At 43.4% G+C, this 137,321-nt stretch overlaps 2 protein-coding genes, 1 long non-coding RNA gene, 1 other non-coding gene and 1 pseudogene across 13 annotated transcripts; 2 read left to right on the top strand and 3 right to left on the bottom strand.

The window, feature by feature from the left end:
- Positions 1–22,279: 22,279 nt before the first annotated feature.
- Positions 22,280–89,133, bottom strand: LOC141584817 (apolipophorins-like). 7 transcript variants are annotated; one of them, XM_074400482.1, is made up of 6 exons: positions 87,535–89,133; positions 73,540–73,705; positions 35,014–35,075; positions 33,302–33,789; positions 32,709–32,818; positions 22,280–32,495 (listed from the first exon to the last, which is right to left on the bottom strand). In XM_074400482.1, exons 1-3 carry the CDS (start codon positions 87,731–87,733, stop codon positions 35,063–35,065), a joined length of 378 nt encoding a protein of 125 aa, XP_074256583.1. In that variant the 5' UTR covers positions 87,734–89,133; the 3' UTR covers positions 22,280–32,495; positions 32,709–32,818; positions 33,302–33,789; positions 35,014–35,062. The 7 variants fall into 7 exon arrangements, with proteins under 7 accessions (XP_074256583.1, XP_074256584.1, XP_074256587.1 ...); XM_074400483.1 differs by having other exon boundaries at positions 33,302–33,456; XM_074400486.1 differs by lacking the exon at positions 73,540–73,705 and having other exon boundaries at positions 33,302–33,456; positions 33,586–33,789.
- Positions 89,134–89,793: 660 nt separating this feature from the next.
- Positions 89,794–110,795, bottom strand: BIRC3 (baculoviral IAP repeat containing 3). 4 transcript variants are annotated; one of them, XM_039471281.2, is made up of 9 exons: positions 110,697–110,795; positions 103,116–106,651; positions 102,914–103,013; positions 100,097–100,175; positions 98,928–98,976; positions 96,475–96,717; positions 90,742–90,996; positions 90,153–90,194; positions 89,794–90,045 (listed from the first exon to the last, which is right to left on the bottom strand). In XM_039471281.2, the coding sequence occupies exons 2-9, from the start codon at positions 103,966–103,968 to the stop codon at positions 89,852–89,854; spliced, it is 1,815 nt and encodes a 604-aa protein (XP_039327215.1). In that variant the 5' UTR covers positions 103,969–106,651; positions 110,697–110,795; the 3' UTR covers positions 89,794–89,851. The 4 variants fall into 4 exon arrangements, with proteins under 4 accessions (XP_039327215.1, XP_074256579.1, XP_039327214.1 ...); XM_074400478.1 differs by having other exon boundaries at positions 110,644–110,779; XM_039471280.2 differs by having other exon boundaries at positions 110,663–110,779.
- Positions 110,796–110,940: 145 nt separating this feature from the next.
- LOC141584818 (uncharacterized) lies at positions 110,941–113,398 on the top strand. The gene is made up of 3 exons (XR_012518016.1): positions 110,941–111,134; positions 111,451–111,610; positions 113,135–113,398. It is a non-coding gene; the product is annotated as an uncharacterized LOC141584818 (long non-coding RNA).
- A 1,720-nt stretch (positions 113,399–115,118) lies between these two features.
- Positions 115,119–115,222, bottom strand: LOC120364774 (U6 spliceosomal RNA). Its single transcript, XR_005579918.1, has one exon. It is a non-coding gene; the product is annotated as a U6 spliceosomal RNA (small nuclear RNA).
- Positions 115,223–126,786: 11,564 nt separating this feature from the next.
- On the top strand, positions 126,787–128,311 carry LOC120364664 (elongation factor 1-alpha 1 pseudogene; annotated as a pseudogene).
- The last annotated feature ends 9,010 nt before the right edge of the window (positions 128,312–137,321 follow it).

The following is a 137,321-nucleotide window of genomic DNA, read 5'->3' as shown; positions in this document are numbered from 1 at the left end:
TACAGCTTATTAGCTCTTTCTTTTTCTTTTTCTCTTTTTAAATAAATGCCCATGTTTACTGTAAGACAGAAACCTGAAGAACTCCTTAGGAACTTTTTTTTTTTTTTGAGATGGAGTCTCATCCTGTCACTCAGGCTGGAATACAGTGGTGCAATAACTGCTCACTGCAACCTCCACCTCCCGGGTTCAAATGATTGTCCTGCCTCACCCTCCTGAGTAGCTGGAATTACAGCTGTGTGCTACCATGCCCGGCTAATTTATTTATTTATTTATTTGAGGTGTTTTGTTTTTGTTTTTGTTTTTAAGATGGAGCCTTGTCTGGTCACCGAGGTCACCCAGGCTGGAGTACAGTGGCACGATCATGGCTCACTGCAGCCACAACCTCCAAAGCTCAAGCAGTCCTCCCACCTCAGCCTATTGAGTAGTTGGTACTACAGGCAGGAACTCCCGGGCTCGAATTTCTGGGTTCAAGTATCTTCCTGCCTTAGCCTCCCAAAGTGCTGGGATTATAGACATGAGTCACCACACCCAGCCAGCTCATTTCTTTTTGTCACCAAATAATGTTGCATTGTGTGAATGTACCATAGTTGTATCTAATCCACCTATTGAAGGACATCTTACTTGATTCCATTCTTAGGTTAATATGAATGAGCTGCTGTAAACATTCATGGCCAGGTTTTGTGTGGGCGTTAAGTTTCCAGCTCACAGGAGTAAATGCCTAGGAGTGCAATTGCTGGGCCATATGGTAAACCTATGGTTAGCTTTGTAGAAACTGCCAGACGGCTTTTACATTCTCACCAGCAATGAAAGGGAGTTACTGTTTGGTATCCTCTCCAGCAGTGAGTGTTGCCAGTGTTTTCCTGTTTTTTTTTTTTTTTTTTCCTTTGGAGATGGTGTCTCGCTGCATTACCCGGCTGGAGTACTGTGGTGGTTATCATGGCTCAATGCAACCTCCACCTCCTGGGTTCAAGCGATTCTCTTGCCTCCTGAGTACCTGGGACTACAGGTGCCTGCCACCATGCCCAGCTAATTTTTTTAAAAAAATATATTTTTAGTAGAGATGGGGTTTCATCATGTTGGGCAGGATGGTCTCAATCTCTTGACCTCGTGATCCGATTGCCTCAGCCTCCCAAAGTGCTGGGATTACAGGTGTGAGCCACTATGCCTGGCCTGTGCTGTGCTTTTAAACTCTTTTCTTTTTAAAGTGGGGCAGATTGGAAAGTGTGCCTTGTTTTCATTGCCCACATGAAGCTTGTTTTGAACTGTTTTATGTTCACAGTTTGGGATTTTTGAGGCAATATTGCTGAGCTGTCCTGTCAACCTGAATTTGAGCCCTTTATCTGCCACTAACCGTGCCATGTGACTATGAGCAAGGTACCTAGCCTCTCTGTTCTTCAGTTTCTTTATCTGTAAAATGCAGATTCTGCCCAGCTCATAGCACTAGTGTGAGGAATAAATGAGATATGTGTAGATCACTTTTACATGGTAAGTGACACTTGGTAGGCACCAAATCATTATTGCTGGGAGGATCAGTACATTCTTGCTTGTCTACACACACACACACAGAGACAGAGTCAGAGAGAAATTGCAGAGATAGTACAAAGAGTTCTCATGTACCTGTACCCAGCTTTCGCTATTATTAACATCTTACATTAGTAGGGCGCATTTGTTAAAATAAATGAACCAATATTGAGATGCTTTTATTAACCCAACTCTGTACTTCATTCAAATTTCTTGGGGTTATTCCTAATTTCCTTTCCTGTTCCAGTGTCCCATTCAGGACACCGAATTCCATATCATTATCGTATCTTCTTAGACACTCTCCCTGGCTGGGTCACTCGATGTTGGGAGGTCAAGGAGGACTGATCACTGGAGGCCAGGAGACCCAGCCTTGGCAACAATAGTGAGAACTCAATCTCTACTAAAAACAGAAAAAAATTTGCCAGGCATGGTGGCACGCACCTGTAATCCCAGCTACTCTGGAGGCTGAGGCATGACAGTTTCTTTAGCCCAGGAGGCAGAGATTTCAGTGAGCTGAGATTGTGCCACCGTACCCCAGCCTGGATGACGAAGCCAGATTCTCTCTCTCAAAAAAAAAAAAAAAATGCAAACCTTATTTACAAAATTATTATGGGGCACCCGGTAGTAGCCCCTGAGCTGGATGTGTAGTAGACTCCTGAGATCTTAACCTCAAGTCTGCCCTACTGTGGCGAAACCTGCTCGTATACCAGAAAGCAGACCCAAGCTGCCAAAAACCACCTGTACCATATCCTGCCCCATTTGTTCTCCCGCAACTTCTGGTAAATAATGCCCATTGAAAAATGCTGGTTGGGCTGACATGGTGGCCTAAGCGATAATACATCTCAGGAATGTGGGGAGAGGTAGGGAAAGGCGGCCACTTTGTTTTTTCTGACAGTACCCTCAAAACTGCTGGTGGCTCAGTGCTGGAAGGGTGTCACCCCAGCATGTTAGCTGAGCTGTGTGGTTTCTCTGAATGTTAGTAACTTTCACTGTTTCGGCTTGTGTTTCCTCCTTAACATCACCAACTTAAAACATATGTCAGAGGTTTTGGGTTTCTGGTGCCAAATCCAAGCTGGTTTATCTGCAAACACCCACCACCAGACCATGGAGTGTGTGCTGGGGCAGAGCCGCTTCCCCTTTGACACTGGCTCTTTTCTAAGAACTGAAAATAAGCCACAGAGGCTGTGACTTCACTTTTCTTGGAACTGCTTTACATTACCCCCCAAAATGCAGAAAATCCTCATTTACCAGCTTTTGCATTGCTGAGTTCTCTAATTCTAATTCTTTCTGTTGCATATTCCTGTAATGCTGAAGTTTGACTGACAAATTCTTCTGCATCAGGCGAAGCGGGAGGTGGGAGGAATGACCGTGTGAAGGAACTGAGTGCTTTGTCACTTGGCCTGTTTGTGGTTTAATGGTTGATGAGAAAAGGCACCTGGAAAAGACACTGTCTGTAGAATGCCTTCCAATTCCAAGAGTCACAACCCTATGATCTGTTGGCCGCAGTTGGCTAGGGCTGGTGTAGATGAACATCAGGCTACAGCCCAAACTTACAGAGCAGCTGCAAGAACAAGGGGAAAAATGCATTTTCAGCCATAATGACCTACATTTAGTAGATACTTTGGAGCTTGGCAAAAGGACATCTTCAAGGGTCCTCTGCCTCCTTGCGATAAGGGAGATAGTGATGTCAGCCAAACCTGGGGTCCAGTCCTGGTCCTGACGGTTCCTGTCTGACTTTGGCCTTGAAAATCAGTCTGTGAAGTGGAGACCACTCTTCCTTCGAAGGGTGGTACTTGGTAGGTTCTTGGGAACTGAATTACGTTTCCCCTCCTGAGAGTGGGTGTCTGTAGACAGGCACATATGCTGTTCTGAAATCATCTGTTGCCGTCTCTCTGTTGGAGGTGCTTCCAGTGATGTGTGATTGTGTCTTACTTATTTCAGTATCCTTGCCCAGCGTGGGGTCTTACGTAACATATGGGCAGTCAGTCAACATTAGGATTGGCTGGGTTTTAGGTTGGAAGACAGTGGAAATATACAATCAAAGGCACAGTGTCTTGAATTTACACTTGGCCTACAGTAGTTTTCAAATGAAAGGAGCTCCCTGCTTAGCAGGGCCTTTTGAATTGGGCCCCCTGTATATTTTATAGTGGGTCTGAGGGTGATGGCTAGACTGTTGGGGAGTGCTCTTCTAGTACAGAGGGAAGAGTTGGTAAAGACATAAAAGCGCGGAGGAAAAGGAGCTAGACAGCTGAGTCCAAAAAATGATTCATGTGATTTGGACAGAATCTGAAATGAGAGGCCTTTGAGATTGACTGAACGTCTCTTGATAAAGAATGCAAATTCAGCTGGGCTCAGTGGCTCATGCCTGTAACCCCAGCACTTTGGGAGGCCAAGGTGGGCAGATCACCTGGGGTCACGGGTTCAAGACCAGCCTGGCTAACATGGTGAAATCGTGTCTCTACTAAAAATGCAAAAATTAGCCAGATATGGGGGTGGGGCACCTGTAATCCCAGCTACTCAGGAGGCTGATGCAGGAGAATCGCTTGAACCCAGAGGACGGTGGTTGCAATGAGCTGAGACTGTGCCACTGCACTCCAGCCTGTGCAACAGAGCAAGGCTCTGTCTCAAAGAAATAAACAAAAAGAATGGAAGTTCACTTAAGAATTAAGTGCCAGGGACTGTGCTAGAAGCCTTCTCATGAGTTGCTTCGTTCTACTGTTGCAGTACCCCTGGGAGGTCTGTTTCCCCTGCCCTTTCACAGCTGTGAAAACTGCAGCCATGGAGATGAAGTCCTTTGTCCAGGGGCTCTGTCCAGCCACAGAGCCAGGTTATGAACCAGTAGGTGCCCCTCATCATTAAGGACACTGTTGTTGTGGGTGACCAGGACCAGGCCCTTCCCTATGGCAGCTCTTCCCCAGGGCAGCTCTGGGAGCTGATGGTCTCTGCCTGGGCACTGGCACCCCCTGCTGGTCTGTGCTCAGGAAATGGGATAACAACCAGTCACCAGAAAACAAAGGCACAGAATAAAACAAAGGAACGAAATGGGGTTATGAGAAACTTCACCCTTGTCTACCCAGGAGTTCTGCCCATTATGGCCAGGCTGCGGTGGTGGTGGGGGGATGCTGGATTTGGCAACAAGATGGGTTCTGAGGGGCTTGCAGTAGGGCCAGGCCCACTGTTCATCCATTGGATGACCTTGGGTGGGTTATTTCACTGCCCTTCTGATATCCATAGAAATGGAATAACATGGGGTCAGAGAGGTTAAATAATTCACCCACATGGCTGTTAGCTGGAATCCAGTGCTTGAAAGTTCACTTTAGTGGCTCACGCCTGTAATCCCAGCACTGACGTGGGCCGATCAGATGAGGTCAGGAGTTCGAGACCAGCTGGCTAACACAGTGAAATCCCATTTCTCCTAAAAATAAAAAAAAAATTATCCTGTCGTAGTGGTATGTGCTACTTGAGAGTCTGAGACAGGAGAATCGCCTGAACCCAGGAGGCAGAGGTTGCAGTGAGCCAAGACTGCACCATTGCACTATAGCTTGGGCAGCAAGAGCAAAACTCCATCTCAAAAACAAAAAGAAACCACAAAAGTTCACTTTATTGGCTTTTCTGTGGCCAAACACCTGCTGGGTTCCAGGCTCTGGGGATACACGAGGTCAACAAGACTCATGGTTGCTCCCTGTGCGGCATGGTGACTTCTAAAACCTCCCATTCCTCCTTATTGTTCCTGTTTAAGCCCGAGAAAGTCCTATGCTTTTAAGAACGTGTGTAGTTAGATTGGGCTCACCTGGGTATTCAGGCCAATCTCCCCGTCTCAAACCCCTTGCTAATCCCACCTGCAAAGTCCCTTTGGCTACATAAGGTGATGTATTCAGAGCTTCTCGGGATTAGGACATGGACATCATTGTGTGGGAATAGACAGTCAGCCTACGTAGTCAGCCCTCTAGACCCCGGAGATGTGTGTTCATCCCAAATACTAAATACATCCCCCCTGCCCTAAGGCCTCATCCCATTATAACATCAACTCAGGAGTCCAAAATCTGCTCTAAATCTTGTCACCTGAATCACCTCAATCTGGCATGGGGGAGGATCTGGGGATGACCCATACTGAGCAGTTCCTCTCCCTCTGTGAACCTGGAACTCACTAAACCAGTTACCTGGACCTAAGGTGTAGTGAGCAGCCACCCAGAGGGGTACAGTCTAGTTCTGTCCCTGATCCAAGGGACCTGATATGTGATATGGGCAAGAAAGATAAGTAAAAAACAAAGACGCTGTACACCCAGAAATACCAGACCACTAAGCCTCCTTTCCTCCTGGTCGCAGAGGACAGGGAAAGGAGTTTCTCCAAGGGGTCTGTCAACACCTAATTCCATGTCCTGTGAGCTTGGGAGAAGGCCGGGCTTGACACTTTCCTTCCACGGATACTGCTCATTTTAGAAAGTGAGTCAGGCCAGGCTTGGTGGCCCAAATCTGTCATCCCAACACTTTGGGTGGCCAAGGCAGGCAGATCTCCTGAAGCCCGGAGTTCATGACCACCTTGCTCAACATGGCAAAACCCTATCTCTACTAAAAATACAAAAATTAGCCAGGCATGGTGGTACAGGCCTGTGGTCCCAGCTACTCAGGAGACTGAAGCAGGAGAATCACTTGAACCCAGGAGGCAGAGGTTGCAGTGAGCCGAGATTGTGACCCTGCACTCCAGCTTATGCCACAGAGTGAGACTCTGTCTCAAGAAAAAAGAGAGTCAGAGTCAGGGTCTGCCCTGGAGTCTTCCATCGGACAGCTGTGCATTACTTGCAGGTGAAAATTTTCCCAGAGCACAGCTAAGCCTCATTGTTCTGTGTGTAGGACTCCAGCATGTAGCTAATTATCAGCTCCACCTGGGCTGTTCTTACCCAGTCCCTACCCATATCTTCAATTAGGATCCACGTGCTGGGGTCTCAAGAAAGTCTAAGCTCTTAGAAAGCTCTCAGGTGAGTCTCATCATCAACCAGGTTTGGCAGCCCCAGATCTACAGCTTTCTGGCCCAAAGACACCTGGGGCACAGGAGGCGTCAGAGCTGCCTGTGAGCTGGTTGTGAACTGGTGAAGGCTCCCTCGAGTGGGGTCCCTGGAGCCCAGAGGACCAGGACCAAGGGGTCCCCGCCTGCCCCAGATTTCTGAGGAGGAGAAGAAAGGAAGGCTGGAAAAAGCCCATGTGGAGGAATAGAGCTGCTCTACCTTTTGGACATCAGTGCCATACTTTTACTGGGCCGTTGCAAGGTACTGATTTCAAGTTCCCTTTTTAAAAAGCCCTGTGACTGGGTGCAGTGGCTCACATACCTCAGCACTTTGGGAGGCCATAGTGGGTGGATGACCTGAGGTCAGGTGTTTGAGACAAGCCTGGCCAACATGGTGAAACCCCCTCTCTACTAAAAATAAAAAAATTAGTTGGATGTGGTGGTGTGAGCTTATCATCCCAGCTACTCGGGAAGCTAAGGCAGGAGAGTCACTTGAACCCGGGAGGCAGAGGTTGCAATGAGGTGAAATCACTCCGTTGCACTCCAGCCTGGGTGTCAGAGTGAGATTCCATCTCAAAATAAATAAATAAATAAAGTGAGCCCTTTTACAAAAAACTATTAAGTAAACAATTGTACCTGAGAGACTGATGTGTAAGTACTTGCTTTTCCTTGATGTTCTAGAGTAGAGCTGTGCTGTCTAATGTGATTGTCAGCAGCCTCATAGATCTATGGAGTATTTGGAATGTGCTGGTGTGACAGGCAGGGTTGCCAAACTCAGTAAATAAAAGTTTTGATGCCTCCTCCATCAATGTGGGCTGTGCACAGTGACTTCCTTCCAGAATGGAAGCGGGATAAAAGAGTAACTTTACAGTGGCAAAACCTGACAGACTGCCCCAGACAATACATCACGTTAATAGCACACCTAGGCAAGACACCTGAGGCCCTGGGGGCCGGGACTTAGAAGCTTCAAATTCCACAGCCACTCCGCTTCTCACTGCCCTTAGATGGCTCCTGCAGAGAGTAGTGACAGTGCCCTAAGGGGCCTTTAGGAGCCTGAAGGGACCACAGGAGGTCTCTTGGAGGCCTAGAGAGGCATGTGAGGACTTGGGCGTTTTCCATAGGTATGACAGCCGGCGTTGGTGCTTGAGATCTCTGGTCAGAGCTGGTAATGCTGTGTAATGAATTGCCACAAACTTAGGAGCTTAAAAAAAAAATGTATTGGCTGGGTGCAGTGGCTCACACCTGTAATCCCAGCACTTTGGGAGGCCAAGGCAGGTGGATCACCTGAGATCGGGAGTTCGAGACCAGCCTAACCAACATGGAGAAATCCCGTCTCTACTAAATATACAAAAAATTAGTTGGCTGTAGTGGTGCATGCCTGTAATCCCAGCTACTTAGGAGGCTGAGCAAGGAGAATCACTTGAACCTAGGAGGCAGAGGTTGCAGTGTGCCAATATCGCACCACTGCCCTTCAGCCTGGGTGACAAAGCAAGACTCCATCTCAAAAAAAAAAAAAAAAAAGAACAGCCTTGTTAAATTCCTCCCATGTGTTGATGCACTTGCTGTAATATTTATTCCTGCTATTATGAGTCACCTGCTCCCAGGGCTGCCCTGCCCATTGCGAGACCTCTTCTATCTTCCTAAGTGTGAGATAGTGTTTTCCCTGCCTTTACCACATTCTCTGTCTCTCTGGCTGGTGTCATGACCCTTTAAGGAGAGTGAGTACATTGGCTGTGGGATCTTGGTCTCCCCAGTTTGGCAGCAGGCCCTGACTTGTCATGAGAAATAAATGTCAGTGGGAAAAATCTCTTTGTTGTTGAGATGGAGTCTTGCTCTGTTGCCAGGCTGGAGTGCAGTGATACAATCCCAGCTCACTGCAACCTTCACCTTCCAGGTTCAAGCGATTCTCCTTCCTCAGCTTCCCAAGTAGCTTGGGACGTGCCATCACGCTCAGTTAATTTTTGTATTTTTTAGTAGAGATGGGGTTTCACCATGTTGGTCAGGATGGTATTGATCTTTTGACCTTGTGATCTGCCCACTTCGGCCTCTCAAAGTGCTGGGATTACAGGCATAAGCCACCACCCCTGGCCAGGAAAAATCTTTTTAAAGATGCATGTATATAGTAAAATGCATATCTCAACACAAACGTCGTTGCACCTGTTGATGTGTGTCTTAAGAAGCCTGAGGTAGGAAAGTTTGGTAGGTGGAAGTGACTTTCCATCTCCTTTCTCGTAGCATGGTGCATGGAAGAGAAGATTTTGGTTTTAGTGTTTTGCTGTGAGCGTCCTGTTTATTCCATGGTCATGGGCCTTTAGTACCAAATTTACTTGAAAACCTTGTGAAATTATTTATGCAGAAAGAAAGAATGAGGAATCTTGGGTAATGGGAAAGCAACAGGCCAGTTTTCCAAAGACTCCAACATGGGTGGTTTATAACTAATTGGAAAAACATGTCTCATCTCAGTTGACTTAATCCTTTTTGCAGTGCTGAGGGCCTTAAGTGTTCCCAGAAGGTTTAAGGGGCATAATCAGCTCCCAAGGTGGTCAGCACAGTGACAAAAAAGGAAAAAGAGCTCTGCCTGCCTCTGAGGGTCCTTCAGTCATGGCCAGCTCTGCCTAGGGGAGCAAAGACCCTGTCTATCTTCAGCCTTCCTGGCTATGGCAGGGGCATGGGGTTGGGAGAACAGAGCCTGGGCACTTGTTCTGGCTGGAAGCTTAGCCTTTGAAACAAGGTTTCAGAGGCAGAGTTTGAGACCCAACCAGGAAAAGGAGACACCCAATGTGGATGCTCTCAGAGCAGAGGGTCTCAAACTGTCTGATTATAAGCGCAGTATTGGGTCCTTACGTACTTTTACAAAGTTATTTTCAGAGACATGGAAGTCAGTGAACCCACTTTCTCTTCCTCATTGGAGTTCTCTGGAAAAGAGTGTTCCCAGGGACAGATGATCTGATGCGGCCACGGCCCCACCAGTGTCCTTAAGAGGGAAAGCTCTGTCAGCAGTCAGCCCCAGCTGATCACACAGGCTACACTAGGCCGGGATCTGTGGACACCAACAGCCAGCCCTAAGGCTCCAAAGTCAGAGATGCCCAGTGGGTCCCCTTCCTGGCTTTGCTAGCCAGTCTCAGCCCCTGCCTTTGTCTCTCGGGGTGGGAAGGAGGGGATGATGCGATGTTGTTTGTGAGATAGAGCAAATGGCATTGCTCCTACCCCCACCATGGTGGCATCAGGATGAAATTCAACATGGGAAGTGCCCTCCCCCCACCCCCATGGACCAAGAGGTGATGCTATTAGAGTTATATGAGTTTGTGGTTTCCCCTTACTGTTTCCACTTCCTTCCTGAAGCCCTGCAAGAGGCTTCATGGGAAAGGAAGGGTCTTTCAGATGCCCGATTGCAGCTGTTAATGGCTGTCTTCAGTTAGCCAGGCTGGTTGGAGCCCAGGGTGAGTTGGCTGTGTTGTGGGTTTGAACCATCAGAGCGACTGAGGCACAGCTGGCCCGCTGCCAACCATCCTGCAAATGCCACCATTGCTCATGCCTGGGAGATGTTCCAGCATTGACCAAAAGGGTTGCTGTGTCTTGTCCTGCTCAGGACAGGACACTGTAGAGTGATCTATTGTCATGCTCTAAGGACAGATCTGGGTCCTGTGCCTCCCAGGGACCCTGAACACAGAACACCCATGACAGGACTCCAGCCCATGGGCACAGCCCCTATTGTTAGTATTAATTATGCACTTAAGTAAAATGCATCTGCTCTTGAAGAGGGGGACAGCCAGTGATTAAAACAGTTGAAGGCAGGTCACCAGGCTGTTTCAGGCTCCATTAGGAAATGGCTCTGAGAGGGTTACTTCAGAGCAAGGGAAGGTCTCCCTTTTGGAGGGGCTCTGTGCCTAGCCAGCCCCGTACTTTAAACCCTGGACTACTCCAGCCATCCAAGAATCTTCATTAAGTGGCTCTAAAGTAGGAAATTCTGCTCTAAAGCAGGAACTGCTACTTAATTTGCAGGGATCAGCACAAAATGAAAATGAGTAATTTTCAGAAATTAAGATTCATGTAGGCTGGGCGCAGTGGCTCATGCCTGTAATCCCAGCACTTCAGGAGGCCACGGCAGGCAGATCATTAGGTCAGGAATTCAAGACCAGCCTGGCCAACATGGTGAAGCCCCGTCTCTACTAAAAATACAAAACTTAGCTGGGCATGGTGGTGGGCACCTGTAATTTCAGCTACTCAGGAGGCTGAGGCAGGAGAATTGCTTGTACCCGGGAGATGGAGGTTGCAGTGAGCCAAGATCGTGCCACTGCACTCGTCTGGGTGACAGTGCAAGACTGCATCTCAAAAAAAAGAAAAAGATTCAAGCAGCAGAGCATTCAAGCAAGCATTAGGGAGCCTCTGAGCACAGGGCCCTGGCTACGTAGTTTGTACACTGGCCCTGGTATGGAGAGAGTGCAAGGCAGGCAGCTGGCCTGCACCATGTGGGTAAACTGAGTCACTCTGCCCTTTGCAGGGTTGATGGGGATCTTTCCTAGGCTGTTGGCCTGTGCAGGGCTGATGACGTGAACGGGACTTATCCTGGTCTGGGCTAAATATGATACACTGGGACAAGCTGAAGGGAGGGGGATTGGAGCGGGGTGCTTCAGGGAGCATCATCTCTATACAACAGTAAGTCCCTGAGCTTGGACACATGATTTAATCATCTGTCACAAGGTTCAGAGCAAAACCTAGAAGGCCAGGCAATGATGCATTGAAACTGTCACTACCCAGGTTAGCATTTTCCAGTATGATTAAAATATGTTTTGTAGATACGAGGTCTCACTGTGTTGGCCAGGATGGTCTCAGAACTCTTGGCCTCGAGTGATCCTCCTGCCTTGGCCTCCCAAGGTGTTGGGATTACACTCATGAGCACTGCACCTGGCCTCCAACAGTGTTTTAAAATTTTTGATGTATCTGTGATTTTTGGATTATACCTGTTTTGTTACTTCCATTAGAGAAAATTGACCTGGCCAGGCAAAGTGGCTCGTGCCTATAATTCCAGCACTTTGGGAGGTCAAGGTGTGTGGATCACATGGCATTTCTCCTGTAAGAGTTTGAGACCAGTTTGGACAACATGGTGAAACCCCACCTGTACTAAAAACACAAAAATTAGCTAGGCATAATGATGGGTGCCTGTAATTCCAGCTACTCAGGAGGCTGAGGTAGAAGAATCTCTTGAACCAATGAGACGGAGATTGCAGTGACCTGAGATCATGTCACTGCGCCACTCCTGCCAGGGCCACAGAACAAGACTCTGTCTCCCAAAAAAAAAAAAATTTCCAAAGCAGATTTTTGTCACTGCCATGTGACCTTACTAATCACTAACCAGCGTGGGGGTAAAAGGACAAACAAAATGAGGGTAAAATAATTTATGCCTTGCTTTCTTTGCCTTTGACCTTCAGCCCCATGCATTCCTGCAAATGCTTTGCCCACAGCAAAGCTTTGAAGACCTTAACTTTTCTGTTTTAAGTGAGATTTCCAAGTGAATTTATGTTGTCTGGAAAAGGACTATTTCTTTACTGGAGAGCAATTGGTATTTAAAGAGAATGAGATCGACCAGGTTGCTAAGGACACTCTTGTTTGCAATGTTTGGTTTATATAAATTATTGGTGAATAAGAAAAATAAGTTTATTCTTTTTTCCAGATGGGAAGCCAGAAGGGAAGCATGTTACGGGGGTAAAGTGAGTTATGGGGTGTGGGAGGCTCAGATGGAACAGGGCTCTGGAATGCCTCTCTTTCTTGACTTGGGACCTCTCATTTACCTACCAGGCCTCAAATTAAAAGACAAACAAAGGCTTCTAATCTGGGTGGGTGGGAATAGATGAAAGTTCCTCTGGGTGGATGGATAGGGGAGGGAAGGATGAAGTTTGCAGAAACTGAAAGAGGACTTTTTTTGGGGAGAGAGGAAGAAATCTCTTGTTTAATTACAAAATCAAAATATCATTTGCCGTGCCTTCCTTCTCCTACCAGTCGTTTAAGAAATTGACATGTAATTCACATGCTACAAAATGCAGAAATTTAAAGTGTACCATTCTCTCGTATTTGTTGGTTTTTGAGACTGTGTCTTGCTCTGTCATCCAGGCTGGAGTATATGGCACAATCTCGGTTCACTGCAACCTGTGCCTCCCACATTGAAGCCATTCTCCCACCTCACGCTCTCAAGTAGCTGGGGTTAAAGGCACCTGCCATCCTGCCCGGCTAATTTTTGTATTTTTAGTAGAGACAGAGTTTCACCATGTTGGCCAGGCTTGTCTTGAACTCGTGACCTCAGGTGATCTGCCCACCTCGGCCTCCCAAAGTGCTGGGATTACAGGCATGAGCCACTGCACCAAACTCATATTCACAGTTGTTAATTGTTCGGTCAAAGTAGGAGGAAGCCCCCATATTACTTATTTATTTATCTAATGTTAATAGAGCTTTCTTATAACCAATGTTTACATAGATATCTTTTTTCATCATTTTCATCTTAGCTGGGTTTTTGTATTTACAGGATGCCTCTTCTACACATTATATAGGTGGGTCATGTTTTTGTTTGTGTTTCTTAAAATTCAGTCTCACTATCTCACTTAAACTTGGAGTGTTTAGTTCACTTACAGTTCAATGAAATTTCTAACTTAAACCATTTCTGTGTTGTTTTTTTTTTTCTTTTTGAGATAGTCTTGCTCTGTCACCCAGGCTGGAGTGCAGTGGCGTGATCTCGGTTCACTGCAACCTCCACCTCCTAGATTCAAGGGATTCTCCTGCTTAGGCCTCCCAAGTAGCTGGGATTACAGGTGTGCACTACTGTGCCTGGTTAATTTTTTTTTTTTTTTTTAAAGTAGTGAGCCAGCATATCTGACCTATTGTTTTTTGTTCCTCCTTTCCTGCCTTCTTTTGGATGAATGGAGTGTTTCTTCATTTATCCTTTCATCTCTAGTGTTGTTTTGGCTGTATCTTTTTGCTCTATGTTTTTAGCTATATATGCTTTCTTTAGCAGTTGCTCTAGGGATTACAATACACACCCTAGCTTTTCACAGTTCACCTGCAGAGCTTATGACACCACTTGGGCAATGAGGCAGTGAAAAGGAATGAAGCACAGACATGGGTCACATGTGGGCAAGCCTGACACTGTATGCCAAGTCCAAGCAGCCAGTCACCAAGGGCCACATACGGTATCATTCCATTTATATGAAATGTCCAGATGGGAAAATCCAGAGAGACAAGGAGCAGATTATTGGTTACCTAGTGCTGGTGGTGGAAGGAAGAATTGGGAGGGTGATAACTAAGGATAACAGGGTTTCTTTTTGGGGAAATAAAAATGTTCTAAAATTGATTGTGGTGATGGATGTACCGTTCTGTGAGTATACAAAGAGCCACTGATGTTGACATTTTATTTTTATTCATTTATTTGTTTGGAGACAGTCTCACTCAGTTGCCCGAGCTGGAGTTCAGTGGCATGATCTTGACTCACTGCAACCTACACCTCCTGGGCTCAAGTGATTATTCTGCTTCAGCCACCCGAGTAGCTGGGATTACAGGCATTTACCACCACACCTAATTTTTTCTGGTTTTTGAGACAGTCTGGCTCTGTCACTGAGGCTGGAGTGCAGTGGCATGATCTTAGCTCACTGCAACCTCTGCCTTCCAGTTTCAAGCGATTCTCCTGCTTCAGCCTCCCAGGTAGCTGGGATTACAGGTGCCCTACACCACATTGGGCTACTTTTTTATATTTTTAGAAGAGACAGGGTTTCACCATGTTGGCCAAGCTTGGTCTCAAACTCCTGACTTCAGGTGATCTACCCACCTTAGCCTCCCATAATGCTGGGATTAGAGGCCTGAGCCACTGCTTCTGGCTTCATAAGGTAAATTTATATTTACCTTTTAAGAAACTGCCAAACTGTCTTTTGGAGTGGCCATGCTGTCTTATGTTCCCCCAGCATGTGTGAAGGCTCCACTTCCACACACCCCGACTTGATATTGATAGTGACATCTTTTTGTTTGTTTTTTAAGATGGAGTCTCACCCTGTCACCAAGGCTGGAGTGTAGTGGTGCAATCTCGGCTCACTGCAGTCTCTGCCTGCTAGATCAAGCAATTCTCCTGCCTCAGCCTCTCAAGTAGCTGGAACTACAGATACAGGTCACCATGCCCGGCTAACTTTTTTGTATTTTTAGTAGAGACAGGGTTTCACTATGCTGCTCAAGCTGATCTCGAACTGCTGACCTTGTGATCTGCCCACCTTGGCCTTCCAAAGTGCTGGGATTACAGGTGTGAGCCACCACATCTGGCCATGACATCTTTTTAATGTTCAGCCTTTCTCAATAACACATGCAGTGTGGCTTTCTTTGCATTCAAAGTGTTTCATTGAAAGATTTCTTCATATGAAATTGTGTGTGCATATTTTCACATGCTTATTTCTGAGAGTTTTGGTTTTTTGGGGTGTGCTGTTGCAAATGGGATGTTTTCTTCTCTTTTCTGCTTGTTTGTACATAGGAAGATTGTCTGAGGCCAGGCTTGGTGGCTCAGGCCTGTAATCCTAGCACTTTGGGAGATTGAAGCAGAAAGATTGCTTGAGCCAAGGAGTTTGAACCAGCCTGGGCAGCATTGTAAGACCCCATCTCTATTTGTTTTTTGTTGTTGTTGTTTTTGGAGACACGGTTCTGCTCTGTTGCCCAGGCTGGAGTACAGTAGTGCAAGTTCTGGCTCACTGCAACCTCCACGTCCCAGGTTCAAGCAATTCTCATGCCTCAGCCTCCCGAGTACCTGGTATGACAGGTGTGTTTTACCACACCCAGCTAATTTTTGTATTATTAGAGTCAGGGTTTTGCCATGTTGGCCAGGCTGGTATGGAACTTCTGGCCTCAAGCAATCTGCCTGCCTTGGTCTCCCAAAATGCTAGGATTACAGGCATGAGCTGTGCCCAGTCCCATCTCTATGGTTTAAAAATTAAGAAAAAGGAAGGCTGTTTAGTATGTTACTTTTGTACCTAACTCCTTAGCAAAATCTGTCTGCTTCATTTTTCAGAGTAAATATAACTATTTCACCTTCTTTTTTCTTTACTGTCTTACTTCCCTCCTTGCCTAGTTTCATCAGCTAGGGCCTCCAAAATAATAGTGGTAACAGAGGGCATTCTTTTGTTCCAAAGATTGATGGAAGCTTCTATTGCCTCTATCCCTTACAAATGATGCTGGGCTTTGGCTTGATGGGTGTGTGTGTAATTACCTTTATTACATGTAATTTAAGGAAGTATCCCTCTTTCTAATTTGATAAGCTTATTTTAGAAATTTTGTAGTAAATTTTGTCAAGTCCCTTTTCAACATCTATGATGATGATGATGATGATGATGATTTTTAACATATTAATATAAATGAAATGAAAAGATGTTCTAATTTTGAGTCATCATTTTCACACCGTCCAAGTCTCACTTGGCTTAGGTAAGTTTTTTGTAAGCCCCAGTGGGGTTTGTTTGCTAATATTTTATTTTGGATTTTCACACATTGATTTTTATGTAAATATCTTGTTTTGTTTTAGAGATAGGGCCTTGCTCTGATGCCCAGGCTGGAATGCAGTGATGTGATCACAATTTATTGTAATTTTAAACTCCTGGGCTCAAGTGATCCTCCTGCCTCAGCCTCCTGGGTAGCTGACATTACAGGCATGTGCCACCATGCCCGGCTAATTTTAAAATTTTGCATAGAGACAGAGCCTTGCTATGTTGTCTAGGCTGCAGTTCAGTGTACATTGTCGATGTGAATATTTATTTGTCTTTCTGCTGGAATCATTTCCTCTCCCATCTGTTTGTCTTTAAATTCTGGGCATACACACACTCCACCCGCACCTCCTAACTGCAAAATATTGATGTTGTCCAACCTGCCTTGAGAAGGGAGAACTGTTTTTCCCTCTTTGTATCTCTGCTGGTGTCCAGTCCACTGCTGTGTTATTGGTAAATACTTGACCCTCAGAGTGTGGGAGGCAGGAAGGGAAGGCTTCTGCATTTCCTTTGTGGACCCGACATCATGGATCCATTAAGAATATTGGGAAACCGAGAGAGATCCAAGATGGCTGATCACTAGCAACTCGGGATTGTAGCTCCCAGTGAAAACGCAAAGAACGAGAGGACGCCACACCTTCACATGAATTCTTGTTGCTCACGCATCAGGAGATTCCCAGCGGAGGAGCCCCACGGGTCGCCAGTGCGACTCTTGTGACCGGCGAGGCGGTTTTGCCGGCGCCTCGGAGCGTCGGTTCTTGGTGCAGAGTCAGAAAAGCACCATCAATCTTAACGCCGCTGACTTAGTCGGCGCAGTGGGTTGCTCAGATTTTGGCGCTGAGAATCAATAAGTTGGATGTCCACTCAGAAACCCAATTACAAAGACGGTAATTATAAAGACCACAGATGGATAAATCTACAACGAAGGGAAGAAAACAGTCAAAAAAGACTGAGAATACCCAAGATCAGAATGCCTCTCCCTCAGCAGGGGATCACAGTTCCTCATCAGCAACGGAACAAGGCTTGATGGAGAACGAGTGTGTTCCAATTACAGAAGCAGGCTTCAAAACGTGGATAATAAGAATCTTCTGTGAATTAAAAGAACTTGTTCTAACACAATCTAACGAAACTAAAAATTTTGAAAAAAAGTTTGATGAAATGTCAACAAGAATACAAAATTTAGAGAGGAAAATAAGTGAATTGATGGAGCTGAAAAACACAATACGAGAACTACGTGAAGTATGCACAAGTTTTAACAGCCGAATTGATCAAGCAGAAGAAAGGATATCAGAGGTCGAAGACCAACTCAATGAAATAAAACTAGAAGACAAGATTAGAGAAAAAAGGATAAAAAGGAACGAGCAAAGTCTCCAAGAAATATGGGACTATGTGAAAAGACCTAATCTACGCTTGATAGGTGTACCTGAATGTGACGAAGAGAATGAATCCAAGCTGGAAAATATGCTTCAGGATATTATTCAGGAAAATTTTCCCAACTTAGTAAGGCAGGATAATATTCAACTCCAGGTAATACAGAGAACACCACAAAGATATTCCTCAAGAAGAGCAACTCCAAGGCACATAATCATCAGATTCACCAGGGTTGAAATGAAGGAGAAAATACTAAGGGCAGCCAGAGAGAAAGGTCAGGTTACCCACAAAGGGAAGCCTATCAGACTTACAGCAGATCTCTCAGCAGAAACCCTACAAGCCAGAAGAGAGTGGGGGCCAATATTCAACATCCTTAAAGAAAAGAACTTTCAACCAAGAATTTCACATCCAGCCAAACTAAGCTTCATAAGTGAAGGAAAAATAAAAGTTTTTTGTGAACAAGCAAGCACTCAGAGAATTCATCACCACCAGGCCTGCTTTACAAGAGCTTCTGAAAGAACCACTACACATAGAAAGGAACAAACAGTATCAGCCTTTCTAAAAAATACCAAAAAGTAATATATCATTATTAATTTTAAATTTAAATTGACTAAATTCCCCAATTCAAAGACAGGCAATTTCGACAAAAAACTAAAACTGTATGCTGCATCCAGACCCATCTCACATTCAAGGATACACAAAGACTCAAAACAAGGGATGGAGAGAGACTTACCAACCAACCAGAGAGCAAAAATAAATAAATAAAAAGCAGAAGTTACAATTTTTGCCCCTGATAAAATAGTATTTAAAGCAACAAAGATCAAAAGAAGCAAAGAAGGACATTATATAATGATAAAAGAATCAATGCAACAACAAGAAGAGTTGAAGGTCCTAAATATATACGCACCCAATACAGGAATACCCAGACATACAAGACTTATAAAGACAGATCAATGAGACAGAAAATTAACAACGATGTCCAGGACTTGAACTCAGATCTGGAACAAGTGGATGTAATTAACATTTATAGAGCTCTCCACTTTACACAAAATGTACACTTTTATCAGTACCACATCATATCAACTTAGAAGTTTAAACGAAATGTTGGTTGGCTCCTTGTTTGTTACTCTCTTCCCTCATTTTCTTTCATGTCTCCATTATTAAGGACAATTATAGGCATACCCATATTTAGACTGCATTCTAGCCCGGGCAACAAAGCAATACCCCCATTCTCTCTCCCTCTTCCTCTTTCTCTTTCTTCCTCTTCTTTATTCTTTTTCTCTTAAAAAAAAAAAAAAAAAAAAAAAAAAAAAAAAAATTGGGAAACCAGCAGGTCAGGGGGCTGCACGCTCTAGTTGCATCTGACTCTGAATTGCTCAGGGCCCCCTGCGTGCCAGTGATTCGCTTTTCTTTGTGAGTTGTCTCTTGACTCATATTCCTAGGCCGAGTTCCCCAAAACAGTGGCTAACACAGCACCTGTAACAGTTGTGGGTGCATATCTGATCTTGCATGACCTGATTTACAGGGTATTTTGAATAGGAGCTACCTATTACGGTTTGGGATATGGCTAAAGTTTACTTGACTTTCTTTCATAAAGTAACTGGTAGAATATGTGGCATAAGGCTATTATTGCAAAAGCAGAAGTGGTGGGGGGTGATTGAGCTTGGGCAGCATTGGGAGGCAGACAGGCCCACATCAGCACTGTCCTGGGCATTTGTAGGTTATATGACCTTGGGGGAATCCCCTCAACTCTCTGAGCCTTTGCTTCTTCCCTCATTAAGATCATCTATTCCTCATTGGACTACTGTAAGGCTTAAGATCAAACATCTTTCAAGGCACTTGGAGCAGTGCCTGAGCTCGGGGTTTTCAGGCTGTAACCATAGCAAACACTCAGATCCCAGCCACCCTCCCTTCTCTTCCCTCCAGCTTGGGAATGTGGAGGACCAACCTTCTCATTCCCATTTGCCCTGGAGTTCTTTCTTCTGAACTTCATCTAGCACCTGCTGTGCACCAGGGATTCATGGGTGAGGAGGCCAGGGACAGCCAAGACTGGCATCTGGCCTTCAGCTTGCCTCAGTCCCTATGGCTGACACCTGGCCTTTTGCTCTGGAATCCGGATCCTACAATCGCCTACCAAAGGCTCAGCCCAAAGAGTGCACGAGGGCACCCCCTATCGGTGAGAAGATTCCATAGCTGCCCATGTCTCCCCATCTCCTGAGTGGATGATAGCCCCAGCAATCCAGAGACACATTCTTGGATTCTGCTTTTTCAGTTGAAAACTCAAAGGAAAAGGTTATGTTCCAAAAGAAAGTAAAAAAAATAAATAAAATAAAATAAAACAAACTTTGAATGCTGTAGCTTGGGGGCCTGAGTTCACAGGTGCCCCTACCAAAACAGAGGCCCTCCAAAGCATTCAGTCCTGGTGTGTCTACCCCAAAGAGAACAGCTCTCTGCTTGGGCTTCTGAAGAGCTATCAGTTCCCCCCATAGAACCTCCTGCCTCAAAAGACCCCTGGATCAGGCAGGGAAAAGCTGGGACCAGGGAGCTGAGGACCTGGCTTCGTGTCCCCCTCTGCACAGTTAGCGTTCTGAATCGGTGGCTTCCCACATGGCTGTTGAATAAGTGAATAAATACCTTGGGCATGAACAGAAGCTGGGTAGAACTCTTTCTGCAGGGCTGGGACTCACTGGCTGCGCTGTCTCTCGGTTTACAGTGGAGGTGTGGAGGAAGGGGGGAAATTACCCAGACCAGTGGGAGAGTTTTATGTCCTCAGAAGCATTTTGAGCACAGTGGCAAATAGCTCTTCTTCCCTGCATTTGTAGCACATGCTGTTCTGAGTTTCCCGGCATCCCATGCTGGTTATTCTGTCCCAGACAGAATCTTGCCCTTATTAAGGAGCTGGAATTAGAGTAGAAGGTGAAGGAGTTTGAAGTCTTTGGCAGCCTAGTGCTGACTGAGACAAAATCTCAAACTGTAATGAAGAGAGAAGAGAAGTAAGGCCAGGCTATGGGCCTCAAAGGAGAGGGGCCCCTACTGTTTCCTGAGATAAATTATGCTGGGGCCCCTATTACAGCCCCTGGCCCTCCTTATTAAAAGGGCAACTCTCCATCCACTCCCACCCATCTCCCTCTCCCCTTTCTGTAGGAGCAGCAGGGATGGGTCAGTGAGTCCCTACACCTGCCAGACCTTTGCAGGCAGTGGTGGTAGGCCCAGCCTGCTGAGTTCCTAGGAAATTGAACAAGCATCTATGGAGCACTCACTCCATGTCAGGCTCTGCCACCAGCACCCTAGAGACAGAAGACCAAGACATACTTCCCAGCCCAGGGGAGGGTGGAACCTTAGCACATGATGCATTGAAGCTCAGGATGCATGTAACCCAGTGCAGGCTAAAGGGAACCCTCACTGTGTGGGTGGGATCTTCAGTGCAGCTTGCAGTGGAGGCTACTCTACTGTTTCCCCATCAAGTGTGGTGGGCAAGGGCACAGACTGGACACTCAGAGCTACCAGGGTAAGGAAGCGCTGTTCTATCCCTCGTCGGCTAGGAGAACTGTTTAAAAGATGGGCTTTAATTTTTTTGAGATTGAGTCTCATTCTGTCACCCAGGCTGGAGCGCAGTGGCTCACTGCAACCTCTGTCTCCCGGGATCAAGCAATTCTGCCTCAGCCTTCTGAGCAGCTGAGATTACAGATGCCTGCTACCACACCCAGCTAATTTTTGTATTTTTAATAGAGACGGCATATGGCCAGGCTGGTCTCCAACTCTTTACCTCAAGCAATCCACCCACCTTGGCCTCCCGAAGTGCTGGGGTTACAGGCATGAGCCACTGCACCCTGCTGTTTATTTTTTGGAGATGGGAGTCTCACTCTGTTGCCCAGGCTGGAGTGCAGTGGTGCAGTATCGGCTCACTGCAACCTCTGCCTGCTGGGTTCAAGTGATTTTCCTGCCTCAGCCTCCTGAGTAGCTGGGACTACAGGCATGACCCACCACGCCTGGCCTGGAAGTGCCCTTCTATCCCTCATCTGCTAAGAGAACTGTCTAAAAGACGGGCTTTAGGTGACCTTTTCTGTCATCTCTTTCTACTCCATTCTGGTTTTCAGTATGTAATTTTCAATAATTAGTAAATTAGCTAATTGGCTAAATTAATTACTAAACTACAAATTTAATGATTAGTAATTTTAATAATTTCTAGTTCCCTGCTGAAATCTATAATCTGTCTAATAAGCCTACTATCTGAGTCCTGTGGGTGTCTATTGTTGTCTGTACTATTTTATACACTTAGAATTTTACCTCCCTAAGAGTGTTTTTTTATAACTAGTGTTCATAATCGTATCATCATGCCCAGGAGGGAAGTGCTCAATAAATATACATTTCCAGTGTCAAAAAATTTCAATGTGGTAAAACACAAAAAATTTACCATGACCATTTTAAAGTACACACTTCAGTGTAAATACATTGATATTTTTGTGCAGCCAAACTCTGGAACTCACTAAATCCTGCCAAACTGAAACTCTATCCCCATTAAATAAGCCATTACTGCTCTCTCCCAGCTCCTGGCCGCCACCACTCTACTTTCTGTCTCTGTGAATCTGATTACTCTAGGTCCTTCACATAAATGGAATCATACAGCATTTCTCTTTTTGTGACTGGCTTATTTCACTTAGCGTAATGTCCGCAAGGTTCATCCAGGTGCTAGCATGTGTCAGAATTTCCTTCCTCTTTAAGGCTGAATAACGTTTGACTGTATGGAGAAATGACATTTGTTTATCTGTCGGTGGACACTTGGGTTGCTGCTATCTTTCGGCTCATATGAATAACGCTGTGCTGAGACCAGCTCAGCTGTGGAGACCCCAACCCAGGTGGCGCTGAAGGAATTAAGAAACAGACACAGAGATAGAGAGCAAAAGGTGGGTTCAGAGTGGAGTACCAGGGCTCTCACAGCATTTCCAGCTGAGAGTCCAGAGCAGACTCTGACCTACGTATTTATTCTTGACTTTACAGTGACAAGCTTTACAAGCGTATGCTCTGTGTTCTTTCATTTGTTAAAGGTAAACTAACCAGGCAGTTACTGTATGTTTACTATAGGTTAAAGACAACTTAGAAAGCGCTCTTTAAGAGGGAACAAAGGAAAGGGTCACATATCCTGTGTTCAAAGAACTAATTCATCTGGTGTGAGACATATTTATATTGGTTACTGTTTTATAATGCTTTGAGTAGTTTTCTGCTTTGGGGGCAGTTTTCTGCTTTGGGGGGCCGACTAGGTTTCCCTTGCCGCCCCTCTCAATAGGATTTCTCAGCAAACAATATTTCTCACACACATCACCATTTGCTCTCAACAATGCTGTTATGAACATCAGTGTATAAATGTGTGAGGCCCTTTGAATTGTAGGGGGTACATACCCAGAAGTGGAAATGCTGGATTATATGGTAATCCTTTGTTTTGAGACAGAGTCTCGCTCTATCACCCAGACTGGAATGCAGTGGTACAATCTTGGCTGACTGCAACCTCTGCCTCCTAGGTTAAAGTGATTCTTATCCCTCAGCCCTCCGAATAGCTGGGATTACAGGCTTGCACCGTCATGCGTGGCTAATTTTTGTGTTTTTAGTAGAGATGGGGTTTCACCATGTTGGCCAGGCTGGTCTTGAACTCCTGGCCTCAAGTGATTCGCCTGCCCTGGCCTTGCAAAGTGCTGGGATTACAAGTGTGAGCCACCTCGCCTGGCCTATTTTTACTTTTTGATGAATTGCCATACTGTTTTCCATAGCTGCAACTCCATTAAACTCCCAGTAAGAGTACACAAGGGTTCCAACCTCTCAGTATCCTCACTAACACTTGTTATTTTCTGTATTGATTACAGCCGTCTTAATGAATCTGAGGTGGCCTCTCCATGTAGGTTTTCTTCTTTTTCTTTTTTTAAGATGAAGTCTCACTTGTCACCTAGGCTAGAGTGCAGTGGTACAACCTTGGCTGACTCCAACCTCCACCTCCCGGGTTCAAGTAATTCTCCTGCCTCAGCCTCCCGAGCATCTGGGACTTCAGGCACATGCCACCACACCCAGCTAATTTTTCTTTTAGTAGACATGCGTGGTGTTACCATGTCGGCCAGGCTGGTTTCAAACTCCTGACCTCAAGTGATCCACCCACCTCGGCCTTTCAGAGTGCTGAGATTACAGGAGTGAGCCACCATGCCCAGCCTCTCCACATGGTTTTGGTTTGTTTCCCTAAGTATTAGTAATGGTGAGCATCTTTTTATGTGCTGATTGGCCATTTTTATCTCTTATTTGAAGGACTGTATTCACGTTCTTTGCACATTTTTGAACTGCGTTAGTTGGGTTTTGTTGTTGCATTTCAAGAGTGCTTTATCTGTTCTAGATGGGAACTCTGTCACATGTAATTTGCACCTCCGTCCTGTCATTCTGTAGACTGCCTTTTCACTGTTAGAGTATCCTTCAATGAGATCCAATTTGTCTACTTTTCCTTTTGTCGTTTGAGCCTTTGGTGTCATACCCAAGAAATCACTGCCAAAGGAAGCTCTCCTTCTATGTTTTAAGAGTTGTCGGCTTGGAATGGTGGCTCACGCCTATAATCCCAGCATACTGGGAGGCCGAAGTGGGTGAATCATGAGGTCAGGAGTTCAAGACCAGCCTGACCAAGATGCCCCGTCTCTACTAAAAATACAAAATTTAGCTAGGCATGGTGGTGGGTGCCTGTAATCCCAGCTATTTGGCAGGCTCAGGCAGAGAGTTGCTTGAACCTGGGAGCCAGAGGTTGCAATGAGCCGAGATCACGCCACTGTACTCCAGCCGGAGCGACAGAGTGAGACTCTGTCTCAAAAAAACAAGAGATGTATCATTTTAGATCTTACACTTTGGTCTTTGATTCATTATTGAGGTTTTTCTTTTTTTTTTAACATGATATAAGGTAAGGGTTTAACTTCTTTTGCCTGTGAATATCTAGTTTTCCCACACCATTTGTTGAAAGACTGTCTCTTCCCTGATTAGTCTTGGCATCCTTATTGAACTTACTTGACCGTATGTGTAAGGGTTTTCTTCTGCATTCTGTATTCCATTCCACTGGGCTCTCTGTATGTCTTTACTGCCGTACCACACTTTTGACCACTGTAGCTTTTAATAATACATTTTGAAATTCAGAAGTAAAAAGACTTCCAACTTTGTTATTCTTTTTTTTTTTTAGAAATTTATTTTTATTTTTATTTTTATTTTATTTTTTTTTTTGAGACGGAGTTTCGCTCTTGTTACCCAGGCTGGAGTGCAATGGCGCGAACTCGGCTCACCGCAACCTCCGCCTCCTGGGCTCAGGCAATTCTCCTGCCTCAGCCTCCTAAGTAGCTGGGATTACAGGCACGCGCCACCACGCCCAGCTAGTTTTTTGTATTTTTAGTAGAGACGGGGTTTCACCATGTTGACCAGGATGGTCTCGATCTCTTGACCTCGTGATCCACCCGCCTCAGCCTCCCAAAGTGCTGGGATTACAGGCTTGAGCCACCGCGCCCGGCTAACTTTGTTATTCTTTTTCAAGATTTCTTTGGTAATATGGGATCCCAAGAAAAAATGTCACAGATTTTGAGAGCAATTACATTAAACTTGTAGATCACTTTGAGTCGTACTGACATCTTAATGAAACTAAGCCTTATAATCTATAAATATGAGATGACTTTACATTCGTTACACAACCAGTCTCTGGAACTTTAAATTCTGCCAAAGTCTTTGCCTCCTGGTTAAGTTTATTCCTATTTTATTCTTTTTGATGCGACTGTAAACTGACTTTTCTTTTTCATTTATTTTTTTAAATAGTGTCTCACTATGTTGCCTAGGCTGGGGTACAGTGGCTATTCACAGGCATAATTGTTTTAAAACTGACAGCATTAACCTCCCAGGCTCAAGCTATCCTTCTGCCTCAGCTTCCCAAGTAGCTGAGACTATAGGCATCCATAACCAAGCCAGCAGGATATGTTTTCTTAATTTCCTTCTTGGATTGTTCACTGTTAGTATGTAGAAATGCAACTGACTTTTCTTTTCTTTTTTTTTTTTTTTGAGACGGAGTTTCGCTCTTGTTACCCAGGCTGGAGTGCAATGGCACGATCTCGGCTCACCGCAACCTCTGCCTCCTGGGTTCAGGCAATTCTCCTGCCTCAGCCTCCTGAGTAGCTGGGATTACAGGCACGCGCCACCATGCCCAGCTAATGTTTTGTATTTTTAGTAGAGACGGGGTTTCACCATGTTGACCAGGATGGTCTTGATCTCTTGACCTCGTGATCCACCCGCCTCGGCCTCCCAAAGTGCTGGGATTACAGGCTTGAGCCACCGTGCCCGGCTCGCAACTGACTTTTCTATGTTGATTTCATAATCCTGAAACTTAGACAGATTATTAGTTCTAACAGTTTATTTTGGCAGTCTTCAGGATTTTCTACAAAGATCATGTCCTTTGTTAACAGAGAAAACTTCTTCCTTTCCAATTTGGATGCCTTTTCTTTTTCCTTTTTTTCTTAATAGCTCTGGCTAGGATTTCCAGTATTATGAAAGCAGGCATCACTGTTTTATACCTCATCTTGGAAAACTTTGTCTCTCATCATTGAGAATGATATTAGCTGGAGGTTGTTCATATGACCTTTATTATGTTGAAGTTGTTTCTATTTCTAGTCAGTATGTTTTTAATCATTAAAGGATATTAAACTTCATTAAATGCTTTTTCTGTACTAAATGAAACAAATTGTCATGTATTTTCTTTCCTTCATTCTGTTAATGTGATATCTTATATTGATGTTTTTATGGTAACTACCTTTGTATTCCAGGAATAAATCTCACTTGATCATGTTATATAATTCATCTATGACGCTGTTGAATTCTCATTAGTATTTTCTTGAGCACTTTTGCCTCTGAATTGATCAGGGATAGTGGTCTGTTTTCTTCTGCTGATTTGTCTGCCTTTGGTATCAGTAATGCTGGCCTCACAGAATGAGGGGGTATTCTTTCCTCAGTATATTGGAAGATGAGCAGGATTGGTCTTGATTCTGTAAATGTTTGGTACAAGTCACCCATGAAGCCATCTGTGCTTGTACTTTTCTTTCTTTTCAAGTTTTTGGTCACTGATTCAATCTCCTTGATAATTATAGGTCTGTTTATCCATCTTCTATTTCATTTATTTCTGTTCTAACCTTTTGTATTTCCTTCCTTCTCCTGCTTTGGGTTTAGGCTGTTTTTTTGTTTGTTTGTTTTTTCCTAATAATTTAAGGTACAAAGTTAAGATTGTGGTTTGAGAGCTTTTCCTTTTTCTTTTATTTGACACTTGCTGAGTTAGTCTCAAACTCCTGGGCTCAAGCAGTGTCCTGGCCTCAGCCTTCCAAGTAGCTGGGATTATAAAACAGTGTCACTGTGCCTGGCCGCTGCTGCTTTGTGTGTGTGGGGCGGGGAGGGGGGGGGCGCGGGGAAAGGCTAGGGGAAATGGGAGTCTAGCTGTGCTGCCTAGGCTGGAGTGCAGTGGTGCAATCTCGGCCCACTGCAACCACCTCCTCATAGGTTCAAGTGTTTCTGCTGCCTCAGCCTCCCAAGTGGCTGGGATTACACGTGCTTGCCACCATGCCTGGCTAATTTTTATGTTTTTAGTAGAGAGGGGGTTTTACCATGTTAGCTGGGCTAGTCTTCAACTCCTGACGTGAGGTTATCTGCCTGCCTTAGCCTTCCAAAGTGCTGGGATTACAGGTGGGAGCCACTGCCCCTGGCCAGCTTTAAGGTAAGCATGTACAGCTATAAATTTCCCTCATAGCACTGCTTTTGCTGCATCCTGTAAGATTTGATACATTGTTTTGTCTCAAAATACTTTCTAATTTTCCTTATTTTTCTTTGATCCATAGTTTTGTAGTATGTTGTTTAGTTCCCATAGATTTCTGAATATTCCAGTTTTTCTTCTGCTGTTATGATTTCAGTCATTCAAAATGTATTAAATCTTGTTTTGAGGCCTAATATATGATCTTTCCCAGAGAACATTCCACATGTACTTTGAAGAATGTGTATTGTGCTGCTGGGTGAACTCGTCTGTGTATGTCTGGTAGGTCTAATTTGTCTATAGTATTGTTCAAGCTCTCTGCTTCCTTCTTGATCTTCTGTCTGGGTGTTGTATCCATTGCTGAAAGTGAGTTCTTGGGCCAGGCATAGTGCCTCATGCCTGTAATCCCAGCACTTTGGGAGGCCAAGGCAGGTGGATCACTTGAGGTCAGGAGTTCGAGACCAGCCTGGCCAACACGGTGAAACCCTGTCTTTACTAAAAATAGCCTGGCATGGTGGCATACACCTGTAATCCCAGCTACTGAGGCTGATGCATAGGAATCCCTTGAATCCAGGAGGTTGCAGTGACCTGTCTCATGCCACTGCACTCCAGCCTGGGCAATGGAGTCAGATTCTGTCTCAAACAAAAGTGTCATGATGAAGTCGCCTACTGTTACCATAGAACTGTTTCTCCTTTCATTCTGTCGGTGTTTGCTTCATGTATTTAGGAGCTGTGAGGTGCACTGCATGCACATTTATAACTGTTACATCTTTTTGGTGAATTGACTTATTATCTCTTAAAACAGCTTTTCACCTTAAGTCTATTTAGTCTGAGATTAGTCTAGCTGCTTCTCTTTTTTTCTGGTTACCATTTCCATGGAAAATCCTTTTTCATCCTTTTACTTTCAACCAGTGTGTAAGTCTCTTAGTCTTTTGGTTGTAGAATTCATTTGCATTTTTAAAGACTATCATCTGATGAAACTCACTACCCTGTTGGGTGACTGTGCCATGAGGCCCACAGCCAAGGGCTCAGGGAGCAGTTCCTCTGGGAGGACTCCAGCACACCATTTACGGGGCCTCCCGGTGCCACTCTGAATTGTTTTCTGCATGACTTATGGTTTGTTTTCTCATTTCCTTCCTTCTGCCTTCCTTTGTGTTAATTGATTTTTTGGTGTGACACACTTAGAATTTCTTCTCATTTCCTTTTGATTCTATAGATATTTTCTTTGTAATTACCATGAGGATTACATAAAACATCCTGAAGTTATGGCAATCAATTTTAAACTAGTAAGTTCAATCACATGCAAATACTCTACTCCTTGACAGCTCTGCCCCGTCCTATGTTGTTGATATTACAAAGTATATCTATATTTTAGAGAGAGGGTCTCACTCTGTCACCCAGGCTGGAGTGCAGTGGCACTGTCATAGCTCATTGTAACCTAAAGCCTCTGGACTCAAGCGATCCCTCATAGCTGAGACTACAGGTGCACGCCACCATGCCTGATTTTTTAAAAATAAATTATATATTTAACATAGTCTTATGGTTATATATCTCTTTTAAATCCAATAAAATAATTAAAATCAGAGATCTCAATCAAAATTACAATAATACAGGTCTTTATATGTGGCTTCAAATGTCCATCTAGCATCCTTTTGTTTTGACTTGAAGGACTCCCTTTAGCATTTCTTGCAGGGTAGGTCCCAATGTAATGAACTCTCTCAGCTTTTGTTCATCTGAGAATGTCTTAATTTCTCTGGTCAGGTGTGAGGTAGGAGGATCACATGAGGTCAGGAGTTCAAGACCAGCCTGGCCAACATGGTGAAACCCCATTTCTACTAAAAATACAAAAACGTGGTGGACGCCTGTAATCCCAACTACTTGGAAGGCTGCACCACTGTACTCCAGCCTGGAGGAAAGAGCAAGACCCTGTCTCAAAAAGATAATAAAAAGTGTCTTAATTTTTTCTTCTTTCTCTTATGAGATTTCATAAGATGCCTTTATGTTGTAACTTATAACCACCTTTTAATTTGTCCTTCAAAATTTAATTGTAATTGGGAAGAATTTAGCCCTGGATTAAAAAATAAATAAATAAACCCGGCTGGACACGGTGACTTACACCTGTAATCCCAGCACTTTGGGAGGCCGAGGCAGGTGGATCATGAGTTCTGATGTTTGAGACCATCCTGGCCAACATGGTGCAACCCTATCTCCACTAAAAACACAAAAAAATTAGCTTGGCGTAATGGCACGTGACTGTAATCCCAGCTACTAGGAAGGCTGAGGCAGGAGAGTTGCTGGAACCCAGGAGGCAGAGGTTGCAGTGAGCCGAGATTATGCCACTGCAGTCCAGCCTGGGTGACATAGCAAGATTCTGTCTCAATAAATAAACACTAAGAGGAAGGGAGAGGACCTTAACTGCAGCTAACAGTCCATTGTTACCCTGTGGCTATTAATCTTCCGAGTTGCTTGTCCTCCCAGATGTTCTATTGATGGCTATAGTAACTGACAGTTTTGTATTTACACGATCAGAACAATGAGTGCTTCTGCTTGATTCCCAGATTCTCCAAGGTTCCCATTGAGCCACAAGACCTCCTGTCTTGGCACTTCGCGAGTCCAGGGCTGCTTCCTGAGAGGAAAGTAGACCATGACCTTGACTCCTGCCTCTAAGCCTCGCTTTATTCTCAGCAGCCACCACCTTTTCGGTACTAGAACAGTGCTTTCTCTAGTGCACTCATAAGTGGATGCTGAAATCACCTGGCCATTTGGATGTTCAATGAATGCTTTATGCTGTGGAGTCCCTGGAACTCAGCAACCCGTGCCGGAACTCACCGGAGCTCAGGTGTGTAGCACTACCTTGTTTCTCTATGGCTGGGAGTGCAAACATTGTTCATGCATTTATTTCCCGTTTTTTACTTTGGAGGTTTTGTTTAGTGAGACAAGGTCTCACTCTGTCCTGCAGCCAAGAGTGTAGCCATGGCTCACTGTAGCCTTGACTTCCCAAGTTCAAGCCATCTCACCTCAGTCTCTAAAAGTGCTAGGAATACAAGTGTGAGCCACTGTACCTGGCCTACTTTTGAGCTTTGAGTTCTTTATATATTCTAGAGATGAGTCCTTGGTCTGTTAGGTGGTTTGTAAATGTTTTTCCCAATCTGTAGCTTATCTTTCTATCTTCCTAATTGAGTCTTTCAGAGAGCAAAAATGTGGTCTCCCCTGCAAATACTCTGCCACTGTAGCAGGAAAGCAGGCATAGATAGTACGTAAATGAACATGTGGATATGTTTCTTGAGTAAGTGTCCATTTGTGGTAAAGAGATCTCTAGACAGATCAGTGAGTGCTGAGAGGTTATTTCATTAAGTCATAGTTGACCTGGGTATAAACTCTAACCTCATGCTTACTTTCTCTTACTCCACTGTCTTCTGTTTCTGCTGGTGGGAAAGCAATTGTCAACATATTCTTCCTTCTTAACACCCTCCTCAGTAGCTTTTAGGACCTGTTTTTTGTCTTTTCTGCAATTTTGTTTTGATGGGTCTAGGTATGGATGGATTTATTGTATTGGGGATTGTGCCTTCTGTCTCTAAAGGGTCCTGGGTCCTGTCTCTTGTTTCCATTCTGGAATTTTGTTGTTGTTGTTGTTGTTTTTGAGACAGACTCTCACTCTGTCATGAGGATAGAGTGCAGTGGCGAGATCTCGGCTCACTGCAACCTCCACCTCCTGGGTTCAAGCATTTCTCCTGCCTCAGCCTCCTGAGTAGCTGGGACTACAGGTGCACACATCCACACCCAGCTAATTTCTGTATTTTTAGCAGAGATGGGATTTCACCATGTTGGCTAGGCTGATCTTGAACTCATTTCCTTAGGTGATCCACTCATCTTGGTCTCCCAAAGTGCTGGGATTACAGAGATGAGCCAACACACCTGGCCTGGGATTTCTTTGAGACATGTTGGATCTTCCCTTTGTCATGTTTTCCAGTTGATTAACTTTCTCTTCCGCTGTTGAATTCATTTAATTTTAAATGTCTGTGAATGGCAGCCACTCATTCTGGCATCTGAAGCTCTTGGAAGTCCACTCCTCTTGCTGCCACTGACTTCTCTGCCCTTTTAATGGGGCTTTGGCTGTGGCAATTATATGCAGCAGTGGCTGAAGAATCTCAAGGTAGCTAGTGTTAGAACTGAATTAGAGGTCCACCCTGGTAGTGGGGACAAACCCCCACACATTTGCTAACAGAAATCATCTTCTGTGTTGATGATGATTTTTGTGATAAGAGAGCAGAGAGAAAACAGGGGCTGGGCATTTTCCCTAAATGGTGGTGGACATTCAAATCCCTAGTGAGGCTGGGCACAGTGGCTCACACCTGTCATCCTAGCAATTTGGGAGGCCGAGACAGGCGGATCACCAGAGGTCAGGAATTCATGACCAGCCTGGCCAACATGGCAAAACCCCGTCTCTATGAAAATACCTGCCTGTATTTTTGGGAGGCTGAGGCAGGAGTATTGCTTGAACCTGGGAGGTGGAAGTTGCAGTTAGGTGAGATTGTGCCTCTACACTCCAGCCTGGGCAGTTCATAAATAAGAGATATAATTGACTCACAGTTCTACAGGCTGTACAAGCACAGCTCCAGCATCTGCTTGGCTTCTGGTGAGCCCTTGGGAAGCTTAGAATCATGGCAGAAATGGGAGTGGGTGCAAAGAGAGAGAGGAGGTGCCAGGCTCTTTGTAAACACACTGCTATCATGTCAACTAATTGAGCAAGAACTCGGGCTTCACCAAACGGAGGGTGCTAAGCCATCCGTGAGAGATTTGCAGGGGACACATCCAAGCTGTGTCAATGTTTTGTTTTGACTCTTAGCTCCTTGAGTGACAATTATTTGTCCTCCCCGGCAAGAAAGAGACGGGTTTTCCCTCTGGCTGGAAGGCAGATGCCAGACAGAGGGCAGAGTGCCAGCTGGCTGGGGCACCTTACAGTATGGTGGAGAGCCCAGGGGCACAAAGCTGTGGGCACACAGGTGGATGTTGGTGGCCACCAGAGTGTAGGTAAGCTGGAGCTCCCGCGTGCTACAGGGGTCATGCACACACAGGCTGAGGTATGGGGCAGGGTCCACCTGAAATCAGGGGCCACCTAGTCACTAGGCTCCTCCTCCATGCCACTCCCCAGGGTAGGGACAGTGGGGGAAAGGGCTTTCTGTGCCCCAGAGGCCAGGCTCACACTTACCACCCAGAAGCAGTTCCCCAAGCTGGAACGGAGGTCCTGGAAGAAGGCCCGGCAGGCGGGGCTCTGTCCTGGGCAGGCCTGCTGAGTCTTCTCGGTGGCCCTGCAGTCACCATCCACCTGGCAGGACAGACACAAGACTCAGGCCTCCTGATCTGATCAGGATCATCTGGATCACCCACATACATTGGCCTCAGCAGGAGACTGCCCCCAACCCTGGGCCTGCAAAGACCTCTGCAGAGCCAGCAAGCCATCTGCCTCTCCTGGGACTCTGCAGCGAGCAGCCCTGAAGAGCCTCAGCCAGAGGGAGGAAGGGCAGGTGTACCTGCTCACCTGCCAGGCCAGGCTGAGTTCCTCCAGGCTGCGGGCCACAGAGCCGTCAGGTAACATCAGCTCATTGCCTGCTTCATTGTTGATGGTGCCCAGAAGGCCAGCAGATATGCCTGTGGGGAGGAGGGAAGCTGAGGAGGTCCTGCAAGCCCATGATCCTCTCCCTGGGGACCTGTATGAGAGATAAGCCTGAGACACACTAAGAAGCGGTAGAATCCTGCCACCTCCACTCTAGACTCCTGGAGCCCAGGGCTCTAGCTCCAAACTCTCATCAGAGGAGGGAGGGAAAGCACAGGGACTGAGGACAGCATGTGTGCCATGGTCCCTTCCCCACATCCTCAGCTCACTCCATTCCGGAGTGGCCAGAATCTAGGCTCACCCTTTGTGTTCCTGGGCAAAGGGACCACAGAAGGGCCAACTCCACCCTGGAGCAGTGTATCCCAGGGATGGGGGCAGAAAGCCCTGGGCCTCAGTGCCATCATCTCAACCACAGTCACCACCTACAGCCTGGGGACCTGTCACACTGGAAGCTGAGAATGGTGCATCCCGAAGAGGCTCTTGGTGGTGGGGCCAACCCTGCTGCGGCCCAGACTTACCATGGTGCTAGAGACCGAGAGTCAGGCTACAGAGGCTGGTGGGCATGTCACAGGAGACGGAGACCCCGTTCTCACTGGCCAGCCCAATCCTGGAGACGTCCCTCCTTGTCACGGCGGCAGGCAGCTGGAGGTCTGGACAGCTCTCCCCCGGCAGCCTGTGGGCCAGAGCGGGTGGGCAGGAAGGCTGACCCACAGACAGGGGACAAGCTGGAAAGGGCCATCCCCCCCAGGCAACCTGCCACAGGCACACATCTCTGGGGGAAGCTCAGGCCTCTCCTCCTCACCTGCAGGCTAGGGTAGAAGATGAGGGTCATGTGGTTCAGCTCCACAGTCAGGGCCGTGAGCCCCGAGCCTGTCCGACTCAGCATCAGGGAGAATGTGCTGTGAGCAGTGTCTTGGTCCAGGACACTGCCACACTGGGTGCTGAGGTCCCACACCCAGCTGTTAAGAAGTGATGATGTGCTGGGCCCTAGCCACCAGGGCATGGTCTGGGGAGAAGCAGCCCCAAAGGCAGGGTGAGTGGGGCCAGCTCCACCCACCGCAGTGGTAGCCCAATGCCTGCTTGCCACCCCAATGCGTAGAGCCCCGGCTTAGCCTGCCCTGAGGCCAGGAGTCCCCCTCCCCTGGTGCAGCAGTCAGAGGCCTAGCAATCCCCAACCAGCTTCAGGATGAAATAAGCTGACGGGCTATGGCCAATTCAGCCCTAACAAGGAATCGAGTCCTGAGACCCGCTACAAAACTGCTGTGCTAAGTAACAAAGCCTGGCTCAGAGGCCATGTATCCTATGCTTCCATTTACACCAGAGGTCCAGAGCAGGCACAGCCATGGACACAGCAGGCACAATGGTAGCTGTAGCGTTTCATTTTAGGACGATCAAAACACTTTAAAATCGATTGTGGTGAGGCATGCACAACTCTGAATAAACTAGAAGCCACTGAATCGTGCACTTAAAATGCACAGATCAGCTGGGCATAGTGGCACTAAGCCATCCCAGCACTCTGCCGGGCAGAGGCAGAAGGACCACCTGAACCCAGGAGGTCAAGTGTGCAGTGAGCTGAGATTGCACCACTGCACTCCAGCCATGACAACCGAGTGAGACCTAGTCTCAAAAAAACAAACAACAAAAAACAAAAACACAGATCAAACAAGTCATCCATTTAATCTCAAGGAAGCTACTGAGGTGGGGTGGAGACATTGACTGTTTAAGTGCATGGCCAATGGCTCCCTCAAACATGACAGTGGTGTACTGCATACCTGCCCTCTTCAGGGTAGGGAAGAGATGGCCTGTGAAGGAGCAGGTTTGACCAGTCCAGCCATTGTGGGCCCTGCACTGTGCCTTGGGGGTGCTCATGACTGGCGGGAAAGCACCATCCATCGTGCACAGCCAGATACCTGTTGGCCAGGGCCAACATCCCGTGAGAGGCACTGCCAGCCCCCTGGTCAGCTGTAAGAACTTAGGGGCACAGAAAAGCCCAAGTTGTGGTCACACACACAACTTGAAGACCAGGCTGTTTTCTACAACATCAGCGTGCTGCTTAGACATGACTGCACCCACGTTTCTAGGGAGCCCTAGGTCTCCATGTGAGTCTCACACAGATAAACCACTCACTGCCAAGCCTGGGTACTGTGGCTCCCCCATGGACATGAGGGGCTCCCTCTTGCATTAAGAACCGTACATTCCCCTTACCCATTTGAGCGAACCACGTGGTTACCTGCATTTTACAGTGGAGAAATCCGAGTCCACAGAGGTTAGTAGACTCATCACATCACCCATCTGATGAGAAAAAGAAAAAAATAAAACTCAGAAACTCAAACTAAAACTATTTGCAAATCTATAACGTTATGCGTTGTCCTGTGTCTTCCCGAAAGACGCTGAAGCCCTATGCGGCAGGGTCTGTGAATGGGACCTTACTTGAAAATAGGTTCTTCACATGTGATCAAGCTAAGCTGAGGTAATGAGGGTGAATCCCGTGTGCCTGGTGTCCTTAAAAAGGGAATGTATGGACAAAGACACCTACAAAGGGAAGACAATGTCAAGACAGAGACAGAAGACCACCTACAAGCCAAGGAACTCTGGAGGCTATGAGAATCCAGGAGCAAGACCTGGAACAGATCTTCCCTCACAGCCTTCACAGGAAAAACAAGCAAACAAACAAAAACCCCTTGATTTCAGACTCCTGGCCTCCAGAACTGTGAGAATAAATCTCTGTGGTTGAAGCCACAAAGTTTAGGGTACTTTGTTGAGGCAGCACTGGGAAATGAATGCAGATTTCTCAGGGCGTGCATCAACGCTTCTGAAGGAAATTTGGGACGTGGCATACTTGAACTTACAATTCCTACCTTTCTCTACTCTGAATTCTTTTTTTGAGAGACAGGGTGGCACTCTGTCACCCAGGATGGAGTGCAGTAGTACAAGCATGGCTCACTGTAGCCTCGACCTCCTGGGCTCCAGGAATCCTCTTGCCTCAGCCTCCTGAGTAGCTGAGACTACAGGCACATGCCACTGCGCCCGGCTAATGTTTAAAAATTTTTCTGTAGAGATGGGGTCTTGCTGTGTTGCCCAGGTTTACCTGGAACTCCTAGCCTCAAGTGGTCTTCCCACCTTGGCCTCCCAAAGTTCTGGGATTACACGTATAAGCCATTAGAACTGGCTTGGCTTTTTTTTTTTTTTTTTTTTTTTTTTTTTTAAAGACAGAATCTTGCTCTATCACTCAGGCTGGAGTGCAGGGACACGATCTTAGCTCACTGCAACTTCTACCTCCTGGGTTCAAGCAATTCTTTTGTCTCAGCCTCCCGAGTAGCTCAAATTATAGGCGCCTGCCATCACACCCACCTAATTTTTGTATTTTTATTAGACACGGGGTTTCACCACTGGGCCAGGCTGCTGACTTCAGGTGATCTGCCCACTTCAGCCTTCCAAAATGCTACGATCATGGCTCACTGCAACCTCTGCTCCTGGGTTCAAGCAATTCTCCTGCCTCAGCCTCCCAAGTAGCTGGGATTACAGGTTCCTGCCACCCTGTCTGGCTAGTTTTTGTACCTTTAGTAGAGATGGTGTTTCGTCATGTTGGCCAGGCAGGTCTTGAACTCTTGACCTCAGATGATCCACCTGCCTCAGCCTCCCAAAGTGCTGGGATAACAGGCATGAGTCACTGTGCCTGGCCTACTTCTATTATTATTACATTGTAATATGTAATGAAATACTTACACAACTCACCGTAACGTAGAATCAGTGGGAGCCCTGAGCTTGTTTTCCTGAAACTAGATGGTCCCTTCTGGGGGTGACGGGAGACAGTGACAGATCAACAGGCACTGAATTCTCATAAGGAGCACCCAGTCCAGCTCCCTCGCATCTGCTGTTTACAGTAGGGTTTGTGCTCCTATGAGACTAACACCGCCACCGATCTGCCAGGAGGTGGAGCTCAGGAAGTGATGCCAGCAATAAGGAGTGGCTGTGAACACAGATGAAGCCTCCCTCGCCCATCTGCTGCTCACTTGCTGTGCTGCCTGCCCAGTTCCTATCGGGTGAGCTGGGCACGGTGGCTCACTCCTGTAATCCCAGCACTTTGGGAGACTGAGGTGGGTGGATCACCTGAGGTTGGGAGTTCGAGACAAACCTGACCAACACAGAGTCACTCTGTCTCTACCAGAGATACAAAAATTAGCCTCGTGTGGTGGCTCATACCTGTAATCTCAGCTACTTGGGAGTCTGAGGCAGGAAAGTCGTTTGAATCCGGGAGGCAGAGGTTGCAGTAAGCCAAGATTATGCCATTGCATTCCAGCCTGGGCAACAAGAGCAAAACTCCTTGTCAAAAAATTAAAAAAAAAAAAAAAAAAAAAAGGCCAGGCGTGATGGCTCACACTTGAAATCCCAGCACTTTGGGAGAATGAGGAGGGCGAATCACCTGAAGTAAGGAGTTCAGGACCAGCCTGGCCAACATAGTGAAATCCTGTCTCTACTAAAAATACAAAAATTAGCCAAGTGTGGTGGTAAATGCCTGTAATCCCAGCTACTCAGGAGGCTGAGGCAGGAGAATTGCTTGAACCTTGGAGATGGAGGTTACATTGACCTGAGATGATTGCACCACTGCACAGAGTGAGACTCTGCCTAAAAAAAAAAAAAAAGACTGGTAATGATCCGTGGCCAGGAGGGTTGGGGACCCCAGCTATAGACAATATGTAGTGATCAAATCACGGTAACTGAGACAGTCATCACCTCAAATATTTATCTTTCGTTTTGGGAACATGAAAATCCTTCTCTTCTAGGTATCCTGAAATACTCAAATAAATTCTCATTCATGGTAATTTCCCTTGTGCGCTATTGATTACTGTAACTTACTCCTTCTATCTAGGCCTTGTCTTTCATTCATTCTTTTTTTAAATTAACTTTATTTCTGAAAGAGTCTCTCTCTTTCTGCCAGGCTGGAATGCAGTGGCGTGATCTCGACTCACTGCAACCTCCACCTCCTGGGTGCAGGCAATTCTCCTGCCTCAGCCTCCCAAGTAGCTGGGATTACAGGCATGCACCGCCATTCCTAGCTAACTTTTGTATTTTTAGTAGAGATGTGGTTTCAGCATGTTGTCCAGGCAAGTCTCAAACTCCTGACCTCAAGCAATCCACCCACCTTGGCGTCCCAAAGTGCTGGGATTACAGGCATGAGCCACAGCACCCAGCCATTTATTCATTCTTACATTCATTCATTCAACTATTAACTACTGCCTGGTTATCATATATCCGGTGGGGTTCCAGGCTCTGGGGAAACAGCAATGAGTAAAACAAAGTTGCTTGTCTCTCAATGGATCCGTCATTCTAATGAGGGGGAAAGAGACAGGTGTTCCATAAACAAACCATTAACACAGACAGCACATCAGGTGGAAAGCACTATGAAGAATAAATACTAAAGCAGGTGTGGCCAGGTGCGGTGGCTCACACCTGTAATCCCAGCACTTTGGGAGGCTGAGGTGGATGAATCCCTTGAGGTTAGGAGTTCAAGACCAACTTGGCCAACATGGTGAAATGCCATCTCTACTAAAAGTACCAAAAAAAAAAAAAAAAAAAAAGAGCCAGGCGTGGTGGCACATGCCTGTAATCCTAGCTACTTAGGAGGCTGAGGTGGGAGGACTGCCTGAACTTGGGAGGTGGAGGCTGCAGTGAGCCAACACTGTGCTACCTTACTAGGTTCCTGCTCCCTTACTACCACCCCATGAGAATGCCAGCCCCCCGGGGGTGGGGTTTCTCTTTGGACAGCTCCTGACACACAACAGGGGGTCAGTGAGTACTTTCCCATTGACTGAGGGAGGCTGCTTCTCTGTAGGGATTCCTGGGGATTCTCTGAGCAGCTTGCAGATGAATCGGCATGAGGTCTGCTCTTGATAAATGGCCACTGCAGCCTGACATCCACCTGCAGTCACCTGGCCCTGGCTGGAGGCTCCCATCCCTCCCATCACCTCCCACAGAACAGGAGAGTCTGGCTCACAATAGGAGTTTCTTCTTTGACTTAAATTCCCTCTGCTACACATAGAAATCCATCGGGTCCAGGAGCCCCAGAGCAAACAGATGGTGCCTACTCTATGTCAGACGCCAGGTTCCCATGGGGTGCAGCTCATGGCTCAGGCCCAAGTGACACTCAGCCAGGCTCCAGCACCTCCCATCTGGCCAGCAGGGTTGATAAGCCCTGCAGCTCTGAGCCCTGACTTCCTTATCTATAAGGTGGGCACAGGCCACCCACCTCAAGGGACAGCATCCAGAGTAAATGGGGTAACACATGGGAGAGGACCGCCTGTGGGGCATGCAGGAGGCCTGGGAAATGCTTCCTTCCTTTCTCATTCCACACTCAACCACGTGTATCTACTACATGCAGAACAAGAGGAGGGAGGGGACACAATTCCCACGCCTGGGAGCGCCTGGCTGTCAGAGATACCAAGAATGTTAACGACAGGCAGAAAGTGTCCCCGAGAGGGGGGACAGCAGACTGTGGACAGCAATGGGAGGAGGGAGAGGTCACTCCTGGCTGGGGGCAGCCACACCAGACATCCTGGGCCAGGAACTAGAGCAGCGTGAAAGTGTTCATCCAGAATGACCTCCCATCATTCCAACACTTGTCCCCAACAAATTTTGAGGTCAGCTCAGACTACAGACAGTTTCCTCATGTGATCCAGTCCTCTGTTCACCCCTCAGGAGGCTAAGGGCCAAAAATAAAGTTTTTGTTGGTTTTCTGTTTGTTTATTTTTTTAGATGGAGTCTCACTCTGTCCCCTAGGCTGGAGTGCAGTGGTGCAATCATGGCTCACTACAACCTCCACCTCCCAGGTTCAAGTGGTTCTCATGTCTCAGCCTCCTGAGTGGCTAGGACTACAGGCATACACCATTAGCCCAGCTAATTTTTTTTTGTAGAGACAGAGTTTCACTATGTTGGCCAGGCTAGTCTCTAACTTCTGACCTCAAATGATCCACATGCCTCAGCCTCCCAAAGTGCTAGAATTACAGCCATGAGCCATTGCACAAAGCCCCCCAAATAAAAAAAGTTTGAGGCTAACAGAAGATGCCGTAGGGGACTAGGGAGGCCCAAGGGTCCTGAATGGTCAAGAGCCAGGTCTCCATAATCTATATGGGGGTCAGAGGGTAGCTCTGGGCTCAATTCTTGCTCCATCATTACCAGCTGTGTGGCCTAGGCCAGGTGACTTAACCTCTCTGAGCCTCCATTCCTCATCTGCAGAATGGGAATGGCATTCCTAACCCTACCTCATATGCTCATTCATGCACGTTCAACACCTACTACGTGCCCTGCGGCAAAGCAGACAAAAATCATCCCTGCCCTCATGGAGCTTACATTCTGGTGATTCTAGTGCAGAGAAAATGAGAAACAAAGGTATTTGTATGCTACATGGTGTGTTCAAATGACAGAACAGGGGAGAGGGTGACAGGAGATGGGGAGGTGGAAAGGTGGCCTCCCTGAGATGCCACTGGAAAAACACCTAAGGGAGGCGAGGGAGACAGACAGGTGTGTGGGAGAGAGGCATTCCAGGTGGCGGGATCAGCCCGTGTCAAGGTCCTGGGGCAGCAGCAAACCTGGTGTGTTAAAGAATAGAAAGGAATACAACAGGTGGTGTTGGGGGCCAGGAGACAAGGTCAGATGGGGGAAGGATGCAGGTTCTGCTGGCTCACAGGCCCCTCTAAGAGCTGTGGCATTCCCCTGTGTGATGGGGACAGCTGTACTGGACTGGACTCTCTTGTGAAGACAGCTTGCCTGCCGTGTAGGTAGTATGTGTCCAGCCACTGCTGGCTCCTCTTACTGCTTTTATGTCCCCCCCATAATGAGCTGAACCATGGACCCCCAAAAGAGATAATGAAGTCCCACTCCCCTCACCCTCTGTCCTATGAATATGACCTTATTTAGAAATAGGGTCTTGGCTGGGTGCGGTGGCTCACAACTCTCACCCCAGCACTTTGGAAGGCTAAGGTAGGTGGATCACAAGGTCAGGAGTTTGAGGCCAACCTGACCAACATGGCGAAACCCTGTCTCTACTAAAAATACAAAAATTAGACAGGCAGGCCGGGCGCGGTGGCTCAAGCCTGTAATCCCAGCACTTTGGGAGGCCGAGGCGGATGGATCACGAGGTCAAGAGATCGAGACCATCCTGGTCAACATGATGAAACCCCGTCTCTACTAAAAATACAAAAAATTAGCTGGGCATGGTGGCACGTGCCTGTAATCCCAGCTACTCAGGAGGCTGAGGCAGGAGAATTGCCTGAACCCAGGAGGCGGAGGTTGCGGTGAGCCGAGATTGCGCCATTGCACTCCAGCCTGGGTAACAAGAGCAAAACTCCATCTCAAAAAAAAAAAAAAAAAAAAAAAAATTAGACAGGCATGGTGGACAGACTCCATCTCAAAAAACAACAGTAACAACAAAAACACAAAATCAAACACCCACCCTTTTTTTTTTTTTTTTTTTTTTAAGAGATAGATAGGGACCTCCTGTGTTGTCCAGGCTACAGTGTAGTGGTACAATCATAGCTCACTGTAGCCTCTTATTCCCAGGCTCAAGCAGTCCTCCCACCTCAGGCTCCTGAGCAGCTGGGATTACAGGTGCATGCTACCATGCCCAACTAACATTTGTGTGTGTGTGTGTGTGTGGAGATGGGGTCTCACCATGTTGGCCAGGCTGGCCTCAAACTCTGGGCTTCAAGTGATGCTTCCATCTCAGCCTTCCAAAGTGCTGGGATCACAGGCATGAGCCTCTGTTCCTGGCCAAAATCTAATTACACATTCACGAATGATCGAGGGCATGAGCTTCTGTGTCCTTTAACAATTAAATGGATTATTCCTTGGGTATAACTTGTCTTAGAACAAGACAAATTTGCTGTCTCAGGCCAGGCTGTCTCAGGCCAGATGCCATGGTTCATGTCTGTAATCCCTATACTTTGGGAGCATGAGAGGATCCCTTGAGGTCAGGAGTTCCAGACCAGCCAGGCCAATAGGATGAAACCCCGTCTCTACTGAAAAAATACAAGGCCGGGAGTGGTGGCTCACACCTGTAATCCTAGCACTTTGGGAGGCTGAGGTAGGCAAATCATGAGGTCAGGAGTTCCAGACCAGCGTGGCCAACATGGTGAAACCCTGTCTCTACTAAAAATACAAAAATTAGCTGGGTGTGGTGGTGCACGCCTGTAATCCTAGCTACTCAGAAGGCTGAGGCAGGAGAACTGCTTGAACCCAGAAGGTGGAGGTTGCAGCAAGCTGAGATCACACCACTTTACTCCAGACTAGGGGACAGAGCAAGAATCCATCTCAGGAAAAAAATATATATATATCCAGGCATGGTTGCATGTGCCTGTGTTCCCCAAGCTACTCAGGGGACCGAGGTGGGAGGATTGCTTGAGCCAGGGAGGAAGAGGCTGCAGTGAGCTGAGATTATGCCATTGCACTCCAGCCTGGGTGAGAGTGAGACCCTGTCTCAATAAATCAATAAATAAAATAAAAAATTGTTGTCTCCCAGTTGGGAGGCCAGAAGTGTAAAGTCAGGTGTCTGCAGGTCAGGCTCTATCTGGAGGCTCTCGGGAAAAATCTGTCCCAGCCTCTCTCCTGGGTGGGATCCAGGAGATCTGGCTCAGGCATCCCTTGATTTACAGTGGCCATTGTCCTTCTATGCATGTCTGTCTCTGTGTGCAAATTTACCTTTGGGCAGGCACAGTGGCTCACACCTATAATCCCAGCACTTTGGGAGGCCGAGGCAGGATTGCTTGAGCCCAGAAGTTCAAGACCACACTGGGAAACATAGTAAGATACCGTCTCTACATAAAATACAGAAAATTAGCTGGGCATGGTGGAACACACCTGTAGTCCCAGCTCCTCAGGAAGCTGAGGTGGGAGGATCACTTGAACCCAGGAGTTTGAGGCTGCATTGAGCTATGATCACACCACTATACTCCAGCCTGGGTAACAGAACAAGTCTGTCTCAAAAAATAAATATTTTATTCTTTCTTTTTCTTTTACTGGCAACAAATTTCCCTTTTAGTAAGACCACCAGTTATATGGGATCAGGGCCCCACATTCATGACCCATTTTAACTTGATGACCTCTGTAACCACCCGGTCTCCAGATAAGATCATGCCTGTAATCCCAGCACTTTGGAAGGCTGAGGTGGGAGGATCACTTGAGGCTAGGAGTTCAAGACTAGCCTGGGCAACATAGTGAGACTTCACCTCTACAAAAACAAATAAACAAAAAATTAGCTTGGTGTAGGGGTGTGTACCTGTAGTCCCAGCTCCTTGGGAGGCAGGAGCACAGAGCGAGCCCAGGAGGTCGAGGCTGCAGTCATCTGTGATTGTGCCACTGCATACCAGCTGGGCAACAGCAAGATCTAGTCTGTCTCAAGAGGTAAAAAAAAAAAAAAAGGTTTGCTGATCCAATGTGGGGTAATTTTTAAAAACTTCAACTCTGTTTTTTCATATTGCTTAGCTTTTCTACGTGAACTCAATGATTATAACCAGAAAAGAGCAGTCACATTACTTTTTTTTTGTTTTTTTGAGATGGAGTTCTGATCTTATTGCCCAAGCTGGAGTGCAGTGGCATGATCTCTGCTCACTGCAACCTCTGCCTCCTGAGTTAAGGGATTCTCCTGCTTCCACCTCCTGAGTAGCTGAGACTACAGGCGCATGCCACCCTGCCTCGCTCATTTTTGTATTTTTAGTAGAGAGGGGGATTCACCATGTTGGTCAGGCTGGCCTCGAACTCCTGGCTTCAAGTGATCTGCCCGCCTCAGCCTCTCAAAGTGCTGGAATTGCAGGCATCAGCCACTACACCCGGCCATACTAATCTTTTTGCCCACAGAAATGATGAGCATTTCAATTTTTGTCTTGATTTGTATTTCTTAGATGAAAACAAACTGGCAGTTATAATTGGGGAGGACAATCTGTATTATGGGAATCTGGGAATTGTGCCAAGTTCTGTAATCAAAGTTGGTAGAAAGAAACTGGGGTTATGGGGTGGGGGCAGTGGCACATGCCTGTAATCCCAGCACTTTGGGAGGCCGAGGTGGGTGAATCACCTGAGGTCAGGAGTTTGAGACAAGCCTGGTCAACATGGTGAAACCCTGTCTCTACTGAAAATACAAAAATTATCCAGGCCTAGTGGTGGATGCCTGTAATCCCAGTTACTCACAAGACTGAGCAGGATAATCACTTAAGTCTGGGAGTGGGAGTAAGGCTCTGACTCAAGGGAAAAAAAAAAATTCATCCTGGGATGCAAGGCTGCTTCAACATACACAAGTCTATAAACGTTAATTCACCACATAAACAGAACCAAAGACAAAAACCACATGATTATTTCCATAGATGCAGAGAAGACAAAACTCTCAATAAACTACGTATTGACAGAACGTATCTAAAAATAATAAAAGCTATTTATGACAAACCAACAGCCAGTATCATAATGAATGGGCAAAAACTGGAAGCATTCCCTTCAAATCTGGCACTAGACAAGGATACCTTCTCTCACCACTCCTATTCAATATAGTATTGGAAGTTCTAGACAGAGCACTCAGGCAAGAAAAAGAAATAAAGGGTATTCAATTAGAAAATGGGGAAGTCAAATTATCTCTATTTGCAGATGACACGATTATATATTTAGAAGACCCCATCATCTCAGCCCAAAATGTCCTGAAACTGATAAGCAACTTCAGCAAAGTCTCAGGATACAAAATCAATGTGCAAAAATCACAAGCATTCCTATACACCAATAACAGACTTAAAGAGAGCCACATCAGGAATGAACTGCCATTCACAATTGCTACCAAGAGAATACCTAGGAATACAATTAACAGGGAATGTAAAGGACCTCTTCAAGGGGAACTACAAACTACTGCTCAATGAAATGAGAGGACACAAACAGATGGAAAAACCTTCCATGCTCACGGTTAGGAAGAATCAATATTCTGAAAATGGCCATACTGCCCAAAGTAATCTATAGATTCAACGATATCCACATCAAGCTACCAATGGCCTTCTTCACAAACCACCTTAAACTTCATATAGAACCAGAAGAGAGCCCAGATAGCCAAGTCAAATCTAGGCAAAAAGAACAAAACTGGAGGCATCCTGACTTCAAACTATACTACAAGGCTACAGTAATCAAAACAGCATAGTACTGGTACCAAAACAGAGATATAGACCAATAAAACAGAACAGAGGCCTCTGAGGCAATGCCACACATCTACAACCATCTGATCTTTGACAAATCTCACAAAAACAAGCAATGGGAAAAGGATTCCCTGTTGAATGAATGGTGTTGAGAAAACTGGCTAGCCTGTGCAGAAAGCAGAAACTAGACCCCTTCCTGACACCTTACACTGAAATTAACTCCGGATGGATTAAAGACTTAAACATAAGATCTAACACCATGCAGACCCTAGAAGAAAAACTAGGCAAAACCATTCAGAACATAGGCATAGACAAGGACTTCAGGACTAAAACACCAAAAGCATTGGCAACAGAGGCCAAAATAGACAAATCGGACCTAATTAAACTCCAGAGCTTCTGCAGAGCAAAAGAAACAATCATTAGAGTAAACTGGCAACCAAGAGAATGGGAAAAAATTTTTGCAATCTACTCATCTGACAAAGGGCTAATAACCAGAATCTACAAAGAACTAAAACAGATTTACAAGAAAAAAGCTCATTCAAAAGTGAGCGAAGAATATGAACAGACACTTTAAAAAAGAAGACATATATGAGGCCAACAAACATATGAAAAAATCCTCATCATCACTGGTCATTAGAGAAATGCAAATCAAAACCACATTGAGCTACCATCTCACTCCAGTTAGAATGGCGATCATTAAAAAATCTGGAGACGACAGATGCTGGAGAGGTTGTGAAGAATTAGGAATACTTTTACACTGTTGGTGGGAGTGTAAATTAGTTCAACCATTGTAGAAGATTCCTCAAGGACCTAGAAATAGAAATTCCATTTGACCCAGCAATCCCGTTACTGGGTATATATCCAAAGGATCATAAATCCTTCTATTAATAGGACACATGCACACAAATGTTCATTGCAGCATTGTTTAGAATAGCAAAGACTTGGAACCAACCCAAATGTCCATCATTGTAGACTGGACAGGAAAAATGTGGCACATATACACCATGGTATACTATGCAGCCATCAAAAATGATGAGTTCGTGTCCTTTGTAGGGACATGGATGAAACTGGAAACCATCATTCTCAGCAAACTGACACAGAAACAGGAAATCAAACACCAAATGTTCTCATTCACAGGCGAGTGTTGAGTAATGAGAACACATGGGCACAGGGAGGGAAGCATCATACTCTGGAGTCTGTGGGGGGGAACTGGGGGGGGGGACAGCAGAGGGTGGGGAGTTGGGGAGGGATAACATGGGGAGAAATATCAGCTATAGGTGATGGGGAGGAAGGCAGCAAACCACATTGCCACATATGTACCTACGCAACAATCTTGCATGTTCTTTACATGTACCCCAAAACCTAAAATGCAATTTTATACACACACACACACACACACACACACACACAAATGTATACGGAAAGTTCCCTTTCCACCTCTTTCTCCCAACAAAAAAAAAAAAAAAAGAAAAGAAAAAGAAAAATGGGGGTTATTAATCAGTTTGAAAGGAATAATGGTCTTGTTCACAAACTTCAGATCCTTTTTTTGCAGGCTAGAAATCACTCCAGTTAGTACAATAGTAACAGTAACAACAACAGCCAAAAGGGAAGAGTATTTAAAATGCAGGAGGTGCTGGTCTAGGCACATTCGTGGGTAACATTATTTAGCCTTGAGCATCATCTTAGGAGAGCATCCTCATATGATTCCTATCTGACAGGTGGAAAAACTGAGGCACAGAGACCTACGTCGTCTGTCCAGACTCAAAGTGGTATTAAGTTGTGGTGCAGGTGTCACCCGACATTGTCTTGTGCACTATGCCTATCTAATTATTATTATTTTTGAGACGGAGTCTCCTTTTCGTTGTCCATGCTGGAGTGCAATCTCGGCTCACTGCAACCTCCACTTCCCAGGTTGAAGCAATTCTCCTGCCTCAGCCTCCCAAGTAGCTGGGATTACAGGCATGCGCCACCATGCTTGGCTAATTTTGTATTTTTAGTGGAGACGGGGTTTCTGCATGTTGGTCAGGCTGGTCTTGAACTCCTGACCTCAGATGATCCATTCACCTCGGCCTCCCAAAGTGCGAAGATTACAGGCATGAGCCACCACACCAGGTTTTGTGTTTGTTTGTTTGTTTTTTTGAGATGGAGTCTTGCTCTGTCTCCCTGGCTGGAGTGCAGTGGGATGATCTCAGCTCACTACAACCTCCACCTCCCAGGTTCAAGCAATTCTCTTGCCTCAGCTTCCCAAATAGCTGAGATTGCAGGCATGTGCCACCACGCTGGGCTAATTTTTGTAGTTTTAGTGGAGTAAGGGTTTCACCATGTTGGCCAGGCTTGTCTTGAACTCCTGACCTCAGGTGATCCACCCAGCTCAGCCTCCCAAAGTGCTGGGATTACAGGCATGAGCCACATCACCTGGCCGCTATGCCGATCTCATTGTATTTCTAAAAGGAGAGGAAAAATAAATAATTGTATTTCCATCCTCACAGCAACTCCATGAAGGAGATAATATCATTTACCTTTTACAAATGTGAAAACAAAAGCTCCAGCTTTTTTTTCTGAGACAGTCTCTCACTTTGAAGCCCAAGTTTGAGTGCAGTGGCATGATCTTGGCTCACTGCAGTCTTGACCTCTGGGACTAAAGTGATTCTCCCACTTTAGCCTCCCAAGTAGCTGGGACTACAGGGGAACACTGCCACACCTGGAAAGTTTTTTGAAATTTTTTGTAGAGATGGGGTCTTGCTATGTTGCCCAAGCTGCTCTCAAACTCCTGGGCTCAAGCAATCCTCCCATATCAACCTGCCAAAGTACTGGGATTACAGGCATGGTCGTTCCAGCATTTTTTTCCCCCAAGGCCACATTAAGTTGTTAGTGGCTCAGTCAAAAGAGTCCCACGGTCTGCTGACTCCTACTTCAGTGTTTTTCCAGCTACACTATGGCCACTGTAATTCCTGGAAATTGTCTAACAGAGGACTGAGATGGATTATTTGGGTGTGTAGCACAAACAGAGGAATATCTCTTAGGAGACTGAACCCTGATGTTCTGATGGGGCCAGCATGTATTCTGGGGAAAGGTTCCATAGCTCCCATCCATGACCAGTGAATAGGAATTAGGTACCAGGCATGGTGGCTCACACCTGGAATTGCAGCACTTTGGGAGGCTGAGGTGGGTAGATCACTAGGTCAGTTCAAGACCAGCCTGGCCAATATGGCGAAACCCTGTCTCTACTAAGCATACAAAAATTAGCTGGGCATGGTGGCGGGTACCTGTAATTCCAGCTACTCAGGAGGCTGAGGCAGCAGAATCCCTTGAACCCAGGAGGCAGAGATTGCAGCGAGCTGAAATTGCACCACTGCACTCCAGCCTGGGTGACAAAACAACACTCAGTCTAAAAAGGAAAATGCTGGGCATTGGCCAGGTGTGGTGTGGTGGCACACATCTGTAATCCCAGCACTTGGGGAGGCTGTGGCAGGCCGATCACTTGAGGTCAGGAGTTCCAGACCAGCCTGATCGACATGGTGAATGCCCATCTCTACTAAAAATATAAAAATTAGCTGGGTGTGGTGGCGAGTGCCTATAATTCCACCTACTCAGAGTGCTGAGGCAGGAGACTTGCATTAACCTGGGAGGCGGAGTTTGCAATGAGCTGAGATCACACCACTGTACTCTAGTCTGGGCAACAAAGCAAGACTTCATCTCAAAAAAGAAAAAAGCTGGGTGTGGTGGTGTGTGGTCTCAGCTACTCAGGAGGCTGAGGTGTGCGGATCACTTGAGCCCAGGAATTTGAGGCTTCAGGGAGCTATGGTGGAGTCACTGCACTCCAGCCTGGGTGACAAAATGAGACCCCTATTTCTAAAAGACTAATTTTAAAAATTAACCAAAGAAGAGAGACAATAGGATAGTATTCATCACCAGTAAGAGATCAATCACAGCACCCACTGAATCTTGTGAACATGATCAAACTCTAATCTAATGGGGTAAGCATAAATCCAGCTGCAAATATGCCACAAATACAAAAGACAGAGAATGGGTTCACCTGCACCAGGGAAATCCAGACTTTGAGAAATGCTACAGGCCCAACAGTGTGGAGTCTTCCAAAATCCATGCAAAGGAAAAGGAATAGGCCAGGCAAGGTGGCTCAGGTCTGTTATCACAGCACATTGGGAGGCCAAGGTGGGTAGATCACAAGGTCAGGAGTTTGAGACCAGCCTGACCAACATGGAGAAACCCCATCTCTACCAAAAATACAAAAATTAGCCAGGTGTGGTAGCACATGCCTGTAATTCCAGCTATTCAGGAGGCCGAAGCAAGAGAATCACTTGAACCCAGGAGTCGGAGGTTGCAGTGGGCTAAGATTGTGCCATTGCACTCTGGCCTGGGTGACAAAGCAAGTCTCTGTCTCAAAAAAAAAAAAAAAAAAGGAAAAGGGACAGAGGAGAAACTTATAGATTGTGTCTTTTTTAAAATTTGAGTTTTTGGCTGGGCATGGTTGCTCACACCTGTGATCCCAATCTTTGCACTTTGAGAGACTGAGGTGGGCAGATCACATGAGGTCAGGAGTTTGAGGACAGCCAGGCCTACATGGTGAAACCCCGGCTCTATTAAAAGTACAAAAATTAGCTGGGCATGGTCCCATTTGCCTGTAATCTCAGCTACTTGGGAGGATGAGGCAGAAGAATGGCTTGAATCCAGGAGGCAAAGGTTGCAGTGAGCTGAGATCACAATACTGCACTGCAGCCTGGGTGGAGTTTAAAAAAAAAGAAAATTAGGCTTTGTAGAAACAGAAGTCTCCCTGTGTTTTCCAGGTTGGTCTCAAACCTCTGAACTTAAATGATCCCATCACATCAGGATTACGGTTGTGAGCACTCACCCAGCCAACAAACTTGGAAATTGAAAGACGCTTAAAAGACATAACAATGCTGGGGAACAGTTATGCATACTAGGGTGGCTCTACTCTAAAGAAACAAAGAGGCCAGGTGTGGTGGCTCACACCTGTAACACCAAACACTTTGGGAGATGGAGAATGGAGGATTGCTTGTGCCCAGGAATTTGGGACCAGCCTGGCAACATAGTAAGACCCTGTCTCTACAGAAAAAAAAAAAAAAAAGTTTTTTTAATTAGCGGAGAATGGTGGTGCACGCCTGTAGTCCTGGCTACTCAGGAGGCTGAGGGGAGACGATCACCTGAGACCAGGAGATCAAGGCTGCAGTGAGACATGATCACACCACTACATTCCAGCCTGGGTGACTGAGCAAGAATCTGCCTCAAAAAAAAGAGAGGAACAGAAAGAAGCAATTAATGTGAATGTCAGGGTTGGGGAATACTTCTGGAGAGAAGGGAGGGGCTGGCATTGTGCCCATCTCCAGCCCCTTCTGGAAGTACAGAGTCTAGTGGGGAAGACAGCAGCACAAGTGGAGATTCAGCCTGCACCACCAGGAAGTTCCCTTCCACCTTCCTGCCTCCTTGCCCCCTCCTTTGGGGAACGGGAGCATGATTTTCTTTCTTCTTTGCCTTTCTGACTAGATAGAGTTTCTGACGGAAGAATTCATATAGGGGATGTATAGCATCAACATGAACAGCCAGCTGGAATGACGGCTTTGTTGATACCCTAGCCAGGCACATCCCTGATTCCTCTGCTAAGTACATCTGGATGTTGCTGCTGTCCAGGATTCTCAACCACATGCTCAGTGACCACTCCCAGATTCTGTAAATCCCCTGACATTTCCACCAAAAGGAGAGACACTCACTCACCATTCTGCATAGAAATTGTCTCTATGCGTCTTTTTTTTTTTTTTTTTTTTTTTTTTTTTTGAGACAGAATCACTGTGTTGATCAGACTGTAGTCCAATGGTGTGATCTCAGCTCACTGCAACCTCTACCTCCCAGGCTCAAGCAGTTCTCCCACCTCAGGCTCCCAAGTAGCTGGAGTTACAGGCACCTGCAACCATGCCTGACTAATTTTGTATTTTTAGTGGAGATGGGGTTTCACCACATTGGTGAGGCTGGTCTTGAACTCCTGGTCTCAAGTGATCCACTCACCTAGGCCTCCTAAAATGCTGGAATTACAGGCATGAGCCACTACAACCCATCATTTCTGCATCACCCACCTAGGCCAGCCTCTGCATGTTTGGGCTTGATGAGGCTACGGCTGTCCAGCTGGCTGCCTGTCATCTTTAGTCTCTGTGTCTCCTCCATCCTCCTCAGCTGCCTATAAATTCATTTTCTTTTCTTTTTTTTTTTTTTTGTTTGAGACGGAGTTTCGCTCTTGTTACCCAGGCTGGAGTGCAATGGCGCGATTTCGGCTCACCGCAACCTCCGCCTCCTGGGTTCAGGCAATTCTCCTGCCTCAGCCTCCTGAGTAGCTGGGATTACAGGCACGCGCCACCATGCCCAGCTAATTTTTTGTATTTTTAGTAGAGACGGGGTTTCACCATGTTGACCAGGATGGTCTCGATCTCTCGACCTCGTGATCTCGTGATCCACCCGCCTCGGCCTCCCAAAGTGCTGGGATTACAGGCTTGAGCCACCGCGCCCGGCCTTTTTGTTTTTTTCTTGAGACGTAGTTTTGCTCTGTCACCCAGGCTGGAGGGCAGTGGCATAATCTTGGCTCATTGCAACCTCTGCCTCCCATGTTTGAGTAATTTTCCTGCCTCAGCCTCCCAAGTAGCTGGGACTACAGACACATGCCACCATGCCTGGCTAATTTTTGTATTTTTAGTAAAATAGGGTTTTATCATGTTGGTCAGGCTGGTCTCAAACTCCTGACCTCAGGTGATCCACCCACCTCGACCTTCCCAAGTGCTGGGATTACAGGCATAAGCTGCAGTGCCCAGCCTCAGTTTTTAAACTCAGCCTGAGTGGGCTTCTCTTGCTAACAGCTAGGAGCTCTAAACTCCTATGGTCTTCTCCCACACAGCAGGAAGTGTTTCCATGTTTCTGGATCTAAAATCCAAGTGTCTAAGCCTACCAGTAGTTGCAAGTGCAGATGGTCACACAATTTTTTGACTTTACAATGGCACAAAAACGATCACCTTCAGTAGAAACTGTGCTTCCAATACTGATACATCCTTTCTGTTTTTTACTGTTAGTATAGTATTCAATAAATTGCATGAGGGCCAGGCACAGTGGCTCATGCCCTTAACCCAGTACTTCAGAAGGCTGAGGTGGGAGGATTGCTGGAACCCAGGAGTTTGAGACCAGCCTGGGAACATAATGATACCCTGTCTCTACAAAAAAGATAAAAATTAGCCAAGTGCAATTGTGTGCACCTGTAAGTCCCATCTACTTGGGAGGCCGAGGCAGGAGGGATCACTTGAGCCCAGGAGATTGAGGCTGCAGTGAGCTATAATCATGCCCCCGCACTCCAGCCTGGGTAACAGAGCAGTACCTCATCTCTTAAAAAATAAAAAAATTAGGCCAGGCATGGTGTCTTACGTCTGTAATCCCAGCACTTTGGGAGGCTGAGGTGGGTGGATCACGACGAGGTCGGGAGTTCAAAACCAGCATGACCAACACCGTGAAACCCTGTCTCTACTAAAAATACAAAAATTAGCTGGGTGTGGTGGCATGGGCCTGTAATACCAACTCCGGAGGCTAAGGCAGGAGAATTGCTTAGAACCTGGGAGGTGGAAGTAGCAGTGAGCCGAGATTGCACCACTGTACTCTAGCCTGGGAGACAGAGCAAGACTCGGTCTCAAGATAAGGGACAAATAAGTAAATAAAAATGTAAAAGTAGGAAAACTATTGCTTCATGAGGACAGCATTTCTGTTTGGGATGATGAGAAAGTTTAGAAACAGATGGTGGTGATGGTTGCACAATATTGTGAATCTACCAAATGCCACTGAATTGTACACTTAAGCCTGGGTACATTTATCCAAGTTTATTATCTATTTCTACAAACATTCATGAAGGCTGGACCCCTGAAATGTCAAAGTCATGATCCAAGGTGGGGAACGGTGAGTGGGTTTTGTTGTCCTTTTAGTACTGCTTGGTTTGTTTTCAACCTAAAGTCGGCTGGGCTAACCTCCAATAGGGTAGCTGTATTACATGCATTTGCGGGCTGAGTATGGTGGCTCACACATGCAATCCCTGCACTTTGGGAGGCTGAGGTGGGCAGACTGCCTAAGCTCAGGAGTTCAAGACCAGCCTGGGCAACATGGTGAAACCCTGTCTCTACTAAAAATACAAAAATTAGCTAGGTGTGGTAGGGTGCTTGTAGTCCCAGCTACCTGGTAGGCTGAGGCAGGAGAATCGCTTGAACCCGGGAGGCAGAGGTTGCAGGCAGTGAGCCAAGAGGGGATCACTGCACTGCAGCCTGGGCAACAGAGCCAGACTCCACCTCCAAAAATAAAAATAAAAATAAAAATAAATAGGCCAGGTACGGTGGCTCATGCCTGTAATCCCAGCACTTTAGGAGACTGATTTAGGCAGATTACCTGAGGTCGAGTGTTCTCAACCAGCCTGGCCAACATGGTGAAACCCAATCTCTACTAAAAATACAAAATTTACCCAGTGCTCATGCTTGTAATGCCAGCGACTCTGGAGGCTGAGGCAGGAAAATCACTGGAACCTGACAGGCAGAGGTTGCAGTGAGCCAAGATTGCACCACTGCACTCCAGCCTGGATGACAGTGTGAGACTCTGTCTCAAAAAATAAATAAATGCATTTTCAACTTAGTATATTTTCACTTTTTTCTTTATTTTTCCATAGCGACAGGATCTGTGTTGCCCAGGCTGGTCTTGAACTCCTGGGATCAAGCAATCTTCCCACACTGACCTCCCAAAGTGCTGGGATTACAGACGTGAGCTACTGCACTTGGCTGCTATTACCAATTTATGACAGATTTATGGGGACATGACCTCATCACGAGTCAAGGAGCATCTGTAATCATGCTGAAAATGGGGGTGGCTTGTGTGAGGATATGGGAGAGTGTCACAAAACACAAGGGGACCAGACCCTGCAGGGGGACTCCAAAGGCTGCCTCTGGCTCAAACCCAGGGCTCCCTCCTCTGTGTCTCCCGCTGCAGGACAGACCTCAGGCTCACAGCTCTGCAAATCCATGCTGTCTGCACTGCAGGACTTCGAATCCACAGCTGGGGGTTGTGGGTGATGTTGGAGCAGGAGCAGGGCAGGGGGCACACATCAGGGGTTGCACCTGCAGCCACATTGGCAGAGCAAGTTTGTTTTCTTTTTTTCTCTCTTTTTTTTTGAGACGGAGTTTCACTCTTCTTGCCCAGGGTGGAGTGCAATGGCATGATCTCAGCTCACCGCAACCTCAGCTTCTGATATTCAAGCGATACTCCTCCATCACCCTCCTGAGTAGGAGGGATTACAGGCATGCATTAGCATGCCTGGCTAATTTTGTATTTTTAGTAGAGACGGGATTTCACCATGTTGGCCAGCTGGTCTCAAACCCCTGACCTCAAATGGTGCACCTGCCTCAGCCTCTCAAACTGCTGGAATTACAGGCGTTAGCCACCGCACCTGGCCCTGGTTGCCCTGTTCTGCCTGCTGGCTCTGTACAGCCTCAGCTTCTTTTCTCCCCACCCCTAGGTGATAGAGAGCAACCCCAACTCCCTGGGGTTCTAGGCCACCTTCTATGAGAATGGTTACAAGTTACACGGGAACACTAAGTACAATCAGGTGAGCTATGTCCCCACCAAACCTCACCGAATGTCCCCCGAGGGCCCCCTCTTCCTTTTTCCCTTACCAGCATAAAGAGCTGAGGAATTTCCAGACAACACAACCCCTAGCCCTGCCCTGTGGTGGGAAGATGATCAGGCAGCCATCACCTACACACCTGACTTCACTGACGTGTCACATGGATCAGGCATGGTGTGAGCTTGTAATCCTAGCACTTTGGGAGGCTGAGGCAGGTGGATCACAAGGTCAAGAGTTTGAGACCCACCTGACCAACATGGAGAAACCCGTCTCTACTAAAAATACAAAAATTGGCAGGCCATGGTGGCATGTGCCTATAATCCCAGTTACTCAGTAGGCTCAGGTAGGAGAATCACTTGGACCCGGGAGGCAGAGGTTGCAGTGAGCTGAGATTATACCACTGCACTCCAGCCTGGGTGATAAAGATCCCATCTCAACAATTAAATAAATAAAGTATCACACAGGAGATTCCCACATTACATGACAGGAAGGAGCCTAACCCAGCCTGGGACAGGGCTGCAGGTCTGAGTTAGCTGAGTAAACTGAGGCATAAGGATTTAGTGGGGACAATTTCCACAGGGCAAGAGCCTGACCAGCTGGAAGTCAGCAACGGCAAACTTCTTTGACAAGGCTCATCACATCTAGATGCGTGAGAAAAACAATCACTCCTCACTGTCTGTCCCCAGAACTCTGGGAGCAAGTGAGTGGGAGCCGTCATACTGGAGCCATTGTTTCTATGAGCTCCCAGAAGCCTTTCACAGGCGACGGAATTAGAACGGAGCAGGGCTTGGCTGAGCACGGTGGCTCACACCTGGAATCCCAGCACTTTAGGAGGCCAAGGTGGGTGGATTGCCTACAGTCAGGAGTTGGAGACCAGCCTGGCCAACATGGTGAAACCCCAGCTCTACTAAAAATGCAAAAATTAGCCAGGTGTGGTAGCACTTACCTCTAGTCCCCGCTACTCAGGCAGATGAGGCAGGAGAATCTCTTGAACCTGGGAGGCAGAGGTTGCAGTGAGCCAAGATTGTATCACTGCACTCCAGGCCTGGGTGACAGAGCAAGACTCCATCTCAAAAAAAAAAAAAAAGTCGGGGCAGGGGACAAAGTGGGGCTACGCGGCTTCCAGGTTTACCTCTCCTCCAACACCCTATCTCTCCCACACTCCTGAGTTGGGGGATGCCCATGGTGTTCCACAGGTGCACTTGGGATTTTCTCTCCTGACCCCACAGGATATTTACCTAAAACAGAAGCAGCACTGAGGCAGGACCAACCCAACTTCACTTCCAGGTATGCTGTCTCCTGGACAGAGGTGGGGACTGGGCTGCCTACGGGGAGTCCCTTAGCAGGAGCAGAGAGAAGCAGGGCTGAGATCATAACCCCAGCTGAAGAACAGTAAAACAGGATGATTAAAATACTTTACAAGAGACAGGTGAGGTGGCTCACACCTGTAATCCCAGCACTCTGGGAGGCCGATGTGCGCAGATCAGCTGAGGCCAGGAGTTCGAGACCAGCCTGGCCAACATTGTGAAACCCTGTCTCTACTCAAAATACAAAAATGAGCCAGCTGTGGTGGCAAGTGCCTGTAACCTCAGCTACTCAGGAGACTGAGGCATGAGAATGGCTTGAACCTGAGAGGAGGAGGTTGCAGTGAGGCCAGATCATGCCACTGCACTCCAGCCTGGGTGACACAGTGAGACTCCATCTCAACAACAACAACAACAAAACACTTTACAAACAGTGGTCCCTCCAAACACTTACACACAGCATTACCATTTGCTCTAACAAAGCCACTGCCATCCATCCCAAAAGAATAGAAAGCAGGAACTCAGAGAGGTATTTGCACACCTGTGCTCACAGCAGCGCAATTCACAACAGCCAAAAAGCAAAATCAGCCAACGGGTCAACCATCAGATGAAAAGATAAACAGAGTGTGTGATCCATCTGCATAGCAGAATATGACTCAGACTTAAGAAGGAAGGGAGGCCGGGCGAGGAGGCTCACACCTGTAATCCCAGCACTCTATGAGGTCACGGTGGGTGGAGACTCTGTCTCAAAAAAATAAAAACATACAAATAAAGAGAAATAACAAAGGAAGTGAGAATATATCGTGAGTGACTCTAATAAGTAAGGACTGAAAGCGTTCTCAGCTGCTGATAGCATTACTACCAACCAGTTCAGTTATGTTTCTTTACCTGGCTGGGAAGACCTGCACTTGTCCCCTGGGGCTCACCTTTCTGTACATCAGGCCAGCGATGGCAGACTGCAACCTTAACTGCAGCACCTTGAGCCGGTATGTGTTCTGCTGCTTAAACAGCGTTTGCAGGCAGGCGAGAGGAACATCAGCACCGTGAGGAGGTAGCCCTTCCAGGCTGGAGACAGGATTACCAATAAACTCCAGGAAAAGGCTTGCAGGGAGCGGAGGGAGAAGGTACAGCTGGTGAGAGGAGGTGCCCATGTGTGTTGCCTTTGCCCAAAACAGGCCAGGTGTTGAGGATCAGTCGGGTTGGTTGACTTTTGCAATCATGATCTCAGTTATTTCCCCCAGTGTCGATGCTTTTTTTCAATCTTAGTGCAGCTCCTCAAGATCAAGAGATGGTGTTTTTCTCCCCACTTGTTATGGACTAAATTGTGTCCTCACAAAATTTGTATGTTGAAGTCCCAACCCCCGGTACCTCTGAATGTGACTGTATTTGGAAATAGGGCCTTTTAAGAAGCAATAAAATTAAAATGAGGTCATTGGGCTGGGCCCACATACAGTCTGGAGTCCTGATAAGAGGAGAAAATGTAGACACATAGGGAGACACCAGGGTGGACACAGAGGAAAGACCATATGAGAATACAGGGAGGAGGTGGCCAACTGCATGCCAAAGGCAGAGGCCTCAGATGGAACCAACTTGCAGATACCTGATCTGGAACTTCCAGCCACCAGAATCATGAGGAAAATACACTTCTGTCATTGAAGCTACTCAGTCTGTGATGCTCTGTTATGGCAGCTGAGCAGACACCACTTGATCTGGGCTGGTCACAAAACCACCTTTGACCAACAGAGTAGAGTGGAGGTAAAGCTATGCCAGCTGTGAGCCTCAAGAGAAAATGTGGCTTTGGGCCTATTGCTTAGAACCCTCCCAAGCAGCCACATGAACAAGTCTGAGCTAGCTTTTTGGAGGATGGGAACCCACATGGAACAGAAAGCCATCCCAGCTTCAGAGACACAACTGCAAGCACATGAAAAAACCCAGCCAAGAAAAGAAGAACCACCCAGCTGAGCCCAGTCCACGTTACTGACTCACATTACCATAAGCTAAATAAATGAATGTTTATAATTTTAAGCCATTCACTTTTAGGGCATTTTACAACAAAAGCTAATTTATACAGTCAGGTAAGAGCTTGCTTATTTGCCCTTGTGGGGGACACTTTCTCCTTAATCATTTACCTTTTTCAGTATCCTTCTCACCCCCCTTCCAGTGTCCCGAGCACCAGATCTATAGGCAGAGGTATGAAAGCTGAAGCCCCCTGACCCTGGAGGGATGCCATTAAGAGACCACCAGCCTTAGCAGAGCTCCTTAAGTCTGGACTCACCTAAATAGCTTGGGGACAGAGAACCTGAAGACATCACTGATGAAGAGGCTGTGGTTCCCATGAAGAAGGTAGAATGGAACACCTGCCAGATGGCCCTCAGCAGTGGGCCCCACTGCCTCCCTTTTTGCCATAGGAATGGCTCAGTCTCTGGAGCCTCCATGCCACTGCCTCCTTTCCTTTTAAACACTATTGCCTTGGTGTGCCTTAGAGGAAGGGAGAGGCTGGCTCTGGGTCCCATTTTACACTCTCAGCTACCAGCAGCAGGGCCAGGCATTAAAAGCTTGTTTCCTAACAATGGGCGTGGGTGGGTGTGGATCCAGCCTGGCTCCCTCACCTGTGCCTCCTTATCACACTGAGTACCCATTTAAGAGGCAGTCACAGGAGTTGTGGGGGAAGGGCAGGAGGGCAGCCCTGAGGACTCTTAGATGGCCATGGGAAAGCACACACGTTGAGCACCTACTACATGCCAGACACTCCCCAGTCATCCTAAGACCCCTGGCAAGCCAAATGTTGTTCCCATTTCACAGATTAGAAAATTGAAGCTCAGAGAAGCGAACTTGTCCAAGGGCACACAGCTAAGAAGTAAAAGCTGGGATTCAATTCCATCTCTCTGCCTCCAGAGCCCATGCACTTTTCTTTTTTTTTATGAGACAAAGTCTCATTCTGTCACCCAGGCTGCAGTGCAGTGGAGAGATCTCAGCTTACTGCAATCTCTGCTTCCTGAATTCAAGTGATTCTCCCACCTCAGCCTTCTGAGTAGCTGGGATTACAGGCAAATGCCTCCATGCCCAGCTAATTTTTGTATGTTTAGGAGATGGGGTTTTATCGTGTTGGCCAGGCTGGTTTTGAACTCCTACCTCAGGTGATCCACCAGCCTCAGCCTCCTGAAGTGCTGAAATTACAGGCCTGAGCCACTGCACCCAGCCTCCCATGTATTTTTAAATCTATCATGCTGTCAACCTGGAGGAAGAACAGCACCCCCTCTTCCACATGCACAACCAGCCAGCCCTTTGGTGGTTTTGTACCAGTGGAGAATCACAGCTGATGTGCATGGAGCCTGGTGCTCCGACTCTGGGTGAAAGCACAGCCAGAGGCTCAGACTGCCTTGAACTCGTAAGATCCCCAGCCTCTGGCCATAAACAGGGGCACAGAGAAGAGCTAAAATGAGGAAGGGAAAGGAGGTCGTAAGGGGAGGCCCAAGGGCCCCTCCAGGGCAGGTCAGAAGCCCTGGGCCATAATGGAGAGGCTGGGGCTATGCAGCTGCTGACAGCTGGTCACTGTGTGGTCTTTGGTAGGTAGGCTGCTCCCCTCTCTGTGTGTGAGAGGATGAGTGTGGTCCCTCCTCTGAGTCCCGTGTATGCCTCTGACAATCTGTAAGGTTATCAGAAATTGCTTGCTTGCTTGCTCTTTTGAGACAAAGTTTCACTCTTGTTGCCCAGGATGGAGTGCAGTAGCATGATCTCAGCTCACTGCAACCTCCATCTCCCAGGTTCCAGTGATTCTCCTGCCTCAGCCTCCCGAGTAGCTGGGACACACCCCCATGCCTAATTTTTGTATTTATAGTAGTGATGGGGTTTCACCACATTGGCCAGGCTGCTCTTAAACTCCTGACCTCAGGTGGTCCACTTGCCTCGGCCTCCCAAAGTGCTGAAATTATGGGTATGAGCTAACATGCCTGGCCACTTATCAGTAATTTCAATCCCCATTACAAATCTCTGACCTGGGGCCACATGCAGACATCAGCTATTTACATAAAGGAATTCACTGACTTCCCTGGACCCCCTTGCCAGATGAATATTATTAGACTCTCCATTTTACAGAAGAATAAGGAAGCTGAGGCTCTGAGAGGTGGCGATAGCAACCCAAGGTCACACAGCAAGGGCAGAGCAGGGATTGCAGCCTAGATCTTGATTTATGGTTCTTAGAGTGTTTCTTGTGCACTAAGGACCCCTGACCCCACAATAATAATAATAATAATAATAATAATAATAATAATAATAATAAAAGAAACATAAAAATCCCCTTGTGAGCTCAGGTGGCAAGATCCTTCCAGGCCATGGTCTTCGTCCCTCATTGCTGGCCTGATCTGATGTTTGGTTTGGCATCTATGGAGGGTTGTGGTTCAGCTCTGTTACTGAGTGGGCATGGCCTGCTGCTCACAGGTATTTTGGTATTTGGGTCTCAAAGCCAAGAAAATGCCCCTTCCATTGCTGAGAGCATCCCTGACCACCATTCCTGTCTGACCCCACCATTTCATTCACTGCTTTCACAGCCTTGTCCACAGCACCAACCCTCTCTTTGTCTTGTTAGAATCCCAGGTGGGTAGACTTTGCCTGAGTTTTTTACCAAGATGTACCTAGTATCGAGTCCAGCTCATGCACACAGTAGGAGCTCAATAAATACTTGTCAAATGAATGGGAAAAGCAGACTGAGTGATATGTGTAAAAGGGCCTAACAAGAGTGCCCAGCACATACTGTTATAAACATTTAGGTAGTGCTCGACTTATGACCACGGTTGGGACCGCAGAACAGTCATAACACGATTTGGTCGTAAGTTGAGTAGCCTATATGGACAGTTGAAATGGTGCATGTGGAGATGGTAGTGCTGCCAGAAGCTGGTCCGCACTGTCGTACACCCAGCTGGGCAACGTTTGCGCTGCCAGACGCGGAGCAGTCGTGGCCAACATGGTGAAACCCAGTCTCTAACAAAAATACGAAAACTTAGCCGAGCATGGTGGCACATGCCTGTAATCCCAGCTACTCAGGAGCCTGACGCAGGAGAATCACTTGAACCCAGAAGGCAGAGGTTGCAGTGGAGCAGAGATCACACCACTGCACTCCAGCCTGGGCAACAACGGGAGACTCCGTCTCAAATAAATAAATAAATAAATAAAAAGATGGACAACAACAAGTGTAGAGAAGGATGTAGAGAAACTCAAACCCTCATAAACTGTTAGTAGGAATGTGAAAATTGCACAGCCACTGTGAAAAATGATCTAGCCATTCTTCAATAGTTTATACACAGAGTTACCACATAATCCAGCAACCACTACTAAGTATACAACCAAGCAAAATGAAAACATAATGCACATGAAAAGTATATTATAGCAGGATTATTCATAATAGCCAAAATGCAAAACAAACCCATAATGGTCATAAATTGACTAGTGGTTGAATAAAAACTGGTATATTCATACAATGGAATATTATTCAGAAACAAAAAAGAATGAAGCATATATATATAGCAATATAAATGAACCTTGATCTATTATGCTAAGTGAAAGAAGCCATTCACAAAAGACCAACTATTACCTAATGTCATTCACAAAAGATCACATACTATAGGATTCTATTTCAATATAACTGCATATTATAGGAAATGTCCAGAAAAGGCAAAACTACAGAGACAGAAGTAGATTAGTAGCTGCCTAGGCTTGGCAAATGGTGGAGGATTGGCTAAGGAGTTGTGGGGTTTGGGGGGTGCTAATGAAAAAAAATTAAAATTGTGTTGATGGTGTACAACTCTGTGAATACACTGAAAGCCAATGAATAGTACACTTTATATGGGTAAATATAGATATGTGAAATAAATCACTCAAGCTGTTAAAACATCTTAAAAATAACAAAACATCTTTAAAATAACAAATTATTTATAACATCAATGGATAAAGAAAGGAAGACTATGCTAGCACTAATCAGAAGGAGGCTGGAGTAGCTATATTAATTTCAAACAAAGATGACATCAGAACAAGGAAAATTATCAGGGACAAAAAAGCAGCATTAATGATAGAGTTGATTCTCCAAGGGGACAGAACAATCCCGATGTATATTCTCCTAACAACAGTGTCAAAATGCATAAGGCCAAAACTGATTGGATTTGCAAAGAGAAATAGACAAATCCATTATTATATTTGGAGACTTCAACACTACTCCTTCAGTAATTAATAGGTTAAGCGGGCAGAAAATCAGCAAGAGTTGCTCTTGACAGCACCATCAATCAACTTGATGTAATTGACATTTATAGCATACTCATCTCAATAACAGCAGAATACACACTTTCTCAAGGTCTCATGGAATGTTCACCAAGCTAAAACACATTCTGGGCCATATAACACACATTAATAAATTTAAAAGAATAGAAATTATATAGTTTAGGGTAGCTGTAACAAAGTACAACCAAGTGAGTGGCTTAAAACAACAGAAATATATTTTCTCGTGGGTTTGGAGGCTAGAAGTCCAAAACCACAGTATCAGAAGGACTGTTTTGCATGAAACATGTAGGGGAGGATCTTTCTTTGCCTCTTTCTAGCTTCTGATGGTGGCTGTCACTCCTTGGCATTCCTTGGCTTGCAGCTGCATCACCACAACCTCTCTCTGCCTCTATAATCATGTAACATTTCCCCTGTGTGTTTCTGTGTTTGCATAGCATTCCTGCTTTTCATAAAGACTCCAGGAATATTGGATTTTGGCCACCCTAATGACCCCATCCTAACTTGATTACATCTGTAAAGATCATATTCGCAGGTACTGGGGGTTCAGACTTCAATATATGGTAGGGAGGGGGAGGTGGCACACTTCAACCTATAACAGAAATTATAGAAACTGTGGTCCCAGACTACAATAAAACTAAACTAAAAGTCAGTAACAAAACAGCTGGAAAACCACTAAATATCTGCAATTAACCCACACCTAAATAATACATGGATGAGGTAAATATCTAGAAGAATTAAAAAACATTTTGAACTAAATAAAAATTGAAGTATAACTTATCAAAACCTGTGGAATGCTCTGAAAGCAGTGCTTGGGGTGCTTAGCATTTAGTGCATATGTTAGAAAAGAAGAAAAATCTAAACTCGATCTGAATGTCTACCTTTAACAGCTAAAGGAAAGATATTAAGCTTAAAGAAAGCAAAAGAAAAGTAACAAGAAGCATTAGAACACAAATCAATGGAATTAAAACCGGGAAACAATAGAGAAAATTACAGAAACCAGAATCCAGTTAAAATCAATAAACTTATAGCTGTGCTAACCAAGAAAAAGAGAAGATCCAAATAACCTGTTCTGTGTTATTTTCTGTGGTGGTCAGTCAGGTGTGTCCATGAGAGGAAAACAATGTTTATTATACCCACAGGTCCCAGAAATAGGAGCCATGCCATGCCATACAGGGTTACATGGGAAAGCTTTGGGGTAGTTAGTCAGGAGGGAGGAAACAGGAGCAAGAGAAAAGCTTTGACTAGAGCCTCTATTGGAGTTTCCACAGGAAAAGCAAGGTAGGGTGGAGTAAACAGATTAGGATTGGCTAGTATGAATAATTTCAGAGGGCCCTGGCGTACACAGTTTGTCCTTAGTCATCTGGTGGGTATCTCTGCAATGGTTAAGACAGAGGAAGGCCTGTTGTATATAGGCCAGACAGATGAGGTATGGCTTGATATTCAGTTTTTTATATGTCAAAGCTGTGCTCCCTGGATAAGTCCTTTTGCTTAGCTACAAACTGGCTTGCCTCAGGAGGGCATAGTTTCTCCCAAGCGAGAAAGAATTTTTTTCAAGATGTCAAAACATCATAATAAACAAAAAATATAAAAATATAAGCAATATAGTACCAATATTAGAAATGGGATATGTCATCATTAATTGTCTCATGAAAATTAAAAGGATAATCAAGGAATACTATGAACTCTATGCCCAAAAATTTAATAAAGTAGATGAAATGGAGCAATTACTTGAAAGATTACAAACTACCAAAACTCATGCAAGGAGAAATAGATAATCTGAGTAGGCAAGGCTGTTGAGTCAATAACCTTCCAAGAAAGAAAACACCAGTCCCAGATGGTTTCTCTGGTAAATTTTAACATTCATTTAAGGAAGAAATACCAATTCTACATAATCTTTTTTTTGGAAAATAGAAGCTGAAGGAACACTTCCCAATTCATTCATGAATCTAGCATTATCCTAATATTAAGAGCAGTTAAAGACATTGTAGGAAAACTACAGACTGGAATCCCTTATGAATACAGATTTTTAAATCCTTAACAAAATTTTAGCCAATATAATCCAACAAAGTCTAAACAGAATTATGCAACACAAGGAAGTGGGATTTATTCTCAGTATACAAGGATGGTTCAATATTCTGAAATCAATCAATGAACTCAGCACATTAAGAGGTTAAAGAAGAAAATTACAGAATCCATATAAATTCATGCAGCAAAAGCATTTGACAAAATTCAACACCCTTGAAGGTACTAACTCTCAGAAAACTAGGACTAGTGGGAAGTATCCTCAACTTTATAAAGAACATCCACAAAAAATCTACAGTTTAATGGTGAGAAACTGGATGCTTTCTCCCTAAGATTGGGAACAACACAACCATGTCCTTTATCATCATTATTATTTAACATTACTTCTGAAGTTCTAGCTAGTGAAATAAGACAACAAAAGGAAACAGAGTATACAGATAAGGAAGAAATAAACAATCTTTGTGTATGATGACATGAATGTCTATAAAGAAAATTTAAAAACAGAAAATCCAAAAGAAGAAATAAAACTCTCCTGTAACTAATAAAATGATAACAAACAAAATTTGTGCATACATAGAATGGACAATACAATAGTATTCAGCCTTAACAACAACAAAAAAAGGAATGAAATTCTGAGACATGCTAACTACATGAATAAACCTTGAAAACATTTTGCTAAGTCAAATAAGCAAGACACAAAAGGACAAATATTGTATAATTCCACTTGTATAAGGTGCCTACACATGGTTAATTCATAGAGACAGAAAACAGAGTTTACCAGGGACTAGGGAGAGAGGGATATAGGGAGTTATTTTTTCATGAGTACAGAGTTTCTGTTTGAGATGATGAAAAAGTTCTGAGAATGCATAATGATAATAAAATTATTGCACAACCTTGTGAATATATTACACTTAAGGATACCAAATTGTGTATAAAACATGATTGACATGGTAAATTTTATGTGTATTTTACAATAAAAATTTCCAGTAGAGGGGTATCCTACAAAATATCCAACCAGCACTCCTCAAAATTGTCAAGGCAATCCAAAACAAGGTTGTGAAACCGTCACAACCAAGAGGGGCTTAAAGAGACATGACAACTTGTAAAGTGATTATATTAGTTTGTTCTCACACTGCTATAAAGAAATACCCAAGACTGGGTAATTTATTTGGGTAAGAGGTTTGACTGCTTCAAAGTTCTGCATGGCTGAGGAGTCCCCAGGAAACTTACAATCATTGCAGAAGGGGAAGCAGGTATGTCTTATATGGCAGCAGGAGAGAAAGTGAGCATGTGAAAGAGGAAATGTCAGACACTTACAGAACAATCAGATCTCATGGGAGCTCACTCACTATCACAAGAACAGCATGGGAGACACCACTCCCATGATCCAATTGCCTCCCACCAGATCTCTCCCTCAACACGTAGGGATTATGGGGATTACAATTCAAGATGAGGTTTGGGTGGGAACACAAAGCCTAACCACATCGGTGATACACTGGACCAAACCCTAGAATAGGAAAAGACATTAGGTAAAAAGCAAGGAAATCTGAATAAACTATGTACTTCAGTTAATAATAATATACTAGTAATGACTTATTAATTGTAACAATTTAACCATATTAATGTAAGATCTTAAATAGAGAAAACTACATGCAGAGCATATGGGAACTCTCTCTACAATAGTCTCAGTTTTTGTGCAAATGTAAAACATCTAAAAAATTAAATCTTTTTTTTAAAGTATGTTAAAAGGAATTTTCTCCTTCAACAAAATTCTGAGCTAGATGCTCTGCAACACCCTTTTACTGTACAACAACCAGATTCTGAAAAACAAAACAAAACAAAATAAAAACTTATCTATGTATTACTGAACTTGAAGGAAGTAGGAGAAATTTCCATGTGTCTTGCTGACATCTCACCCTACAGAACTCTGCCCCACAAATAAATAAAACCTTGTGGTAGTAAGCAATTAAGAATAAAAAGAGGCTGGGCACGGTGGCTCACACCTGTAATCCCAGCACTTTGGGAGACTGAGGCAGGCAGATCACAAGGTCAGGAGTTCAAGAACAGCCTAGCCAATATAGTGAAACCCCATCTCTACTAAAAATACAAAAATTAGCCAGGTGTGGTGGTGGGTGCCTGTAGTCCCAGCTACTTGGGAGGCTGAGGCAGGAGAATCGCTTAAACACAGGAGGTGGAGGTAGCAGTGAGCCAAGATCATGCCACTGCACTCCAGCCTGGCCGACAGAGTGAGACTCTGTCTCAAAAAGAAAAAAAAAAAAAAGAATAAAAAGTTTAAGATGAGAAAATGCCCAGGGAATTACATTCAGAAAACAAGGCTTACATCAACAGCAATATGGAAGAGCTAAATTTGAGACCTCTGTGCTAAGCTAAAAACTGAAAGAGGCTAAAAGTGGACTGGTAGCACCCCAACAGTCCTACCAGATTCAAACACAGATCTTCTTCAAGAAAAATTTCCTAGTTGAGCCCACTAGATTCCCAGGTTAAGATTAAGAAAATGTGAGTTTGCCATCAAAAAACATCAGACATAAAGGAAACAACTCACTGTGAGTGTAAAATTAGAAGATATAACAAATATTTAGTCCTCCAAGAAATTCAGATATTAAAATTTTATCAGCTGTGAAATATAGAAAATCTATTTAGAAAGAAATAGACATAAGGGACAGGATCACAATAATGAGTCATCAACAAGAGACCATCAGGAATGACCAGGCAAATGTGACAAATAATCAAATGAAGCTTTAGATATTAAACATATGTTTGTGGAAATGAAAATACTCAATGAATAGGTCAAATGGCAGATTAGAAACAGATAATTAGTAAACTATAACATATCTGAGAAAATTATTCAGAATGAAGAGAGAATAGTTCAACAGTACAGGTGTTAGACTGAAAAGATGACATTAAAAATCAGATTTCAAGAAGGATAGATTTGAAAAATTAAGAAGCAATACTTTAAAAGTTAATTCCTTAGAATTTTTCAGAATTTAGGAAAGATGCAAATGTGTAAGTTCAAGAAGCACAGTGCAACACAAAGAGGATAAATTTTTAAATATATTTCTAAAGCTGTCATATATGGCAAAAACACCAAAGACAGAAGAGATCTTTAAAGCAGGCAAGAGGAAAAAAAGGACAGATAACCTACAAAGAAGCAATTAAAGTAGGAGTTTTAATACCCACAATGAAAGCCAATAAGACAGTAAATAATTAGCAGAAGTTGATAATAAACCCCATAATAATGAAAATTTGGATTCAGCATGCTTGATTATTAATGACCAATTACTCACTAATGATTGGCAGCCTTCTGTCTAGTTCTATCCTCAAACCAGGTGAGATAAACTTCTATCTTCTGAATGGATATGGTAGGGGACATAGTGAGGTTTGGAAGGAAAAGTTGGCACTCTGTCCCAGGACATGGAAAGCCAGAAGATGACTCTTTTATTTCCAGTATTATTCCTGCACAATCTCTTTTGATTAGACCCACTAAATGGGCCCCAGATAAATATGATATTATTACAATTGCTGCCACTGTTCTGGAAGTCCAAGCCAGTGAGACAGGATCCAGAACTGGCACCCTTTGACATTTATTTTGGAGCAGAAAGCCACCACCACAACCATGTGATGCCAAATCACAAATATGAGCAAATATTTTGATTGTAGAGGATGAACAAATATTTTGATTATAGAGCCAGACCACTGAAACTTCTCATCAATCAGCTAGACAGGCTCAGGTAACTCATTTATTTAATTATCACAATAAGCCCACTCTTCTTTTTACCAAGTTAAAAATATTCATCCTCAGTAATCTTATTATGAGGGGATTTTGTTGTATCTTAAAAGTGATCAAATAAAATAATTTCAGTTTAGAACTATGCAATCACCAATACTGTATTGCAAGATGAGGGTGAAATAAAGATATCTTTAGATAAATAAAACTTAAGAAATTTGGCACACACATAGGCCTACGAAAGGCACTTCTAAAGGACATGCTTCAGGAAGAAAAAAAAATACTAGTGAATTATTTTGAAACACCAGAAGAATGGTGAGCAAACAAGAAGATAAACATGCACATAAGTCTAAATAAATAATTTCTCTAAAAGTCCTACTAATAATGATGTCTGGTTTGTGGAATTTATCAAAAAGGAAGACTAAAACATTGGATTCTCATCCACCTTAGAACAGAAGGGAACTTCTTCAACCTAATAAAGGGCATCTCAAAAAAACCCTACATCGAACATTATATTTAGTGATTAAAAAATTAAATGCTTTCCTCTTAATGTCAGAAACAAGACAGCCATTTCCACTATCGCCACTATTTATAATTATACTGAAGAACTGAAGGTTCCACCTTGTATAATGAGGTCAATCATTCAATAAATAATCTTGGAAATGAAGAAATAAAATGTTCTCTTCATAGATGACATGATTTATACTTAGAAAATACCAAAGACTCTTCAAAAAATTAATGAAACTGGTTGGTGAGTTTAGTCAATTTTTAGGATGCCAGGTCAATATACAAAAATTAATTATAGTTCTACATACTATACTAAAAAATTCTGTTCTATGAAATTAATTATAGCTTTAGATACTATAAAATTTGATTTCCAATTGTTCATAATTAGTATGTTCATAATTAGTGTGAACAATTGGAAATCAAATTTTAACATGAAGTACTATTTACAATAGCACCAAAATATGAAATGCTTAAGTATAAATCTATCAAAACATGTACAAAATCTGTATGCTGAAAACTGCAAAACACTATCAGAAAATATCACAGATAACTAAATAAACAGAAAGATACACTGTGTTCATGGATTGGTGGACTTAATATTGCTAAGATGTCAGTTCTCTCCAATCAGTATCTGGGCAAAAATTTTGTAGAAATTTATCATCTGATTCCAAAACTAGATGGAAAGACAATAGACTAAGACTAGCCAAAAGAATTTTGAGAAAGAATAATAATAGCGATGTTGAAGAATTCACAATACCCAATTTCAATACTACAGTAATTAAGGCGGTGTACTGCTGATAAATAAATGCAGACAAACAAATCAAATACAGTCCAGATGTCGATCCACAAATTTTAACATGATGAAATGGAGAAAGGATAGTTTTTTTTTGTTGTTTTTTTTTTACAAATACTGCTGGGATAATTATAATTCCATATTTTTAAAAAGCTAACCTTGATCCATATATCACACCATATAGAAAGTAATTTGACACTATCTCATAAAGCTAGACATATGCTTACAATACAACACAGCAATCTAGGTAATTACTCAAACAAATGGAAGATTGTGTGAAACACAAAAGACTATATACTGTATTATTTCACTAATACTAAATTCTGGAAAAGGTAAAACTATAGAGACTGAAACTAGATAGATGGTTGCCTAGAACTGAGGATTGAAGGAAGGCACTCACTGCAAAGGGCCATGAGAAACTTCTGGCAATGATCTATATCTTGATCATGGTCACAGATACATGACTGTATGTAAATTCCAAAGCTCACTAAATGTTACACTTAAAATAGGTCAATTTTATTGTAAGTAAATTATTTCTCAATCAAACTAGGGAAAAGTGAATTGGCTAAATTATTCCTCACCTTCCTTGAATTCATTTTGACTTACTTGAGTCATTTTTTGACTAAAAGTCATCCATGTCCACCCTTCTTTATACAGTACTGTTTCCTGTATCATCAACTGTTGTTCAGCTTTTATTAAGAGTGCACCACTATTTTCTCCAGAATTTTCTTTGATGATCATATTACTTTTGCTGCTTACCTGACTGTAAGATGCCTTCTGACTTCAGATATATTAAAATGTGAAAAAAAAGTACATCTTAGAATCGAAATGTGATAGAATGAAACAAGATTTAAATACTGGTGAAATGAACTTTTTAATTATTATGTAATAATCTCCATCTTCAGTAATGCTTTTGGTTGTCAGTGTTACCTGATATAAATATAACTAACATGACATTCTTTTGATTTTGCTCGTATACCTTTTCCCCACCTTTTTACGTTGAGAGATCAACTTTGCCTTTACAATTAAAGGGCTCTAGAGAGCTAGTGTTGGTGTTCAGCAGTGTCTATGATGTCTGGTGGAGGTAGATATTTGACAGAGCAGTGACAGTACCTTTAAGATAAGACTTGTTTATAAGCAAACAACATGCACCTCCAGGGATCCCCAGAAATACTTGAGGAACATGACAGAAGTGGCTAATGTCCTCTGCAAGCATGTGGAGCAAAAGCCACTGACATCTGAGTATTAATGTAATGATTCCTGTCTCTGTCCTCAATTGACCTTACTCAGAATACATATACAACATATAAAAATGTACTTAAAAGCCAGGAAAAATTCTACTAACATGTTAGCCTGGATTATCACAAATAATCAAATCTGTTCTATGTCACTACAATTAACACATATTACCTTTGGAATATTTATAACACTAAAAGCAAAATGAGAGAAATATAAGATAATCCATCTAAAATATAATGGAAAGATTGGGCAATAGGGAGACTGGGAAAATAAAAGGCCTCTAAATTTGGCAAGAAAGAAGTCACTGATGGACTCAGAAAAAAATATTTATAGTAAAGTACAAGAACTAGGAGCCAAATTAAAGGGAAATTAGTGAAAATCAATTACTCTCAACAGTATGTTTGAGGAATTTGGGGCCACAGGGTAGTTGCATACTTCTTTTGAATCAGTCCATATCTAAAAATTTAAGGCTTAGGCCTGCCCAACTAACTTGCCTCATGCTGATTGCTTTCTGTATATCATTTGAAATTTTTACCTTGTCATCCCTTTTTATCAGATTATTTTCACAATCTGTTAAAAGGTCAAGAGAGTCCTGTCACACAACATGGTCCAGATGCTCATTTTGACAACCACTGACCATGTGGCCTTAACTGCTCTGACCATCCATTTTCCCTGTTCTGGCTCCTGCCACCTCTCCAGCAACCTCAATACCCCACTCTGAGTTTATCCAGGAACATCATTCGGGCATTCACTCACTCATTCATTTTTTTCAATCAGTGAATATAATTGAGCACCTGTTGTGAACTTGAGGTTGGAAAAACATCAATGAACACTGTATAATGTTACCTCTGTTTCTCCCAACAGCCTTGCTCAAGCAGTTCCTTATGTCTGGAATGCTCTTTTCTGGCTAACTCCTACCAACCCTCAGGTACCATCTCTCCCAGGAAGGACATCTCCCCACAACTAAACCCAGATGTGGCCAATAACTGAAGGCAGAATTATAGAAACGTAACCACAGACCTGTAAGCAAGAAATAACTGCTAGTGTAAGCTGTTGAGTGTTGGGGGGCTATTTGTTACACGGCATCATTGCAGCAAACGCTGACCAATACAAACAGGCAAGTTCTAGCTTCAAGCTTCAGAACTGGACATTGTGAATCAAACACTTAGTGCTTTTAGCCAGGGTGGACCAATGCTAAGCAGATGTTCTCAGAAGAGACAAAGTCTGAGACTGAGGGAGACCTGGGTGTGAGTCCTTGCTTTGTCATGCAGGGATAGTAAAAAGCCCAGTGATTAAAAAACACATTCTCTGGAATCAAGTTGCTTGGGTGCAAATCCCAGTGCTGCCACTTATAAGCCATGTAACCTGGGACTAGTTCCTTAACTTTTGGGACTCATCTGTGAAATGGAAATGATTCTAGTACCAGCCTCACAGAGGCATTAAGTAGATTCAGTGAGCTATTATATGTGACGTGCTATAAGTTGCTACTTTTCAGTCATTGTGAGTGAGCTTGGCTTGGCAACTTTACTTCTAGAACCTTGTCATGTATCCAGTGCACTTTGTGTTCTTCGGATTATTAGAAACTTAGCTGGCATGTTGTAGCTTTCTAGACACCAAAACCTTCTTGTGCTGTCTCTATGGCAACTGCAAGCATAGATTCTGGAGTTGGACACACTCAAGTTCTAATCTGGTGACCTTGGGCAACTGATTTAACTCTCTTTGCTCATCTGTAAAATGACAGCAGTAACTTCACATGCCTCTGAGGGTACGGTGAGCATCAAATGAAATAGTGTATTTTTTACAGAAGCACTTAGCACAGCCCCTGGCTCGTAGATGGTGTTATTGGCTCTTCTTGGAGAGAGGTGAACTATTATAGAGCCATCTGCTTCTGGGCATAAGCCTGCAGGGAGGGTGTGACCAGAACAATCCACTCTTGCCAGAAGGACCCTTTGAGCCTTTTTCCCCAAGGGTGTCAAGAGCCAGGCACGGAGAATCAGCAAAGCCCACCTAGTACCTCCTTCTCCTCTATCTCCTAGCTGTCTGGCTTGATCCAGAAGACTCATGAGGGCCCCCTTCTTGTGAAGAAGCTCCTAGTTGGAACCCATCTCTACAATGGCCCCATTTGCCAGCACCATGATCCAATCAGCCTGGGGCAGAACGTGGAGTGTGTGGTCACGAGAATCTGTGTCTGGGCAGGGAAGGATTAGAAGTTAACACACAGGTGGCTGTGTTCCATGGCTCATGCCTGTAATCCCAGCACTTTGGGAGGCCAAGGCAAGTGGATCACTTGAGGTCAGGAGTTCAAGACCAGCCAGATCACCATGGCTAAGCCCTGTCTCTAATAAAAAGACTAAAATGAGCTTGGCATGGTGGCACACACCTGTAGTCACAGCTACTTGGGAAACTGAGGCATGAGAATCACTTGAAATTGGGAGGCAGAGGTTGCAGTGAGCTGAAATTGCACCACTGCATTCCATCCTAGGTGATGGAGCAAGACTCCATGAAAAAGAAGAAAGGAAGGAAGGGAGGGAAAGAGGGAGGAGAGAGGGAGAGAGAAAAAGAGGGAGGGAGGGGAAGGGAAAGAGGAATGAAGGGAAGGGGAAAGAAAGAAAAGAAAAGTTATACACATGTGCTTGGCCAGCCTCCTGGAGCAGGGGTTAGGGGTGCAAGTATTGTCCCTGGACTCAGAGTGGGGAGAGCTTCCCTTCTTGTGCTCCTGCCATCTTTCTTGAAAATAGCATTTCCAAATAGAGAAACAGAGGGGACTCCTTCAGCCTATCTCAAGAAGACAAGGAGTCCATCTGACCCAGGCCAATCATCCAAGGCAGAGCTGTAGTAGTTAAACCACAGAGGCATAACCAAGAAACAGCTGTTGTTGTAAGCTGATGGAATCTTGAGGGGTTGTGTGTTATGTAGCATCATCCCAGCAAAAGCTGACCAATACAAAGAGGAAAACTGGACTCAAGGGAAAGTGGGCAGTGAGAGAAACTTGGGTTAGGACTGGATGCTAAGGGCATCTTCTACCTTTGCCCTGTGCCCTCTGACACATGTTCCCAAACTTACTGTTCCCTGGGGTAGCCCACCAGGCCTGATGTCCTGGTTGAAGACTTGCTGGCTGACTTGGGTGTCCAAAGCCACCAGGGGGTCATCCAGCAGTACACAGCTGCCTTTCTGTACACAGCCTGGGTGAGGCTCAGCTGCTGCTTCTGGCTCCTGAGAGATTCATGCCCTGTGGCCACAAAAGGAACAGTGTCCTGAGTCTGCATCTACAGGGTGAAAATGGGGAGCCCAGGTAGGAGCAGGTTGCGGCACATCTGCCCATCAGGGTGAGGTATAGCTCCCCATGTCTGTCCCCTGGGGACATGCTCAGCTTCAAAGGCACGCACTCCCAAGCCAGCATCCCCTGCATCCTTACCAGCCTCATTTCTCCCCTTCCCAGCACGCTTCCTGAAGGAGTTACCTGTGCTTCCCAAGCTACTCTGTCTCCTACTCACTCTCTGTATCATTTGAGTCCAACTTCTGTTCTCTTTCTCCACTGAGACCACTTTTAATGAGGATACCATTCATTTTCCTATTCCATTCATTTCCCTATTCCACTGAAAAGTGGTAGCTTTTCAGTCCTACTTTCTTTTTAAATTTTAATTGATTTTAGTTTTTAATGATATGTAATAGTTGTACCTATTTGAGGGGCACAGGCTATATTTTGAGACCTGTAGAGCATGGTCCCCAACATTTTTGGCACCAGGGATTGGTTTTGTAGAAGACAACTTTTCCATGAACCTGGGGGCAGGGGGGTGGTTTCAGGATGATCAATCACATTACATTTATTGTGCACTTTACTTCTATTATTATTATTATTATTTATTGAGATGGAGTTTTGCTCTTGTCACCCAGGCTGGAGTGGAATGGCATGATCGTGGCTCACTGCAACCTCTGCCTGCTGGGTTCAAGCAATTCTCCTGCCTCAGCCTCCCAAGAAGCTGGGAAGACAGGTGCCTGCCACCACGTGTGGCTGATTTTCTGTATTTTTAGTAGAGATGGTGTTTCACCATGTTGGTCAAGCTGGTCTTGAACTCCTGACCTCAGGTTATCTGGCTGCCTCACCCTCCCAAAATGCTGGGATGATAGACATGAGCCATTGTGCCTGGCCTGCCTCTATTATTATCACATTATAAAATATAACAAAATACCTACACAACTCACCATAATGTAGAATCAGTGAGAGCCCCAGCTAGTTTTGCTGAAACTAGATGGTCCCTCTGGGGACAATGGGAGACTGTGATAGTCCATCAGGCATTAGACTTTCATAAGAAGCATGCAGCTGCAGGGCATGGTGGCTCATACCTGTAATCCCAGCACTTTGGGAGACCAGAGCGGGTGGATCACAAGGTCAGGAGTTTGATACCAGCCTGGCCAATATGGTGAACCCCCATCTCTATTTTAAAAATACAAAAATTAGCCATGCATGGTGGTATGTGTCTGTAATCCCAGCTACTCAGGAGACTCAGGCAGGAGAATATCTTAAACTCGAAAACTGGAGGTTGTAGTGAGCCAAGAATGCTCCACTGTACTCCAGCCTGGCAACAGAGTGAGACTGAATCTCAAAAAAAAAAAAAAAAAAAAAGCAGCAGCAGCATGCAGCCGAGATCCCTCGCATGTGCTGTTTACAGTAGGGTTTGTGCTCCTATAAGAATCTAACACTGTCACTGATACAGAGGTGGAGCTTAAGTGGTGATGCAAACAGTAAGGAGTGGCTGTAAGCACAGATCAAGCCTCACACGCCTGCCCACTGCTCACTTGCTGTGCTGCCTGTCCAGTTTCTAACAGGCCTCAGACTGGTACTGATTCATGGCCAGGGAGTGTGGGGACCCCTGATGCAGACAGTATGTAATGATTGTATCAGGGTAACTTAGATAGTTATCACCTCAAATGTTTATCTTTTGTATTGAGAACATAACAATCCTTGTCTTCTAGCTATCTTGAAATTTACGAATAAATTCTCATTCACTATGATTTCCCTTGTGTACTATTATTACGATCACTTATTCCTTCTATCTAGGCCTTCTTGTCTTTCTTGCATTTCTTTTTTAAATTATTTTTATTTATTTTTCATACAGAGTCTTGCTCTTTCATCCATGCTGGAGTGCAGCAGCATAATCTTGACTCACTCCAACCTCCACCTCCTGGGTTCAATCGATTCTCCTGCCTCAGCCTCCCATGTAGCGGGGATTACAGGTGCACCACCATGCCTGGATAATTTTTGTATTTTTAGTAGAGATGGAGTTTCACCATGTTGGCCAGGCTGGTCTCAAACTCCTGACTTCAAGTAATCCACCCGCCTCGGCCTCCCACAGTGCTGGGACTACAGGCATGAGCCACCACACCCAGCCATTCATTCATTCTTTTTCTCTGTAATCTAGACTCAGATGACACATCCATTCATTCTTACATTAATTCATTCCACTAATAACTCCTGCCTCGTTATCATATCCTCATCAGGGTTCTAGGCTTTGGGGAAACAGTAATGAACAAAACAAAGTTTCTGCTATCTGAATGGATACATCATTCTAATAAGGGGGAGAGAGACAGGCAATCCATAAACAAACCAGTAACACGGACAGCACATCAGGTGGAAAGCACTATGAAGAATAAATACTAAAGCAGGTGCAGCCAGGTGCGGTGGCTCATGCCTGTAATCTCAGCCCCTTGGGATCAAGGTGAGTGGATCACTTGAGGTTAGGAGTTCGAGGTCAGCCTGGCCAACATGGTGAAACCCCATTTTTACTAAAAGTACAAAAATGGTGGCACCTGCCTGTAATCCTAGCTACTCAGGAGGCTGAGGTGGGAGTATTGCTTGAACTTGTGAGGTGGAGGTTGCAGTGAGCCGAGATTGCGCAACTGCACTCCAACGTGGGAAACACAGCAAGACTCTCCCTCAAGAAAAAAAAAGAAAAGGAGAAAGGAAAGGAAAAGAGAAAGGAAAGGAAAGGAAAAGCAGGTGTGGGTGTAAGGCACACTAGCGTGAGCAGGGTTACAATGATGGTAGTGGTTAAGGTAATCAGGGAAGGCTTCTCTGTAAATGTGATAGAAGTGAGGGATGAGCCCTGGGGACCCCTGGGGAGAGATTTCCAACAGTGGGAACAGCAGGTGCAAAGGCCCTGGGGACAGAATGTGCTGCGGGGGATCAGGGAACATCACAGAGACTCTGGAGGCTGGAGTGAAGCCAGGAGATGACGATGGGAGATGGGGATGATGGATACCAGAGCAAGGTGACAGGGATCTTGCCAGGGATCATCACGACTTGGGTTTTGACTCTGAGGGAAATGGGGAGATGACCTGAGGTCAGGAGTTCGAGATGAGCCTGGCCAACATGGTGAAACACTGTCTCTACTAAAAATATAAAAATTAGCCAGGTGTGGTGGCATGCACCTATAATCCCAGCTACTCCGGAGACTGAGGCAGGAGAATTTCTTGAATGTGGGAGGGGGAGGTTGCAGTGAGCCGAGATTGCACCACTGCACTCCAGCCCAGCCTGTGCAACAGAGTGAGACTCCATCACTGACACGCGCGCGCACACACACACACACACACACACACACACACAAACACACACACAAAGTGGAGGGTTGGATTTGGCCTAGGGGTTACAGTTTGTGAGCTCCTGCCCAAGCCATAGCTCCAGATGCATATATCCTGTATCTTGGACATCTCTGTCCAGACCCTTTAGTGAGGCCCAGAGAGGGGAAGCAATTAGATCAACATCACCCAGCAAGGCAGGGCAGAGTAAGACAGGAGTCAAGTCATCTCACTCTCAGTTGTCAGAGACCCTCACAGCCAATCCCTACCACAACTCCTTGCCTCTCTGTGTCCATTTCTATTTATTGATTAATGATTATTTATTGAGCACCTAGTATGTGCTTGACCCTGAGCTGAGCCCTTCTTCTCCCCTACTTCCGTGACCATTCCCTGCATTTCTCCATCATACTGCCCATGATGAGTCAGGGACAAAAATGACCCCCAACTGCAATGCCTCCCTGACCCAAAAGACCCCAAGACTCTTATCTGCTCCCAAATTGAAGTGTGGACTCCCACAGCGAAGCCATCCACATCTAGTTGCAGGGCACAGGCCTCTAGGACTCTCTCCAGCCAAGCTTGATCCAGCTCCTGCCTGAGGCACACTTTCTCCACCACAGAGGTTTTCTGCATCCAGGCCTCCTGGAGCATGTAGGTCACTGAACACTAAAACACAACTTACTTTGGTCACAGAAGGATGATGGGGACAGAGGTATGACAGGTTTTGAGGAGAAGTGGGAGCTGGGCTCTCAGTGGGTGGGTTGTGGAGAGAATGAATCAAAGCGAGCTTGGCTGGGATGGGGAGGGGTGGAAAGGCAGTGAGGAAGGGGGACTTTCAGGATGATGGGGACATCCTAGCAGACAGGCAGGGGGTGGCCTCCCTTTGATTCTCATGAACGCCTCCACCTTTGACAGCTCCTCAAAGGGGATAGACAGCAGGGGGGACTTCCCTGTCCCCACTGGACCGACTACAGCCAGGAAACAGCCCTTGGGCCTGGTGAGGCTTATTCTTTTAATGCAAGAAAGGAGACATGACCTTGATTAGGGTCCAGCCCCCATTTTTGAGGAAGGGTGAGCCCCAGATGGAGCTGAGCTTTCCTGCTCTGGGAGTCTAAGAGCACCTGTGGGGCTGTTCTTTTCCCAGTCCTTGTCTGGCTATTTGAGCAACCATCCTGTGCACATTTGTGCATGTGCACATGAATATACACACACAAAGCATGCACACATGCATGCAGATTTGCACTCATACAAGCATGCTAGCATGCACAGCAACACACAATGTGAGCACACGTCCACACACACAAGCACATGTCCATACCCAAGCAATCCATGCTCACACGCATACATGTGTGCACCATGCACACACACGCATGCATGTCCACCCATGTGCACACACAGAGATGGCAGTATCCTGAAGGTTTCACCAGCCTGGACTCTTGCTTTGGCTTTTGTAATAAATAGGCTTTTTCCTCCCCTCCTTGCCCCTACTCTTGGTATCGCCCCACTCCTGTCCAGGTCCCACAGCCCATCCTTCACCCTGTGACCAGGGAGATTTGTTAAAACCCAAGTCAGCAGTGGCTCATGCGTGTAATCCCAGTACTTTGTGAGGCTGTGGTAGGCAGATCGCCCCAGGTTGGGAGTCCGAGACCAGCCTGACCAATATGGAGAAACTTCATCTCTACTAAAAATACAAAAATTAGCTGGGTGTGGTGGCAGGTGCCTATAGTCCCAGCTACTTGGGAGGCTGAGACAGGAGAATTGCTTGAACCAGGAGGTGGAGGTTGCAGTGAGCTGAGATCACACCACTTCACTCCAGTCTGGCAACAGAACAAGACTCCATCTCAAAAAACAAACAAACAAAAAACCCAAGTCAGCTCTTAACACTTCCCAGCTAAACCCGTCAGCACTCCCATTTCACTCAGGGTCAAAGCTAAAGTCCTGATGATCATGAACGACGTCCCGGCTCCTTCCACTCTGTGCCTCAGCTGCTTTCTTGGCCACGCTGACCTCCTTGCTGTTTCTTGAACACAATAGGTCAATGGTTCTCAACTGGGGATGACTGCATCCCTCAAGAGTCATTTGGCAAGATGAGATACTTTTTGATGTCACAACTGGTAGGGGGTGCTGCTGGCATCTAGTGGTAGAGACTGGGGGTCTGCTAAACATCCCACAATGCACAGGATAGAACCCAACAATGAAGTTTCAGCCCAAAATATCAACCATGCTGAGGTTGGAAAACCCAAGTCCAGGCATACTCCTGACCCAGGACCTTTGCATATGCCATTCCCACTGCCTAGAAGGCTCTTCTCCCACACTAGACACGGTGTCTCATGCCTGTAATCCCAGCACTTTGGGAGATGAGGCAGGTGGATCACTTGAGATTGGGGGTTGGAGACCAGCATGGCCAATACAGTGAAACCCATCGCTACTAAAACTACAAAAATGAGCTGGGTGTGATGGTGTGCACCTGTAATCCCAGCTACTCGGGAGGCTGAGGCAGGAGAATTGCCTGATCCCAGGAGGTGGAAGTTGCGTGAGCCGAGATCATGTCATTGCACCCTAGCCTGGGCAACAGACCAAGACTCTGTTTCCAAAAAAAATAAATAAATAAAGCTCTTCTCCCTGACACCTGCACGTCTCATTGTCTTTCCTTATGATCTCAGCTTGAATGTCAAGCTTTCCCTCATGCCATCGTGCTCTGTCCCCCTGCCCTGGCTTCCTGTTTGGGCTTCACCTCTATCAGCAGGTCACCCCAAGAGAGCAGGGCCCTTGTCTGTTTCTTTCACCCAATGCCCAGAACCTAGAACAGAACATGGCCCATAGCTAGTGCTCCATCAATGAAGTGAGTGAATGACAACCAATACAAATACTGCCCAGGACATATTCTTTCCCTTCTTATGAAGTTTCAGGGCTGGCTGAGATTTTTGGCCACAAAGACCAAGCCACAGAGTTGGGGGCTATAGATGATAATGATCTTGGACTGATATATGTGGCACAGAATTTAGCAAAGCTGAGAATGAAAAGAGAGAATAACCAAATTGATGCAATAAAAAATGATAAAGGGGATATCACTACAGACTCCACAGAAATTCAAACCATCATCAGAGATTATTACAAACAACTCTATGCACGTAAACTAGTAAACCTGGAAGAAATGGATAAATTCCTGGACACTTGTCTCCTCCCAAGCCTAAACCAGGAAGAAGTCAAAACCCTGAATAGACCAATAACAGGGTCTGAAGCTGAGGCAGCAATTAAGAGCCTACCACACAAAAAAAGCCCAGGTCCAGACGGGTTCACAGCTGAATTCTACAAGACATACAAAGAGGAGCTGGTACCATTCCTTCTGAAACTATTCCAAATAATCCAAAAAGAGGGAATCCTTCCCAAATCATTTTATGAGACCAACATCATCCTGATACCAAAACCCGACAGAGACTCAACAAGAAAAGAAAACGTCAGGCCAATATCCATGATGAACACAGATGCAAAAATCTTCAATAAAATACTGGCAAACCGATTGCAACAGCACATCAAAAAGCTTATCCACCATGATCAAGGAGGATTCATCCCAGGGATGCAAGGCTGGTCCAACATACGCAAGTTTATAAACGGAATCCACCACATAAACAGAACCAAAGACAAAAACCAGATGATTATCTCAACTGATGCAGAGAAGACCTTGACAAAATTCAACAGTCCTTTATGCTAAAAAAAAAAACCCTCAATAAACTAGATATTGACGGAACACATCTCAAAATAATAAAAGCTATTTATGACAAACCAAAAGCCAGTATCATACTGAATGGGCAAAAACTGGAAGCATTCCCTTTGAAATCTGACACTAGGCAAGGATGCCCTCCCTCACCACTCCTATTCAATATAGTACTGCAAGTTCTAGCCAGAGCAATCAGGCAAGAAAAAGAAATAAAGGGTATTCAAATAGGAAAGGAGGAAGTCAAATTGTCTCTACTTGCAGAAGACATGATTGTATATCTAGAAGACCCTACCGTCTCAGCCCAAAATCTCCTGAAAGTGATAAACAACTTCAGCAAAGTCTCAGAATACAAAATCAATGTGCAAAAATCACAAGCATTCCTACACACCAATAAGACTTAAAGACAGCCAAATCAACTGCCATTCACAATTGCTACAAAGAGAATAAAACACGTAGGAATACAACTAACAAGGAACATAAAGGACCTCTTCAAGGAGAACTACAAACCACTGCTCAATGAAATAAGAGAGGACACAAACAGATGGAGAAACATTCCATGTTCATGGTTAGGAAGAATCAATATCGTGAAAATGGCCATACTGCCCAAAGTAATTTACAGATTCAGCACTATCCCCATCAAGCTACCAATGACCTTCTTCAAAGAACTTGAAAAAAATATCTTAAACTTCATATGGAACCAAAAGAGAGCCCGCATTGCCAAGTCAATTCTAAACAAAAAGAACAAACCAGGAGGCATCACACTACTGGACTTCAAACTATACTACAAGGTTACAGTAATCATACCAAAACAGAGATATAAACCAATGGAACAGAACAGAGGCCTTGGAGGCAACACAACGTATCTACAACCATCTGATCTTTGACAAACCTGACAAAAACAAGCAACGGGGAAAGGATTCCCTGTTTAATAAATGGTGGTGGGAAAACTGGCTAGCCATGTGCAGAAAGCAGAAACTGGACCCCTTCCTGACACCTTACACTAAAATTAACTCCAGATGGATTAAAGACTTAAATATAAGACCCAACACCATAAAAACCTTAGAAGAAAATCTAGGCAAAACCATTCAGGACAAAGGTGTAGGCAAGGACTTCATGACCAAAACACCAAAAGCACTGGCAACAAAAGCCAAAACAGACAAATGGGACCTAATCAAACTCCACAGCTTCTGCACGGCAAAAGAAACAGTCATTAGAGTGAATCGGCAACCAACAGAATGGGAAAAAATTTTTGCAGTTTACCCATCTGACAAAGGGCTGATATCCAGAATTTACAAAGAGCTAAAACAGATTTACAAGAAAAAAACAAGACCATTCAAAAGTGGGCAAAGGATATGAACAGACACTTTACAAAAGAAGACATACATGAGGCCAACAAACATATGAAAAAATGCTCATCATCACTGATCATTAGAGAAATGCAAATCAAAACTACATTGAGATACCATCTCACGCCAGTTAGAATGGTGATCACTAAAAAATCTGGAGGCAACAGATGCTGGAGAGGATGTGGAGAAATAGGAACCCTTTTACACTTTGGTGGGAGTGTAAATTAGTTCAACCATTGTGGAAGACAGTGTGGTGATTTCTCAAGGACCTAGAAATAGAAATTCCATTTGACCCAGCAATCCCATTACTGAGTATATAACCAAAGGATTATAAATCGTTCTACTATAAGGACACATGCACATGAATGTTCATTGCAGCACAGTTTACAATAGCAAAGACCTGGAACCAACCCAAATGCCCATCGATGACAGACTGGACAGGGAAACTGTGACACATATACACCATGGAATATTACACAGCCATGAAAAACGATGAGTTCATGGCCTTTGTAGGAACATGGATGAACCTGGAAACCATCATTCTCAGCAAATTGACACAAAAGCAGAAAATCAAACACCGCATGTTCTCACTCATAGGTGGGTGTTGAGCAATGAGAACACATGGACACAGGGAGGGGAGCACTACACACTGGGGTCTATTGGGGGGAAATAGGGGAGGGACAGCATGGGGTGGGGAGTTAGGGAGAGAGAGCCTGGGGAGAAATGCCAGATATAGGTGACGGAGAGAAGGCAGCAAATCACATTGCCACATGTGTACCTATGCGACAATCTTTCATGTTCTTCACATGGACCCCAAAACCTAAAATGCTATTAAAAAAAAAAGAATAAAAAGAAACCTCAAAAATAAAAAATAAAAATGAATGATTAAATAAATGATGGCAGAGTTTGCATGCTTCAAAAGTCGATAGCATTTTTAAAAAGGCCGGGTAACACGCACCACAGTGAGGGATGTTAAAGGCCTGTTTTGTAAGGAAAATGGCAAGTGAACTACAGTCAGCACACGTGTGTAGCTCCCAGTTCCAACTCCTACGAGATGGCTACAGAATACACACACACTCCCCAGCCCATACACAGACACAAACGCACACAGAAAGGGGGAGCCCTGCAAAGGCTTGTTAGTCATGTCCTCTGGGGAGGGGATGAAAGAGAGGTGGGAGCAGAGGGGCCTTGCACATTTTACTTTATTAAAGATGTTTGTACTAATTGAGTCTTCTACCAAATCACATTTTATTATTCACAAACACTACAATCAAACACACCTGTGTGCCTTTGAGGGTCTCCTAGCTGGAGAGACGTCAGCGCTGGGACAAAACAACCCGTGGGGAAGGGCAGACACCGAGGGGAGGAAGCAGGACTTCCCACACCAGCCACCGCTCTGAGAGTCAGGAGAGGTGACAAACAGGCCAGTCTCCTCCAGGAAGGCAGCTACTGGGGCAGAGGGGCCAGCCTCCCAGGTGATCAGGACGTGAGCAAGCCCCAGGGCACAGGCAGAGACAACCGAAACACAGGAGGCAGCGCTGACCCGAGGGAAGGCGGGACAAGGTGATATGCCGGCCAGGACAGCCAGGGACACGTAGATGGGCAGTATTTATTTGGGGAAAACTCAATCATCCCGTTTCATTCAATGAGTAGTTTGTGTAGCAAGGGTGAGTGGTGTGTGCATGAGATACAGCGTGTGCGGTATGGTGGGTAGGGAGTGTGTAGTGTTGGGGGCGTGTGTGTATGTGCGTATGGTGGTGGGGTGTTGTGGAGGGTATGGTGAGTGTGTGTAGTGTACTGTGTATGGTGTGTGGTATTTTGTGTATGTGATGTGCATGTGGTACGTGTGAAGTGTGATATAGTGTGAAAGGGTTCAGTGTATTTTTGTGTGCATGGTGTAGTGTTTGTGGTGTGTGGTATGTATGAGGTGTGTGTAATGTGCGTGGTTGTATGAGGTGCATGTAGTGTGTGTGGTGAGTATGGTGTGTGTATGGTGTACATTACATGTGTACAGTGAATGTATATATATATATATAAGTTGTCTGGAAGGTGGTGTATCGTATGGTGATGTAATAGGTATGAGGAGTGTGGTGTGCTGTGTGTGTGGTATTTATGAAGTGTGTGAGGTGTGTGGCATGTATGGGGTGTGTGGATGGATATGAAATGTGTATGGTGTGCATGTATGGTATTTTGTGGTGTGTGTGGTATGTGCGGCGTGTGTGTATAAGGTGTGTGTGGTGTGTATGGTGTCTGTGGTGTGTATGGGGTATATGTGATGTGTAGTATGTGTGAAGAGTGTATGGTCTGTATGAAGTATGTGTGTGGTGTGTGTGGGGTGCATATGGATTAAGTACCCAGTGTGTGTGAGGTGGGCATGGTATATATGTGGTGTGGTATATGTGAGGTGGTTATGATTTGCATGTGGTGTGTATAGGATATGTGTGTGAGGTGGGTATATGTATGATGTGTGTGAGGTGGACATGGTATGTGTGTGGTGTATGAGTTGAATGTGTGGGGTGTGAGGTGGGCACGGTATTTATGTGGTGTGTGGGGTGGGTATATGTGTGTTGTGTGTGGTGTGTAAGGGGTATGTGTGTGAGATGGGTATAGTATGTGTGTGGTGTGTGTGATGTACATGAATTAAGTGTGTGGTGTGTCTGAGGTGGGCATGGTATATATGTAGTGTGTGGTATGTGAGGTGGGTATAGTACATGTGTGGTGTATCTGGGGTGTGTGTGGTGTGTGTGAGGTGGGTATATGTGTGTGGTGTAGATGGGTTACGTGTGTGGGGTGTGTGAGGTGGGCCTGGTATATACATGGTGTGTGGTGTATATGGGTTAAGTGTGTCTGGTGTGCGAGGCGGGTATGATACGTGTATGGTGTGTGTAAGGTGAGCATGGTAGTATGTGTGGTGGTTGTGGTGTATACAAGTTAAGTGTGTGGTCTGTGTGAGGTTGGCAGGGTATATATGTGGCGTGTGAGGTGGGTATGTGTGTTGTGTGTATGGGGTATGTGTGTTAGGTGAGTATGATGTATGTATGGTGTGTGTGAGGTGGGCACCGTATATGTGTGATGCATGTGTGGTGTATATAGGTTAAGTGTGTGGGGTGTGTGAGGTGGGCAAGGTATATATGTAGCGTGTGGTGTGTGAGATGGGTATGATATGTGTGTTGTGTGTGGTGTGTGTGAGATGAGTATGTGTGTGGTGTATGTGTGGTGCATATGGGTTAAGCACCTGGGGTGTGTCAGGTGGGCATGGTATATATGTGGTGCGTGTGAGGTGGTTATGATATGCATGTGACATGTATGTGGTGTGTGTGAGGTGGGTATGATATATGTGGTGTACATGTGTTTAGTGTGTGGGGTGTGTGAGGTGGGTGTGGTATATATGTAGAGTGTGGTGTGTGAGGTGGGTATGACACGTATGTTGTGTGTGGTGTGTATGGGGTATGTGTGTGGTGTATGTGAGATGGGCATGGCATGTGTGTAGTGTGTGTGAGGTGGGCATGATATGTGTGTTTGTGGTGTGTAGGGGGTACATGTGTGGTGTATGTGAGGTGGGCATGGCATGTGTGTGGTGTGTGTGAGGTGGTATGGTATGTATGTTGTGTGTGGTGGGTATGGGGTACGTGTGTGGTGAGTGTGAGGTGGGCATGGTATGTGTGTGGTGTGTGTGCGGTGGATATGTTATGTGTGTAGTGTGTGTGATGTATATGGGTTCAGTATGTGTGGTGTGTGAGGTGGGCATAGTATCTGTGTGGTGCACATACATATGCAAACACATGCATACGTGTGCACTGCAGATGACAGGCAGGCCGGCAGCCCAGGACACGCAGCAGTGACCAGCTCGGCCAAGGCAGGGCTCCGGGCGGGAGTGGCCAGACCCCTAGCAGCTCAGGATCCTGGATGCACTAAGAGCCTAGGAGGAGAGAACAAGCTGTGTCACCACCTCCACCCAAGTTCATCACTAACATGAACGTACAAGCTGCACTGAAACTGTTCCACTTGTGATTAGAACCAGAAACACTCTGGACGGGCTCAGCGCAGCCAAGGCAGGGAAACTCTCCTCAATGTTCTGCTTCACCATCTGCGGCCAGTTCTACCACCAGCAGCCTTGCCAGGCGGTGCCTGCCTTGAAGAGGCCTGGCCCAGGGGCAGGTCCCCGCCGTGCACCCAACCTTGTGCCTGCAGTCCAGGGGCCACGGGGTGTAGGATCTTTTACTGAGAAGTTTTTCCCTCTGGGCCTTATTATAAAGGGAAAGGTAAGGGAGCGAACATCTGGGCTCAGGTTCATGGCAGACAGCGAAACCAGAGGCGACCCCAACCCCGCTGCCCTCGGGCACCGGGAGTTGATGCCAGCGCCAAGAGGGGACGGGGGAATGCACCAGCGGCTGGCCCAGCCCAGCAGCGGGACCCGAGTGCCCCCTCCCCAACCCCCAGACAGCACCTCTAGCCAGCGCCGGGTGGCCATTGGCAGCGAGGCTCCCCCCACCCAACCCGGGGATGCGAGAGCGCCGCCTAGCACCCGCTGCACCCACCCACCGGTCGTGGGAGACGGAAGCGGCCAGTAGGAGAGGAGTGCGGCCGCTGGGCTGCACCCCCAGATCCCAGCAACAGCCGCCCCGCAGCCCCGCCGAGTCCAACAAGGCAGCGCTCGGGAGCACTAGAACCGAAACCTCCGGACGCCCCCACGCAGCGGGGTCCCTGCAGTGCCGCGGGAGGCCCCAGGCTGCCACAGCCGGGGAGTCAGGCAGCCCGGGTCCCCCAGCTTACGTGTTCAAGACTCGGGGCTGCTTCAGCGCGCTACCGTTCCCGCCCCGCCGCCGCCCGCTCGGTCAGCGAAGCCCGCGCCCAGCCGCACACACCCAACCCAGCGCCTGCGACCCAGGGGCAACAGTGTAGGATTTTCAGTTGAGGTTTTCCCTCTGGGCCTTAGTATAAAATAAAAGAGAATTGGGACCAGATCCGGGCTCGGGTTCTCCAGCCAGGGAAGGCACCCGCGCCCCGGCCAGCCCGCTGGAACCCGGGCAGGCGCCCTCCCTTCCTCACCACTACCTCCGGACACCTTCCCAACCCCCAACCCCCAACCCCACCCCCGCCAGGCAGCGCCTGTAGCCGGCGCCAAGTGGCCCGTCGCTGCGGTGCCCCCGCGCAGGATGCGAGAGCCGCCGCCTGGTCCCTCCTGCACCCGCCTGCCTGTCGTGGGAGGAGGAAGAAGCCGTAGGAGAGGAGTGGGGCCGCTGGGCCCCTCTCCCAGATCCCAGCAACAGCCACCCCGCAACCCCCCGGCCCTGCGAAGTCCAGAGGGCAGCGCTCGGTGCACTAGGGCCGCAACCTCCGCGCCGCCCCACACTCCTCCGGGTCCCTGCAGCGCCGCAAGCTGCCACCTGCGAGTCAGGCAGCCCGGGTCCTGCAGCTTACCTGGCCAGGGCGGGCTGGCGGGGAGGACTGCAGAGCGCTGCGGTTCCGCGAGTCGCCGCCCGCTCCGTCCGCAAAGCCGAGCTCCGCAGCGAGCCCGCGCGGAGCAGTACAAACCTTCTGCAGCCGGGCAGCCCCGGGCGCGTCCCGGAAGCCGCCTACGGCAAGCGCGCAGGGCCGCCTCTACCGGACGCATGCGCATTCACCTGAGCCTGCGGGACACGCGCCCCGGAACCGCTCCCTTTGCTTCACCCTCTCTTGGGTCACTGGGGCGGGAAACGCTTCCCGGAGACACGGCGCGGCGGAAAGAGATGGAATACAAAGATAATGTGCGCACGAGGCCCTGCGCACCCTGGCCCCCGCGCTGGGACAGTCGGCAGGGCGGGAGGGTGCACCCTGACCTGGGTGCGCGGGGCTTGTCCCTCGGAGCTGACACGGGGCTGGAGCTCAGACGCTGGAAGGAGCGGCGCCCCCGAATGCCCCGGGACCTGGGGAGCACGCAGATTCTGAACAGACAGGCCTCGCTAGGTCCCCGACCTGTGCCTATTCCCATTAGATCGTATCTTTTTCTTCCAATCACTGTTTTTCAGAACAGTCCACTCTTCATCAAACCTATGCATAAAAATGCATAGTTTCCGCAGTATCTTTGGGTCTTCATTCTGAAGGCTCCTGGTTATGTAAAACTGTGATTTAAAAAAATTGTTAAGCTTTTCTCTTGTTAACCTGTCTTTTACCCTTATGAAGGGGTCTCTCCCTTCTGCCCTTACAGAGCCATCTGCCACTATACAGCCATCTAGAACTGGTTTAGATGACTGGCCTTTGCCTGTCTTCCCCTAAATATTCCCTATTACAGTCTTACTTCTGGTCTTAAAGACCTAATACCTCTATAAGAAACAAAAGAGGGAGTTATGAATTGGACATGTTGAGACCAAAAACGTAATGAAGAGGGTGACATTTTGTTGCAATGACAATATGAAACAGATTTATTTACCAGAACAACCTGTTGGTCCCAAGGGTTGCTAACCAGTGTACTTTCTAAGTATCAAAATTAATGCCAAAGAGATAAGAATAAAATTCAGACCTTCTCCCAGTAGGTGGGGCTGGCATGAGACTTCTTGAATAAATCAATAGACAAATGAATAAACAAACTTACTAAAGGGACTGTTTGATTTTTGTCTCAGGCATTCCATAAAATCTTATAAATTTTATGATGTGTTGACCCTGTGCTCTACAAGTGTCAATGAAGAAGCATGTTATAGGAAGGAATATCAACTGTAGTTCAATATTTAAGAGGCTTTTTAAGGAGGTGTGGAGCCGGGCGCGGTGGCTCAAGCCTGTAATCCCAGCACTTTGGGAGGCCGAGGCGGGTGGATCACAAGGTCAAGAGATCGAGACCAACCTTGGTCAACAAGGTGAAACCCCGTCTCTACTAAAAATACAAAAAATTAGCTGGGCATGGTGGTGCATGCCTGTAATCCCAGCTACTCAGGAGGCTGAGACAGGAGAATTGCCTGAACCCAGGAGGCGGAGGTTGCGGTGAGCCGAGATCGTGCCATTGCACTCCAGGCTGGGTAACAAGAGCGAAACTCCGTCTCAAAAAAAAAAAAAAAAAAAAAAAAAAGGAGGTGTGGAAAGAGTCTGGGAATGACTAAACTATGCAATATCATAGAAATAAAGATATGAAGAATAAGAGTAATTTTTGTTGCTTTATTAAATTTTTTTCTCACAGAATTCTTTATAAAAACACTATGTCCCTAAAATGTCATTCACCATATATGCACACCTTTGATGTATAAGACACTGATCAAAAAAGACAGAAACGTGTCCCTTCCATTTTGTTTTTGTTCCGTTTGTTTTTAAAGGCAGGGTCTCACTATGTTGCCCAGGCTAGAGTCAAACTCCTGGGCTCAAGTAATCCTCCTGCCTCAGCCTGGGACTACAGGCACACACCACCACACCTGGCTTTGTGTTCCTGGTATTAATACGATGCCAAAATATTTAAAATTCTGAAAGGTAAACTCAAATATCTTAAAATTTACTTGACTTACAATTTCGATACTGATGAAATGTTGATTGAATGTTGTGTTTGTAGTGCTCTCTCTTTTTTGTTTATAAGAACAAAAGTCTCTCATTCTCTTGGTTTCTAAAATATGTATGTTCATATGGTTTAGATACGTACATATAGTTATATAAATATGTTACACAAAACAATATTTTTGAGTTGTAAATAAAAATTTTAAGGAAACCAAATCAGAATAAAAGTTAAAGTTAGAATACATTTAATAAATTAATTCTAAAGTTTAGACAAAGTTTTGGTTCTTCATGAAAGAAATGTACGAACTGTACCCTTGATTATACTCCTGCAAATAGGACACTTTCTTAATGAAGGAGCACAATCTTTGCATACTACTAGATGACCACAAGGAATAAACACTATGGACACTTCTTTGTCCATACACACTTTACATGTTCTTTCTTCTTGTAGTCTCCGCAGTTGTTCTTCCACTGATAGATCTAGAAAGGGGAAAAACATTTTAATAAAAGGCAATTTACTTCTTCAATGAAAAACCAAGAAAATACAAACAATGTTTTCTATAGCTTTAAAATATTAATACTAATACCTGAAATATCTCCTGTGGGAATATACTTTATATCCTGTTGCACTAAGGGAGGAAAAGAAAAAGCATTACTATTGACAAATAAGGTTAATATTGAGCTACAGAATATATTTTTAAAAAGAGCAGTTTAGACTTGGGCCAAATACTCATGTCAAGACAACAAAAATCTTTAATTTTTTATGCAATTAATATCTATAAATTAGATTGAATTTTTTTTTTTTTTTCGAAACAGGGTCTCAGCTCTGTCCCCAGGCTGAAGTGCAGTAGCATATCACAGCTCATGATAGCCTCTATCTCTCAGGCTCAAACCATCCTCCCACCTTATTCTCCTGAGTAGCTGAAATTACCATGCATACACCATCCCAGCTAATTTTTAAAAAAAATTTTTGTAGTGACGGGGTCTCGTCATGTTGTCCAGTCTGTTCTCAAACTCCTGGGCTCAAGCTATCCACCTGCCTTAGTCTCCCAAGATGTTAGGATTACAGGCATGAGTGACCACATTCAGCCTGAATAATTTTCAATAATCATAAATTATTAATAAGAGCATATTTTTGACTTAGAAAATTTTTAAAAATAGTTTTCTACCACTCACCAAATAAATGCTCATATAACACAGTGTCAGCTTCTTGCAGAGAGTTTCTGAAAACAGTGGCTGCAAAATTTCCTTTTACTAAAATAGTATCAATCAGTTCTCTTGCTTGTAAAGATGTCTGTGACTTCCGTTTAATAACATCATGTTCTTGCTGATTAATAATTCTGGCAGTTAGTAGACTATCCAGGATTGGAATCACACAAGTCAAATGTTGAAAAAGTGCCATTCTATTCTTCCGGATTAATAATAAATCATCTTTGAAAAACAAAAACAAGCATAAACATGTTCAAACTCTGCTCACAAACTTCCTTCCAGTCCTATATACACAACAAAATAAAAACTATCGTTAATTCATAATCAGTAAGGCATTGATGTTAATTGCTAGGTTTAGGTGTGTCTCATCTCCTGTGCTTAATAATAAATGTTATTATAATTATAATGCAGGGTTCAGTGGCACATGCCTGTAACACCTGAGGTAGGAGGAGCCTGAGGTAGGAGGATCACTCAAGCCCTGGAGTTAGAGACCAGACTAGGCAACATAGCAATACCCTGTCTCAAAAATATATAATTATAATAATGCTAATTATTGTAAAGACTAACATTTAGTGAGCACTGTGTTAAGAACTTTACATGTGCCGGGTGCGGTGGCTCAAGCCTGTAATCCCAGCACTTTGGGAGGCCGAGGCGGGTGGATCACAAGGTCAAGAGATCGAGACCATCCTGGCCAACATGGTGAAACCCCGTCTCTACTAAAAATACAAAAATTAGCTGGGCGTGGTGGTTGCACGCCTATAGTCCCAGCTACTCAGGAGGCTGAGGCAGGAGAATTGCCTGAACCTGGGAGGCGGAGGTTGCAGTGAGCTGAGATTGTGCCACTGCACTCCAGCCTGGAGCTTGGCGACAGAGTGAGACTCTGTCTCAAAAAGAAAAAAAAAAAAGAACTTTACATGTATTGATTTATTGATTTATTTCATCTTCACAACAGCTCGTTGAGATAGGTCCTAATAGCCTCATTTAACAGATGAGAAAATGAAGCCACAGTGAGGCAAATAAGTTGCCAAACTACACACAACTAGCAAAAATCAAACTGGGGTAGTCTGGTGTCATGTACTGTACTTTCAATCATTTTGTAGTACTGCTAAGCCTTTAACCAAATGAAACTTAGAACCCATTAAAATTGACATTTCAATTTGATCTAGTCAAATTAAGGAAAGAGAAAATAAAGAACATTAAATAATTTTTTCTTAAAGTATCATTCTTCCACAAAATTTCTTTTATTATTTATTTATTTATTTATTTATTTATTTATTTATTTATTTTTAAAACAGCGTCTTGCTCTGTCACCCAGGCTGGAGTGCAGTGGCACGATCTCAGCTCACTGCAACCTCTGTCTCCAGGGTTCAAGCTATTCTTGTGTCTCAGCCTCCCAAGTAACTGGGATTACAGGCACCTGCCACTACACCCAGCTAATTTTTTGTATTTTTAGTAGAGATGGGGTTTCACTATGTTGGCCAGGCTGGTCTCAACCTCCTGACCTTGTGATCTGCCTGCCGCAACCTCCCAAAGTGCTGGGATTACAGGCGTGAGCCACCGCACCAGCCTTAAATGGTTCTTTTTATGCGTCCTATTACTTGATTAAAGTTAGTGTATCTAAAACCTAATAATCTTCTCTACCAAAACAATTCTTCAGATAGTTCAGCCTCTGTCATTAGTTATTTTATAGAAATAGCTTTATGAATTATGGTAAGCTATATGACAATTAATAAACTTAGATTCATAAGTTATATTCCAAAGAGATAATAAAATTGCAGTTTTAAAATATAAACTGTTTTACCAGTGAATAAAAAAAATCTAGATCTTGAAGGAGAATAAGATGATCTTGTAGGACAAGAAGGTAGTTACTGAAAAATAGGGTTTATTATTCAAAATGTTGTTACTGCTTTTCCCTGCTTACTGTAAAATATTAAAGTAAAGGCAATATGTCTAACTGGGGAAAATAATTAAAATTTCAACTTAAAATGGAATTTTAAAGAAATGTTATAGGCTGGACATAGTTGCTCACACCTGTAATCTCAGCACTTTTGGAGGCCAAGGCGGAGGATCACTTGAGGCCAGGAGCACTTGAACCACTGCACTCCAGCCTGGGTGACAGAGTGAGACTCCGTCTCAAAAAAAAAAAAAAAAGTTTAAGAATTAAAAATGGAAAAAAGAAAACATAAAAAATCAACAACAGGCCGGGCGCGGTGGCTCAAGCCTGTAATCCCAGCACTTTGGGAGGCCGAGGCGGGTGGATCACGAGGTCGAGAGTTCGAGACCATCCTGGTCAACATGGTGAAACCCCGTCTCTACTAAAAATACAAAAAATTAGCTGGGCATGGTGGCATGTGCCTGTAATCCCAGCTACTCAGGAGGCTGAGGCAGGAGAATTGCCTGAACCCAGGAGGCGGAGGTTGCGGTGAGCCGAGATCGCGCCATTGCACTCCAGCCTGGGTAACAAGAGCGAAACTCCGTCTCAAAAAAAAAAAAAAATACAAAAAAAAAATCAACAACAACAAAATAAATAATTTAAATGGTGCTTAGTCAAAAAGATAAGGCTAAAGGCACATTTTGAAAATAACTGAAGCTCTGAGAATAAATGAGAAAAAGGTCAGCAGCTAGAATAGACCTGGCACAAGTATCTGTTGAACAAATGAACAACCAAGCCTTAGTTCTACAATTTAAAGAGTAGGAATAGAAAAGTGATAGTGAGAGGGGTAGAAGAATTAGAACTTAATATATTTTGATAAATCATCTATATTAGCAAAGTAGTGATATATTAGAAAATAAAAATATAATTTAAACTTGGTGTTGAAGTATACTAGTTTTTCAACCTAAGATTTTTTTTTTAATTACATCTAACCTAATATAATACATTCTCTGAAATTCTTAAGATTTCTAAAATTGATTGCTAGTAACTGGGAAAAAGTCTCATTTCAAAGTTGTAGACTATATTCTGGTTTGTAAGTTCAGAAGACTTGAATATACCTTTGAAGCATATTATTTTTATTTTTATTTTCTTTCCTTTTTTTTTTTTTTTTTTTTTTTTTTGAGCCACAGTCTCATTCTGCCACCAGGTTGGAGTGCAGTGACATGATCACAGCTCATTGCAGCCTCACCCAGCTAATGTGTGTGTGTGTGTGTGTGTGAGTGAGTGTGTGTGTGTGTGTGTGTGTGTGTGTGTTTTATATATAAAGACAGGGTTTCACTATGTTGCCAAGGCTGGTCTCAAACTCTTGGACTTAAGTGATCTGCCTGCCTCAGCCTCCCAAAGTGCTGGGATTACAGGTGTGAGCCACCACACCCAGCCATATTATTATTTTATTCTGGAAAACATATCTTAAATTGCCTTTTAAATTTTTTTAAATTTTATTTATTTTTTATTTTTATTTTGTTGAGACAGCATTTCAGTCGTTTCCTAGGCTGTAGTGCAGTGGCGCAACCTTGGCTCACCATAACCTCCACCCCCCAGGTTCAAGCAATTCTCCTCCCTCAGCCTCCTGAGTAGCTGGGATTACAGTCATGCACCACCACATCCAGCTAATTTTGTATTTTTAGTAGAAACAGGATTTCTCCATATTAGTCAGGCTAGTCTCGAACTCCCGACCTCAGGTGATCTGCCCCCCTCCACCTCCCAAAGTGCTGGGATTATAGGTGTGAGCCACTGCACCCGGCCCATTAAATTGCCTCTTTATTTACATCCCTACTGTTCCTGGGAAACTGTAAAGTAATCACTAATTACTTTAAATGTGTTTTCATTCACTTACTCAGAAAATGTTTCTTGAACACAGACTATATGCAGGCACAATACTAGGCAGTAGAGATATATATAATGCTGAGGCAGAAATACTAAGGGCTCTTTTCGACAATGTAAATTATTATATATTGTTGACTTGAAGTTTTTTGGAGACTTTCCTGCTTGTCTTTGAAAGAAATACAAATTTTTTATAAGTGGATAGTTTTAGATTTTTATGGGGTCTCTCAGCAGTTGTGGAGGTAAGTGTTTTCTTCTTGGAGCAATTGTTGGCTGATGACCAATGGCTACCACTAAGACGACTACAGGAAGGACATACTTACCTAATCTTTACAGAGAAAAGAGAACTTGATGGGGCCAGGCAAAGGTTAACTGTGACTGTGTTGCTGCTTTGCTGCTACACTAGTAGTTTAGCAGACTGAGTAATTCACACTTTGGTGAATGTATGATGCTCTATCACTACGATCTGATAGATTTGTCTGGGTTGGGTCAGAAAACAAATCCATCTTCATGGGCAGGGTTGGATTTATCCCTAAATGAAGTGGACAATCTGACTGTCAATCATCCTGTGAAGAAACAGATCCCAAATAGTTGGACAAGGATAAGGGGAAATCTTTGTTCTCCTTCTGAGCTTTATGAATATTTGGGGACCTGAGTTTTGATAAAGGAAAACATGATTGGGACATTCCTAGTGATTTGTGTAAACTTGCCAAAGCTACAACAAGATGAACCAGAAGCTAGGTAGAAAGATTTGAGGATGAGCACAGGGGCACTAAGAGAGGCCATATCTAGTTGCAGCTGTAAATCAACATTTGTTATATAATTCCTTTCTGTTATCCCTAAGTCTCCAGTAAGAGCTTGTTGAAAGTTGGAGCCTGCTTTCAGCTGTGTTGAAGGGACTTATAGGTCCCATGCTTGGGAAAGGAGAGAGCAGCATTTCTTTTCCTCTAGTACAGGGTGATGATCACAGTCAAAGCAGTCAGCTGAGAATGGACATGCCCAGAAGAGTTTTTGTGAAGGGCAATAAAGTAGAGAATATAGCAGTGGATAAGGTTAGTGCGGAAGAACATGAGCAACTTGCCCTAATAGATTTTAAAACAGTATCCTATGACTTGCCTAAACAACCAACAGATGCTCTGAAGAACTCAGTTCTTGTGTGGGCAGGTAGGGGACTTAATAATAATTTGTACATTAATATATGATCACAGGCTAAGACATGCTTTAATGTTAAAATTAATTTTCTGCCCAGGCACAGTGGCAGGCCTGTAATCCCAGCACTTTGGGAGGCCAAAGCGGGTGGATCACTTGAGGTCACAAGTTTGAGACCAGCCTGGCCAACATGGTGAAACCCTGTCTCTTCTGAAAATACAAAAATTAGCTGGGCGTGGTGGCGTGAGCCTGTAGTCCCAGCTATTCGGGAGACTGAGGCAGGAGAATTGCTTGAAAGCAGGAGGCAGAAGTTGCAGTGAGTCAAGATCATGCCACTACACTCCAGTCTAGGTGACAGAGTGAGACTGTCTCAGAAAAAATCTAATAATTATACCTGATCCCACCCTGATTTACTCCAAAGTGAAGTGAACAACTAGCCTAGGATTGAAAATGTGCCAAGATGCAGCAAGAATTCCATTTTCAAGGTCTTAAGAAAAAAAAAAAGTGCCATGAATGCATAATTGCACACAAAGCCAACTATCCAGAGAAAAAAAATATGGAAAACAGAAAAAAATACTTTTGCACATCATACATTTTCAATGTATGAGCAACTCAAATATATTTGAATATAAAGAAATTTTTCAGTGTTTGAATTCAGAATACTAAACATGAAAAAAATCTGACTGGATAGAGTATATTTTCAGTATATATACTAGATGAGTATACTTTCCATAATATATAGAGTAGTATCAAATCCTTATGAAAATAGAGACTGTATTAATAAATCTACATACTTGATTCTCTTTCCTCAGTTGCTCTTTCTTTCTCTTCTTCCCTTATTTCATCTTCTGCATTGAGTAGGTCTAAGACAAGATCACTGACGAGTCTATAATTCTCTCCAGTTGCTAAGATTTTCCTCTGAACTGTCTGTTTTACCAGGCTTCTACTAAAGCCCATTTCCAGGGCAGCTTTAACCACAGGAGTATTCATCATGATTGCATCTTCTGCATGATCTTCTCCAGGTTCAAAACGCATAACTATATGGAACAAATAATTTAACAAATATTAGGATAACCTGTATATTTCTTAAAAATTGAAATTTGCATTGAAATCAAAATTGAAAGTTTTTACAATATTAAAAACATAAAACCAACAAAATGTGTAGGCATCATTTTGTATGAACACTGTTAAATTTAAAATGATATATATGTTCAGTCATCAAAATAATAACATGGAATATTGTACTTAGATGCAAAATACATATTACCTGTCATAACTGGATATACATATGTGACCAGATGAAGGAAACAGAGGTGGCAGGGATTACCTCCCACCAGAATTCAGATTCTTTTTCCCTATGTTGAATGAACAAATGAGCTTTCTAAATCAAGAATATTTCACATATTTTCAGAGGTTATTATCATACAATATTGCTTCCTTGCAGTTCATTCTCAACAGTACAATCAGATTGACTTTTTAAAAACACAAAGCTGGTTGTGTCACACTTCTTAAATTCTATCAACAATTCCATTTTATCTTAGGATAAAATCAAAAATATAATTGGCGGTCGGGTGCGGTGGCTCAAGCCTGTAATCCCAGCACTTTGGGAGGCCGAGGCGGGTGGATCATGAGGTCAAGAGATCGAGACCATCCTGGTCAACATGGTGAAACCCCGTCTCTACTAAAAATACAAAAAATTAGCTGGGCATGGTGGCACGTGCCTGTAATCCCAGCTACTCAGGAGGCTGAGGCAGGAGAATTGCCTGAACCCAGGAGGCGGAGGTTGCGGTGAGCCGAGATCGTGCCATTGCACTCCAGCCTGGGTAACAAGAGTGAAACTCCGTCTCAAATAAATAAATAAATAAATAAATAAAATTGGCTTACAAAGTCTCATACAATCTCAACTCTGTTTACCTCTTCAGCTTCATCCCTCACCACTGAGTCATTTGCATCCTGCACTCTAGCCCAGAAGTCACAAACTGATGGCTCTGGTGTCAAATTCTGCCAGTAGTGCTAACCACTCGTACAGCTGGCCTGCTTCACTCATTTATCTGTTAGCAGCTCCTACTTCGGGTTATACAGAATTTTGTTCAGTTCTTCAAAGGTCTCTATTCTTTGTCACTTTGGTCCTTCATATGCTGTTGTCTCTGCCTGGAATACTCTTCTTCCATTTGTCACTTGGTTAACTCCTACTCTTCCCTTGGATTCTCTGCTAAGACAAATACATCCTCTGGATATCCTTTTCTGGCCCTCCAAAGTCTGGGTTAATTGCCCCACATGCACTCTCATAACATACTTTACTTTCACTGCCATATCCCTTTCTCCTGTCTGTGTATTTGTCTGTATCCTGTAGATACATGTCACCAGGAGTTATGTTTATCCTGTTCTCTATTCTTACCTCAGAATAGGAGATACGCAATAAATATTTACTGAATTGAACTGAACATGAGATAATGGAATAAAAGAGCTTGTACAAATATTAGCTCTATCACCTTTAGGTTTAAGATGATGAACAAGTCATTCAGGGTACCTGTTGAAGAAGGAGACTAACATGTTCTATCCTTCCTCTTTCACAGGAAAAATATGTGAGCTATCTAATGTCATAATACATCTGTTCCCACGCTGGCCCAAGAACAAAGGTTAGGTTGGATGTATGTAGTCTGTTAAAATATACATGTCTGAGTCCCACCCTTAAACACTCAGATTTAATTCAGTAGGTCTAAAGTAGAAACTGGAAATCTGTCTTATTTTTTAAAGTCCTCCAGGCAACTCTGATAGGCACTGAAGTTTGGGAAATACCAAGACAGTATATTTGAAAATGCATTCATTGTAAATTATAAATCAATATGAAGGTACATTATGATTATCAACTTTCAATCATCTTTTTTTTTTTTTTTTTTTTGAGACGGAGTGTCACTGTCGCCTTGGCTAGAGTGCAATGGCTTGTTCTCAGCTTACTCTAACCTCTGCCTTCCGGGTTCAAGCGATTTTCTTGCCTCAGCCTCCCAAGTAGCTGGGATTACAGGTGCCTGCCACCACACCCAGCTAATTTTTGTGTATTTAGAAGAGACAGGGTTTCACCATCTTGGCCAGGCTGGTTTCAAACTCCTGACCTCGTGATCCACCCACCTAGGCCTCCCAAAGTGCTGGGATTATAAATGTGAGCCACCATGGCCAGCCAACTTTCAATCTTAACAGTACAAAATAACTCTGTTTAAATGCATTCATTATTGTCTACTGCACTTACTTGATGACTCTGCATTTTCATCTTCTGGGGTGTCTGACGTGGATAGCAACTGCAGGAGAAAAAAAAAATAATATATATATATATATATACATATATAAATTAAAATATAAATCTTATCTTACCCATTGCAATAAAAATGACTCAACAGACATCTTTTACTCAATTTATTGAAAACTACTTTCTTACTGGCAAAATAATTTTTTAACTAAAAACAATATTTCATTTATATTTGATAGTTATTCCCTAGGCCATAAGCTAATAGAGTTTCTGTGTGTGTGTATATATTAATAAATACAATCTATTTTCATTAAGGCAGGAAAAAGACTATACCTTTTCAGTAATCTATGAGACAATTAATTTTCCTTTCATCCACAGGTTTTTACCTTCCCTGGGTCACCCTTTGGGATAAGTTGGATGCTGTATCAGTTTTGCTCATGGCTAAGATGGGTTTGACCATCAAACTATTATGTAAGTTATTTGCTTTTCCAAGAAGATTAGAAAAAGGAATAAAATTCTCTTTCTAAGATTTTTTTTTTTTTTTTTTTTTTTTTTTTTGAGACAAAGTCTCACTCTGTCACCCAGGCTGGAGTGCACTGGCACAATCTTGGCTCACCGCAACCTCCGTCTCCCAGGTTCAGGCAATTCTCCTGCCTCAGCCTCCTGAGTAGCTGGGATTACAGGCGTGTGCCACCACGCCCAGCTAATTTTTGTATTTTTAGTAGAGACAAGGTTTCACCATATCGGTCAGGCTGGTCTCAAACTCCTGACCTCCTGATCCACCAGCCTCAGCCTCCCAAAGTGCTGGGATTACAGGCATGAGCCACCACGCTCTTTCTCAGATCTTTTGAAGGAAAATGTATATAGTAAAACTATTAAAAGCTACTATCCCAGTCATTTTTTTCTCAAATAATTTAATTTTTTGCAACTTGATTGAAAAAAATGCTTACAGAGAAACATTACAAGTATCATTATCAGGAGACAACCATTTATGGATATATTTTTCTCCAAAGAATAATACTTTCTAAGATCATGTCATATTTGGTAAGAAAAATAAAATGTATTTCTAAAACAACACTTACATTTTCATTAAAATTGCACTCTCTGTAATTATCAGAAAGTAATTTATCTGATGGCAACCAATATTTTAAAAAAGAACTTTCTGTACCTACCTCTTCAAGTAGATTAGGGCAACTGGCTTGAACTTGCTGGATGAACTCCTGTCCTTTAATTCTTATCAAGTACTCACACCTAAAATGTAAAGAAAATAAAGTTTGGGGAGTTATTTATAAAAGTGAAAAGAAAATGTAATAACACAAATTTCTCATCTCTAGGTGTTTATTCCATTTCAAATATGGTTGTTTCCCCCAAATCACAGAATCATTTAAGATCATTTACTCTAAACTTAATGTTAGAAGAATAAATAAAGCCTAGCCCAGTGGGAACTGATTCTATTGTATTGCTTTCAAAAAACATTATTTTTGTAAAACTAACCCATAAGTATCCTATGACAGGATTTAGATTTTTTTTGCGTGAATTTTAAATTGTTTTTTAAGATGCTTCTCCCGACGGTTAACATTTTTCATACAGTTTGAATGTTTTACAAAATTAACATTTTTTTGTATTTACCAAGACATGTTATACTTCCACTAAAAATTTTCTTTTTTTCTTTTAGACAGAGTCTCGCTCTATCACCCAGGTTGGAGTACAGTGACATGATCTTGGTTCACTGTAACCTCCGTCTCTCAGGTTCAAGCAATTCTCGTGCCTCGGCCTCCCGAGTAACTGGGATTGCAGGCGCCCGCCACCACACCCAGCTAGTTTTTGTATTTTTAGTGGAGATGGGATTTCACCATGATGGCCAGGCTGGTCTTGAATTCCTGACCTCAAGTGATCCTCCTGCCTCAGTCTCCCAAAGTGCTGGGATTACAGGCGGAAGCCACCGCACCCGGCCACCTCAGCTAATTTTGAAAAGCACTAAATGGTTATCTTAATTTGCACAAGACTAATTCAGCCATTTGTAGACTGGTAAATATTTCAAATGAGTATAAACATACATATAATCAGTTTACTATTCATTTAGCATATAGGGAATGGTCAGAGATATTACAGTGAAAGACAGGTTGATGCAAGCAAGAGGAAGGCTATTCTGCCAAGTAATCTGCCAAGGTTCAAGCAGACAAGAGTCAGAGCCTCTCAGTCTACTGAGGTCAAGTGAAGCCGTCTCAGCTACTCTCTTCAACTCTTCTGAGATTCTTTTTTTTTTTTTTTTTTGAGACGGAGTTTTGCTCTTGTTACCCAGGCTGGAGTGTGCAATGGCGCAATCTCGGCTCACCGCAACCTCCACCTCCTGGGTTCAAGCAATTCTCCTGCCTCAGCCTCCTGAGTAGCTGGGATTACAGGCACACACTACCACGCCCAGCTAATTTTTTGTATTTTTAGTAGAGATGGGGTTTCACCATGTTGACCAGGATGGTCTCGATCTCTTGACCTTGTGATCCACCCACCTCAGCCTCCCAAAGTACTGGGATTACAGGCGTGAGCCACCGCGCCCGGCTCCTGAGATTCTTAAAAACACACTGATGTTGGCCAGGTGTGGTGGCTCACGCCTATAATTGAAGGACTTTGGGAGGCCGAGGCGGTTGGATCACCTGAGGTCAGGAGTTTGCGAGCAGCCTGGACAACAACATGGGGAAACCCCATCTCCACTAAAACTACAAAAATTAGCCGGGCATGGTAGCATGTGCCTGTAGTGCCATCTACTGGCAAGGCTGAGGCAAGAGAATTGCTTGAACCCGGGAGGCAGAGGTTGAAGTGAGCTGAGATCCCATCTCCGCATTTCAACCTGGGGGAGAAAGCCAGACTCCAACTCAAGACAACAAAAATAATCAAAATAAGTTAAGACGCCAAGTTTATTTATCAATATTAACCCATTTCCCATTTGGAAAAGTACAGTGCAGCTTGGTGCCCAGTGCAGTGTTCTCAGGGCAAAAGGGAAATGGGTTGAATAATAGCAAAAGTTTTGACCACACAAAAATGTAATTGTAGGCCACATGATTTAGATGAAAAAGGAGAATATAAAAGAATGTCTTTTTGAAGCTGACATTTTAGTTAGTACATGAAGTTTCTTACCAACATAATAAAAACCCACACTTGCAAGCTGTTCAGGATTAACTAGAACACTAGAGGGCCAGCTAAACAATCAAAAGGGTAACATATCACATTAAGATGCTGTGTGGTGATTAAAACAGATGAGATGAGTCTATACTTACCCTGACCACCCAATTTAATATTGTAACCTGCCCAGCTTTCCTAAATTCCTCTTTGTTCTTTTTATTGACTGTACTTATTTTCCAACATGCTCTGTAACTTATTCAAGTTTTTATTAATTGTCCGTCCTCTCCGGCTATAATACAAATTTAGGAGATCAGGGGTCTTTGTTTTGCTCAACTAATTTTATGCAAACAGAACCAATGCCTGGCAATAGGTGACCAATAAATATTATTGAATACTGAATGAATGGAAATATGTCCAAGACATATGTTGACTGAAAAAGCTTCAAAACTAAATATAATATTTAATTTATGTAAAATCATGTACATTTATTTCTATATGTATATGTGCATAAAGAGATGTCTGCAGAGATATTCACTAAAATGATAACCATGCTCATCCTTAGGTGGTAAGATTTCTGGACATACTAATTTTCTTTTTCTGTGCTTTTCTACATGTGACTTTGTTTTTATAATGAGCATGTATTACTTAAATACATGTATTTCTTTAAAAATTAAACAAAAATCCCCAAAACTATTTCTTCATTGTCTTAAGTCCATCAAAACTTTTTAAGTAAGTATTTTTCTAAGTAATCCATTCTAAACTTACTCACAAATACATATTTAAAACAGAGTAACAGCTGATTTAAGGTAAACACATATAAGCAATCTCATGATAATCACAAAAATTTTCAGAGAGAATTTCAAAACAATTACCTTGGAAACCACTTAGCATGTTCCACCCATGGATCATCTCCAGATTCCCAACACCTGAGTCCACCATCACAGCAAAAACATTTGACATCATCACTGTTACCTAAAATTAATTTGGATCAGAACTTATGAATACACATAATTTGCCCACTAAAATGTATAAAATAAAATGTACCCTTTTAAATTAGCAGATTAAGTTTCTTACCTACATAATAAAAACCCGCACTTGCAAGCTGCTCAGGATTAACTAGAACACTGGAGGGCCAGTTAAAGAATGTTTTAAAGCGGGCTGCATGTGTCTGCATGCTCAGATTAGAAACTGTGATTCTTGAAGTGTCTTGAAGCTGTTTTCCTATAAATGGGCATTTGGGAAAATGTCTCAAGTGTTCTGACATAGCATCATCCTTTGGTTCCCAATTGCTCAGTTTTCCACCACAGGCAAAGCAAGCCACTCTGTCTCCAGGTCCTACGTAGTAAAAGCCTGCTTTTGCCAGATCTGCTGGCGACAGAAAAGTCAATGGCCACGTCTGAAAAGTAAGTAGTCTGGCTTTTTCATTATTCATTGCACAGTGGTAAGAACTTCCCATCAAGGCAGAAAAATCTTGATTTGCTCTGGAGTTTAGAAGATTTGATGGAAAGCTTGAATAAGAGCCAATGATATATGCACTGTTTTCTGTACCCGGAAGTAACGAGCGTGTGGAATTTGTTCCTGAAGAAGGAAAAGTAGGCTGAGAGGTAGCTTCCAAGTTGTTAACTGAATTTAGACTCTGAACAAATCTGCAGCTAGGATACAACTTTTTATGCTTTTCAATAGGACTGTCTCCTCTTTTCCAGTTATCCAGCATGAGGCCACAACAGAAGCATTTGACCTTGTCATTCACACCAGTGTAATAGAAACCAGCACGAGCGAGACTCCTTTCCGAGACGGGAACCCCAGTGGGAAAAGTGGAAAACGTAGACATTCGATACAGTTCACATGAGAAGTCGTATTTCAATTCAAACATGTTGGCACTTTTCATCAAATGTGATAAGAATATGCTATTTTCTACTATGTTCATAATGAAATGAATGGGGAAGAAAAGGGACTAGCCTTTCTCTGGGGAGGTAGTTTTGTGCATGGCTTTGCTTTTATCAGTTTTAATACCAGGCTGAAAAGATAAAATGAGAAATTTTTCTTTCTTTTTATTTCTATGCATTTAGAATTTCAACATGGAAAGATTCTAAATCCTATTCTGATACATTTTAAGGAAGAAATACACAATTGCACCTTTGTATAATCTTTATACATATGATGTAAACGTGATGCCACAGAGTAAACTGTGTTGAAAATTAAAACCCTTCAAAGAAGAGTAAAGTGCGTTAGGACATCAGGATCCCATTTAATGTCAAGCATCTCCACAAGTAGGTCAACTTCTTCAGGCTACTAGGATGTTTCAGTGGCATTCAATCCACCTGAAGATGAAATGTGTGATTCATGAAGCTGGCTTCTTTTCATGGCAGAAAGCCATGCTCTCAAGTGTTTCACAGCAAAAATATTCAGATTATGTTTATTTTTATTTTTGGAAATTATGAAATTTGGTAGCCAAGAATAAAAAGCATCAGACCTACCTCAAAGGAGGAAAAGAATACATTACCATATTTCACTGATTCTAAGATGGCTATTTTAAAACTTCTGTTATGAAGAAGTATTTTATAATTAATGGCATATATTTTAATTAGCAGCACTTTTATTTCTTAGAGGTACATAAAATAATGGTATGATTTACAGTTGAAGACATTTTAAATTCAATGAAATATGGTATATTCCAAAGTTTTTCTCCAATTAGTCATTTTTTCTTTGTACAATCATTCTAATAAAGAGAACAAAACAATCTAAAATTTCTCTTCAAATCAAGAGCTTAACAGATAACAGGACTGATTAACGCATCTTAAAACATGGTTTCAATATTTATTAAAAAACAGTTATTTCTCATAAATCATCAGGAATATGATTGCTTAAGCATAGTGATACTGTTAGATCTTATACAATTAAATATTCTATTTAAAATAAATCATCAGAGATTAACGTATTTGTTCATTTGGTCTTTTGGACTCAGCCTCATGCTGTTGAAGCAACTCAGTGTTTTTTTTTAAAATTCTAATAGTATACTTGGCTACAAAACAGAAATATCCTCTGTAATTATGGTAGACACCGGGTACTACAAAAAGAGACTCTGTCACAAACTACCAATAACAAAACTGAACTTCATTGCTATATTGGAGAAACAGAATCATGATATATATTACATTCCCTTGATTAAAAAATTTCTTAAGACAATTTAGATATGACTATAAAATAATAGATCTTTCAAAGATTTTTAAAAAATGTTTGTCCCCCTCAAAAAACTAACATTGAGGTTATTCAACTTATCACCTACTGAAAACATTTTTGAACTTTTGTTTTTCTAATTGTTTCTGAAGCCAACATTAAATATACTCTGATAGTGGTTTTATTTTTTAAAATAGTCAAAAATTACAAAGTGCTATGTATAGGCTAAGATGGATAATCAAATTGCATAAATATGGTTTTGGTTAGAAATTATTTCATGGATAGCATACCTTGAACCAGAATTTATCATGACCAAAAAAAAATAATAAATTTACCATTTCAACAGCAGAGACCTTGTCAAAATTCAGAATTTCTCAATTATGACTTACTAGCCATTAGTAAACAGGTTCGAGTCAATAATATTAGCAATGACCAATAAGCAAGTCATTGTAGCTTTTTCTTTATTTACTTTTTTACCAGCGATTTGCAAACATGGTTTCCTGGATCTCACAGATACTGAGTTTTCTACTGCAGACTTCGATACTTTGTTTCCAGGTGGCAGGAGAGACATCACATCTCATTACCAATGATTATTTCCCTCAAAGGTAAGTAATTGTACCTAACTTCAACATTCCTTTCCCTGATTGAAAACTTTACACATTGTCATAAAAATCTTCTTTGTATTCATCACTGTCTTTACATAACTTTTCTTTGTGAGTAAGCTCCTTCATTTCAGAAAATGTAACCTTCAACCATCATTCTCACCCTCATCATTCTCCGTGACAGCCCATTTAAACAAACTTTTGGATTTTTAAAATATCAGTGGCCTTGTAGATGACTAGATAATTTCTTCATCCATCATCACATTTATCTTACTTCCTCTAAATTTGTTGCACCTATTGAAAAGCTTTTTTCTTGATTTTTCTTTGTCACTGTAGATGTATTGTAATGTGTCAAAGCTTTTACCTGCATGTTTCTTTAATTTTGCAGTAGGTTGAGTATTAGTTCTTTGTTCTAAATAACTCATTTTAAAATGTTTCCCAATCACAGGTACTGTTTCTATTCTACAAAATGGGAGAATACGCCAGTAGGAGATTGCCTGGCCAACTCTTAAAAAAAAAAAAAAAAAAAAAAGACGCTTTAACCATATGCCCTAGCTAGAATCACTTCTCCTTTACTTCTACATATCAAATTCAGAATCAAACTCATTATAGTTATACCTTATATAACTAGATCATCTTTATAAAATTAGCAATCTTCGGATAGTAAAACACCAGATAACTACTTAATTTGTTTACCCATGCACAAAACTACCTCCCGAGATTAGACTAAGTCCCTTTAAGGATTTTAGGTCTCCATCTTAAGATGTTTTAATTTATAGAAGAAACTGGAAGAGAAAAATCTAGAAGAAGCAGTCTTCCTTCTTTGTAAACCTGTTCAAAAACAAACAAAAAGACAGTTTTAAAAGTCAGACAATTCATAGATGGAGCACAATGATCTTTTAAAAAAATCATTTTCTCCAAAGTAGAGCAATAGTAATTACAATTGTCTACCATGTATCAGGTTCTTTGCTAGGCACTGTAGAGGCCAAAAAGAGATTAAAAACAAAACGAAAAAACAGAGGTCTCTGTCTGGTGCAGTGGCTCAGGCCTATAATCCCAGCACTTTGGGAGGCCAAGGCAGATGGATCACTTGAGGAGTTCAGGAGTCAGGAGTTCAAGACCAACCTGGCCAACATGGTGAAACCCCATCACTACTAAAAATACAAATATTAGCTGGGTGCGGTGGCGTGCACCTGTATTCCCAGCTACTCAGAAGGCTGAGGCAGGAGAACCACTTGAGACCAGGAGGCAGAGGTTGCAGTGACCTGAGATTGCGCCACTGCATTCCATCCAGCCTGGGTGACACAGCAAGACTCCATCTCAAAAAAACAAAAAACAAAAACAAAAACCAGACGTCTCAAAGTGGTAGACATATCATGTTTGGCTTACATAAAATTGCATTATAGTACTTCACTAGTTTTTTAAGTTTTTATTTTGAAATTTATACATGGAGAAAACTTACAAAAATAATCCAGTTTCTGCATACTCTGCACTTAGCTTCTCCAAAGCCAACATCTTACATAATCATAGTGCTATTAAAGAAACGAGAAAATTCACACTGTACCACGCTGTGGATTAATCTGTATGCCTTATTTGAATTTAATACAGTTTCCAAATACATTTTTTCTTGGACCACAGTATTTTAAAATCTTACCATTATTTGCCAACATTTTTAAATGTAAGAGACTTCCCATCACATTCTAGATTCCAAGCTTCTCTTGAAAAATCAAAATATCTAGCAATGCTGGGCCTATAGTTCTGCAGGGCAGCAATCAGCTAGAGCTGAGCAGCAGCTGTGCCCTTTAGAGAGAGAACGTGTTATCTTTGACTCCCTGATACTGAGACTGTTCTGGTAGTCTCTGCTAACAATAACAGTCTAGCAATAAGACTGTTGCTATTTGTCATTGAACTGCACTATTGCTTTTCTTACAGCAGAATTATGAGGAAAGTGAAATCAGTGTAACACACATGTCTATCAAAAGTAACAAAAATGAAAAGTAGAGGAAGAAGGACATACCTTTTGAGAAAAATAGGAGAACCATGTGTCTTTGTGGAAAGGAAGACTATTCCTTCATGTCAAATATGTAAACAGAGCATGCTTTCATTTAAAATAAATGAAAGTTTATTAAAAGAGACACCCACAAGGCCTCATGCCATGGCACACACCTGTAATCCCAGCACTTTGGGAGGCCGAGGTAGATGGATTGCTTGATTGCTCAAAATGAGTGACTTGGCAAAACTCCATCTCTACAGAAAAACTCAAAAACTAGCTAGACATGGTGGTGCATGCCTGTGGTCCCAGCTACTTGGGAGGCTGAGGCAGGAGGTTTGCTTGAGCCCATGAGACAGGTTGCAGTGAGTATAAGACTGCATCACTGCATTCCAGCCTGGGTGACAGAGCAAGACCCTGTCTCAAAAAAAAGAAAAGAAAAGAAAAAGAAAAAGAGAGAGACACTCAGAGGTTTTCTCATTTACATCACCTACATTTGAGTTTGCAAATCCCTTACACAAATCTTATCCTAAAGAAGATTTAGATCAGGTACAGTGGCTGACACCTGTAATCCCAGCACTTTGGGAGGTCAAGGCATGCAGATCACTTGCGATCAGGAGCTCAAGACCAGCTTTGTCAACATGGTGAAATCCTATCTCAACTAAATATACAAAAAAATTAGCTGGGCGTGGTGGCACACACTTGTAGTCCCAGCTACTCAGGAAGCTGAGGCAGGAGAATCACTTGAACCTGGGAGGTAAAGGTTGCAGTAAGCCGAGATCATGCCACTGCACTCCAGCAAGGCATATATTTGTGGAAATTTAGGCAACAACTATACAATAACAATACAAAAATATGCCAATGTCAGCCCTAGATCACTCATCCTAAACATTTCCAACACCGAGATGCAACCCTGCAGACTGGGACCAGCATCACTTCAGACTCCTTCACCATCCCTTAGCAATTCCTTTTAGCCCCGCTCAGCTCCCCAGCCCACTGCCCTATGCATCTCTTTTAAACCTTTAACACCTTCCTCAGATTTCTCCACTACACTCCACTTCATTTTCAGTCGATTGCTTTGCCTTCTATTTCTCAAAGAAAAGAGACATTATTGAGTAGGAACCCTTTCACATTCTCATATCCAAGCCTTTTTTGCTCACAACCTACTTGCTGCCTCAAAGATTTGCCCCCTTATGGGATCCTACCCTCTCCTACTGCCTCAGAAATCTTCTTCTTAATCCCATCCCCCTCATTTCTTCAACTCTTTCATCTCACTCTTGACTGGCCCTTTTCCTTCCACGTTTAACACTTATGCTTAAATCTATCGAAACTTTCAAATAAAAGCAGTGTTTAAAATCCTCTTTCAATCCCTTTCTATTCTACCAACTACCCTGTATTGCACCTTCCTGTCACAACCAAGCAAATTGAACATGTGTGTACCATTAATGTTTCCGTTTTCCCTCTGCCATTTACTCGTTAAATCAGCATCACGCAAAACTGCTCTCAGTACTGATAACACTAATGGCTTCTTTGCCAAAACCAATGGAAATTTTTGCATCTGACACTGGGGCACACTTCCTCTTAGAAATGTCCCATTCCCTGGGTTTCTCTGGCACCAAGCTCTTGCAATTCCTCTTTCATTTCTAGGGGTTCCTTCTCAGATTGGCTCAGTCCCCAGCCTCTCCTCTCCTGACTCTTTCATTTAACCTACCAAGCGGGCAACCTCCCCCATCCCAGGGTTGTTGGGCATCCATACCCTGCTGGGCACACAGCACATCTGTTTCTTTGACACTGGAGGGCAAGTGTGCCTTTTCTTTCTGCCTCCCCCGCGACAGTAAGCTCTTTTAGAATGGCAACTATTAATATGTCTCATCTCTGTACCTGCCCTCCCACTCACAGCATCTGCAGAGCTTGGCATGTAGGGTAGACACTAAGAGTTCCCATTGAAGAAGTAAATGTTAGCAAATGTGACTGAACCCTGAGTAACCACAGCACATCTACCAATTTTACATTAAGGACCACAGAGTCTGTTCAGTGATCGATTAATATCAGGGTTTGGAATCTAACATCTGGGGTGCCCAATACCAAGCAGTCCAGTATCCAGAAGTGTGACCTTGGCAAGTAAATGTCCAAGAGTCTCAGTTGCCTCATCGTCAAATGGAAATAATTATGGTACCTGCTTCTTAAGATCATGATCATTAAATGTGAAAAATGCATGTAAAGTCTTCAGAGAGAAACCTAGCATATAGGTAGCAGTACTTAATGTTAGTAATAAATAATAGCAAACAAAGTCAGTATTTAGTATTATTTTATGTTAGCATCAGGTAAATGCCTTCGACAATGTATTGACCAGAGCAAGAGCACTGCTGGGTTTCCATGCCGATCCCCAGGAAGACAACCAAAAACTGCTGTCTTCCTAGCACCGCTTGGAAACATGCCTCCATTTGTTCATTAAACATTTTACTGAGTCCTTCCTGTGCCAGAGCTCTGCGTTAGGCTCTGTCCCGAAATGTATTCGGCACCTGCAAAGAACCAGTGATAACTCTTGGCAACCAAATCAGAATGTCACAGCTTCACAATGCCACTGGCTCACTCCAAACGTAAAACAGAAATTGAGCACCTGGAACCTATCTAGAGCCTACTTTGGGCTTCAGAGCCGTGTTTGATTACTGCGCCCCCACCCACTGATTCTCAGTCTGTGCAGCGCCCTGGTCTCTAGCCCTGAGCACCCCTGGACCAGCCGCCGACCCACCTCTTACCCCTGGGGAGGCGCAAGGGTACGCGCGCGCGTACACACACACACACACACACACACACACACACACACACTCACATTCGCCTTCTTTCCTCACCCGCCTGCTGCCCAGAGGCCGACGACGCACGCACCAGCAAGGATGAGCCCAGTCTTTTCAAGTGACACCTGTCGCCCGGCCTGCTCCGTGCGGAAGGGCACGAGTCTCACGCTGCCTTTTAAATGCGTCATCGAATCCCCACCCCTAGCCGCACTAGGCGTTCCGCACCCCTCCCAGCGGTTTGCATGGGCTTTTCTTTTAGAAATTAGGGGAACTCCAGCGGTAATAACCACACACACACTTCCTCTTACTCAGTGGTCTGGCAAATCCACTCGGGGATTTCCATGACCCAAAAGCATGACTCTTTACCGTGGCCTATCTGCGCGGCATTTACTGAAAGACATTTGCTTCATTGCTCTTGGGTCAGAGGAAATCTTGATAACCCATATAGAGAGGACGATCTTTGCTCAGCCTGCCTGGAAAAGGTCAATGTCCCCTGGTTCCCACCCTCCATGCGCCATACACTTTACAGGTAAAAAGGTTAGGTTTTTCAATCTACTATAGCTGCAAAAGTCCAGCATTAAAAAAAAAATCGAAACTTTGTGAAATCCTTCTATTTATTTTTACTTTTTGTTCTGATCAAGAAAGTAACAGTTGAAAGCAAATGCAAGGGTATGTGAAAAAAAATCAAGCAGTTATTGCAGTTTATTTTTTACTAAAGATTGAAATTGCTTTGTTAATTATCTGTAGTGAAATACTTTGTTTTGTTTTGGTGAGGGTTTTTTTGTTGTTTTGTTTTGTTTTTAATAAGGGTGGAGTTGGCTATTTTTTAAAATCCCTCCTTTTAGTCTCTCGCAGGTCAGGTTTCTGAGTCGCAGCGCCATTCTCAGGAAAACCTGAAATCTTTGAGTCACACTGCACTGCCATATTTTCCTCAGTGTTCTCAAAGTAGTAAATTTAAGCAACTTCATCTGAGAGCGGTCCCTACCAGGGTAACAGATGGATTGGGTGAGTTCATCTGATTTTCTGTCTTCCAGTAGATCAAAGACCATTACCAACCGGAGGCAGAGATTATTTGGGATTGTCTGGGAATTCATTATGCCATGGAAACGGCATCCAGTGCATTCTGCACACACTTGGACTGAGCAAGGCATCTCCTGCTTTAGGTGGACTTGGCTGTCCATAGCAGCTGAAGTTCCAGTTGGAATTGTTTCAGAATTTTGAAAAGCTCTGTATTCCCTTGCCCATTTTAAACTTAACATTAAAACATAAAGCTTTTGCAGATTTACAACAACAACAAAAAAAAAACTCATTCAAAAGTGGGCAAAGGACATGAACAGAAACTTTTCAAAAGAAGACATAAAGACGCCAACAAACATATTAAAAAATGCTCATCATCACTGGTCATTAAAGAAATGCAAATTAAAACCACACTGAGATACCATCTCAAGCCAGTTAGAATGGCGATCATTAAAAAAAACGGGAGACAACAGATGCTGGAGAGGATGTGGAGAAATAGGAACACTTTTACACTGTTGGTAGAAGTGTAAATTAGTTTACCATTGTGGAAGACAGCATGGCGATTCCTCAAGCATCTAGAAATAGAAATTCCATTTGACCCAGTAATTCCATTACTGGGTATATATCCAAAGTATTATAAATCGTTCTATTATAAAGACACCTGCACATGTATGTTCATTGTGGCACTATTTACAATAGCAAAGACCTGGAACCAACCCAGATGCCCTTCAATGATAGACTGGACAAGGAAAATGTGGCACATATACACCATGAATACTATGCAGCCATAAAAAACGATGAGTTTGTGTCCTTTGTAGGGACATGGATGAATCTGGAAACCATCATTCTCAGCAAACTGACACAAGAACAGAAAACCAAACACCACATGTTCTCACTCATAGGCGGGTGTTGAACAATGAGAACACATGGGCACAGGGAGGGGAACATCACGCACTGGAGTATGTTGGGGGGTGGGGGGCTGGGAGAGAGAAGGAGGCAGGGAGACTGGGGAGGGATAACGCTGGGAGAAATGCCTGATATTGACAGAGGGATGGAAACAGCAAACCATCATGGCATGTGTGTACCTATGCAACAATCCTGCAAGATCTGCACATGTACCCCAGAACTTAAAGTACAATTAAAAAAAAAAAAGCTTTTGTACATGTCAAGAATCTACAAAATGTAAACATAGATATTTTGGGGAAAAAAATCGATAGAGCACTCTTTTGAATGTATTTGATGGATCCTAATACCATAGTCATTTGAAATACATGACCATTCATGAAGTAATTAATGTCAGGCCATCTTTAATAACTGAAAATATTTTATCATTGCCTTTTGTCATTGAACATTTATTACTTTTAAAACACAATTCCCCTACAGAATGTTAATACATGTTTATACTAGGAATCTTTTATGATCTCTCTGTCACATATCTGAAACAAATACATATTATAAATTGAAATATATTTTTTTTCTCTAAGTGTTAAAAAAAAATTCCTCTTTGGCCAGGTGCAGCAGCTCACACCTGTAATACCAGCACTTTGGAGGCCAAGGCAGGTGGATCATCTGAAGTCAGGAGTTTGAGACCAGCCTGGTCAACATGGTGAAATCCCATCTCTCCTAAAAATACAAAAATGAGCCAGATGTGGTGGTACATGCCTGTAGTCCCAGCTACTTCGGAGGCTGAGGCACAAGAATCATTTGAACCTGGGAGGCAGAGGTTGCAGTGAGTCAAGATTGTCCCACTGCACTCAAGCCTGGGTGACAGAGTGAGACTCCATCTTAAAAAAAAAAAAAAGAATTCCTCTTTGATTACATTATCATTGATACTGTTTTTATTACTTTTAAAATATAATTGGTCAAAACAATATAAAAATACTATAAATGTTAATAATTTTATTACAAATACAGTTTTAAGGGGGTTGCAGCTTATATTTTAAGCAAGTTTTTCAAGTGTACATTCATGAATATTACTTATGGCTATAGTATGTTAGGGTTCAGCACAGATTCTGTTCCTTTTTTTCATTTCAACAGATTATAAATGGTGTAAATCCTATTTCACAGAAATAAGTAGATAAGTAGAGAGGCCCAGAAGAAATATTATGATGGCAATTTTTTCACAATTTTTAAAATATGTTTTATATTCCAAAAGTCATTTAGTGATCTTGAATCAAAATTTGTAATTATCAGTAGACAATTCCATTTTGCTGAAATCGGTGATTTAGAAACCATTGAGCTTTTGATACCCAGATAAGATCGGCAGGGTTAGCAAATTAAAACAGAGAACATCTAGTTAAATTTCTATTTAACACAAACAATGAATACATTTCTAGTATAAGAACGTATTCTTGTATAAGAATATACAATATTTGGTATCTACCTATATAAAATATTCATTAGTTATCTGAACTTTAGATTCAATTTGGTGTCCTGTATTTTACCTAGCAACCTTATACTCAGATATTAGAGTCATTCATTTTCTCAACACTAATGCTGATTGATTATTCCAAATCATCCAGGAGGTTTCAACACCCAGAGAAACACAACATTTTAAAATTCATGATAGGTGAGAGGTGAGAGCCTGTCTTTTAAGGGAGGACAGAGAACCATCATAAGAAGGGAGGTAAGAAGACAGAACAAGCCTGGCAACTTTGACAGCTCTTGTTTTCAAGCAGATCAGTTTTAGGAGAAACTACACATGGAAGTTGAGAGTCAGGCTATTAATTCCTTCAAACTATTTGAGCTCCCACCTACCTGTTGGTAAGTCTTTGTAAACACCCAGGGGCACACTTACCCCAATTTAAAGACCATGGTTGGCCAGGCACAGTGGCTCACACCTATAATCCCAGCACTCTGGAAGGCCGAAGCGGGAGGATCACTTGAGGTCAGGAATTTGAGACCAGGCTGGCCAACATGGCAAAACCCTGTCTCTATTAAAAATACAAAAATTAGCTGGATGTGGTGTTGGGTGCCTGTAATCCCAGCTACTCTGGAGTTTGAGGCAGGAGAATCACTTGAATCCGGGATGTGGAGGTTGCAGTGAGCTGAGATTTTGCTACTGCACTCCAGCTTGGGAAACAGAGCAAGATTCCATCTCAAAAAAATAAAAATAAATAAAGACCATGGCTTAAGAAATTCCTGAACTGCCTGAGTCCCATGTTCCTCAAACTGGTTTTGAGAACTAGGGTCAGACCTACTAGGTTGAAAGCAAATTAACATGTCTCCTTTGCAATATTTTGCACAATTAAAAAAAATTATTTCCCTAGATAAATATGTATGTATTTGTTCACTGCGTTATTCTAGTACTAGTAGAGTGTCTGCTCATAGCAGATGCTCAGTAAACCTGTGTTTACTGACTAACAAAAATAGAGTCAATCTATGCAAACTATCCACTTGGGCTTTCTCTATTCTAAGTGTGCATCCACATTTTTAATGGTGTAACATACCTTGCATTTTCTTTCTAACCCTTTGTATATCTACCTACTTTATAACAAAAGCTCCTCTTTCCCTTTCAGCATCCAGCTGTTATCCTTGAGTAGGGACCATGCTAATCTTCTCAGTATGGTTCCAATTTTAGTATATGTGCTGGCAAAGCATGCACGGCCTAAATATATTTTCTTTCCAAACTCTCTTTTATTTTCTTCCAAGCCAGTGGATTCCAAGCTCCACATACTCTTTTCGTGACAGAAATATACCAGGAAACCTTTGAAGAAAGTGACAAAGCAGAGACATACTGTATAGCCATTACTATCTTCAGTTTTCTAGGTTGGTTTGTTTGTGGTTTTGTTTTTTTGGTTTATTTTTATTTTTATTTTTTTGAGACAGATCCTTGCTCTGTCACGCAGGCTGAAATGCAGTGGCACGATCTCAGCTCACTGTAACCTCAATCAACTGGGCTCAATTGATCCTCCCACCTCGGTCTCCTGAGTTGCTGGGACTATAGTCACAGGCTACCACACTTGGCTAATTTTGGTATCTTTTATAGAGACAGAGTCTCGCTATATTGCCCCAGCTGGCCTTAAACTTCTGGGCTCAAGTGATCTGTCTGCCTTGACCTCCCAAAGTGCTGGGATTACAGATGTGAGCCACCACACTTGTCCTCTTGGCTTTCCAATTTTCTTCTACTGTCAGTGTATGAGCAAGGGATGAGTGAGTGGGTTTTTCACTCCATTTCTGGCTCAGAACTCTGACAATTCCTGGTAGCAGTATGCTCTCATATCCTATTATTAATAATCAACTTAGAGGTATTTTTCCTTTGGGGGAATTATTATTAAAAATATTTTTTTCTCTGGAGGGAATTTCACATAATGTTGCAACAACTTTAGTTCTAGCCTAATGCTTTTTCACTGTTAAGTTTTTAGATTTTTATATATAAAGAAACCTAGGAATCTAGAACTGAAAGTGAAAGTGAAATCTAACAGAGAACACAATGTTCTGATTCCAAAGTAAATCTGAGAGTCCTTGTAAATGCTGAGAATTTCCTGGTCTGTTGATAACTTTATAATATCTTGCAAATAAAATACAATTAGACCAGTCTTGAATAAGTGCTAAAGAAGATCAAATTTACAAAGAAACCTTCTTTAATGTTAACTTTTAGTCAATATGATGAGGTTTACCCCTCATAAGTGGTGGCTTATTCTATTTTATATGATCGTACTCTAATAAAATATAATTTATAACGTGTAAAGTACACAGATCTTAAAAGTTTATAGCTTTATGATTTTTGACAAATGCACTCAGTTAACCATCAACGAGATCAAGATCGAGAACATCTTCCATTACTTCAGAAAATTCTTTCATTACCTTTTTCAGTCCGTACCAAGCTATAATGCCCCAGCCACCCCTCCCTCTCCCACAATCACTATTATGATTTACCACCCTAGATCTGATTTGTCTGTCCTTGAACTTCATACAAATGGAATCCTATGATGTGTACTCATACTAGCTTCCTTTACTCAACATATTTCTTAGTTTCATTGATATTGTAGTGTGTATCAGTAATTTGTTCTTTTTATTGCATAGTAGTATTCCACTGTACAAATATACCATATTTTGTTTGTTTCTTTTTTTTTTTTTTGAGACGGAGTTTTGTTCTTGTTGCCCAGGCTGGCATGCAGTGGCATGATCTCAGCTCACTGCAACCTCTGCCTCCCAGGTTCAAGCGATTCTCCTGCCTTTGCTCACTGCAACCTCTACCCTCTGGGTTCAAGCGATTCTCCTGCCTCAGACTTCTGAGTAGCTGGGATTACAAGTGTACAACACCATGCCCGGCTAATTTTTTGCATATTTTTTTTAGCAGAGACGGGGTTTCATTATGTTGGCCAGGCTGGTCTTGAACTCCTGACCTCAGGTGATCCGCCCACCTTGGCCTTCCAAAGTGCAGGGATTACAAACGTGAGCCACTGTGCCAGGCCTACCATAGTTTCTTCATCTGTTTTCCTACTGTTGTACATTTGGGTTGTTATCTGGTTCAATATGTTGTGAAAAGAACCTATAAACTTTTTTCTTTTTTTGAGACAGAGTCTCACTTTGTTGCCCAGGGTGGAGAGTGCAGTGGCACCATTTCAGCTCACTGCAACCTCCACCTCCCAGGTTCAAGTGATTCTCGTGCCTGAGCCTCCTGAGTATCTGGGAGTACAGGCACATGCCACCACGCCCAGCTAATTTTTTGTATTTTTAGTAGAGATGGGGTTTTGCCATGTTGCCCAGGCTGGTCTTGAAATTCTGAACTCAAGTGATCTGCCCACCTTGGTCTCCCAAAATGCTAGGATTACAGACATGAGCTACCATGCCCAGCCCAGAACCTATAAACATTTTAGGTTTTTTTTTTCTTTAATGATGTAGATGAGGTCTCACTATGTTGTCCAGGCTGGTCTCAAATATCTGAGCTCGAGTTCAAGTGGTCCTCCCACCTCAGCCTCCCAAAGTGCTGGGATTACAGGTATGAGTCACTGTGCCCAGCCCATTTTAGTTCCTTTTTTTTTTTTTTTTTTTGGTGAACCTATGAATTCATTTCTGTTGGATAAATACCTGGATATGGAATCGCCATTGGGTAAGTGTATGTTTTATTTTTATTAGAAACTGCCAAAAGTTTTACAAAGTCTCTGCATCATTTTACACTCCCACCAGCCATGTATAAGAGTTCTAGCCACTACACATCTTTCCCAAGGAAATGAGCCTTTTTAAGTTTAGCTCTTCTTTTGGGTATGTGGTAGCATCCCGTTATGTTTTTAATTTTTCTGTCCCTAGTGATTAATGATGTTGACTATATTTCATATGCTTCTCAACAATTTAGATATCATCTTTTGTGTGGTGTCTGTCCAAATCCTCCTCCAATTTTTAAATTGAATTGATTGACTTAAGGGAATTCTTTATATACTCTGGATATAAGTCTTGTCATTGACATATGCATTGTGAATATTTTCTTCCTATTTGTGGTTTGCCTACCCTTTATTAAGTTTCTTTTGATGAGTAGAATATTTTAATTCTATGAAGTCCAACTTATGATTTTTTATGCACAGTGTGTTTTACATCCTATTTAAGAACCCTTTGCCTACCCTAAGATCACAAAGATTTTCTTCTATATTTTCTTGTAGAAGCTTTGTGATACTGACTTTTATATTTAGGACTGTTGAAATGGAAAAGTTCGCTTGTCCCTCTCACAGGGCATGCAATGGGGGAGTGGCTCACTTCTTCAGTGCCCCCTGCTCCAACCTCTTGGGGAGCATACAGATGGGCAGGTTGTGGGGCTTTGACCCCGCAGCAGTGTCTAGGGGTGAATGTTGACAGCTGAAGCCCCAGTGAGTGTGTGTTACAGGGTGCTCTTTTAATTTAGCTGTCTGTAGGCAGCTTGTGTTTACTCAGTTACACCCCTGCCCTTATCTCAAGGAAAGAGGGCTTTCTGTACCCCAAGTGTTCTTGCCTTGGTGTACCAGAACAATCGGATCACACGTGGACTTGGAGAATGAGTGCAAGGTTTTATTGAGTGGAAGCAGCTGTCAGCAGATGGGGGAGCCAGAAGAGAGATGGTTTTCCCCTGGAGTAAGACAGCTCCGCCCTGGACTGGGCTTTCCTCTGACTGCCCCAGCCAAACTTTGCGTTATTCTGTGGTCAATGGCCTGACGGCATGCTGGTGTGCTCCTACACCAGTGCGCGCCTCTGCACTCCTTTCCATGTTCAGCTGCCAGCATGTCTGCCTGCTAGAGTCTTGGTGGGGGAGGGCAGCCAGTTTTATAGGCACAGGATGGGGACACGGCAGGCCAGGGTGGTCTTGGGAAATGCAACATTTAGGCAGAAAAACAAAAATGCCTGTCCTCACCTAGGTCCGTGGGCACACGCTAGGAGATGAAGCCCTGGCCAGGCATCATGCCCTCTCCAGCACTTCCCTTCCATTTCACTATCATGTATCTCAAATTAATTTTTTGCGTGTGGTATCAGATGAGGGTCAAAGTTTATTTTTTTCTCTAAACATTGTCCTAACACAATTTATTAAAAAGATCCATTTCCCCTTGAATTGCTTTAGTGACTTTCTCAAAAATCGGCTGAATATATACATGAAGGTCTGTTTTTGGACTCTGTTTTGTTAATCTGTTTGTCCATCCTTATGCTAATATCATAATGTATCGCTTACTGTATCTTTATAGTAAATATTGATATCAGAGAGTGTAAATTCTCTAACTTTGTTCTTTAAAATCGTCTTGGCTATTTGGGGTCCTCTGATTTTCATGTATCTCAGAATTCTAAATATCTTTTTAAAAAAGACTTATTTTTCTCCTGGGAATTTGAGAAGTTTTGACATTTTAATGTTATTGAATCTTCTAATTCGTATACATAGTGTATGCCTACCCTGTTTGTTCTCTTTAATTTCTTTTATCCTTGAACACTTTATCTCTTTAATTTCTTTCTTTTCAGTGCAAAGATCTTTCACAATTTTTGTTAGGTTTATTCCTAAGTATTTCATTCTTTTTATGCTATTTATAAATACTTTTTAAAAATTTAGCTTTTCAGCGGTTGATAGTATTTTACAGTGTATTCTTGGGTATTTACAGCTAGTATGTAGAAATAAAATTGATTTTTTTTTAAACAGACCTTGTATTCTGTTACCGTGGTAAATTCACTTATTGTAGTTTTTTTCTTGGATTCTTCTGGGTGTTCTAGATGAATGATGATGTCATCTAGAGATAAAAACAATTACAGCCCTCCTTTCACATCTGTATTCTGTTCATTTATTTTCCTTGCTTTATTGCACTAGCTAGGATTAGGACCTCAAATACAATGTTAAATAGATGTGATTAGAATCAATATCCTTGCCTTAGGGGAAAAGTGATCTTAATTGTAGTTTCTCTTAGATACTCCTTATCAAATTAATTTATCAATTAAGGAAGTTTTTTCTATTCCTAGTTTGCTATGAGTTTTTTATTCTACTCATAAATAGAGGGTATGAAAATATAGTTTATATGAATGATATATGAAATACAGTTGAGTAAAATATGTCAAAATGTTCTCCATAAACTCATTTTATCAACAAAATAGCTTAAAATCTGACATTTACTCTCATTTCATAATATGCTTCTAGAAAAATCAAAGTTCTCTTTATTAGTAGTTGTAAATGACTTTTCAAATATATCTAAGTGACAATCTGTTCGTGAATATTCTCTGGCAATTCCTGGTTTGTTATAGCTTAATAAAGCAATTGCCACCTTAAATTGTTGAATGTGGGCTTGGTATCTTTCAATATTTCTGGAAAGTCTCAGCCACTGTGTCCTTATATTAGATTTTACCCAGTCTTTTTATTTCCTCTTTCTGGATCTCAAATTAGACAAATATGCTCAGGAAGTTGAGGCAGGAGGAGGGCTTGAGCCCAGGAATTTGAGGCTACAGTGCACTATGATTGTGCCACTGCACCCCAGACTGGACAACAAAGTGAGATCCTGTTTCAGTAGGGGAAAAAAACAACAAACAAATCTTTTATTTTTTAAAACATAATAAAGATACTTCTCTTACATTTTATTATGATTCTAGTATGTGTTGTGACTTTATATGAAAGCTCATAGTCATTGGGTCTCTACCAGTGGATTTTTGAGACCCAATTTTAGGATGTATTCCTCCCAAGAGAAATTGAATTTGCTTCTGTCAGTCAAGCTAATTTTTTAAAATAGCGCAAAATATTCCATAGTCTAAACATACAATTTATTCAATCACTTCTTAACTAATAAAGTTAATTTTTAAAAATAGCTACAAAATGTTCAATGGTCTAAACATATAATTTATTCAATCACTTCTCTACTGACAGACACATTGGATAGGCCTGAAAACACTGTATATTTCCTCTCATTAGTATGGATTATATTTTGTTTTTTGCAACTGTAGTGACAGATTGCTGTGAAAAATTGACACAACTCATTATGAAAATATAAAGAACTGCCATAATCTTTATATGGCATCAGATGGCATCAATATCTTAGAATAAGAACTAAACTTTCCCTATGTCAGACACTTTTCTAAGTACCTCAGAAATATTAACTCATTTAATCCTCACAACATTCTTAAAAGATGTGTACTGTTATTTTTAACCCATTTTACAGCTGAGGTACAAATTGCTGCACAATGGATAACTTGCTCAAGTCACCACTGTTGTAGGCTCTGTAGAAGCAGAAATTGGTACAGGGACTCAGAAACATGGGAGATTGGCTAGGCACGGTGGCTCATGCCTGTAATCCCAGTACTTTGGGAGGCTGAGGCGGGCAGATCACCTGAGGTCAGGAGCTTGAGACCAGCCTGACCAACATTGTGAAACCCCATCTTTAATAAAAATACAAAAATTAGCCAGAAATTACAAAACTTAGCAGGTGCCTATAATTCCAACTACTTGGAGGCCAAGACAGGAGAATTGTTTGAACCTGGGAGGTGGAGGTTGCAGTGAGCCGAGATTGCGCCATTGCATCCCAGCCCGGGTGACAAAGTGAAGACTAGGTCTCAAAAAAAGAAGAAAGAAAGAAAGAGAAAAAGGAACACAGGAGACTGCAAACATGACCTGGATTATAGTGGGGTGCTTTTAGAGACAACACCTGTAAAAGAATGTAGAAAGCAAATTTGAGCAGAGGTATAAGTTAAATCATAACACAGTTGCAACAGAGGTCTCAGCAGTTCTCATGGGAAACTCTGAAACTTGGATGGCACTTGAAAAATGTGTAATTGAAGTGGCCGGGCTTTATACTCTCATATTGAACCATTGGTTAGCATCTTAGGATGCTGCTTGAGAAACCATATGTGAAGCAGCTGCTTTAAGCTCAGTACGATGCCTTAGGATAGTGTCAGCTGAGAGCCATCACAGCCAATACTCCCAGCAGCTGGGGTTATAAATGTGATATGAGTAAGGCTGGGCACAATGAGGCACAGTGGCTCACACCTGTAATCCCAGCACTTTGGGAGGCTGAAGCTTGTGGATCACTTGAGGTTAGAAGTTTGAGACCAGCCTGGCCCTGGCTAATATGGGGAAACACCATCTCTACTAAAAATACAAAGCTGGGCATGGTAGCAGGTGCCTGTAATCCCAGCTACTTGGGATGCTGAGTTGCTTGAACCTGGGAGGCAGAGGTTGCAGTGAGGCAAGATTGCGCTACTGCACTCTAGCCTGGGTGACAGATCAAAATTCTGTTTCAAAAAATAAAAAAAAGTGATACGAGTGAGAAAACATAAATCATGCTGCCAGCTTTTGTCTTTGATTAGTGAAAATTCTGCAAATATTCTTTTCCTTCAAGAAAATCTTAAATTGGAGTTAACAAAAGAGTAAGCCTTTTTTGTCACTCAACCAATGAACATTGGAAAACACAAGATCATTCGAGTCAGTGTCTTCCACTTCTTTCCAAAATTCCATAAACTGGCACCGATTCGTAGCATTTGCATGTATATATCACACAACTTACATAACTGTATACACTATGCTTTCCATGAGTCTGATTCAGAACACTGAGCACAAATACTTTCAGTTTGTATTTATGATGAAAGACAGAAATAAGCCGGGCGCGGTGGCTCAAGCCTGTAATCCCAACACTTTGGGAGGCTGAGGTGGGTGGATCACAAGATCAAGAGATCGAGACCATCCTGGTCAACTTGGTGAAACCCCGTCTCTACTAAAAATACAAAAAATTAGCTGGGCATGGTGGCGCGTGCCTGTAATCCCAGCTACTCAGGAGGCTGAGGCAGGAGAATTGCCTGAACCCAGGAGGCAGCGGAGGTTGCAGTGAGCCGAGATCGTGCCATTGCACTCCAGCCTGGGTAACAAAAGCGAAACTCCGTCTCAAAAAAAAAAAAAAAAAAAGAAAGAAAGACAGAAATAAAGGGACACAGTAACCTCTTGTTTTAAAGTTTCATAAATTCATATCTAGAAGAAATTCTTCTTTGATAATATTAAAGTTTCAAATATTTATATACCATGAGTTCAACCTTTTAGTTTACAAGTTTTCAAAATTTTAATCAATTATCTTTGATAGACTTAAAAAGGGCTTGTAGGCTATGGGCAATTGTTTAGTGGCATAATTTAAAATATTTTACTTTTTGTAAAATAATCATTTTTACTCTTTTCCTAATAGTTTTCTAACTAAATTTTCATAACTATAATAATAGTGTATTTTACCATGTCACAATCTAAAAATGGTTTTCTTTTTTATGCCAGAATCCAAGACGTTTAATCACTGCCTAAAGTTACAAGCCCAGATCCTGTTAAGCATAATTTTTGAAATATTCTTGGGAGGTAGGCACAGTGGCTCTCAGCACTTTGGGAGGCTAAGGCATGTGGATCATGATATCAGGCATTCGAGACCAGCCTGGCCAACACGGTGAAACCCCATCTCTACTAAAAATACAAAAATTAGCCAGGCGTAGTGGCGTGTGTCTGGAATCCCAGCTACTCAGGAGGCTGAGGCAGGAGAATCGCTTTAACCCAGGAGGCAGAGGTTGCAGTGAGCCGAGATTGTACCACTGCACTTCAGCCTGGGCCATAGAGCAAGACTTTGTCTCAAGCGGAAAGAATTTTTTTGGAAACAAGGGTATGCGAAGCGAAGTTGCACCAAACCAGCAACTGCCATTGCTAATGTTCTAGCTTCAGTTTCGTGATGTTTCCCTTGGCCAAAACCACACTAAGTCATTTTCAAGTTTGAAGCATTTAGCAAATAATAGCAAAGCAGAGCCACCAGAAACATACACCTGATTGCTATGAGAAATATGGCATTGCTGTGTTAGCTAATGGAGCTAATTTCTGTATCACTATGTGGACATAACAGCAACATAAATTGGAAGATAATGGAACCTGCCCTCTGTTGGCAGAATCTCACCCCAAATGAATAGGGAGATAAGTAATCATCCCCACTGGTATAATACTGAATTGTTTCAAAGCCAACTCATAATTGATGCCAGGTAAAACCACTGTGAACCCATTAAAATATGGCAGTATTGAAAAAATAAAGTATATTTGAAACCTTAAAATATATTTTTTGTTACGTATTTACTTTAGATTTCAAGTGACTAACTTAATCTATTCTTTTCAATTATTTTTTGGCTGTTGAGAGAAAACATCAAATTTGCTATGTAGTATCTGAAAATATCTGTAATATTACTTTAACATCTTTTAAAAGTTGGTGCATTGGCTGGGAAACAAACCCGGGCCTCCCATGTGGCAGACGAGAATTCTACCAATGAACCACCTTACACCTTCCCAAGACTAACCCAGGAAGAAGCTGAATCCCTGAAAAGACCAATAACACGGTCTGAAATTGAGGCAGCAATTAATAGCCTACCAACTGAAAAAAGTCTAGGACCAGATGGGTTCACAGCCGAATTCTACCAGAGGTACAAAGAGGAGCTGGTACCATTCGTTCTGAAACAATTCCAAACAATACAAAAAGAAGGAATTCTCCCTAACTCATTTTATGAGACCAATGTCATCCTGATACCAAAATCTGTCAGAGAGACAACTGAAAAAGAAAATTTCAGGCCAATATCTCTGATGAACATTGATGCAAAAATCCTCAATAAAATACTGGAAACAGAATCCAACATCATATCAAAAAGCTTATCCATCACGATCAAGTCAGATTCATCCCTGGAATGCAAGGCTGGTTTGACATATGCAAATCTATAAATGTAATCCATCACATAAACAGAATCAAAGACAAAAAAACCACGATTATCTCAATAGATGCAGAGAAGGCCTTTGACAAAATTCAACAGCCCTTTATGCTAAAAACTCTCAATAAACTAGATATTAATGGAATATATTTCAAAATAATAAGAGCTATTTATGACAAACTCACAGCCAATATCATACTGAATGAGCAAAAACAGGAAGCATTCCATTTGAAAACTGGCACAAGAAAGGAAGCCCTCTCTCACCACTCCTATTCATCATACTATTGGAAGTTCTTGCCAGGGCAATCAGGCAAGAAAAAGAAATAAAGGGTATTCAATTAGGAAAAGAGGAAGTCAAATTGTCTCTATTTGAAGATGACATGATTGTACATTTAGAACACCCCATCGTCTCAGCCCAAAATCTTGTTAAGCTGATAAGCAACTTTGGCAAAGTCTCAGGATACAAAATCAATGTGCAAAAATCACAAGCATTCCTATACATCAATAACAGACAAACAGAGAGCCAAATCATGAGTGAACTCCCATTCACAAGTGCTACAAAGAGAATAAAATACCTAGGGATACAATAAAATACCTAACAAGGAATATGAAGGACCTCTTGTAGGAGAAATACAAACCACTGCTCAAGGAAATAAGAGAGGGCACAATTATACGGAAAAGCATTCCATGTTCATGGTTAGGAAGAATCAGTATTATGAAAATGGTCATATTGCCTGAAGTAATTTATAGATTCAATGCCATCTTCATCAAGCTACCATTAACTTTCCTCACAGAATTGGGAAAAAACAAAAACAAAAACAAAAACAAAAAAAACCACTTTAAACTTCAAATGGAACCAAAAAAGAGATGACATAGCAAGACAATCCTAAGCAAAAAGAACAAAGCTGGAGGCATCATGCTACCTGACTTCAAACTATACTACAAGGCTACAGTAATTAAAACAGCATGGTACTGGTACCAAAACAGAGAGATAGACCAATGGAACAGAACAGAGGCCTCAGAAATAATGCCACACATCTACAGCCATTAGATCTTTGACAAACCTGACAAAAACAAGCAATGGGGAAAGGATTCCCTATTTAACAAATGGTATTGGGAAAACTGGCTAGCCATATGCAGAAAGTTGAAACTGGATCTCTTCCTTACACCTTATACAAAAATTAACTCCAGATGGATTAAAAATTTAAACATAAGATCTAACACCAGGCCAGGCATGGTGGCTCACGTCTGTAATCCCAGCACTTTGGGAGGCTGGGGTGGATCATGAGGTCAAGAGATCGAGACCATCCTGGTCAACATAGTAAAACTCCGTCTCTACTAAAAATACAAAAAATTAGCTGGGCATGGTGGCGCGTGTCTGTAATCCCAGCTACTCAGGAGGTTGAGGCAGGAGAATTGCCTGAACCCAGGAGGCGGAGGTTACGGTCAGCTGAGACCGCGCCATTGCACTCCAGCCTGGGTAACAAGAGCGAAACTCCACCTCAAAAAAAAAAAAAAAAAAAAGAGATTAACACCATAAAACCCTAGAAGAAAATCCAGGCAATACCATTCAGGACACAGGCATGGGCAAGGACTTCATGACACCAAAAGCAATGGCAACAGAAGCCAAAATCAACAAACAGGATCTAATTAAGAGCTTCTGCACAGCAAAAGAAACAATCATTAGAGTGAACTGGCAACCAACAGAACAGGAAGAAATTTTTGCAATCTACCCATCTGACAAAGGGCTAATATCTAGAATCTACAAAGAACTTAAACAAATTTACAAGCAAAAAACAAACAACCCCATCCAAAAGTGTGTGAAGGATATGAGCAAACACTTTTCAAAAGAAGACATTTATGCAGCCAACAAACACATGAAAAAATGTTCATCATTATTGGTCATTAGAGAAATGCAAATCAAAACCACATTGAAATATTATCTCATGCCAGTTAGAATGGCGATCATTAAAAAATCAGGAGATGCTTTTTTTCGCAACGGGTTTGCCCCCAGAACGTAGGTGTCGTGAAAACTACCCCTAAAAGCCAAAATGGGAAAGGAAAAGACTCATATCAACATTGTCGTCATTGGACGTGTAGATTCCGGCAAGTCCACCACTACTGGCCATCTAATCTACAAATGTGGGGGCATTGACAAAAGAACCATTGAAAAATTTGAAAAGGAGGCTGCTGAGATGGGAAAGGGCTCCTTCAAGTATGCCTGGGTCTTGGATAAACTGAAAGCCGAGCGTGAACGTGGTATCACCATTGATATCTCCTTGTGGAAATTCGAGACCAGCAAGTACTACGTGGCTATCATTGATGCCCCAGGACACAGAGACTTCATCAAAAACATGATTACAGGGACATCTCAGGCTGACTGTGCTGTCCTGATTGTCGCTGCTGGTGTTGGTGAATTTGAAGCTGGTATCTCCAAGAACGGGCAGACCCGAGAGCATGCCCTCCTGGCTTACACACTAGATGTGAAACAACTTATTGTTGGTGTTAACAAAATGGATTCCACTGAGCCACCCTACAGCCAGAAGAGATATGAGGAAATCGTTAAGGAAGTCAGCACTTATATTAAGAAAATTGGCTACAACCCCAACACAGTAGCATTTGTGCCAATTTCTGGTTGGAATGGTGACAACATGCTGGAGCCAAGTGCTAACATGCCTTGGTTCAAGGGCTGGAAAGTCACCCGTAAGGATGGCAATGCCAGTGGGACCACACTGCTTGAGGCACTTGACTGCATCCTACCACCAACTCGTCCAACTGATAAGCCCTTGCGCCTGCCTCTCCAGGATGTCTATAAAATTGGTGGTATTGGTACTGTTCCTGTTGGCCGAGTGGAGACTGGTGTTCTCAAACCTGGTATGGTGGTCACCTTTGCTCCAGTCAACGTTACAACTGAAGTGAAATCTGTTGAAATGCACCATGAAGCTTTGAGTGAAGCTCTTCCTGGGGACAATGTGGGCTTCAATGTCAAGAACGTGTCTGTCAAGGATGTTCGTCGTGGCAACGTTGCTGGTGACAGCAAGAACCACCGACCAATGGAAGCAGCTGGCTTCACTGCTCAGGTGATTATCCTGAACCATCCAGGCCAAATCAGTGCTGGCTATGCCCCTGTACTGGATTGCCACACAGCTCACATTGCCTGCAAGTTTGCTGAGCTGAAGGAAAAGATTGATCGCCGTTCTGGTAAAAAGCTGGAAGATGGCCCTAAATTCTTGAAGTCTGGTGATGCTGCCATTGTTGATATGGTTCCTGGCAAGCCCATGTGTGTTGAGAGCTTCTCAGATTATCCACCTCTCGGTCGCTTTGCTGTTCGTGATATGAGACAGACAGTTGCCGTGGGTGTCATCAAAGCAGTGGACAAGAAGGCTGCTGGAGCTGGCAAGGTCACCAAGTCTGCCCAGAAAGCTCAGAAGGCTAAATGAATATTATCCCTAATACCTGCCACCTCAGTCTTAATCAGTGGTGGAGGAAGAACGGTCTCAGAACTGTTTGTTTCAATTGGCCATTTAAGTTTAGTAGTAAAAGACTGGTTAATGATAACAATGCATCGTAAAACCTTCAGAAGGAAAGGAGAATGTTTTGTGGACCACTTTGGTTTTCTTTTTTGCTTGTGGCAGTTTTAAGTTATTAGTTTTTAAAATCAGTACTTTTTAATGGAAACAACTTGACCAAAAATTTGTCACAGAATTTTGAGACCCATTAAAAAAGTTTAATGAGAAAAAAAAAATCAGGAGATAACAGATGCTGGAGAGGATGTGGAGAAATAGGAACACTTTTACACTGTTGGTGGGAGTGTAAATTAGTTCAACCATTGTGGAAGACAGTGTGGCAATTCCTTGAGGATCTAGAAATGGAAATACCATTTGACCCAGCAATCCCATTACAGGTATTGATCGACTTACGACTTAGGCAACTTACGACCATTCGACTTTACGACCACAATCACTAGCCACGACTGCTCCATGTCTGGCAGCGCAAACGTTGCCCAGCTGGGCGTACGACGGTGCGGACCAGCTTCCGGCAGCACTACCATCTCTGCGTGCACCATTTCAACTGTACATATAGCCTACTCAACTTATGACCAAATCGTGTTATGACCACTGGCTGTACTAGGTATATAGTCAAAAGATTTTAAATCATTCTATTATAAAGACACATGCACACATATGTTTATTGCGGCACTGTTCACAATAGCAAGAACTTGGAACCAACCCAAATGCTCATCAATGATGGACTGGACAAAGAAAATGTGGCACATATACACCATGGGATACTATGCAGCCATAAAAAACGATGAGTTCGTGTCCTTTGCAGAACTGTGGATGAAGCTGGAAACCATCATTCTCAGCAAACTGACACAAGAACAGAAAACCAAACACTGCATGTTCTCACTCATAAGTGGATGTTGAACAATGAGAACACATGGACACAGGGAGGGGAACATCATACACTGGGGCCTGTCGGGGGGTGGGGGCCTAAGGGAGGGGTTGGGGGATAGGGGAGGGATAGCATTAGGGGAAATACCTAATGTAGATAAAGGGGTGGTGGATGCCGTAAACCACCAGGGCAAGTGTATACCTATGTAACAAACCTGCACATTCTGCACATGTACTCCAGAACTTAAAGAGTTTTTTATATATATACATATATATATTTGTATACAACAAGCAAACAGCTTTTTTGTTTTGCTTTGCCTCAACAAATTGCAATTGCCATTCATTGTGAAATTTAAGATATACCTTCTTCCAGGCTTTTTATTCTTTACTGTTCTGGTTGTAGTACTGGTAGGCTACCACCATTTGATTCTACATCAGAAGTATGTCTTAGCTTTAAACTTAATTTTTTCCCCATATTTGCTTTTAAAATTAGAACAGGCTGGGTGCGGTGGCTTATGCCTGTAATCCCAGCACTTTGGGAGGCCGAGGTGGGCAGATCAAAAGGTCAGGTGATTGAGACCATCCTGGCCAACATGGCAAAACTCTGTCTCTACTAAAAATTAAAAAAAAAATTAGCTGGGCATGGTGGCATGCACCTGTAGTCCCAGCCACTTGGGAGACTGAGGCAGGAGAATCGCTTGAATGAGGGAGGTGGAGGTTACAGTGAGTTGAGATTGCACCACTGCACTCCAGCCTGGTGACAGAGCAAGACTCCATCTCAAAAAAAAATTAGAACAAAAATATTATTCTGTTATAATAATAAGCATTTTCATTTAATTACCAATTACAATTTATATAGGTATCACTTTAACTTGTGCAACCTGCATAAAACATTCAAATAATCATGTTACAATGTTACATGGGTGCATAGGAAAAATCACTTAAATAATTTTGTGGACACCAACTAAACTGGTAATGTGTTCATATAACATGACACACGTGTGCACAGTGCACCAAACAATGTCACAATGACATCTTACATGATGCAACAGTTAAAGTGAAATGTAGCCCTATCAAACCAATGGAGTTGTATTAATGCAAAAATATCTAACATTGGTTCAATTTTAATTACAAATAAAAATTGCTGTCTCAAAAAAAAATTAAACTGAAATTAAACATTTATTTCCTCAGTGGTGCTAGCCACATTTCAAGTGCTGAAACATCCACATGGCTAGTAGCCATTATATTTAACATGACTGCTTTGTACCAAATATGACTGTTCCTGGCTTGCTTTTAAATGCTGACTTTGATCTTCTCACTGTTTGCTGTGCATTGGACTCTTGACCCTTCTGATGGACTCACACTCATTGCCCCTCACTGTTCTTAATTAAATCAGACTATGGTGTTCTAGTTTCAGCTTTTTTGGTCCCTTTCTCTAGCAGCACCTACTTGGTTAGTGCTTCTCTTGGACCAGCCTGACTCCTCTGCAAGGTTGGGGGACTAGGATGGGGCAAACATTAGTAAGAAGGAAACAGAGGTCAAGATGGAGGAGGCGGCTATTACAAAGCAAACGGCAGCCCTAACTAATTCTTCTTTCTTTCTTTTTTTTTTTTTTTTTTTTGAGACGGAGTTTCGCTCTTGTTGCCCAGGCTGGAGTGCAATGGCGCGATCTCGGCTCACTGCAACCTCCGCCTCCTGGGTTCAGGCAATTCTCCTGCCTCAGCCTCCTTGAGTAGCTGGGATTACAGGCACACGCCACCATGCCCAGCTAATTTTTAGTATTTTTTTAGTAGAGACGGGGTTTCACCATGTTGACCAGGATGGTCTCGATCTCTTGACCTCGTGATCCACCCGTCTCGGCCTCCCAAAGTGCTGGGATTACAGGCTTGAGCCACCGCGCCCGGCCAATTCTTCTTTCTTATCTTGGACAAAAACTTTCAAAAAAATTGCAGAAGATGTTACTTAAGCACAGATGTAATTATTTTTGAAAATCACACAAAATAGTGGAAGAACTGAAAATTAGCCAACATTCTAATTTTCAAAAAGGAGAAGAAGATTCTGCAGACAATTCAGACTCAATACATTTAATAACCATCTTAAGCAAGATCCTAGTATGAATTTGTCAAAAATTGGCATGTGAACTTTTAGATAACGAAGCAGTGATTGCCAGGTGATAACCTGCATTCATATGAAACGATCTGGGCCCAATACACCCACTTCCTGTTTTGATAAGCCGATGAAACTGGCAGTAAGGCTGCAGATGCCTGAATTTCATTAAAACACTTGGCAAGTCTCTCACAATATTTTTGTAGCAAAATAGACACAAACCTGTTGAATGATAGTATCACATTGTATCTGATGTTCAATCCAACTTGATATTTGTTAAACAGATTCTTTTCTCCTTGCAGAAGATTTGGACAAAGTCTCCAGAGAGATGATGCCTCAGGATCTCATATCAAATCTGTCCTTAATAGTTAGTGAACACGATTAATAATAGATGGGCTGAGGACACTGGGCATGATATTTATAGCTAGCAGAAATCTAGGCTTGATAACCAGTAAATTGAATAATAGTCTAAGAATTCAAGTAGCTCTCAACAGTTGAGATTTGTGGTTTAAATGTATCTCACCAGGGCATCAAATAGCTCAAGAATAAAATTGCAGAGATGTGATTCTTAGTATAATTTGTATTTACCTGAAATTATACCAGCTTGGGGTGGGGCGGGGTGGGGAGTATGTACATAACAGTTCCAGGAAAGTGGGAAAGTGAGTTGTGGGTCATGATGTCAGTAGTCTCTGATTACTATAAGTACCGCACATTTAGCTCCATGGTTACTAGCCCATGGTTACTAGACATCTAGCCCAATAATTACTGTAACTATTGGCCATCTACCTTTTCCCCCTGCTCTCCCCCCTCACCCCACCCCACCAACAGCACACTGAATGGCTCTCAGTGAACAGTTTGAGTTGATTTTGAAACAATTCGGTATTGAAACAATTGTTTCAGCATTCAAACAATTCAGTATTACACCAGCTGGGATGAATGGATATTACACCATTCATTTGGGGTGGGACTGAGCCAACAGGAGGCAGGTACCATTCTCTTCCAACTTCTGTTGTTGTTTATGTCCACACAGCGATATAGAAACTAGCTCCAGGCCGGGCGCGGTGGCTCAAGCCTGTAATCCCAGCACTTTGGGAGGCCGAGGCGGGTGGATCACAAGGTCAAGAGATCGAGACCATCCTGGTCAACATGGTGAAACCCCGTCTCTACTAAAAAACAAATACAAAAAATTAGCTGGGCATGGTGGTGCGTGCCTGTAATCCCGGCTACTCAGGAGGCTGAGGCAGGAGAATTGCTTGAACCCAGGAGGCGGAGGTTGCAGTGAGCCGAGATCGCGCCATTGCACTCCAGCCTGGGTAACAAGAGTGAAACTCCGTCTCAAAAAAAAAAAAAAAAGAAAAAGAAACTAGCTCCACTAGCTAACACCGCATTATAGTATTTGTGACAGCAATCAGGTGTATGTTTCTGGTCCCATCTGCTGCTAGCACTGATCTGGCACTGCTGCCTTGTAGCCTCTGTCCTGACAGTGGGTGCAGGTTGTTGCTGCTGCTGCCACTTGTACCTGGGCAAGCTCCAGCAGATCCTCGGTTCCACTGTCACTTCACCACACTTAGGTGGTTAGAAGGAAGTGCTTAACTGATCTCACCACAGTTAAGAAGTGTTCATTTTCCACTATGCAATGCGGAATGGTGATCTTCGAAGTTAAAAACCGATTTTTTTGCTGAAGAAGCATTTCTACTCTAGAGGACAAAAAATGAAGTTGGAATTTGCAGCTGTATGGCTTCTTTTCCAGTCCCTCCACATTGCCCTGAATATTGATAGTGGAGTGTGTTGGGGTTTTTCTCATTGCCACTTACACTCATCATCTGAAGAAAATTGTAAGCTGAATGCTTATAAATTTATGTCTATGGTCTATATTTCTACACTGAGATTTATTTATTTGCCTTTTTAGTATCTGCTGGTATAGTACATCCAGGTGTATTTCAGTGTATCCACCTGGCATCATAGTTAACTTTCATTCATCTAGAATTTGTACCCACTAGAAGATAAGTCTGATGAGAGCAAGGACTTTGTATCCACAGAACATAGAATAGTGCCTGCCACTTAGTAGACACTTAATACACATTTAATGAAAATTTTAGTTCAATGTGAAGACTTTCCTAACCACAGAGGTGTTCACAATTGGAAAAATCTTTCCCCCAGTGGCACTGAGCTTCCTATGACTGAATGTTACTTGCCAGGGATATTGAGCAATACAGGCAACTACTGACCAGAAGCAGAGAGGAAATTAAAAGAGAATCTATTATTTTATTTGCATGAAATGTGACTATTATAGGATTAAAGGTACAAATGTAGTTGAATTTTTCATAAGCATAACTGATTTCTCTCTGCATCCTCCAATTCTTTCTCTTCCCCATATGTGTTCTCTCTCTTTCTCCCCAACACACACACACACACACACACACACACACACACACACACACACACACACAGAGAGATTTTTATGTAACCTGGATGCTGCTACTTGGTGGCTATCCTGTCCCTTGAGATCTTGATTGACTTGAGCTCAAGTTGCATGACGTGGAATGCCCAAGATTTCTATGAATTACTGAAAATTTATGTGGCCCATAATCCCCTGTGCTTCAGGAATCTTCATCTCTGCTATCACTGTCCAACCACCACCAAGGCAGATGTGAAATCCAGCCTTTGCATAATTTTCCACCAGCCAAGGTATGTCAACGCTACGGAATCAGTGGGGTCAATCATATCACTTGCTGCCCACAATGACTTGCACATTTCTAGGAAGTCCTTTGTAGACTCTCTTCCTCCAGTGCTCCATCCAACTTCTTTCTCCTACCTCTTCCCCCTGCTTCCCACCTCCTCTGCTATCCCCTTTAGTCCCCCCTCCTCTTTTTCTCTCCCATCTTCTCCTCTCCTTCCTATCCCTCAGCTCTCTCCTTCTCTCATCTTTTCCCTCACATTGAAGAACACCAATTTTTTTTTCCTCTGTAAAGCACTATTCCGGTCTACACCAGGCTTTGTTATCCACCATTTATCTGACATTTACCTATCAAATGCCTCTGTTCCAAACAAAGATTATTCTGTACCCACAAACAACTGTGGTGCAAAATATCAGTATGATTTTCAATTGCCATTTGTTACGTCGACACCACATTTTGAGCCCAGTACGTGTATGCCAGTCTTCACTCTTGTTTAATTTTTACTCTTTAGCCTGAAGTAATACTAAGAAACCTAATACTGGAATTATTCCATATATGGTGATATGGTTTAGATGTTCATTGCCTCCAAATCTTATGTTTAAATATAATTCCCAATGTTGGAGGTAGAACCTAATGGGAGGTATTGGATCACAGGGCAGATCCTTCATGAATGGCTTAGCACCATCTCCTTCATAATGCATGAGTTCTCACTCTGTGTGGCACTTCCTCTCTCTCTTGCCCCTGTTCTCTCCATGTGGCATGCTGGCTTCCCATCATCTTCTGCCATGATTGAAAGCTTCCTGAATCCTTATCAGAAGCAAGTGCCAGCACCATGCTCCTGGTAAAGCCTGCAGAATTGTGAGCCAATTAAACCTTCTTTTTCGGAGCTGGAGTCTCACTCTGTCACCCAGGCTGGAGTGCAGTGGTACGATCTGGGCTCACCACAACCTCCGTTTCCTGGGTTCAAGTGATTCTCCTGCCTCAGCCTCCTGAGTAGCTGAAACTACAGGTGTGTACCACCATATCTGGCTAATTTTTTTTTTTTTTTTGTATTTTTGGTAGAGATGGGATTTCACCGTGTTAGCCAGGATGGTCTGGATCTCCTGACCTAGTGATCCAGCCACCTCGGTCTCCTGAAGTGCTGGGATTATAGGAATGAGCCACCATGCCCAGCCACAAAACTTTTTTTCTTTATAATAATTACCCAGCCTCTGGTATTTCTATATAGCAATGCAAGAATGGACTAACACAGAAAATTGGTACCTAGGAGTAAGGCATTGCTATAAAGATACCTGAAGATGTGAAATTGGCTTTGCAACTGGGTAACAAACAGAGGCTGAAAGAATTTGGAGGAGTCAGAAGACAGGAAGATGAGAGAAAGTTTGGAACTTCTTAGAGATGGGTTAAATGGTTGTGACCAAAATGCTGATAGAAATACGGACACTGAGGGCAAGGCTGACAAGGTCTCAGGTGGAAATGAGGAAGTTACTGGGAATTGGAGTAAAGGCCATCCTTATTAAACCCTAGTAAAACACTTAGCTATATTGTGTCCATGCTCTAGGGAATTGCGGAAGTTTGAACTTAAGAATGGTGACCTAGGGTATCTGGCAGAAGAAATTTCTAAGCAGCAGATTATTCAAGATGTAATATGGCTGCTTCTGACAGCCTATATCAGATGTGGGAGCAAAGAAATGACTTAAATATAAGTTGGAACTTATATGTAAAAGGGAAGCAGAACGTAGAAGTTTGGAGATTGTTCAGCCTGGCTCTGCGGTGGAGAAAGAATCCAAGCAGGCTGTGGAGCAACCACTTGCTAAAGAAACTAGTATAACTAAAAGGGAGCCAGGTGCTAATGTACATGACAATGGGAAGAAGGCCTTAAAGACACTTCAGAAATCTTTGAGGCAGTCCCTCTCAACACAGGCCAAAGGCCTAGGATGAAAGAATTATTTCAGGGGCCAGGCACAGGGCATTGCTGCCCTGCTCAGCCTTAGGACACTGCTCTCTGCATTCCAGCACTCCAGCTCTACCCACGGCTCAAAGGGCCGTCAGTAAAGCTCAAGCTGCCTCTTTGGAAAGTGCAAACCACCATAAGCCTTGGCAGCTTCCACATGGTGTTAAGCCTGCAGGTGCACAGAATGCAAGAGTAAGGAGGCTTGGCAACTCCCACCTAGATTCCAGAGGATATATGGGAAAGCCTGCGTGCCCAGACAGAAGCCTGCAGTAAGAACAGGGTCCCTGCAGAGAAACACTGCCAGGCAGTGCTGAGAGGAAATGTGGGGTTTGAGACCCTACAGAGTTCCCAGCAGGAAACTGCCTAGTGAAGATGTAGGAAGAGGGCCACTACCCTCCAGGGCTGAGAATGGAAAAGCCACCCGCAGCTTGCAAGCTCAGCATGGAAAAGCCACAGGAACTTAACTGCAGCTCACTAGAGCGCCTACGGGGATTGCATTCTGCAAAGCCATAAAGTCAAAGCTGCCCAAGGCTTTGGGAATCCACTTCTTGCACCAGTGTGCCCAGGATACAGGACGTGGAGGCAAGGGAAATTATTTTGGAATTTAAAGTTTAATGCCTAGCCTGTTGGGTTGCAGACTTCCGTGGGGCCAACTGCCTCTTTCTTCTGGCTGATTTCTCCCTTTTGGAATGGAACATCTACCCAATGCCTGTACTACCAGTGTATCTTGAGTATAAGTAACTTGTTTTAATTTCACAGGCTTCTAGGTAGAAGGAGCTTGACTCAAGTCTCAGATGAGACTTTGGACTTTTGATTGGATTAATGCTGGAATGAGTTAAGACTGTGGGAAACTGTTGGGAAGGGATGACTGTATTTTATAATATGAGAAGGACATGAGATTTGAGGGGCCAGAAATGGAATGATATGGTTTGTATGTTTGACTCCTCCTAGTCTCATGTTGAAATGTAATCCTCAATCGTGGAGGTGGGGCCCAGTGGGTGATATTAAATCATGGGGGGGGAGCAGATCTTTCATGAATGACTCAGCACCATCACCTTCATGATGAGTGGGTTCTCACTCTGTTAGTTCATCTGAGATCTGGTGATCCCTCTCTCTCTTGCTCCTGTGCTCTCCATGTGACATTGTGGATCCCAAATGCCTTCCAACATGACTGTAACCTTCCTGAGGCCTCACCAGAAGCAGATGCCAGCACTATTCTTCCTTAAAACCTGCCAAACCATGAGACAATTAAATCTCTTTTCCTTATGAATCACCTAGCCTCAGGTATTTCTTTATAGCAATGCAAGAATGGACTAACATACATGTTAAATGAATTCTTATTTAGAATAGTTGGAAAATTAGATATTAAAAACATCTACAGGCATTGATCGACTTACAACCTATGCAACTTACAGCCATTCGACTTTACGACCACAATC

Source organism: Saimiri boliviensis, chromosome 6 (assembly GCF_048565385.1).
Source record: "Saimiri boliviensis isolate mSaiBol1 chromosome 6, mSaiBol1.pri, whole genome shotgun sequence".
Taxonomy (NCBI): Eukaryota; Metazoa; Chordata; class Mammalia; order Primates; family Cebidae; genus Saimiri; species Saimiri boliviensis.
The sequence above is the reverse complement of the archived record's forward strand: the minus strand, read 5'-3'. Positions and strand labels throughout refer to the sequence as shown.

Bases quoted from the DNA above. Each gene is read 5' to 3' on its own strand.
- LOC141584817 (XM_074400480.1), bottom strand. From the start codon at position 32,765: ATGTTACCTGACGGCTCTGTGGCCCGCAGCCTGGAGGAACTCAGCCTG. The intron at 32,496-32,708 runs GTGAGCAGGTAC...CTGTCCTGCCAG, and splicing joins AACTCAGCCTGGCCTGGCAG to GTGGATGGTGACTGCAGGGC. The intron at 32,269-32,378 runs GTAAGTGTGAGC...CCCTGATTTCAG, and splicing joins TGGGGAACTGCTTCTGGGTG to GTGGACCCTGCCCCATACCT.
- BIRC3 (XM_039471281.2), bottom strand. From the start codon at position 103,968: ATGAACATAGTAGAAAATAGCATATTCTTATCACATTTGATGAAAAGT. The intron at 90,997-96,474 runs GTATGTAGATTT...TGTTTTTCAAAG, and splicing joins AACTGAGGAAAGAGAATCAA to ATGATTTATTATTAATCCGG. The intron at 90,195-90,741 runs GTGAGTGGTAGA...TTCCTCCCTTAG, and splicing joins GTTATATGAGCATTTATTTG to TGCAACAGGATATAAAGTAT.